Consider the following 144,179-nt stretch of genomic DNA (forward strand, 5'->3'; position numbering starts at 1 on the left):
GAATTGAATGCTAGATTAGGGCTAAGGATCCGCTCAAGATTTCATGCTAAGAGAGATTTCTTTATATGCCTTTTGCTTGAGATTTTGAGTTTCATGCTATTATGGATTTTAGATGATTATATGGATTAGCTTGATACGTGATGCCTTGTAGCCTAAGAGGAATTGAATGATGTTTTAGATTCGAAATGTTTACTGGTAGTAAATGAGCTTGAGATGTCCTCTCTTTAGATTGTGGTTTGGATTGTTATTGCTCGAATGCTACTTTCTTTGTGCTATGTGGGACTCTTGATGATGTGAATTGACTAATAAGTGAATATGTTAAGTCGCATGTTGCACATGTTAAATAATATCAGAGTGATTGATTTGACCCTATTGTGCAACTCTTGTCTGAGTCCAACATTGTAGGGATGAGTCTTTTACTCGAAGGATTATCTAAGCTTTCTTGCATGTGATTGTATTCATGAAGTACATAATTGACATTATTGGGAGTTCTTCAGCAATTGATGGTAGGGTGAGATCAGGAACCTAGGAAATCCTAGGAAGCGCTTTAGTGGGTTGGTTGCACTGCTTAGCGGGTATTTGGAGTATCAGTTGAGAAGGTGACTTGAAGGATTCTGGATGATTCTTGAGAAAAGTATGGATACGTGTGGAAAGTACTATTGGGCCCAAACTACTGAAAGCACATGATCAACACGCGAATTGAGGAGAGTCACAAAGAATCTAGGAAGCCGGTGGGATGAAGATTATTTGGGTATGTTTTGATCGTGTGTATGATTGCTTTCCAGAATGGTGATGAACCCGCATGTAGAAGGTTCATGTTTTGGTTTAGGCTCTGTTGATGAGTCAATTGGTGGGAGGACTGCCATGGTTCTGAGTTCGCGATGGATTGAAGAGATGGAAGGTGTCTTCCGCAATAGTCCCTATCCCATAGGAGCCAAGGTTTGGTTTGCCTTGGATCACTTGAATCATGTGGCAATGAGTTTTTGGGAATTGATTGCACAATCTATTATGCTTATTGAGTTAGAGACTATGTCTTGGGAAGAGTTTGTGACCCGGTTTAGGAAGGAATTGTAACACTTGTGCCCTAGTATGTGCCTTGTGATCCTTGAGTATTCAATAATTTTATTTTGGTCTCTGAAGTAGTATGTGGGGCGTACTAGGTTGGTGGCAAGATGGGACTTAGGTCGCGTACGATGGGCGTACTCATGCGTATGTTAGGCATACGTAGACTTTAACAAAACCCTAATTGGGGGTGTTGCAACATATTTAAGCATCCTTATCTTTGGGGGCTAGCCTCTTTACCAGCATCTAAAGCCTCCAAAACCCCAAAACGAGTTGTAGCCTCCATTGTCAAGCATTTGAGCTTTTGAAGAGAGCTTGGTGTTCATTTTGTTCATTGTGAAGGAGTTAGAAGATCTTGAACTTTCTATTTTTTTAGAAGGAAGTCTTGGATCCAAAACCACTACTCATTTTGCAAGAATTTTGAGGTATCAAGTTCTTATCTTGGTTTCTAGATGCTTAGATCTCTTTTTGGGTTAAATAGTTATCTTTTGGCCATCGTTTGTATGGATGTTGGGATTAGGACATCCCAATGGGGTATTCTCTCAGCTCTAAGGTCTTCATGGGATCCTTAGGCATATAGGTGCCAACTTTATGGAGTTTAGGGGCCTCATGCCTTCATTAAGTCCTTTTTGAGATTTAGAGCTTCTTATGGTCATGCATGGACGAAAGTTAGGAACTTTACATGATATTTCACTTGAGGAGGTTAGATCTGCACTTTGGGGTGAATTCTTAGCGAGTTGAGTGCTTAAAGTAGATGGTGGATGATTTGGTTGAGTACGTTGGACGTAGAAGCCAGTAAGCGTAGTGTACAAGGCTTCGAGCCAGTACGCTTAACGTACAAGATGAGTACGCCCTGCGTACTCAGTCAGGTGGCCATTCGATGTTGGACTTTAGGGTTGGGCCTTGTTTGGGCTTAGAAGGATATGGATTAGTTGGACAATCTAATTTTGGAAGTTTTTGGGCCAGGAGCATTATTCACCCTTGAGCTAGGGCCCATGAGAAGGGATTTAGGCCCAATTGGAGATTGGGCCATATTTAGGACTTGATGGATTGTCTGACTTTTGGGCCTATTAGATTGTCATTATGGGCTTCATTCTTAGACCAATCAAGGTTAGGGGTAAAATGGTATTTTACCCCAAGTAGGGATTTTTGGTTATGATTTAGATCCCAATTGTTAATTGGTTTTATTTGATAATTGATAGCTTGGGGAGGTGTAGGACCAGCAATCATGGACCATTTGTTTCATTCAGCTTTTCGAGGGGAGTTTCCTCACCGGGTTTATCAGGTCGAAGGCACCAATGTCAACCCATGTTTATGCTATGTTAGTATGCTAGTTATCTACATGACTTTTACATGTATTATATGTTTATATGCATATCGGGCTAGGGCTCGATCACCACTTGTATGCTATGTATCTTTGTGGTTATTTCATGTGCTTGTTGTTAAATGATATATGTTATATTTATGTTGGGCATGGCCCGATCTATTACCGAACGGGGCTCGATGTTGGGTTGGGGTCCGAAGACAGCATGGGGCCCATTATATGTTTATTTGTATTAATGGTATGCGGTATTTTGGGGAACTCACTAAGCTTTGTGCTTACGGTTTTTAGCTTATGTGTCAGGTACTTCCGGTTGCAAGGGGAAGAGCTTGGATTGACTGCATCGCACACACTATATGGATTTTACTTTTGGGACACACTCTGATTTTCATGATGTTTGATATACTTATTTTCTAGGATGTATGAACTATTCGACTAGGTGTCTAAGCCCATAACTATAATTGGTATGTACTTGACCCAATTGTAGCATGGTCCTTTTGGGTTACCTTCACCAGAGCAATTTGATAGGATGGACTTTTGAGAGAAAGGTTATTTTTTATTTATTAATATATTATAAGTATAATATATTATTTGAGAAATCATATTATTTAATTAGTATTGATCAAGAATTAATTTGGAATTAATTTAGTGATCAAAAGAGATTGATTAAATATACGGGGACTGATTAAGTAAATCAATGATTCTTATAGTGTGGGCCAATGATCCATGGTTGATTAGGATGGGCTAAACCAATATGACAGTCCATGGAGTTTTAACCCATGGAGCCTAAGAAATATGAAGGGTCATGGTGAATTAGGTTTTGAATGGATGACACCCTAGCCTTTGTAACACTATAAAAGCAACCCCATAGCCCTAAAATCGGTTGCCACTTCATTCTAAGAGAGTGATAATAGATTTTGAGCTAACTATCCCACTCTTTCAAGCCTCTTTTGCATTTGGTGTTTGCGACACATTAGAGGCATCACACTTGAGGTGCTAAAGCTTTCTAAGGCCAAAAACTACAAACTACATCAAGAGGCATTCATCTAACTTGGTTTCTAGGATAAGATCTAGTGTTGGGAGCCTTATTTTTTAGGGGAATTGTTGGATATAAAGTAACTTGGTTGAGTTAAGGCACTTCTTGAGGAAAATACAGATAGATGTGGAAGGTAGCATGGGCCCATACTACTGGAAGTAGAGGATCCGTACTCGATTAAAGGAGGATTGCGATGAAGCTAGGGAGCTTGTGGAGTTGTGATTCCCCGATGTTTATATTTCAATGTGTATCTTGATGGTATGTATTGGTCTATTTCTAGTGTTGTGGTATAGAGAGGCAGACCAGTCGACAGTTCCGGTATTAGGGAGGGTTCAGGCTCAGGTTCTGGAGTCGGGCAGCTTGATGACCAAACGAGAGAGTTCATCTCATCTAAGATTCTGTACAGTATCCTTGGGAAGACTCCTATGATATTTGGCACAATCAAGGAGGTTATTCTGGACATTCTTGATGAGCGGTTGAGCGCCTTTCGCGCTAAGATAGTGGCTTTGGTCGGGACGCATTCTCTGACTTTCAGGTAGTTCTGGGCATGTGGAACACCAGATTATCACAGGGCGAGGGACCCATTGCGAGCAGCATGTGGTTAGCAGATGTTGTTAATGCCTTCTGTACCATCCGATGTCCCTAGGGGGACAATGTCAGAGTAGCTTCCTGCCTCTTGAAGGATAGGGCATGTGATTGGTGAGAGGAGTTAGGGCGTGTTGTAGGTGATGACGAAGTTGATTCGATGGCCTGGGTTGATAATTTTTCGACTAGATTCCGAGCTGAGTTTAGACCGGTGATTGAGGTGCAACATCTGGCGTGGGAGTTCCAGGATCTCCACCAGACTACTGAGACGGTGGATAAGATCATTGTTATGTTCAGGGATAAGGCGCTTCTGGTTCCACAGTATGTCACAGACGAGGAGATGAAGAAGGCCCAATATCATGAGATGTTGAGGAGTGGAATTGGGCAGTTTGTGAGCCGATCCAACTGTAAGACGCTGGAGGATATGATCGCTCGAGCTAGGGAGAGGGAGATTGACCTGGAGATGAAGAATAAGAGGAAACCTGAGTATGTGTCGAGTTTTGAGGGTTCATGAAAGAGGCCCAAGGTATATGATTCTAGACCGAGAGTCCATTAGGGTGATAGTTGTTGTGGCAAGTGCAGCAAGGTGCACGAAGGGGCGTACATAGTGGATGGTTTTGGCTGCTTCAAGTGTGGCCAGACTGGTCATATTAGCAGGGATTATACTGCTGCCACCACCACCACTCTGGTATTTGATCTAATTTGCTTCCATTGCAATCATAGGGGCCATAAGAAGGCTCATTGTTTGAGTTTAGCTGCAGCAGAACCAGTATTAGCAACCACTCCTACAACTTATTGGATTACTGACGGCTGCCAGGGTCGGGAAGCCATGCCTATGGCGAAGAGTAGGGCACCTGCTCCAGCCACTCTGAGGATTAGTGATAGTCGCAAGGACAAGCTGGAGGTTCTTGTGGCAAGGAGTCGAGCATTTCAGTCCTAGGTCAACAGGATTAAAGTTCCATCAGCTGAAATATACCAAATACCAGTTGAAAGATATCGAAAGGGGTGAAATAGAACCAATATCGGTTGAAAGATACCGAAGGGGTGAAAAAGACCCAATACCGGTTGAAAGATACCGAAGGGGGTGAAATAGACCCACTATGTTTTTGACTGTTTATATGTATGGTATGGGGTATTTTAGGGGAACTCACTAAGCTTTGCGCTTACGGTTTTCAGTTTATCTTTCAGGTACTTCCAACTCGAAAGCGAAGGGCCCGACCTGATCACACTGCATCCACCTATGATTTTCCGCATCACGTGATTTTAGGATTTTGTACTTTGATAATATGTTAATGTGATATACTCCTAACTGTTTTGATAATTATCATATAATTCAAATGAGTTTGAAAAATGTTACAAGTTGATATTAGAGCTAGGGATGAGCAAATGGACCGGGGAACCGGCCGGAATCGGTCCCAGAACCGGAACCAATACCGAAACCGGAACCCGATGGAACCGGTCGGGCCGGGACCGGTACTATAATTTTGTGAATTTTTGGAACCGGGATCCAGTAAGAACCAGCCCTTGGAACCGGCCCAAAACCGGGAACCGGGCCGACTCAATATTATAATAGTGCATGGGCATGTTCTTATCGAAGCAATTCAACCTTATAATAACTATTAGTTTCATATTTAAACGTTTAGTATTTTGTCTTTACATTCATGTAAATATCATGATCTGGTTCAAGATTCCATGGACTTGAAACTCATAAAAAATTAATAGTGTATGGGCCACTCGACAACTTTTCACATGAATTCAAATCTAAACATGTTAAACGTAGGCATGAAAAATTAAACGTAAAAAAGAAAAACAAATGGATGAAAACTTGCACAAAAAAGAAAAGCAAATGGCCACATCATAAAATGTTCATAGCACACTAAATGCGCTGCTACTCAAAACAGATTAAACGTACATCTTAGACCAAAAGTGTATTAACGCATTTACGTTGCTATTTGTTGAAGACCGGTTCCGAAAATCGTAAAACCGGCAAAAACCGGACCCGGAACTGGAACCGGTAGAACCGTCGGGCCGGTTCGGTTCTTGATTTTGGTCGAAGTTGGTTCTCGGTTCTGGTCTGGGTCGAGCCGGTTTCTGCCGGTTCGGTCCTTTTGCTCATCCCTAATCAGAGCAATGGTTTGAGGGATCCAAGCATACTCTTGGGTGTGTCCAAACTCAAACTGAGGTTTTGGTACATTTTTCATAAAATAAATGTTTTAATAAAGGGTATTCTAATAAAAGAATGGGGTAGTGTGTGCAATCAGCCGAGCACAAGTAAGTGATTCTCAGAATACACATACATGTTTGTTATGGTGTATGTTATGTGAATTGCATGCTAGATTAGGGCTAAGGATCCGTTCAGGATTTCATGCTAGGAGAGATGTCTTTATATACCTGATGTTTGATATTTTGAGTTGTATGCTAGTATGGATTTCAAATTATTGTATGGATTGGCCTGATATGTGATGCCTTGTAGCCTAAGAGGAATTGAATGATGATTTAGATTCGAAATCTTTACTGGTAGTAAATGAGCTTGGGGATGTCCTCTCTTTGGATTGTGGTTTGGAGTGTTATTGCTCGAATGCTACTTGCTTTGTGGTATGTGGGACTCTTGATGATGTGAATTGACTATTAAGTGAATATGTTAAGTCGCATGTTGAACATGTTAAATAATATCAGAGTGATTGATTTGACCATATTGTGCAGCTCTTGTTTGAGTCCAACCATTGTAGGGATGAGTCTTTTACTCGAAGGATTATCTAAGCTTTCTTGCATGTGATTGTATTCATGAAGTACATAATTGACATTATTGGGAGTTCTTCAGCAATTGATGGCAGGGTGAGATCAGAAACCTAGGAAATCCTAGGAAGCGCTTTAGTGGGTTGGTTGCACTGCTTAGTGGGTATTTGGAGTATCAGTTGAGAATGTGACTTGAAGGATTCTGGATGATTCTTAAGAAAAGTATGGATATGTGTGGAAGGTACTATTGGGCCCAAACTACTGAAAGCACATGATCGACACTCAACTTGAGGAGAGTCACAAAGAATCTAGGAAGCCGGTGAGATGAAGATTATTTGGGTATGTTTTTATCATGTGTATGATTGCTTTCCAGAATGGTGATGAGCATGCATGGAGAAGGTTCAGTTTTTGGTTCAGGCTCTATTGATGAGCCAATTGGTGGGAGGACTGCCACAGTTCTGAGTTCGCGATGGATTAAGGAGTTGGAAGGTGTCTTTGCCTTGGATCTCCTATGGGATAGTCCCTATCCCATAGGAGCCAAGGTTCAATTTGCCTTGGATCTCTTGAATCATGTGGCAAGGAGTTGTTGGGAATTGATTGCATAATCTATTAGCTTACTGAGTTGGAGACTATGTCTTGGGAAGAGTTTTTGACCTGGTCTAGGGCGGAGGATGCGCTAGCTATCGTAGTGCTGCCATTGGCAATGGAGTTTGTGAGCATGTTAGGGTGCAAGACCCTGAATGATGTGATTAATGGAGCCCGTGATTGGGAGACTAATCGGGAGCACCTTGGGAAGAGGAAGACATAACATATTCAGACTGCAGTGGGCCAGGCGAAGAGGCCCAGGACTCAAGATTTGTGTTTGGGAGGCCAGCAAGGTCGGGACTGTTGTACAAAGTGTGGGAGGACCAATGTGGGAGGCTACATGGTCATTTTAGTAAGGATTACCCTTGAGAATCGGTTTTGATATGTTTTCACTGCAACCAAGTGGACCACAAGAAGACCGATTGTCCGAAGTTGATAAGAGGAGGAATGAAGGAATCTGCTCCATTTGTTATAAGGGTTACTAATGTTCGCAAGGACAGGATGGAGATTCCTATGGGGGGAGTTGAGCATTGCAGTCCCAGGCCGAGGGGATCCGAGTTCCATCAGCTGACATCACATGTATGTGTTGTAATCACTTCCTTCATGCACTTATGAAATGTTTTTATGATTTTATGTTTGTGTGTGAGACTGAAATGCCCTATTCTGAATTGACTCCTAGTCTGAGGCTGTGGCCCGAAGGACGGTCATCATAAGGATTTTGGCTTTAGAAAAAGGGTAAGATCTGGGTCATTTTGGGTGCGAGTGATGCATTAGAAGCGCTCAGTTTGTGTTTTGGAGCCCAGGAGTATTTCAATAAAGTGTTATTTTGGGATTTTGTGGAAAATGGACATTTGTTCGAAAGGTATTTAGGAAGATAATAGTTGATAGAAGTGTAGGTCTTCTTGTTACGTTTCCATGGATATAAGGATCGTCGAAAACGGATTTATAACGAAGAAGTTATGGCCTTCAGAAGTTTAGTGATTTTAGGTTTAGCCGAGTACGTTGGGCGTACACAAAGAGTACGCTGGGTGGACTAGTGAAAAAGGCAATACATTGGGCATACTGACTAGGATGGTCACGGATGTTCTTTGGAGTACGCTGGGATTACCACAATTACGTTGGGCGTACGCCAGTCAGATCAGAAACCTATTTTTGGGTCTTGGACCCTAGTTAAGCTCTTTATCTCATAACCTAACCCTAAAACCTTTAGCCCCCATCCCTCCAAACCCTATAAATCACCCTTAGACCCATTTGAGTGATTGTAGAGCTTCAAAGTGATTTTTGATGTGTTTTGGTGCTAGAAGAGGAAGAAGGAACTTATTTAAGAGTCATTGTTTGACTTGGAGCTTTTGGATCCAAGCTTTGTGCACCTAGATGTATCTTCTGAAGGTATAAAGTCTCAACCTTAACAACTTTTTCATGTAGATCTAGATAAGTGGTACATTGTTATGGTTTTGGTCCCTTCGAGGTGGTTCTTATGAGTAGAAGTTACTCCAGGACCTTTGAGCCTCTTATTCGGTCCTTACTGAGGTTATGGAGTCATAAAGTTTAGATCTTGCGAGGTATAAACCTTCCATGCATGATTTGGTAGTCATTTGATGAAGTTTGGAACTTAGGTTTTAGATTTAGGCCCCATTAAGTTATGCTAAGTCATAAAGTTTGGAAACCTTATGACTTAAGAAGTCCCTTGAAATTAGATCTGGAAGTTTGGACTGAGGTCTTAAAGTAATAAGAAGTTCTAAGACATTTTGAGAGTGATTTTGACCTTTTGGAATTCATACTTGGTGTTTGGGATTCATTAAGCCATACACAGGCTTAAAGCATTCGACTTTATGGGTCAAGTCACTTATATTAAGCCATTTTGAGGTTTTGGACGTCTTGGCTTAATAGATTAAGAGCTAGGATTGAGAGTTGGTCAACAGGAGGACTACTTTGGTCGCACAAGCCTGCACGCGCAGTGTACAAGCCCTTAAGCCAGTACACTTAGCGTACAAGCTGAGTAGGCCCTGCGTACTCAGCAGAATGGGATTTTGGGTTTTGGGCTTCAGTTTGGGTCATCTTCTGGGCTTTTTGTCTTGGGTGCTGTTGGGCCATCAGGTTTTGGGTTGATATTTTATTTCTGGAGACCACTATGGTCTTGGGCCCAATTTGGAAAATTAGGCCATGGATCGGGCCACGAGTGATTTTTTTAGCATTTTGGGTTGAAGTGTTTGGATTATTATTGGGCCATCAGAATATGCAGTGTATTAGACTTGAAAGAATGATTGGGCCTCATGGAAAGAATCACATAGAGGTTTGGGCCCAATTTAGAAAATTGGGCCATTGACTGGATTATGGACATTATGGTGTTGGGATTTTGTTCGGGTTATGGCCTTAGTTCCGGATCATACTGGGCCATGGGTAGAATGTTCATTTTACCCCATGCATGGATTAAGGATTTTGGTATAGGAACCAATTGCTAATTAGGTATATTGATTGGTATTAAAAGCTCGGGAAGTGGACAGGGCAGCAACAAGGATTTCTTCGGGAAGCTTCTACATTCGAGGTGAGTTACCTTCCATTAGAAGTGGGTCTAAGGCCATAATGTCGTCCCACCAGTAGGAGTTTGTAATAGATAATTGTTTGTGTGATAATTATTTTGTATGACACTACCTGTTATGTTTTATGTGCTAGTATGATATGACATTATGTGATAGTAATAGTAAAGGGGAATAGTCCCCGGCTACCGGTCGATAGGGCCAAAGGGGTAGCCTAGAATCCAGTTATGCTAGATAACATGTTTATGATTTTGTTATGTTATTATGTGGTAGCAGTAGGGGTGAAATAGTCCCCGTAACCGGTTGAGATACACCAGAGGGTAGGTCGGGCACCCACATATACCTGACAGGGTAGGCCGGGCACCCAGATATGCCTGGTAGTATGTGATTTGTATATTATGTGGTACGACGGTGGAACTCACTAAGCTTCGTGCTTATAGTTTTCAGTTTTGGTTTCAGGTACTTATTTTTCAAAGGAAATGAGTCAGCTTAATCGTAGCGCATCACACCATGTTTTCCGCACACGAGATCTTTGGGTTACACTCTGATATGGTTTTATGATACTATGTTTTGATTATTGACACTTTGGTTTTGACATGAGATATTATTTTGAATGTTTTTATACTTATGGTTTTATGTAATAACTTAATTAAGACGAAATTGTTGGCTTGTATTTTTGGGATGTTTCAGAGACGCTATGTGTGATCTATCTAAGTCTCCACCTAGAAATTGAGTTTTCTACATGATGGTCTTGAGAATCTTCATACGCCATACTGCATACCGAGAGCCCTACTTAAAGGAAGATTACGGATTCTACTTGGGAGATCAGCGGTCGGATCGACATGTAGGATTAGCACGATGGATCAGAGGGGTTGTAGTGCAAGTTCGTTGGTGTAACACCCAGAATCCAGAAGGCCAATTAAGGAATGAAAAACCCTAAGTCAAGAGGTCTACTCGTAGAGTCCAGGGGGGATGACACGATGAGTAGGAGCGAGTTTTGTGACATGGGTTAAGTGACCTACTCGACGAGTTGGAAGACCAACTCGGTGAGTTGGTCTGGGTTTGGGAAACCCTAAATTCAGGCTCTTGTTCCCTATTTAAGCATCTTATTCTCCTCCCATTAGCCTCATTTCCAGCCTACCCTGCCCAAACCCTAATCCATAAAACCCTAGTGCCTTCCATGAGTTTGTGAGCCATTTATGAGTGTTCTTAAGTGCTTGGAATCTTGAAAAAGAAGGAGAAGCCTTGGGAATACAAGAAGAGACTAGTAGATCCAGAAACCTCTTGCACTCCTCATCATTTCATGGTAAGAAAGTTCCAACCTTGATCATTATGCACTTAGATCTTCTTTAGGGCTTGCATATTGTCATTTTAGGCCATTTCTAAGTCACTTTCAGATTTGAGTATATATTAGAGTAATGACTTCAGATGTGGGAACATTTGAGCTTAGGAAGCTCAAAGTTACCATCTGTATTGAGTTATGGCTCGATCCCATGCATTAGGACTCCTTTATGGATCAGTTTTGGTGTTCTAGCTTCATAACACCCATGCATGCACATAAAGTTTGTAACTTTACGTGTTGTATCGAACCTAGGAGGTCAGATCTATATTGTGGATGCATTAAGACCAACTGAAATCGACTGAATAGTTTTGGATATGAAGGGAATTGGCGAGCCGCTCATACGACTCGGCGAGTCGGGTCACAGTTTCCCCCAAACCTCTTCTGTTAATGGACAATGTGTTGAGTTGGAAGAACACTCAGCCAGTTGGGTTCATTGTGGACCTGAAGATCATGCAACTCAGCGAGCTCAAGAACAAAACTCGGCGAGTTCAAGACTAAGTCCCAACTGTACGAAGAAGAACTCGACGAGTTCATGGAGAACTTGGCGAGTCCAGGACTAGATGTGTCATCATGCATGATGAAGGACTCGACAAGTTCATGGTTGAACTCGATGAGTCAGTTGTAGAAGGTCCCGACATTGTTTAAAGCAGAACTTGGCGAGCTCTTGGAAGACTCGACGAGTAGGGTCGAAGTTTTAGAGTTCTAAGGATTATGGAACTCGGCGAGTTGTTGGGTCAACTTGGCGAGTTGAGTCAACCAGATGTTGACTTTGACCTAGAGTTGACTTTGACCAGGGTGCTGACCTTGACTTTGACTTTGACCTAAGTTGACCCTTGAAATGGTTATGAGTATGAAATGGTAATTAAGGAAGGTTGTTATGTGTAGGAGTTGAGGAGTATGAGAGGAGTTGATCCCAGCACCGAGGACAGTTCAGATACTTCACGACACTGAGGTGAGTTGCCTTCCAATAGAAGTGAGTCTGAGGCACCAAGGTCGACCCACTAGTAAGAGATTATATTAAAGATGATTGTCTTTGTGATAATTATCTGGTATGTTGCTATCTGTTATGATTATGTGCTAGGATGCTAAATGTGTTAGTACTAGTAGAGGCAATCCCAAGTTACCGAAGGGGTAGACAGCACACATGCAAGCCTAGATATATGTTCATGATATGTTATTATGTGGTAGTGGTAGGGGTGAAATAGTCCACAGTTACCGGTTGAAATATACCGAAGGGGAGGTTAGCTCACGGCTAGCGGTTGAAAGAGACTGAATGGGAGGTTAGCTCATGTTTATCGGTTGTAAGATACCGTAGGGGAGGTTAACTCCTGACTATCGATTGTAAGATACCGAAGGGGAGACCAGCTCCCAGTCACGCCAGCTAGATACCGGTTGAAAGATACCAATGGACATGCCTTATGTGGTATGATGGGGGGGGGGGGGGGGGGGGGGACTCACTAAGCTTCGTGTTTACAATTTTCAGTTTTGGTTTCAGGTACCTCGTTTTCAAAGGAAAGGAGTCGGATCCATCGCAGCGCATCACACTATGTTTTCCGCACATGAGATATTTGGGATTGCACTCTGATATTGTCTTATGATAACATGTTTTGATTATTGACATTTTGGTTTGGACATGGGATGTTTTATGGATGTTTTATTACTGTTGGTTTTATGAATTATTAAACTAAAAATAAAAATTTTGGTCTTGAAAATTGGGATGTTACAGTTGAGTCATTGGGATTCAAGATAATTGTGGAGTGTAAAGGACTGGTCAGACTGTGGGTGCAAAGGATCCGTTTCCAGGTTCATGTCTTCAAAAATTGTGAGTGGGGTCTGCACCTCAGGAGCTTTTAAGAAAAGACCTTATGGAAGCTGGATGTCCCCTTTTGGGACAACGAAGTCAGAATTCAGTAGCACGTGTGTCGCTTAGGACGGATGTTAGTTGATTGTTGGAAGGCTTGAACCAATTGCTACTGTTAGTAGGGCAAGAGTAGTAGTAAACCATCACTCCAGAGTGTGAATGATGAATTGACCGCATGGGTTTGTTCAGATGCTGGGATTGACAATAGAATTTTAAATGGATTTGGTCATTGTTGAGATATCAAACAATTAAGATTGTAAATGAACCAACAAACATGAACGATGTTTGTTTTTCTTTTTATATGTTTAAGTTTAAATGTACATATGAAGGAACATATAAGAAACATATGTTTATGTATATTCTCTTTTGTTTACAAAATAAGTTTGTATGTGTTTGTTAACTTTTTTGCACAAACATGTTCATACATAAATAGATGAATGGTTAAGCATAAATAATAAACTGCATATTCACAGTTTAAATCTTTCATAATCTAAAAATAATTATCCGATAATCTCAATTCTAGTTTCTAAACATGTTTTATTAGACCATGGAAATAAATAAATCTAAATAACACCTTAGTAGTTCGTTGTATTGGGATAAATTTACTATTCAATGGGAAGTGATGTTTACATAACACTTTTTATCTACATACAAAGAATTTACGATTAATTTATGATTTAAAGGGGTTGTAGATATGCATAAAATGCATATGAATGTTGTGCATGGATAAAAATATTATGTACAAGTAACTTCTCTTAATTAAATAATTAAATAGTTGTGTTCTTAAGGTTTAATAAAGTATCATTATATCGTCTTATTTTTAAATATATGTTAAAAATCTGTACAAATATTTTTGATTTCTTTTTAGTGTTAGAAAATGCTTCTTTTTTGTTTAGACAAATGAAATGTATAAGCGGAAAATAAATAATATATTACAAATATCTAATAAATTCATGCAACCAACAATAATATATCAGTAACAATGGATTGTTAGAAACTTTTGTCAATCAGAAAATCAACCATCTTTTCTTTCGAACACTTTTATGGAGTGGGGGTGGCAAAAGAAGACGGAGACTCTTTTTATAAAATAATGTTATTTTTTCTAATTGGAGTTTTTTCTTTTCTTTTGCATGAGTTCTTCCTACCCAAGCTAGAAACTGTTGAAATCAAGTTGGAAAACTAATGATAACCAAAGTCATTTGGTTTATGGTGTCGATAAGTTAAAAAACATGTTGCTTACAAAATATGATATAAAACACTCATTTGTGTATTACGGATTTGTAGTATCTTATTTTGAATTATTTGTATTATAATAGTGTGCTTTTAATTTTTTTCCCTTGTTAAAACTTAAACGTTAAAAGTTATATTCATTATAATATTATTTTTAAAAGAATGATTTTAATTAAAATCTTATACTTTAAGAAGTCTGTTCAATTATATTAATAAAAAATTATTTTATACCCAATGCTTACTACATATAATCTAATATATACATATATTTGTACACAATGAAAAATGACTTTTTTTTCGTAAGAGAAATTTAACAACCTTTTTAGAACTTTTTTGTAGTGGGGGTGGCAAAAAGTGGGGGACTATTCCTGTAACATATAAAATAATAAAAATATCCTTTCCTAACCGTGAAACAAGCTACAGCCTACAAGGTTATATGATTACATTATTTAATATGAAACAGGATATAAAATTGTAAGTATTCCAACCAAGGCCGGCCGTGACCCGTGAGGATGTGTCGGGTGTAGGGGTGTAAACGAGCCGAGCCGAGCCCGAGCCTGACAAAGCTCGAGCTCGGCTCGTTTAATTTGAGGAAGCTCGAGCTCGATTCGAGCCTTAATATGAAGCTCGAGCTCGGCTCATGAATAATTTAGTGGGCTCGCGAGCCTAAACGAGCCTCTATGTGTGTGTGTGTGTGTGTGTATATATATATATATATATATATATATATATATATGTGTGTGTGTGTGTGTATGTATGTATGTGTGTGTGTGTGTGTGTGTGTATATATATATATATATATATATATATATATATATAGAGGCTCGTTTAAGCTCGTTTAGGCTCGCGAGCCCATTAATTGAAGCTCGGCTCGAGCTCATTTAATAAACGAGCCTCATATTTAGGCTCGAGCTCGGCTCGGGCTCGTTTAATTCGATCTCGAGTCGAGCTTTTAACGAATCGATCCCGAGTAGCTCGGCTCACTTACACCCCTAGTTGGGTGTGTCAATATATATATATATATATATATATATATATATATATATATATATATATATATATATATATATATATATATATATATATATATATCCGGTAAGAAATTTTTTTTGGTAGGAAGGTAAGAACTTTTTTTCTACATATATTTTTGACGAACAAAATAAATGAATCACTAGATGATTCATTTGTAAGATGATTCACAAGAAAAAAATTCCCAAAAAAAACATCTTTATGATTAATTTTTAAGTAATTAAGAAAAAATTTATTTTTATGATAATTTTAGTGAATAACAACAAAATCATTGTATAAATGAATCATCGTGATGTTTTTTTGAGAATCTTTTCTTGTGAATTACAAAATGATTCATTTTGTTTGTTTGCGAAAAAAATATGTAGAAAAAAAAAATCTTACCTTCTTACCTAAAATTTACTTCTTATTTGATCTTGACTATATATATATATATATATATATATATATATATATATATATATATATATATATATATATATATGAGACGACCTAATTTTTTTATTTTTTCTTAATTAATTCAAGTTCCGAAAATAATATTTAAAAAAAGAATTTTGGGATTTTTTCCATTTATTTTGCATTTTAAAATTATTTTTTTAGAATATGTACAGTGTAATATTGTATTAGAATATTTCACGTATTTTTCAAAAAAAAAAACGGGATTTTTTTTTTTATTTTTTTAGTTAATTCAAGTTCCGAAAATAATATTTAAAAAAAGAATTTTTAGATTTTTCCATTTATTTTGCATTTTAAAATTATTTTTTAGAATATGTCAGTGTAATATTCTATTAGAATATTTCACGTATTTTTCAAAAAAAAACGGGATTTTTTTATTTATTTATTTTTAGTTAGTTCAAGTTCCGAAAATAATATTTAAAAAAAGAATTTTTAGATTTTTCTATTTATTTTGCATTTTAAAATTACTTTTAGATTTGGTTTTACGATCTCACAAAATTAGAATAGTTTCAAATAAACTTGAACTCAGTGGCGGACGCCTTAAGGGGTCACGGAGGCAAAGAAGATGTACTACTAGAACATGATATCACTGAAAATATTTCTCTAGTTTTTAGGTGAAATATAATATTATATTTCTAGTTTTGAAATATAAGATTATACTCCTAGTTTTGAGAGGAAATATTAAAAGTTTTTTAATCCGATAAAACTTACAAAAATAAGTAATTTAAATCTAAAAATCAAAACTTAACAAATCCTAATCCTCATTTAAACTCATCTTATTCAAAATAAAATCCCACAGATTCTCTTCGATCTAAACTTTTATAGAAAACAAAGCTTCAAGGTAAAAACCAAAAAACCCTAGTCGCGCCTCTCCGATCTACAGTCGTCTCTTTAGAGATGGCTCGGGTTTCTGCCGGAAATCTTTGCTCCACCACGCCCATGTGTGTGTGTCTGACTGAGCTCCTCACTCGCCCATTTCGACTATGAGATCTCGTCATCACTGTATGTGCATTACTCAGACTCTCTCTCTCTCTAACATTTTCGTTTTGCTTTTGCATCTATATTTGAATGTGTTTTTTTGCTTATTTAAAATGCTCTGGAGATGTAGAAGGTAAAAGATAAAAGGTTAAAAGCCTTTCTTGTTGTCAGCTTTGGTTTTTGCCACTATTAATATATTAATATATTAGCAATTAAAAGGTGTTTTTTTTTTTTGCTTGATTAATGTGTTAGAAAAAATTTAAAAATATCATCAGAACTTCTGATTTTATTCTTTTACATAAATGTATCTATATGAAAGAATGACTTATTTGCTAAATTTATATAATATATATACTTGTAATGTAATTTAATTATTTTATTGATATTTTAAGATTTTGAATTATATTAGGTCTTTTGAATTCTAAATTCTTTGTGTTTATTGTGATTTATGGGTTAATTGTTAATTTCAATATAGATGATTTTGATGTGTTTTTTAGGGTTTTAGTTTTACTAGAGAATAAGTATCCTTTTGGAAACTCATGTAATCTTGATCGATAAAAAGGGACTAATCAATAATATGGATGAATATAATATATGTTAATTGACTTCCAAAACTTATAGATAAGAATTGCAAAATATGATTTTGTTTCTCATTTCTAATAATAGCTTATTAGTAAAAATATAAATTAACTTTTGAAAAATCAAAACAAATATGTATTCGCCTCATTTGGCATCCGGCCCCTCTAGTTATAGTGTATATGTTCCGCCCCTGCTTGAACCTATATATATATATATATATATATATATATATATATATATATATATATATATATATATATATATATATATATATATATATATGGGAAAAGTGAGTATACCTCACAGCAGGACATAAGCTTAGGTACCCGATATATAATACAATGTCGTTTCCTTTATGTTTTTATTTTATAGACATCGAGTTTCTGATTAACCCCACAAACATTGTTTTTGTTTTATTTCTCAGATTCAAAGAGGAACATATTCGTGATCTTCACCCGTCCACGACGATGGTTCCTGGGAATGGGTTCACCAAAAACCCCAAAACAAACCTCGCATCGTCGTCCGTTTCGCAAGCCTTCACCATCGAAATCCGGATATTCTCAGCCACATTTAAAATTCGATTATTGATCAGTATCGAAAATAGAAAGAGCTTCCTGTGGCTTCAAGTTGGTTCGAAGAATCTTTCAATCGGGCCTCACTATTTCAAGAATTTGTGTACTCTTTAACATCCATCGATCTCGCTGCTTGCTTGTCCAACAAATTCATCAATTCCACTCTTTATCCAACCAGATTCGTTCAATTCCACTTTGTATCCAACTAAGATTGTGAATTCAACTCTGATTAATCATGTGACAAATTGAGGCATTTTTTAATTGTATGTTTTTCAATTTGCTCCACCTGCACATCAGGTGAGATTACATTAGATTGATTCCCATTTTTTTTTTTTACTTATTTCATTAGACTGAGATATCTGATCACCAGGTGTTTGATTAAATGCACCAGTGAACTTTTTTCTCAAAATGGCTTAAAAAGCATATGTTGTTATGAGAAAGGGTGTTATCACTCAAAACGTGAATTTACGCTTTGTGCCCTTGGTCCACGTGTAACTTGTTCAGATTCTCCATTTGTATGACTTTTCACAATGGCTTCTTTTATCTTGCACAAGTATTACATGTCACTCCTTCATTATTTTGAACAAGTTTACTACTTTAAAGCAAAAGCACGGACTCCGATTCAGTGTCCAAAAATGAACAAAGTCATACTCCCTGAAAATCAAGTCACATTAGGGAAGAGGTAAGAAGAAACCTGACACTGCCTCAGTCCCACATTGTTCCTCCTTTTTTGTTGGTGTAAAAAAAAGTTGTAATTTTTGTCTAGTCATGTTATCTCATCATCTCACGTCCTGTTCGATTCTTGATATTTTTTTTTTAATTTTTTTTTGTTTCAGGTTTACCAGGAACTACAAAACCAAAATGGAGCGTTATTTCAGAAGATAACCACTCATAAACAATGCAGTAATGCCATTTCAGCAACATTATTTCACAAATATGATATTGGATGACAACCCTAAAGTGATGGTGAAAACTCTCATCAAACTCTTGAAAACAAACTGAATTCAGGGTATTCTGACAATGAAAAGAGCAGTAATGAAGCTGAAGAGGGTACCAAAGATAAGAATTTAAATCTTCTAATTCTATTAGCAGTTGAAATGGGAGCTAAAAATTATGATACTGAAAGGAAGCCAAACTGTAGTTCAAGATTTTATCAAGTTTAACTTTCCTCAACAATGTTACTTTTAGAGATTTGAGTTTACCTTTCATGTTTTTATTTCTAATGTTTTGTTGGTAATATGATTGGTAAAAGTAATGTGTTTGTAATACTACTTTTTTGATTTTTTTTGTTTATGGATATTGATATGTTTCTTAATAAAATTTGAGTTTTTTGTTGACGTTCCTAGTTTCCAGATTTTTAATTCTTTTCCAGATTTCCTATTTGGTTGTATTTAGTCACTGTGTTTTGTACAAGCCTCACTAAACACATTTGTCTATGCAATATGTATCATTCGTTGGTGTGCACAAATAATAGTTCGCTTGTTTAGGCGTAATAGGGACAAAATTGACTTTTTTTTTTTTTTTTTGTTCATGGATACAATTTTATTTTTAACCCATAACAACATCCAACTTTTATTTTTACTTTTATTGTTAACCCATAATGACATCCTACTTTTACTTTTAACCCATAATGGTTGTATATTTTTACTTTTAACCCATAACGACCGAATATTTTCATTTTTAACCCATATTAGCATCCTAATATCACTTTTAACCCATTATGGTTGTATATTTTCACTTTTAACCCATAATGGTTGTATATTTTCACTTTTAACCTATATTAGCATCTTAATATCACTTTTAACCCATTATGGCTGTATAATTTCAATTTTAACCCACAATGGTTGTATGTTTTCACTTTTAACCCATAATGGCCGAATATTTGCATTTTTAACCCATATTAACATCCTAATATCACCATTAACCCATTATGGTTGTATATTTTCATTTTTAAACCATAATGGCTGAATATTTTCATTTTTAACCCATATTAGCATCCTAATACAACTTTTAACCTATTGTGGTTGTATATTTTCACTTTTAACCCGCAATAGCATCATACTTTCGTTGTTTACCAATATTAGCATCACACATTCATTTTTATCCCATAATAACAACCAACAATCAATTTTAAACAGACAAATCAGAACTAATCAACAATTTTCATTCGAAAACATAAAAAATGTTAAGAAACATAAAAAATATCAAGATTATTCATACATCATAAATCAAAAAAGAATGTCAAATATATGAAGAAGCATATGGCTTTTTCTTTTGCTCACAAAAACAACACATCTCATTTTTCTTTCTCATGTATCGATTCATCTGCCTGATACATGAAAAAAAAATAGTTATTATAATTATCATACTTCTAAAATCATGAATAGTAATTATTATTATTATAAGTACCTTTCTTTTTGAACAACTACTAGCGTAATGACCTAATCCTTGACAGTAAGAGCACGTTCGCTTTTTGGGGGCTTCTAAAGGAGACTTTTTTCTACTAGCAACTTTAGGACGCCCTTTTGTAGTAGTTGGACCAAGAGGATCACGGATAGATAACTGTGGCATCATATCTACTTGCGAAATTCCCATACAAGAACCTTGAGATGCATTCTCAAAAGATATAGATTTCTTTCGTACTACTTGATCCTTTAAAAGACTTATCAATAACGTATTAAGTTTCTGTATCTCCGAAGGGGAGTCTCTTGCTTGTTCAATTAGTTTATTAAAATTTGAACGGACACACCATAATGTGAAAGTACTAACTTCATTTTCAGTATTCATATCTCCGAGTCCGATGCTAACATTACTTACCTTGTACCTAGCATTAAGGGTCCACCGAGGTAAAATATAATGATTGGGGAGTGTTTGAACATGCCTCTTCTTCATCACATACAGACTATGCTTGCATAAAATTCCATGTGTCTCATACTTAGCACACGAACATGTGATGCTGACTTGATTCAAATAACAAAAGTAACAATACGCCAATACGTTTTATCAACATCTAGTCGCCCAACTTGATATTTGCTTTCTTCTGTACTTTCGCTTAGTGTCTCGTGAGTTAAATTATTATTAGCTTCTATCCATTCTTTTTTAAAAATATCAAAAATCTTTCAGGTATAACACTCACCTGCTTTTGCTTCAATTGGATGTACTGAGGACAGAACCGGCCTCGAATTCATAGTCTTGAAATCTTCATCTTCTTCGGCCGCCCTTCGTGACACAACTGCTTTGTCATATTGTACTACAAATTCATTCAACATAGTACTTGAGTTAACAAATCCATCAAAAAATGAATTAATACTCTCACTTCGTCCAGTTGTGGACATACCAGCCAAAAAAATATCCTTAAAGTAAGCATTAACCCAATGCATCCGTTGATTATACATGTCACTTATCCAACAATTACTTTCTAGTTTGTATTTGCAACGTATAACTTCCCACGTGGCTTCAAATTCTTCAATGGTTTCACTATTTACCCATTCTCTATATGATTGTTGAAAATCACTATAAAGGGAAACATAAGGGCGGAGGTGTTCCGGTTCATGCTTCTTGATATGCCATTCACAAAAACGATGACGAGTGTTTGGAAAAACTCTTTTTATTGAATTTCCCATAGCTTTGTCTTGATCAGTAATAATTGCTTTTGGATATTTGTTAAACATACATTTGAGGAAATGCTCAAATAACCATTCAAATGTTTTCTCCTTTTCATTTTCTAGTAATGCTCCACCAAAAAGTATAAACTGTCCATGATGATTCACCCCAGTAAAGGGAGCAAAAGGCATCTTGAATTTGTTTGTCATATAAGTGACATCAAAGACAACAACATCTCCAAACTTTGTATAGGCATCTCGTGATCTTCCATCAGCCCAGAAAATGTTTTTAGGACACCCATCATCGCACAAATCCACGACAAAATACTGGTCATTATCAACTAATGTTTTATCTTGAAAATGTTTTATAAGTCCATAAAACTCTTTTCCTTTATGTTGTTTTCGTTGCTCGGATAAGACATCAGCACATTGCTTTAAAGTAACATCGGCTTCATTTGAGGTTTTCATTGCATTAATAGCCTTTTTAACCATACTAGGTTTCAACCCTGATTGTCCAAGTTCAACCATAAGAGATTTACATTCCATGGAACGGTGAAACTTATTATGAGATCGATGCTTCATCACCTTCGTTGGTGTCATGCTCAATTCATGATTATGTGTGTCGTTAAACAAGTCCACTAACCATTTCCTATCCTTCTGTATTGTAATTCGAAGCCTTGCTTCACATCCGATTCTAACATCTCTACGACGTTTTGTCTCATTTTCACTTGAATTGTTTTTTTTTAATCCGTTTGAACCCTTCTTTGTTGCATACATAAATCTTCCGAAAAGGCTCATTTGTTTTCAAGCTTTTAAATATGTCATTTTTACGTATACCAAATCCATGTAAAAACGAATAATCATTATAAAAGTCATATGCATCTTCCGCGGTATCGAAAACCTTTCCCAATATACTTTCATCATTAACTTCATTGTCGTCACTCTCAATGTTCACATCAACATCGTTAATTTTTTCAGATTCACGTGTTGCTTCTACGAAATCATTTGTGTCAATATCTTCAGTTACATGTAGTTCAATAGCGTGATCATTTGCTTCGGTTTCAACCATTATGGCCTACACAAGACCATGGTCCATGTTTCTAAATAAAAGATTAACATCATTTTGTTTACTATTAGTAAAGATTGAATCATTATACTTAAAAATCACAATGAGAACGAAGAATATACAAAAATTAATTACATTGAATATTTACCTTTCAGAAAACACAGAACAACCAACAATGTCCAGCTCTAAAAAAACAACAATGTCCAGCTCTAAAAATACAGCAATGTCTAGCTCTAAAATCTCCGAACAAATAAGACAAAGCAACAAATTTCAAAGTCCGGAAACAGCAATATCCAAGATTAAAATTCTGCGAACATGAAAAACAAAATCCCAAAATTAAAATTCTGAAATCAGTAAACAACAAAGCCTTGGCAATTGTTTTTTTTTTTCAAAAAGCAAATCCTTATTTACTAGGAATCCAATTTCAAGATTTACCGTAAACAGAGTATTTGCAGTTTTTGAAGGAGGTCGATTGCATGAAGCAATTTCTTCAATTCGATTTCTTGAATTAACCCTTTGAAATCCGAATTATGTGAAATTTTGTTTCTTCAATCCCCAAATCGATTAGTAGTTGTATGACAAAATCCCAATTCAATTCTCGAACCTTTTTTGTTTCGTGATTTATTAGGAATCCGATTTCAAGCAGCAAAGTCGTATGGTAATCGTTTTTTGAAAACGATGATGATCACAGCCGCAATCGAAAAGGAAGGAAGATATGATATCTATTTTCATAAAAATAAGGAAACAAATTGGAACGTATCCTTTTTTTTTTCAGGAAATAACATTTTTCTTTTTCATCAAATAAAATAATTAAACAAAACTACGTAGTTTTGACAATTAGGTACCTAAGTTTATGTCCTGCTGTAAGGTATACTCACTTTTCCATATATATATATATATATATATATATATATATATATATATATATATATATATATATATATATATATATATATATATATATATATATATATATATATATATATATATATATATATCTTTTGTCGAGCAATTGAATTTTTATTAAAAAATTATCAAAAAACTAGCGAAATAACAATTTCAGGGAAATAGCAATTAGCGTATTTTGGATCCAATTACTCCAAAAGGCTCATTTGCATAGTAACTGTTTAAATATAAATTTATGTATTATTTATAATCAATAGCAACTCATTTTGTATAAATAAACCGAAACCAATAATTCTAATATATATTTTTTGTTCGTCCTGTAATGGAAGTCTAGTTACTGTACGAAATCTTATAAAATTTGCCTAAATAATACTTTTGTTTATATTTGTCGTTATCTTATTAATTATGCCCACGTGGGCATTAAAACGGGTTGTGTTCCATTCAAATGGTAGGTTGTACAATTTTTTTTTTTTTTTTTTTAATTTTTCTGTTCAAAATTGACAAGGAAAATGGCATGAAGCTTTCCTTAGTCTTTAAAAGATTAAAAGGCGTGGATTGTGCATTTGCGTTTCATTTCATATACAGGCAAGTTGGTTTTCAAATGGTAATCATGGATTAAAAATGTATATTATGGCAAAATGATGTAATGTCACCATAAAATGTAATTGCCATAAATATGTCACAATTTTGATCATAGTTACTATATCTCTTTTAATAATAATAACCAAGATATTACGACAAACGAGTTTCTAGTCTTTTCTCTCATCTAATATGATATACGAAAATTTGACAGTGATTAGTTGTCACCAAGGTCATGCAAATAGTGTTTCAATACATCCAATCCAGAGATGTATAAGGTCCAAGTACCAAAGTTCATTTCTTGAAACACAAGGGTTTTATGAAAGAATATTAAAATCATATTTGATCAAATTAAATATTTGTTAGCCTAACATATGAATTTGAACACAGGATCTTTAAAGGATCATGACAAAGTCTTACATTAATTTTTGTTTGATTATGTTTTTTTGTCTCTCTTTCCTTTTTGTATAACTAAAAGAGAGGGGATTTATATTGACAAGAATTATGAAAAGGCTAACTCAATCTAAAACAACCCCACCATGGATTCCAGCCATCCAAATCCAATATCAAACAGATTGAGGATAATGGAATATTGACCACCCCACTTTCTTGGAATATTACATATTGACCCCTCTAACTACCTGGTCAAACCGTATAAATATTTTTTTAATACATTTAAACCGAATAAATGTGTTTTTTTTTCATTTAAAAACCATAGTTTTGTATAAATACATTTTTTTTTTACACTCAAACCATATTTTTATATATAAATATGTATTAGTTATATAAAAATTGTATTTTATATTAAATATGCAACTTTAAAATGTGTTTAGAGGTTTGGAGGCGTGTAATCGATCAAAACTCAGATATTAAGTTTGCAACCCATCAAATTTTTACATCTTATTAGAATCTTATGGTTAGTGTGATTCTCATGATATAACTAATGCTTTGAATGTTTGAAAAAAAAAACACATTGTATTTAAATAAAAATGTGGGTTTTAAACGAAAAAAATATGTTCATACGTTTTAAAATGTAATAAAAAAATATATTTATACGGTTTCAAATAGAAAATAGACAAATTGAACAAATTTTGATAAAAGATGTTCGATTGGAACAAAAAAAAAAACATAGTATTAAAATTGAAATAAAAAATTAAACTTAGTGTCAAAATCGAAAAAAACTAAAAACTTAGTGTTTTTTATGGGAAAAAAAAAATCAATTTCGACACGTCATCATATCATGTCAGCATGCCACGTCATTAAAACTGACACGTCATCATACCACATCAGTATGTAACCTGGTTAACCGGTCAAGTGGTCAGAATTGTAACAAATTGGAAAACACAGTATCAAAATTGACAAAAAAAAACACACACACAGTATCAAAATCGAATTTCTATATAAAAAGAATGTTTTTTGTGATCCAACTTGTAAGGGGCTATATGGTAAATCCAGAGTTATAAATTAAAAGAAAGAAAAAAGAATTAGTTATACAATGATTTACTATGAACAAATTCCAGATGCAACAATAAGCATGCGTGCCGAAACATTTGACTAACTTTCTTTCCTACACAATTCATGTGCACGAGAACAGCAGATTTCCCATGGCGTGCAACCAAAGAAAAGGAAAGGAGCAAAAATAAAAATAAAATCACAGTTTGCATGCTAATTAAATACAAATATTGCAAAAGAAAAGAATTTCTTACACAAATTTCTAGCAATTGAATTAGCATCATCATGATTTATTTGACTGAACGACCGTCCATCTAATAGGAAAGAGTGTTCAATTTTTATCTTGATTGTTATGTTATTCTTCACAAAAATATTCAAATTTTGAGAAACGTACGTGTATTATGGGTTCAAGAAAGTTATTAAGAAAATAATAAATTGTATCGACACCAAATCAAATGATTAATAAAATATTGTAAAAAGGTATCAAACGTAAATCCTTATAAATTTATCAGTCAAATTCTAGAAAAAAAACAATAGTATCATATTTTCGTAATATAATAATTTATTTGTAATTAATAAGACTCAAATATAACAATAACAATATAGCTATAAATGGTTTATTATTGATCAATTGTTTAAAGTAAACAATAAATTGAAACAGTGCATACATAACTAATAGGGTCCGTCTTAGTAATTATATATATATATATATATATATATATATATATATATATATATATATATATATATATATATATATATATATATATATATATATATATATATATATATATACTATAATAAATGAAAGTTTTTTTTGCCACGTGTCCTCTTCTTATTCATTTGGACACATGACATTTTCTAGAATTTTTAAATTTTCTATTTTCCACTTGTCATTTTATTGTATTTTTCATTTTATTAAATTAAAATTCCACATTTAATGTATAAGGTAATATATATATATATATATGTAAAGTATTTATTAGAAAAAGTTTATATACGTAATGTATATCTCATTAATTTTAATAATTCAAAATTTTCTCATTTTTCTTATAAATTCAAATTTTTCAAATTGTTAAAATTTTATATTTATTTTTTTAATTAAACCCATGTAATACATGGGTTTCACACCTAGTATATATATATATATATATATATATATATATATATATATATATATATATATATATATATATATATATATATATATATATATATAGGGTTAGGTTCATTTGAGACCACCTATATTTTGTGAGACCGTGAGACGCATTTTTTTATTTTTTTAATTTTTTTAAATTTTTTTTTTAGTTAATTCATATTCCGAAAATAATATTTAAAAAAAGAATTTTTTGATTTTTCCATTTATTTTGCATTTTAAAATTATTTTTAGAATATGTACAGTGTAATATTCTATTTAGAATATTTCACGTATTTTTCAAAAAAAATAGAATTTTTTTTATTTATTTTTTATTTTTTTTAGTTAATTCAAGTTCCGAAAATTATATTTAAAAAAAGAATTTTTAGATTTTTCCATTTATTTTGCATTTTAAAATTATTTTTTAGAATATGTCAGTGTAATATTCTATTTAGAATATTTCACGTATTTTTCAAAAAAAAAAACGGAATTTTTTAATTTTTTTTTATATATTTTTTAGTTAATTCAAGTTCCGAAAATAATATTTAAAAAAAGAATTTTTGGATTTTTCCATTTATTTTGCATTTTAAAATTATTTTTAGATTTGGTCTCACGGTCTCACAAAATTAGAATGGTCTCAAATGAACCTGGACATATATATATATATAATAATAATTGGATCATGTGCAGTTGTCTACTTTCTCAACCCCCCCCCCCCCCCTCTCAACGCCCCCATGCTAATTATAGTTATTAAATTTAATTAATATTATACATACACAATAAATATTTGGTTTAAACTTATAAAAGAATACTATAATTTGTTGGATAGAGAAAAAATTAGAAAAAAAAAAGTATTTTGTTATGTCAATCTAGTAGGTGTAAGGCGGGACTAATTAGGTGTAGCACATGGTTTCTGGTATGCATTTTATTCATGTAATTATCACTTTTGGCCTGGGACTCGGCGAGTTGGAGGCCCAACTCGTCGAGTAGAATCGATTTTAGACGTGGGGGTTTAATGACCTACGTGACGAGTCGGAAGATCGACTCGACGAGTAGGAGCTGTCTGGACAAAACTCTAATATTTAGGGTTTGCACCCTATTTAAACAACTTATATTCCCTCATCTCAGCCTCCATTGTCCCTTATACTCCTAGAAGGCATTACCTTGAAACCCTAGCCTTGTTTGAGTGTTCTAAGGCCATTTTGTGCATTTTGGTGGATTGTGAAGCTTGAGAAGAGGAAAGGAGCTTGGGAGTTCAAGTTGGAGCTTGGAGATCCAGAGATTTCGTTCCATTTCCAGCTCATTTAAGGTAAAAAGCTCATATCTTGATCTTCCATGTAAATAATCATCTTTAGGGCTTGGATCTTGGTATATTTAGGGCATCTAAGCCATTTTCGGGTTGTGAAGTGCAATATGGGGTTATGACTTTAGATGTGGGACCATTGGGGATCCTTATGGCATAAAGATGCCAACTTTGTTGCCATAAACACCCTATACATCTTGTAGACTATCTTTTATGGCTTTTTGCCCCAAAGATCCCATGCATGTGCACCAAGCTGGAGGCTTTACGTGTAAAATGGACATTAGGAGGCTAGATCTATGGTTTTGATGTGTTAAGAACCATTTAAATCAACTATATATTAATGGTTAAGGACGGACTCGACGAATTGTTTTTATGACTCGGTGAGTCGGGGCGTAATGACCGCCAAATCCTTTCTGTCGATGGACCAGAAGATAGTATGGTATGTGGTATGATGGGGGAACACACTAAGCTTTGTGCTTATAGTTTCAATTATGGTTTCAGGTACCTCTTCGTCTAAGGGGAAGGAGACGGCAGTGTAGCAATGCATCACACACACACACACACTCATATGGATTCCGCATGGAGATCTCTAAGATTGTACTTTGGTTTTTATATCTTTTGATGACATGGTTTTCAGACACGTTATGATTTTTATAAATTGATATGATATTGGCAATATTTGGTAAACTATGTTATGAATCTCGTAAATAAAAATGAAATTTTTGGCCTTAAAAATTGGGATGTTACAAGTTGGTATCAGAGCCTTGGTTTGAGGGATTCAGACACACCCTCGGGAGTGTCTGAACTCAAACCTAGGGCTTGAAGGATTTTTACAAGGAAATAATTTTAAAAAAAAATCTAAACTAAAGAGTTTTGAGAAAGAACGAGGTGTGTGATGCGTGCGACCGACCGAGCTCAAGTAAGTTTTCCCCAAGATACCCATACTTGTTATGTTATATGATATGATTATGAGAACTGCATGCTAGATTAGCGCTAAGGATCTAGGGAGATGCCTTGTATGCCTGTTGTATGATTATGTGAACTACATGCTAGATTAGGGGTAAGGATCTAGAAGGATGCTTTATATGTTTGTTGTATGCGCTTATTGAGCTATATGCTAGGATTGTTAGTCAACAGTATGAAAGCCTGATTAGGTCATGTTTGACTTGGTTACTCAATGCACGAATCCTGCTTGCTTTGTGCTTATGGGGTCCTAGCTAGCCTTAACTAACTAGCAAGTGGATATGTAACAATATCCACAAACTAGTTAGGGAAGGATGGTAGGGACGCCTTGTGCAGCTGATGGCGGAGAGTAGGTCGGGAAGTACCCTAGGATGGGATTAGTGTGGGAAGTTGTATTAGTATAAAAGGGCTTGGTGAAGTTGAGGCAATACTTGAGGAAAGTACAGATAGATGTGGAAGGTAGTATGAGCCTGTACTACTGAAAGTAGAGGATCCGTACTCGAGTCAAGGAGGGCGAGATGGAACCAAGAAACTTTGGGAGAATATGAGACCTCTCGAGCGTAAGTATGATCCTGACGTTTACATGTTTATTTTCAGTATGGTGGTCACACAACATGGAGCAGGAGGTTCAGGATCTAGATCAGGATCAGGATCAGGCTTGGGTGTAGGATCCGATCAGGTTGATGACGGACTACACGAGTTCATCGCGTCTGAGATCACGAGAGGTATTCTTGAGGTGACCCCGGTTATTTTTCGGTCGATCAAGGAGGGGATTATCGAGTTAATGGAGGATCGCCTCCGAGCATTCATGAGTGATTTGGTGTCTAGCCAGACAGGTACGTGTACACTATCCTTCAAGGACTTCAGGGCAGTGGTGCGCCGGACTTCCATGGGATGAAGGACCCCATTGCTGCCAGACGATGGATTGCGGACATTGAGTATGCACAGTTGACGAGCTTCTGCACTGAAGGGTAAAAGGTTCTTTATGTTGTAGGATGCTTGAGGGACAGGGCTAGAGATTAGTGGGAGTCGGTTGGTGACTCTCTGCGAGCCCCGCGACTATTGAGGCTATGACTGTAACGCCCGTAGATCCGGGCAAGTCAATTTAGAGATAATAAGGGTCGAAAATGACTTTTCGACAAAAGACTATTTAGAATAAATAATCTTAAGCAAGTTGTATAATATGTCTCAAGGGTTCCGTACATATAAAGAACGCCGAAATCCAAGTTATAACAAAGAAGTTATGGCCCGTCGAAGTTTTACGGCAAAACCGACACAACGGGAGACGTAAATAGTGAATTTACGATGGAGGACTTTTTATCCTTATTTATCTAAAAGTTTTAGTATACATTAAATCGAGAAAATCCATAAAAAGAATGCCTAAATCTGAATTTGTATGAGGAAGTTATGATTTTTCTAAGATTCGGCTTAACGGTGTACAGCCCGAAACTCGAATTTTAGTTTGAGCGGTTTTTGGCTTACGCGACCTTAATGAGAGTTTAAGATCTCATTAATAGGAACTCAACGATAAAAACATAGACGAAAACGGAGTCCTTATGTAGAAGTTATGAATTTTACGTGGACATTTAACAATATAATCTTCTCCTACTATTAAATTTTAAATCGATCGAAAATTAGCCAACGGAGTCTAAACGAGAGTTGTAGATCTTATTTTTACCTACGCGTGGATATAAAGAACGTCGAAAATGGAGTTCGTATGCAAGACTTTATGGGTTTGCACACCTCAAATTGGCCCAAACTCAGGTTATAACAATCTACTTTCATGAACATGGTCATGGCATGAATGAAAATGGATTCAAGACTCCTTTTATGACTCTAGAGGCTAAATACTATAGGAAAAAGGGGTTGATTTGCATAAAACCCATAGAAACTAACTTATCCTTCTCAAAAGGGTCAAGAGACCCAAAAATCAACATTCAAGGAGATCTAAGCTATAGTTCACCAAGTTAAGAGCTTTTTACCTCAGAAAGCTGCCAAAGATGAGTGTGTTCCTGGATCTTGTTCTCTTTCCCCAAGCTTGATAGCTCCAAGCTCTTTCAACTACCTTCAATGACACAAAACACACTCAAAAACTCAAGGAAGAGGCTTTCTAACGAACTAGGATTTCTGAAGGATAGGGAGGCTGATAAGGGAGGCCCAAGGGGGGGGGGTTAAGATGCTTAAATAGGGTGCAAAACCCCAAAAATAGGTTTTCCCTTAGGCAGGCCTACTCGTCAAGTCCATGCTTGGACTCGCCGAGTAGACTCTTTAAATCCAGCATCCTTTCTGCCATCTACTCGACGAGTTAGGGCTACTCACTCTTCAAGTAGCTCAACTAAATACTTGAATGATTTAAATAACTGCGTACCAGGAATAGGGCATTACATCTCTAGTATGAGAGTATGGATTGAACATAGTCAATTGTCATTAATCTGGGAGTATGGATTAAGACATATTCAGTTGTCATTAATCTGGGAGTATGGATTAAGATATAGTCAGTTGTCCTTAGTCTGGAAGTATGGATAGGACATAGTTATTTGACATTAATCCAGGAGTATGGATTTAGACATTTGTCCCTAGTCGAGCGTATGGAATGGTCACAATTATTGATCCGAGAGTATATATATATATATATATATATATATATATATGGTGAAATTGTATATTTTGTGAGTTCTCAAATACATATACATACACACACACACACACATATATATATATATATATATATATATATATATATATATAATATAACATTGTGGGATTGAAATCCCTATGTACTTACCAAGTTTCTCAACCTGACCCACTCAGTTTAGTTGTATCACAGGTGTCGATATGAAGTTATATTACACTGAGAGATTAATGATACATAAATCACTAGTGATAATGAATGTAAGTTTTGTTTATGCTTATGTTTCTATATAGACGATGACATCCCAATGTTTTAAAATGAATAAAATATATTTCTTCGGAGATGCTTTGATAACGTATTTATCATGTTTTTTTGGGAACAAATTCCGCAACTCTTTTCATTAAAAGGTTACTCTGATTTTCAAAATAAAACATAAACAAATCGGTTTTTTCTGACCGTGAAAATGGGGATGTCACATCTTTGTTATTATCATTTACCGAATTAGTAACTTTAACATATTAAATTTATATTGACGTATTCAATTATCCTCCACCGCTTTAACTTATAAACTCGTGATATAAATTAATATAATCATTTTGGATTAAAGTTTCAATCTCAACCATTACAAAACTTTTATTCACAAGACCCCCTATTGAAGTTTCATAATGCTCAAGAACACAAAAATTCGCATTCATAAAATCTGTATATTGTTGGTATATGTCATTACAAACTTATTGATAGCCAAACAAATTGATACCAACTATATTTGGTATGGTAGTGGTAGAAATTTTTTTGTACCGATTATAATTGATACGGTACACGGTTTAGTGAAAAAATGAATTGGTACCTACCAATTCCACCCCTAATATTGCAAAGTGAAATTGTGTCGTATATTCCATTGATTCATAAATAAAATTTTATTTTTTATAAATATAATATATATAGTTGGATTGGCGGGTTGACCCGCAAACCCAAATAGCTAACCTAACCCAACCCATGAAATAAACAGGTTGGTGGGTTGACGGGTTAGAAATCTTAACCTAAACCATTTTATTTTCATGTCGGGTTACAAGTTGGGTCAAAAATTTTGTACCCCTGCTAATAACCTAATTGACAACAAAAAAATAATAATAACTTAAAATAACCTTTAGCTTATATTCGACAACTTTTTTTTTTATGTTTTAATTCTTAATTCCTATGTTTTGTTGGCACAAGAAGATGGAAGCTTGTTTGTATTTGTGATTGCTAATTAGAATATGAAGGTTATGTATATTCTAACTTGGATGGAGGCATATGGCTCCGTCACAAATGGTTTAACATATGTTAATTTGGAGATTGAATGTTCTGTTGGGAAGTTTAGGGTTTGTGGTGGAGATCTGGATACCAACTTGGAGCGTGATATCATTTTCCGAACTGATATTTCTACCTTAAGCATGGGTTACCAGAAAATTCAGCCCAGGATAATCCAAGTGGACACTTACGTTTCTAGGTACAGAAAACGTAAACCAATATTCTAGAGGATTTTGTGAAAGTATGATGAAAAACGAGAGTTTAAGATCGTAACCCTCTTCTGTAGAGGAAGAGTTGTTTATATATTAAACACGATTAGGGTTTTATTAGAGTTGGGTTGTCATTAGTTATTTTGGAAGCAATTAATGTTAATCCGGATTTAATGAGGATTTAAGGTTACCAAAAACTAACGAGTTTTGTTAGTTTTACCATAATCATCCTCAAGAAATTAAATTTTTCATTATGTTCTCATATGTAAAATTCGGTGAGGATTTAATGAGGATTTAGGCTCTGCCCCTTGGACCCCGCTAGAGGCGTTGCCCCTAGACCCCGCCCAAGAGGCGCTGCCCCTTTGGAAACCCCAGACCCCCGACAAGTCGTCGAACCGGCTTCTAATTCGATCTTATACATGCATGCACTCCGCACAACCCCGTACATATATTAGAGTACAAATCATGAAGCCCCTTAGCTCATATGTTGGTTCCAGTTACTTAAAATGATATGGTAACACTAAAATCACCAACATGTTCTCTAATAGCTTAAATGTAATCATATCACAAATGGTTATTTGTATGGTAGTTTGAAGACTAAATGCTCTATATATTCTAATTTGAAGAGCAGATGTTCTTCATTATTTTTTATATGAGTATTGATATGAAAAAAGAAATTTAATGAGATTATTATGAATATTTACATTAAAATGAAATTAGATTTAAAAACTTAGATCGGAGTTTGGGAGCTGTTTTTCTATATAATTTTGATATACATTCTACCAACAAATAACTAGAAATTTTTTTTTTTCATTGATCCGAAATCACTTTAATGTTTCTTCAAATTTCAATGTTTGAAAATGAAAACCACAAAAACAATAGAAACAATAACAAGAGAATTATGAGCCACAAAGAAATAAAAAAGATCAAAATGAAAACGTTTATGAAGTACAAGGATTTTCTTTTTAAAAATGTAGGTTTTTTCCAAAAAATAGTTATCAGTACGGTAAACCTGTTAAAATGATAAGAACGAAAAAAATGAAATTTTGTGACGATTTATTTGAAAATCAATAGAAAATAGATGTAAACAAGAAAAAAAAACAGAAAATCAATTTTTTTAATATGGTATTAACCAAAAAATCTTTGATTAAACAACTATCTCGTATGTATATTTCTATTGTATAAATTGAATTTTTCATTAGCAGGAATATAATATGATTGGTTTGAGGTTTAATTCAACCAAGTATTAAAGAAAATATAATAATCCAAATTACAAATAAATAAGTCATGATTCATGGTCCCCTCTCCTCCCCTTAAAAGTTCAAGGTACACAATGAATAAATGGGATACATTCTTTGTGGCTTATCAAATATATAATTATCCTTACAAAGTGAAGCTTCCTACAAATACCCTCATATATTCATATATATTACTTACGTCATTACATACGTCAAGAATACATCACTTACCACAAACACCCTATGGAATCCATATTCATGCCCCCATGAAGTGGATGGTATATAAGTTGCAATCGCAATCATATTCATTCCATCATAAGTGTTTCAAAAATTCTTGTTTAGCATGCCAACTTTCCCCTATTCATATCCTACGCTTTTATGCTCATTTGGTAGACTATAAACCCCATTTAAAGGTAGCTAGCATCAACAAGGAACAGAGAGTCCCACAATACACGTTTTTGATGTTATTGCCTATTTGCCCAAATGGAGATATTAAAATAGTCAAAGTGTGCAAATGTAGCAAGTGATATAGAGTCAACCACTTGTTTGAAAGCTTTAGTGGTCCTACATGATCCTAACTTATTTATCACTCTGACCTTGGGGTACGTCAATAACCCACTTTCATTACCAATATCATGAAAACAACTAAACACGTAATAACATCTAGGGTTAGTAATAAAATTGACTATCAAACTCTTTTAGAATCACCATTTCAACTATAAAAAAATATATATAAAAATTAGACCATAAACACACGATTTTTGATGCATCCGACCATTATCATATGTTATAGTAGGACTGACCATCAAACTCTTTTAGAATCACCATTTCAACTATAAAAAAAATATATAAAAATTAGACCATAAACACACAATTTTTGATGCATCCGACCATTATCATATGTTATAGTAGGATTGACCATCAAACTCTTTTAGAATCACCATTTCAACTATAAAAAAAATATATAAAAATTAGACCATAAACACACGATTTTTGATGCATCCGACCATTATTATATGTTATAGTAGGACTGACCATCAAACTCTTTTAAAATCACCATTTCAACTATAAAAGTTCAAAAAGTGTAAAAATTAGACCATAAACATACGATTTTTGATGCATCTAACCATTATCATATGTTATAGTAGGATGCAGTTTTAGCAGTTTATGTGCGACATGCAACTTGGCATATGTTGGTGCACGTGGCACTCACGTGACAATTACATGGTTTAATTTTATTTTTTTAGAATTATAAAATTATTATTATTATTATTACTCCTATATTTGTAATCGGAAATAATTGAACATTATCAATCTAACAGTAATTGTATATGATATTGCATTAGCTCCAGTGAAATATTTGAATAAAGCAACCGTAAAAATTGAATTTAAGATGTCATTATGAGAAGATCAAACACAAGCACCAACAAAGATTCTAAGTGGGGTCCAAAGTGCAACATGGTATTATTGTAATAATAAAAAAGTACAAGGGCATCCTCATACTTTATTTCTATAAATACACCACAAACATAATCCAAACAACCTTACTCAACAACTAAAAGAAACCAAAAAAACAAGCAAAAATGGGGAACTGCATCATTCGACAAAACAAGGTCATGCAAGCAGATTGGGAAATCAGTAAACATAAAGAACCCATGAAAGCTCATCCAGTCTTACCAGTTGTGCTTTATCCAGTGGCAATTCCGGTAATAAAGGCAGAATCAGAGGGCGATAATGGAGTTGTGAGGATTAAGGTGGTGATAAGTAAGCAAGAGTTGGAGGTGATGTTGAAAAAAGGAGGTGTTTCAGTAGGTGAACTTGTTTCTCATATGAAAAAAGAAAGATTTGATGTGGTTGATGATGATGATGAAGATGATAGAAATCGTGGAAGATGGAAGCCTGTTTTAGATAGCATACCTGAATTAAACTAGTTTTTTTTTATGAGTTATAATACCTCTAAAGATTCAACATACAAAGAATATGTAGTCAGCGAGCATAAAAGATACAGTGAAACTTGATCAGCATGAATTGTAATAACATGAAAGATTGTAAGTTTATAATATACTTAGTTCAAGTATGTAATTTATTTGTTTCACTTAAATTCTCTATAGTCTTATGCAACTGAACATAGCTTTTGCTCCCACTAGTAAACATATTACTTGCTAGGTGAAAGAATTTTACGGAAATAGTATGATATATAATAACAAAAATAGGTTATTTTTTATGGGACTAAAATTTTGGAAGCTGCCCTTGGTCAAGATGGTTTCAATTAGTAAAATTTGTAGTTTCATTTATTCGTGTACTATAATATCCTGGTTTTAAATTGTTTTTTAGTACTTTGAAACATCTACCTAATAATAGTAGTAATAATTGCTATGTATTTGGATGAAATTACTATAACCGGGTAGATTTTTTAAAGTACAATTTTGTAAAAAGAAAAAATGAAAGTAAGATGTTGTCAAAACAACGGAAGTAGGTTGCTATTTCTTGCATTTTACAAGGTCACGGTTAGACCATTTATGATGTATGGATTAGAATACTGGCCGATGAAGAAGAAGAATGAGAAGGAGATTAAAGTTTCCGCAATGAGGTCATATGTCTATTGAAGTTGTCTCTCTTGAATAGAGGTACAGTTGTCCAATCATACCACTCTCTTACCCTATTTGTATGAGAACTAGGTTTAAATGTGGAGGACATCTATTGTGCGAATGTGTGTGGATAATACTATTATGTGAGTATGACTAAGAGAATAAGTTGTTTGGTAATGTAAATACGTTTAAATTCACATAACTATTATCATTATCATGCACTCTTATTCTTATACATTATTGTTCTCACACATCCTTATTCACTCGTTCTTATTTTTACAAAATACGATTATCAAGAAAACATTCTGACAAAATGGGAATCATAAAAAAGGTTTGTATTACCCTTATAGACGATTTAATTAGTGAGAATGTCTTATAGTGACATTAGTTATATAAGGTTGAACGTATTCATATTACAATACAACACATTCTTTTAGTCTTTCTCATAGAATATCATATTCAACACACGTTTCACAATATATATATATATATATATATATATATATATATATATATATATATATATATATATATATATATATATAGGGACGGATTTAGGGTGGATCATTAGTGGCACCGACAACCCCTAACTTTTTCGGACGCAGTGGATAATTTTTTAAAATTTTTATTTTTTATACTATCGCATAACCCCTGACTTTCCCGTGACACCCCTACCGTGAAATCATGCGTCTAGTTGTATATATATATTCTTTGTGGTAAAATCCAAATTGACCGGATAATGCAATTGAGTCGTGCAACCAATAAGTAATTGTGTTAGTGTTGTCATTCATTACTCATGTCTATATGAAAATAGAGATAGTAACAATTAGTAGTGGGCCTTATCTAGTAGTTATGATATGTTTGAAAAGATCAAAGAAGCCGTTAAAGTGAAGCTACAAGTGCACTCATCAGTTTTTAGTCAATATCGTGAGTATAGTACAACATCCAATAGAAAATGTAAATTTTGAGAAATTAAATATCTTTCTAGTTTTCTTGTTTGGCTCCTTCAAGTACCAAAAATTGGCTGGTTTGGCTTATAGTTTTATAGACAATTTCAAAAATGGTCCTACGGTTTCCAAAAAGTGTCAAGGTGAGACCAACTTTCAGAAACCCTTCAAAAATGCCCATGTTGTTTCAAAAAATGGCATAACATTTTGTCTAAGTGTTGATGTTACTTTTTTAAAAATGAGCAATATGCCCTTTCTTAAAATTTCAGAATCGATTCCTATGCTTTTTAAAACGTGGCAAGTTGGTCCTTTTTGACCACCACTATCAGTCTATCACTACCTTCAGCCTGAGCACCACAACCACCATCATTTCCTTCAGCCACCGCCACCTTTAGCTACCATTCATAAGGGGAGAAGAGGAGAGAGTAAAGGGGTGAAGGTGTGTTCACTTTTATAAAAGGGGTAAATTTGTCATTTCATGTATACTTAATCCAACTTTACTAATAGAACGCTAAAAAGCACCAAAGTTGCAACTTTTTGAAACCACAGGTCCACATTTGGAGTGTTTTTGAAAGCTGTCCTCACCTTGCTACTTTTCGGAAACCACAGGGACCATTTTTTAAATTTTGTCTAGTTTATATTTCTAATGGATAAAATGGCCAATATTTATAATCATAGTTAAAGATGAAACAGGCCAAACAAGTGGAAAGTCGACTAAAGTGAATTAAAATGCTTACAAATTACAACCTCCTCCTCAACATGTATTGCCAAATTTCAGAATATTAAAACTGACATCAAATGTCTAATCAATCACGTGATTTATTTGATGTCCTTCATGGAAAGACAAACAGCAAAATTCTATAAGTTATATACAACCAACATATAAGTTATATACCAACACAACTTATCATACTATGCATATTAACATGTAATTAACTATTTTTTTTTTTGTAATTAACTATTTGTGTCTGTGTACAAAGGAATTAGGGAACACATACATGATACATCTGTGTTCTTGCTACTCTTGTTTCCTTTCCACTTCTAGGGAAATCTCATTACGCCGTGTAAATGGAAGTGTAAATGGTGGGTTATACTGAAAATAATACACAACACTTCTTATTAATTATTATTTTTTATTCTTTCAAGATTGTTTATAAAGTTTAATTACCTGTGCAACCTCCACTGACGCCCCACTTTTTACTTTGTATTGACTATCATTCTTTAGGCTGTTTCTGAGTCTTGATTCCCGGCTTATAACATCTTCATCACTCACAAACCCTGAATTGAGATTTCAGATTTCAGAATGCCATATTTTTCATAAATGTATATTTTCTTTTAATCAAAATAGGCTAATTTCTGTCTTTCTTTTAGAATATAATCAATGAAAGGAATCACTCACCTGAAAAGGCAACAACAGCCACAGTTCTACCTGGCACCTCTTTGATAGTTACAGCACAGTTTTTAGGCAGTGGCAAATTGGAACCATACTTTGAAGGCATCACAAATGACATCTTCCATTTATCTTCATCTTCCAGCTGAATATTACCCGAAAATGGTAAATAACAAAGATAAGAGAAGATTCTATATATTGTAATGGAGGTATGGATCTACCTTCTTTGTTATCACAGGGGTAGTCATATCCATTGCCACACCTTCAGATTGGGTTTTTCGTGTAAGAACAGGGGTTGTCATCTCCATTGTTTCGTTTAATGTATTCTGGAAGAACATATACGGATCAAGAACAGTATAAAAAGATAATTGTATTGTAGTATGTTGATGTTCATAAAGTTTAATTGTGTTAAGAAATCTGTAAGGAGAGATTGAATACCTTACCAAATAGGTATTCAGCTAGTACATTGAACGATTGAGATGCACCATTTAGATCGAATCCATATTTTCCAGGCATAGTAGTCTCAGCTACAAAGTAAGGCTGATTGAAAGCCAAAATCAGAGTTACAAGGAGGAACATGAAGAAAAAAAAAACTTGTTTATAAGGAGATTAAGCAATACCTCGAGTTCTCTGATCTCATACTGATCGTTTCTGGTCAAAACTTTGAACCTCACGGTTTCCAGGTCGGGAACTGGAAACACAAAATTACAGAAATAGAAACCCTAAAGTAAGAAAAAGAAGAATAAAAACGTCTAAATTGGTTCCTTTAGATTACACAAACCTGACATCAGAGCTTCTTCCAAATTCCGACTCTCGAACCTCTTCGGAAACACATATTTGGCCGTCTCTGTGGCCAAATCCGCCAAAACTACAACAAATTCATTAAACATACGGTTACATGTGAAATTACCGAGTAGAATCAAACTAGGAAAGTGTAAAGCATAGGGGGAATTGAAGACATCTACGTCGTTGAGAGACGGAAGTAGTTTGGGAGGCGAGAGCGAATATAAGAGATACTCGAGCTTCAAGAGCAGACATATTGTTAGCAGCGGTGGTTCTTCTTGTTGCGACGACGGATGATGGTGGTCTTTCGGTGGCCATTGATTTGGGGACTAGGGTTACAATAGAAGGGTAAATTGATCGAGACATTGTTGCCTTGGAGTTAGAGGGTGTGTTTGAATTTCAGTTGGTAGTGGTGAGTCTGATGGTAGTTACATTGGCCTTCATATTCCACTCATTCCAATAAAATAAACGTCGACAAACTACGACCGCTACCATCAACGATCTTTTCTTGAACAAATACAACAAAACAAGAGGTATTAAAAAAAATATTTTTTTTATTAATTGAGCCAAAATAAAATTAGGGAACTTTTATCTTTAAAAAATTGTTTTCTTAGATTAAAGTGAAATTTTTCTTAAAATATTGAAAATTTTCTAACATTTTTCTTGTTAAAAACGGCAAAAAATAACACGGTAAAAAACGTGATATAAAATAAGTCGCTTTGAGTAATCGATTCCAATCCGATTTAATTATACGTGTGGATACCTCATGGCATAGGAATTATACATGTTAAAGATTGAGAATTCACCTTGAAAATTACATATTCATTTATACATATTTGTTTTTTAATTATTTAGATAAATTGGACAAACCAAAACCAAAATCTTATATACAAGAAGAAAATTGGATTTGGTGGCTTTGTAACTTGGAATGACTTAAACACCTAGGTTAAACTTTTATTTTCTAAGTTTCGTTTCTTTCAGTACTTTACAGGTCTATTTGATTAATCATTCCTTCTCACGAACTTGAACATTTGCACTCCCAACTCCAACGTTCCACTTATCTTTTATATACTATGAATTTGGCCTTTCTGCCTCCCAATTCCTATTCTTTCTTATTTATTATTATTATTATTATTATTATTATTATTATTATTTTGTCTTCCAACTCCTACTCTTTCAACTTGTTAAATGTTTTCAAAATGACATGAATGATATTTACAAGTTCTAACCTTAATTCACAACCTAACACGAAAATAAATTGGTTGACTCGACATAACATGCTAAACGGGTTGGGTTATGATCAAGCTCTTTTAACCAGTTCAACGTTTCAACTAAACGCAAATCCGACACAACACGACACGTTTTCCAGGACTATTGACATTTGTGACTCTTTTTCCAAACCAAATTTTACATATTCCAGCTGAAATGAAATTTCAAAAATTATCTATGGATTTCAAAAATGATTTTCCAAAAATGTAGCATTATTTTTTAAATACTAAAAATGGAATTCATATATAGAAGGTTGATTTTGGGTTGTACATAAACAAGGTATTATGTTTATACCATTTTGTTCAATAATCTTCTAACGATTCAATTTGAAAATATTACCTAGAACGAGTTCGAAAATGTTACCGAGGATGAGTTAAAAAATGTTACCAAAAACTAGTTCGGAAATCTTACTAAGAACTATTTCAAAATCTTGAAGTTAGTTCGAAATTTTGATTTCTTTCAATGACAACTAACAGTTTGTATGTTGTGATTTATTGCAAGTTGGTTTTGTCCAAGTTTCTATAAAAAAAATTGAAAAAGCTTACGCATTGGAAATATACTACTTGGATATACCAACAAGCAGTTGAGATTCTCATGATCCAATTTGTTTTGCATAACTTGTTTGAAGATGTTAGAATTACGTAGTTATTTGTACAAATTGGTTAAATTCTGTTCAAAATTTTATGGTGAAAATGATTGTACTAGTTAACTAATGTTAGGCGACTATACAATTTCATATAATACAATGATCGATTTGATAAAATAGTTAGTACGCAATTAAAAATTCATTCATTTAAATCAAACGTGTAATAATAACCTTCAATTATAAATTCTGAATTGTTGCACACAACGTTAGCCTTAGCCATATTCTTATGTCCTTACTTGAGACCATAAACTTTAGTGATTCAGTTGGTATAGGAGCTTAATAGTTTAAACGAGTATGGCTCAATTGTTGGCATCGATTGCATCCTTTTAGCATCAAAAGAGCTTTCTGATGACCAACATATAAAGATGAATATGAAACAACTTTTAAGTCTTTTATCTCAACTTTCCAAGTATTTAACTTCCCGCATCTTTGTCATTTGACAATTCTGAAACTGATTCAGTCAGGTTGATGACAAATAACATTTCAAATGTCATGCAAATTATTAAATATTACAACTACAACAGAGAGAGTCACATTCAAATCGTTCGATTAAAAAAAACGCACACACACAAAACAAACTACACTGTGAGTGCCTCTTGTTGTGAATGCCAAGCTACAACATCCTTATAACCCAAATCACCACCAAAAATATCCAAAGCACTCCCCACTGTAACATCCACACGTCCCATTCCTGCAACTTTTATCCTCTCCAAATCCTCCATCACTGTCACCCCGCCAGCATACGTAACTGGAATCTGAACCATTAAACCATTAATTAAAAATTATTACTGTATATAATTTAATTATTTATTGTAACGTTCTGAATCATAAAAACATTTTAAGATTTAATAGCTTCTTCTTTCTACTCACTGGTGAGTACTTCCCAAGCAGTGTTACAAGCTCTTCATCGATTCCCAATCTGCAATAAATAAATAAGTAAAATACAAATTCAACATATTGGTCGTTAACTTAAGAAGAAAAAAAAAAATTGTGTAACAATAACAGCGACTTACTTTTTCCCTTCAACATCAACACCATGTACAAGAAACTCATCAGCATAACCCGAAAGAAAATTCAATGTCATTTCATCAAGAAACACATCGCTGAATTTCTGCCATCTATCTGTCACAATCGCATATCTACCATCCTGAAATATTAATTACAATAAATAAAATAACGAAATATATAATAATAATAAAAGATAGTAATGAAGTAATAATAAATAACAAATACCTTCTTCCTGCAACTAAGGTCCAAGACAAGCCGTTCTTTTCCAACAATGTCAACAAGTCCTTTAAGCCTCTCAAGATCCATTTTTCCATTGTTGAATACATACTGCAATTAAGTTTTTAGATTTTTTTTTTTTTTTTTTTTTGAAGTTTTTTGAAAATTGAAATATGGGAAGAGAAAAACATACGGATGTGATGATGATGTGGCTGGCTCCTTCCTCTATGTAACTCAAGGCGTTTCCTGAATTAATACCACCTCCTACTTGCAAACCACCTACTCCTCAAATCAACAATCTGTAAGTTCAGACATATTATCAAACATCAACAATGTATAAAAAAAGGTAAAAGAAATGACAAAAGTTTTACCAGGGTAAGCGTGTAGTGCTTCAATGGCTGATTTATTGCTCAAAGGGTCAGCTCCAAGCATGATTACATGACCTCCTTGTAATCCGTCTTCTTTGTAAAGGGTGGCATATTCTGCAGCTGATTTATCTGATTCAAAATTTGTTACTAGAGTTAAACCACTCTCCTTTAAGTCTGAAAGGGTAGATCCGACAATTTGCTTTACTTTCCCCTAATCACCACCACATGAAGCAATAAGATTACAAAAATGCAAAGATGACTACAAGTATAACAAAAAAGAAAAGAAACATATCAACAATTACAAACCTTGTGTATATCAATGCAAGGGCGAAACTTCACATTGCACTTGATTGATAGTTGTTGAGGTTCTAGCACCAAAGAAAATTAACTTTCTATATTGAGGTGCAAATCAAGAGAAACAAACATGTATCTGGTTGCATGTTTATGTGTATCTACTCACAAACATGAGTATGATCAGATATATGAGTAGGGACGATAGTGGAGATAAACGTACTTGAGCTAGATGAAGATGCTGCCACAAATTTATGCTTCCTGGGTGATGTGTAAATTGAAGAGCTGAGTACTCTATCGGAGGAATTGAGTTGCAACCAGGTTGAACTGTAATGAAGGCTCTGAAGTCGCATATTTTCCAAACAATGATTCAACTAAGCACTCCTGCATCGGCAAGATGATGATCGGGAACTATAAGACACATGCATACTGAAATCTTATCATTCGTTTGTAGTTTTTATATTAAAAGCATTCATTATAGGCTGAAATACTGTTAAATTCTGTATCTGTAACCAAAAACATCTGTATAAGAGTAATTCATTTGACTCCCATTTGCCAATTTTGAACATGCAATTGGAAGGATGTAGCAGTAACCATCTTCCCAGACAAAATCTACTTATTCGTATGCTCTATTTCTAATCGGTCTCAAAAAAAATTGAAATAAAGGCTTGATCGAGCAAGAAACTAGAAATATGAGGTAGGTGTTGAAAAAGAAAGCTTACCCGTTAACTGTTGAAGATCAGAAAGCGAGACGGAGAGACGTCGCCGGCGACAATGGAATCGAAGCTAAAGGCGAACAGGCGTTTGATGGATAGTAGGCTTTGAAGCCCTAAGCAATTAAAAGGGCCCACAAACTTTTAATATAAAAGAGCCCAAAAGCCCATATTACAATCGCTTTAGGCTTTGGGCTATTTGTTTCCATATTGTTACTATTCTATTGTTGAATACTAAAATAAGAATTAGATTGTTTTCGATACAACAAAGCTATCTATTCTTGCGTGTTTGCAAATTTCGTTGTTTTTTTTTAAAACTCAAGTTTCATTCCATATCTGTCTTCAAATTTTCCTAATGTTTGATGTTCTAAATGACGTTTATATAAAAAGTCTTATTAGAAAAAAAATATATATATATTTTGATTAGTTTTTATAGTGAGATAAAATCAATAATTTGTTTTTCTAAAAAATGTCTTAGTTTAAAGGTTTTATAAGATAATATTGATATTGATTTTTACAACTCAAAAAGCCATAAAAAAATTACTAATTCTAACTTTTTAGAGTAAATTACACGAATGGTCCCTATGGTTTAGGGTAATTTGCGCGTTTGGTCCCTAACTTATTTTTTTAACTCGGAAGGTCCCTACTGTTTGTTTTGTTACGCGTTTGGTCCCTGTCTTAGTTAAAAATACTATTTTTCCCTTGGTTTTTTAATTTATTTAGATAAACACACCCACAATCCCACCCCCCTCACCTTACCTTACCTACCCCACTATTTTTTCCTATTTAAATAATAGTATTTTTAGGTAAGACAGGGACCAAGCACGTAACAAAAACACAAAGTAGGGACCAAACATGTAATAAAAGCAAACAGTAGGGACCTTCCGAGTTAAAAAAATAAGTTAGGGACCAAATGTGTAAATTGCCCCAAACCATAAGGACCATTCGTATAATTTACTCAACTTGTTAAAATCTCTTTTTTGAAGGGTTAAGAAAAAGTTTTTTTTTAAAATCATTTTCTATTTATCAAACATTTTTTTGATTTGTTGACTTTTTAAAAAACCAATAAATTGTTTTGAGATTAAGAGGGTGTTTGAGATTTCATCTAGAAACTTCTTTTTAAGTTATTGACTTCTTGAAAAGTCAATAAGTTTAAAAAAAAATGTTTGGATACTTAATAAAACTTTTAAAATAATTTTTGGTTTAGCCTTTAAAAATGAGTTTTGATGAAGTTATAATTTATAACTTTTTGAAATGTCTTGTGACTTATTAAAATAAAAAACAAGCAAAAGTCAAAAATTAACCAAACACTTTTTAATTTTTTGTCATTAATTCAAACACTTTTTTAAAATCTCATGTTCCCACATTGATAAGTCAATAAGTCATTTTAGATAAAAAATCATTTTTAACTTTAAAATAAAATTCCAAACACCCTTTAAATCCCAAGCACCCTCTTAATTTGTACACTCTGTCATGTTAAAAAGAAAACAAATTTAGATTTTAGCAGTTGTAGCCTGGGATTTACTAATTGTTCATGCTTTTGGAATCTGCTTTTTTCATTAGCGACAGGATTATATCATCACGAGCAACAAACCTAACATCCTCATCGACTGGGTTTGATGTTTGCATATGCCTCAAAGATTAAAAGATTTATCTTGTTCGATAATTTGTCTTTGATGGTGAATAGTGAACATTCATATCAGTATCATTTTACCATGTTTTTCCAACATAAAATAACATCACTGGTTAAGTTGAAAGTTAATAGTTTGAATGCCAAAATGAAGCCCTTAAAAACACATATTAAACAACTAAGTATCGTATTCGTCCGACTTAAGTTCTAAATATCATATTTACCCTTCTTAATATTTTAAAATATCATATTTTCCCAAATCTATATTTTAAATAATTTTTATTATTTAATAAGATTTTATTACATTTTTAAATCATTTTAATTTTAGAAAATATCTAAATCGACCATAATACCCTTACTTTGTAAATCAAAATCTTTCAAAAGATGTTTTATGCTTTGGTCGTCTTCCTTAAGTTGTCTTCTTCATGATCTTTGGTGTACGTTCATTGCTCGACATTCTCGTTTTTACCTTTCGTTGCTTCCTTCAATTGCAGTTGGTTCCTTCTTGCAATTGATAACTAGGTAATTACACCATTTACTTATATCCCTTTCTTTTTGGCAATTGAATCAATAGTTACGTGTTTAGAATCTAAAATTCTTGAAACCACCGTCTTAATTTAACAATTCCCTTTCCATACATGCCCCTCGTTCAAGTCATGAATCCAAATAATAGGCTTAATTTTGGTTCTTCACTTCTAATTTTCATTTATACCACAAGTTACCATACAATGGTGTTGATTTCAAGTTTTGATGCATAATTGAAATGCAAATGATGTTTTTCAAGTTCCTATGTATTGTGCTTTAGGGAGGAGGAAGTCATTCCCTCTAAACCACTGAACCTGTCACATCACTTTTCCTCATTTATTATTATTTTTTCATATTTCCCAACCCACAACACACGGAAATCCTATCTTTTTTAATTCATTTAATCCGCTTAATTAAAAAAAATACAAAACAATCAAAAGTAAAATCTTAATTAGCAATAAGGTTACCGACGGTATGTAACGCCCGGGTTTTCAGGGCTAAGCATTTTTGTCAATGTAATAGTCTAGGTCAACTATTGTAACTCTTTTTGAAGTAATAAATATGAAATATTTGAGTATTATGTGAATTATGTGTGTTTATGTGTTTATTATTTAATTATAAATGTATAATTAATAAAGAATAAAAATGAGCGTCAAAATTAAAGTGTGAGATAATCCCGATATCTCTACATAAAGTTGTAGAATATGTCTCAAGGTTTCCGTACATATAAAGAATGCCGAAATCCGAGCTATAACGAAGAAGTTATGGTCCGCCGAAGTTTTACGGCAAAACCGGCACGACACCGGGAGATGTAAATAGTGAATTTACGATAGAAGACTTTTTAGACTTAGCAATCTAAACAAAAGTCGTAGAATATGTTAAACTAAGAACATCGATAAAAAGAACGCCCAAATCTGACTTCGTATGAAGAAGTTATGATTTTTCTAAGATTCGGCTTAGCAGTGCACGGCCTGAAACTCGAATTTTAGTTCGAGCGGTTTTTGGCTTACGCAACGTAAATGAGAGTTGAAGATCTCATTAATAGGAAATCAACGGTAAAAAGACAGACAAAAACAGAGTCCGTATGTAGAAGTTATTAATTTTACGCAGACGTTTAACAGTATAATCTCCTTGTACTGTTAAATTTAACATCAGTCGAGAATTAGCTGACGGTGTCAAAATGAAAGTTGTAGATCTTATTATTACCTACGCGTGGATATAAAGAACGTCAAAAACGGAGGTCGTATGTGAAAGTTACGGATTTTAGAAGTCGAAAGTGTGCTGTGCGAAAATGGGTGATGTGGCACAATCTTGGCCATTGCTTTCTCCCCAAGGCTTGCCACCAGATGGTGACATGTGGCACCAAGTTCAGCCACATTTCACCCTATAAATACCACCTCTCCCACCCTCATTTTCTTCACACCTTTCCCATTCTTTCTTCTCTTTACTCTCTCTCTCTCTCTAGAACCTCTCTCTAGCCCCGAAATCCCCCGAAAAGCCTAGGGAACCTCCCTAGCACGAGGCGGAAGCCCCGGAGTGCTCGAAGGCTCTGAGAAGAAGAGCTTTTCGGCTCGGGAACGCTGCTTCAAGCAAAGCCCGGTTTTCTATAAAACCCGCTGTAAGTGAGCTACGCCTACGCTATTTTTAATATAACTTTTATTTAATTATAGTAACGTTATTAGGAACTTATAATAAATACTTGGGCTATTATTATGGGTTATATAAGTATTTTTTTACGCTTATATAATAATAATAATAATAGCTAGACTATTAATTAGTCTCGACGAATAATAAACTAAACTCTAGTGGTAATAATACTAGGTTTCGTCGAAGAAAAAAATTCTTTTTAAGAAGCGAAGCGCTGTCTGAGTTCGGAATCACCACCTTTTTTCCGGTGAGTGCATAGTTACTTTCAGCTTACACATAGATATGAAGTATTTTATATAAATTACGTGCTATGTGTGCATATTATCTGAATACTTGCTATCTACATTAGATGAACGTTGTTATACATGTTTTCAATGATTTAAACTGTATATGTATTTTATATCTACGAAAATGTTGGGGTAAAACATGGGTAGATGTAATAGGTGATGTGTGATAAAATGATGAGAGGCCTCGATGTTGTTGTTGTTGATCCAGTCATCTAGCGGAGTATAGATGATGACCACGGACTCTTCTAGACAGTCCAGTGGAACACTAGCAGGCTCGCAACTTGTAGGTGTTGTGAACGATGTGTTCACCGGTGTACTCCATCCCCCACATGGTTGCCTATTAGGACATTTATTGCTGAGGAATCCCCTTAGCAGTAGTGTTCGTCCCGATGATGATCCTTAGGCTAGGTCCCTTATGATAGGTGTTTAGGGACGTAAAGTGAGGATAACGGGAACGGGTAATCGGGTTATTGTTGATTGATGAAATTAATAAACTTATTTATTGTGGGTTGAAAACCCTATGTGCTCACCAGGCTCTCAAGCCCGACCCACTCAGTTTTATGCATTACAGGTAGTGGCGCATGAGCATAGGTGTGATGTTTTGGACGGGGGATTACGGATATAGGCCTGTAGATATGAAATAATGTAGTAAGGCTTATATTGTACTGTTTATACTTTTGATCTGTACGAACATGACATCCCGAGTCTTTTAATGAAATACATTTCTATGGAAATGCTTTTGATAAATCTTTATCATATTATTGTTTTGGGACAAATTCCGCAACCTTTTTATTAAAAGATAACTCTGATTTTGAAATAAAGTATAAACAAAACCGGTCTTTTCTGGCCGTGATTTTGGGGATGTCACACGGTACCACTCCCGCTTCAACGGGTTGGTTGATTGGTTTCACTAACCCACTTCATCATCTCTCTCTACTTTCCCTTTCTAATTTTCTCTTGTACCATGTGTTTTAAAACTTGTACCTTAGTTGTTTTGTATTTTTTATTAATTGAGTTGGTTGAGAAATATAGGATTTCTGTGTGTTGTGAGTTGAGAAAGATGAAGACAAAGAAAAGACAAAATTTGATGTGACAGTGGGTTTAGTGGGTTGGGAGGGAACAACTCCATCCTCTCTTACAGGAAACTGTGGTGGGATTTGACGATGGACAATTTGACCTTTTGATTCTATAAAGTACTTAGATTTAGAAACAAAACTTCGGACAGTAACTGCTGCTCCTAAATCGTTGCTTGTGGGTCTCACTCTTCTTCCCGGAGCTGCTGCTAAACCGCTGCTTGTAGGGCAATTGTTTTGTATTACTCAATCATACTCCTGTTACTCTACTTACCTTTAACCTCTCAACTCTACCATCATCATTGCTCTTAATAGTTTGCACCCATTTACAACAACAAAGTTTTTACCATTTCAGAGATCAGTATTCATCTCTTTTAGAACTGCAAATTTCCAGTTTTCCATCGGTCAAAAGGACTTCCTTAATCTTTATAGGCACAATCAAATGTATCTTAAGATAAAAAAAAACTAACAGACCTACAATGGTATGTCAGAGATAGAGTTACATTCTCAACAAAGATAATTCTGACTTCTACATCTTACTTTGTTTAGATATACAATTAAAGATCATATGTATGCCTCTCGTTTTCCCATGACCTAACATGTTATACATATTAGGCCATCATTTTAGCTAAAATAGGAACCGGTCCAATTGCTTTTAGTATTTTGGTTTTATTATTTAACCTTTTCAATAATCGAGATGATGGTGATTGGTGACATTATGCTAAGGTAAGGTAACTTTTTATGGGATATTATAGTTAGTTTTAGTCCAGTTATCAAGCCTTTTTTTTTCATCGCATAAAACCAGTTATAGTTCATTATTTGTTGTATTTTGTGCATTACTTACAGTTTTTTTTTTTTTTTTTTTCTGTCGAACTTGTGTCATGAGTACACTGCATATTGGAATTCGATTTCTCTAAAAAAATATTAAACGGGCTAAGTGATCAGAGAAGGTTAGCGCCTATTTGTATGTGTGTATTTGTATATTTCTCCCCTGTTTACAACTATTGTATCTTATGTGGTATTTTTCTTCCTTTTTCAAGTGTTGGAATGGCCAAGACAAAAAGTGTGAAGAGAAACCAAAACCTTGATGGCAATGAAATGATGCATCATTATCATCTAGCAAGAAGAGGATCATCAAGACTTGTATTGGTATCTAAATGACTTTAAAGCAAAAAAGTTTAAAACCATAATTCTCAATTCCACTGGTAGGATCTGTTTTGGATCGACTTGTGCCTGATCTTGTTTAGTAAGGAAACCCACGACTTCAGGCTTGTGCATCTTATCACAAGGCATGAACTTAAATTTCATTCTGATTGCTTATTCTCAAAAAATTTGAAGTTATGCATACTTCTAATAACGAATTGAATATTCAATTAACAAATAAAAACACAAACTTTACCTGATAATGTAGCTATTGGAACAACAAATTGGCGAGAAGAAGGGTATAAAAAATGCAGTGATAATGTAGTCGTCAATTGCAACACCAATTTGGCAAGAATACGGCAGAAAAAAGTCGCACCAAGGTTATGTTGATCGTCCAGCTGCTAGTTGCAGGAATAAGGTATTCTTTTGATTTACCAGCCAAGGGGTATTATGGTCCGATTAGTGATTTTTATTATTTTTAATGATTTTAAACTACAAAAAGAGATTATTAAATAATAAAAACTGTTTAAAGAATAGATTTGGGCAAATCCGATATTTTAAAACATTAAAAAGGTCAAATATGATATTTAAAATTTAATACGATATTTAGTCGTTTAACAAGGTATATACGAAATTCTCCCTTTAAATTATTACAAAGCTTTTCGCATCAATTTAAGAAGCCATAGCAGTTTTCCACATACAAAAACACAAAGCAAGCCAAACCCTAAAATGGATCACTTTTCACCATTATGATTCCGAGGCAAACTTGATGGAGATACTATTAACACAATGTCTTTCATCTGTAGGTGTCTTGAATCCCTCACCTTTAAACACATGACCTAAATGCCCTCCACAAGCTGTACAAGTAATTTCAATCCTCCTCCCATCTGGGTCTGGCTGAAAAATTAACAAATTTTAAAACTTTTTAAAAAAGACTGATACTAGTGTCAATGAGACAAAAATTCAAAACTTTTTAAAGAGTAAAGAGTCAGTCTCACAGTGCGGGTGATTGCTCCAGGGAGACCCTCATAGAAAGCAGGCCAACCACAACCAGAGTTGAATTTGGTGGTTGATTTATAGAGGGGTGTTCCACAACCAGCACATGTGTATGTCCCATCAACAAAAAATTTATCATATTCACCTGTGCCTTTTGGCCTGTAAATAAAACCCAAAATTTCAAGAAAATTACTATGTTGTCTCTTTCAATCATCATATCCTAGACTCTAGAGGGTGTTGTTTCTATTTTACTTAATAGACTTAACTATTAAGCTACAGATGGGTGTTTCTTTTCGACTTAAACTCTGGCAAAGAACAAGGCCTAAAGACTTTTGGAGTGCAAAGGCAATCAAAGCTATATAAGATATATTTCCAAGATCATTTAAGATCAATAAGAAGGGTAGTCAAGATTGCAATACATGTTTAACCAACAAATGTAAGACTTGAACTATCTTATGCATCCATTTCAAAGTTTGAGATACAAACAATCAGCTCAATCCAAAAACTGACATAAGTTTACTGTTATTTTGAAAAGTATGTATATGCAGCTCTAATTTCCAAATCTGCTGATCACCATAAGCAATTGAGAAGCCCTAGATTGAATTTTGGAATCGATTCGACCATTTCTCAGAAATGCAACTGATAAAATCATACAAAATTATCTGCTAAATGCAACTAAGGTTATGGAGATTGTAGAATGTATGAAGTAGAGAAGCCCCAAATTAGAATTTTGGAGTCAAGTTGATGATCTTTCGTAATCAGTAATCAAAGGCGAGAAAATTAATCAAAACCGTTTGCTAAGAATGCAATAATGTTAAGTCGACTGTGGAGTGTAGACATGTTACTAAAATGCAACCAAATTCTTGTTAAATTTAAGTGCAATACTTTAAATGATCGGTTCTCCTACAGAATTTGATAAAGCATTATTGCTGATTAGGGATCTGAACATCTAATATAGAAAGGATTCAATGGATCAAGTAGTACACTTACTCGGTTCCTTTGTTGCGAAGGATGCGGAACTGTTCAGGGGAGAGAACTGCACGCCATTCCTCCTCTGATTTCACAATAGAACCCATTGAAATCTTATTCAGAGCCGAGAACCCTAGTTTTAGTGATATTTGGGGATTTGGTTATCTTGTTGGGGATCAGAAGGATGTATCACAAATCAATAAATAAAACATATGAACGTATCCCTATTTGGTATCCGAAGATGAACCTGGCCCTAGAGATGGTTTCAGGGAGGGTTTGAGTCCAAATTTGACTTTTGCTTCTCTTTTTAGTTTTTACAAAATTTTATTTCAACTATAACATACAAACTTTATTTATTACATTTTTATATGAACAAAATAAAATTGAGACATTTTGATAAATAGAAGTTGCTTCTAGCAGTATTTCATGACAAATAACCATAAAATGTTGGGTCATGTTAAGACACAAAATCATAAAATCTAACCACTGATTTATAAAATAACATGAATAAAATGTTTGATAACTCTATTGTTTTTCTTCTAATTTAATGATTTTAATAACCGTTTTGAATGAGTAAACATATCATCTCAAAATTATAGTATATAATAGGACTAAAGATGTCAAAATTTGAGATAGTTATATAAGAGGTGAAGATTTATAAATTCTTAGTGTTTGCTGGCTTGATTCTTATATAGTTTTTGGCCTTCTTTTAAGTTATAAATAGTTAATATGTTAAAGGATAAGGCCTGAATGTAGTCTAGAGTATTGAATGTGTCAATACATTAGCAAGACATATCTTTTACGTGTATTACTAAATAAGTCATCAGGAGGAGACGGTTAAAACCTAATTATAGATAGAACTGGTAAAACCTGACATGACTTACAAATCCAAGACGAAATAAATGTGTTTTGATGAAAGATTTCAACTTGTTTAAGTAAACAAATTATCATGACATGCCACAAAAATCAAATATATAAGTTTATGGTCAAACTCTTTTAATCCGTTTAGTGTCTGAACATCATACCACACGATACATTTACAACGTCTGACAACATGATGCATTTAAAATGTCTAAAACTTAAACCTAAATCCGCTAACTTAGAAAAACATACACAAAATAAATGAATTCAAGTAAAAAAATTTCAACAAGTTTAAGTAATCCAATTGACACGAAATTATATATCTAATGTTATAGTCGATCTTTCAACTTTGTTTATTATTTTAACCCAAGCTTTACACGAAATAGACTCTTTCAAATCATTCTAATTTTATTCTTGTTTGTTTAAGTAAGAGATTTCAACTTACAATTCTTTTTAATTTTATTTTCTGTCCTTTTCTCTTAACTTCAAAAACACGCTTAAAGTATATTAACGTGGATCATGAGCTCGTGGCCTCAACGCGATCGTGTTTAACAAGAGGCACGCAGCCTTTCAATACAAACGACCAATTTTCTAAACAAGCATTTCTTCGAACAACTGCGGGGCGAGAAAACAAAATCGAACATCACCAGCTTTATCGAGTCCCTATCGTTCCGTTCAAATTCAACCGATTTGCGCTTAAATCTTCTTCAATTCGCAAAGCCCTCTGATGTTTCTCTGAAGGTAATTTAAGGAGAATAATCCAATTATGCAGTCGTCGAGGTCGTTGATTCAGCGGGTGGCACCAATTTTCGCAGCTCGAATTCGACATAACTCGAAACTTCTTAGCTCGACGTCGTCCTCAGTTCTCGCTAAAGAGCCCCAATCGTCTTCTCCATCTCCCACCGTACAAGATTCGGTTTACTTGTCTGATAATTGCGTCCGGGTACTTTCTTTATCCTCTTTGTTTGTTTATATTGATCTGTAGGAACTTTACATATCAACGATTTATTCATGCTATTAATTTTTCTGAAACATGGTAGTGATTGTCTAAAATATTGAAAAATTCTATAATCGAGATGCAACCCAATTAGAACGCAGAAAATTTATTTGCTTCGCTGGATGACCAGGAAATCAGATATAACCTAGTAAGGAACTATCTTGTTTGGATAAATAGTTAGTTTTTGTGAGGTCGAGTTTGTTATCTGCTTGCTGGTGGGAATCCCAAATTTGAAGTTCAAGTTTCAATTTTAAAGTAGAAAAATTGTTATTGTTGTCAAATTGAATGTGGTAATCTAGTTTTCATCCACAACCTAAAGAATTCGTATTGATTTTAAAGATGAGAGAGGAAGACTATCTTCTCAATCCAAGACTTGGAAACTTATATCACGTTTCTGGAAAGATTATGGATTTGTTAAAGTGATTAGAAATTAAAAATAAGGAAGGAATCCAGTGTTGGGACAAAAGAAGAATTCTACATTCAGTTTGAATTTGAAATACTTATGCCTAGTTTGAGTTTTGAGTGAAAAAGAGATGTATGAATGTTGTAAACATGTTTCATAAAGTTTTGATTGGATTATTTCATGCTGTTTTAAACCATGCAGAGGATGAAAGAGTTGCAGGCTGATGAAGCTAAGGAGAAACTGCTTCGATTAAGCATAGAAGCAGGTGGTTGTTCTGGTTTTCAATACAACTTTGCTCTCGAAGAGAAACCCAACAATGATGACAGGTTTGCTTGCTAAATAATCATGATTTATCTATAAACTTATGTATGTTTTATATCTATTTATTTTGAACTTCTATAGGATATTTGAGAGGGATGGTGTTAAATTGGTGGTTGACACAATATCATTAGGGTTTGTAAAAGGTGCAACCGTTGATTATGTTGAAGAGCTCATCCGTTCTGGTTTTCAGGTAACTTCATTTCTTTATCATACATACTACTTTCATTTCTTCCTATTACAATATTGTACATTAAAAAAAAAAAATCCACAAATTATATTAGTAATCTAGCTACAAAATGACATTAGGATTTTGTAAGAAGCTTGTTTCTAATTTTCATGTGCAGGTAGCTGAAAATCCAAGTGCTGTTGGTGGTTGTAGCTGTAAAAGTTCATTCATGGTAAAATAGTTTATGGGAAACAAAATGACCTACCCAAACTTACTTCTCTTCTGTCTGTATACATACAGATTCATTCAACACAGACACCACAACACAACCAATAGGACTTACTTATTGGTCACACTTTTGATGTAATACTGTTTATGGAATACTGTTATTTGTAAGCTCATTCTATTTACACTTTTTAGCAGCGCCTTAGTGTTTAACACTTGCATTCTTTGTATCTCCAAATTTCGATATGGGGAACATGAATAAATTGCTTCTTATTCTAGTATAACACATATTATCTCTATGTTTTTCTAATCAATATGGCACTTGACAAAATCTGTAAATTTCTAGCGTTTTGTTAGTTGGTGGGTATTAGACCTCAAACAAATATTGATTTGAAAACGCTTAGGATGAGGGTTTTAAGCCCGCATGTTGTGGCGGGAGTTTAAGCAATACTTTTGCGAATACTGACTATGTTGGAGAGGGAGGGAGGGTCCCGAAAACAGAAATAACAATGTACTTTATGTTTTTGTCAGGCATGGGACAAATCATATACACAGAGTCACATGCAAACACACAACCACAAACACATGTGTAGTTATTGTATAGCAAATCTAAATTAGAATATGTAAAAGTACAGTTGTAAAGAAGGATGTAAAAGAAGTTGAAAAATTATTTATCAAAATAAAGTAAGTTTCAAAAAAAGCACATAAAAATAAAACATAAAAAAATTTATAAAGAAAATTTGGACCAAATCTGAGAAAATAAATAAATAAATAAAACAAGGCAATTTTTTTTTTTTTTTTGAAAGTTGGTCGGCACTCTCATAGACTCATGGGTCCAATTTAGATTTAGATAAAATCGAATTGTGAATTTTAACTATTTGGCTTGAATATTTAGATTTTTAGAGATAAAACAGAATAATTATTTGGATTTTTGATGATTTTAGTTTATAAAATAATAACCGAATAGTTCAAAAAACCCGAATAACAATTGTTTATTGGCATTTTTATTTTTATTTTTAATCTATATCTTGAATAATTTATTAATTTACTAATTTATTTTTTAAATAGATTAGAAAATCTCACCCAATAAAAAACCATAATATGTATTTCTTCTTGAAAGTTTTAACTTAAAACATTAAATTATAAAATAGTTTTATTAGTGGTTATTTACAGATTTTAACTTACAATAAACATTTTTATTTGTGTTTATTTTATTTAATTAGCTAATTTAAATTATATATATTTTTTTAAAATGAGGTTCTTTTGAAAATTAAATTGTAAATGTTGTACCATCGAATAGTAATTCGGTTGATTCAGATAGGATTTTGAATTTAGTCTAGACTTTTTAAAAATCAAAATCAATTCGGATGCACTTAATTTGATAAAACTAATCCATTCAAAAAACATTTCTAGATAGAGATACCAAAATTGTTATTCAACTTCAAAATAAGGAATAATCTTCAATATAATTTTTTTAAGACTAACTTTGTAAAATTAACTATATGCTTATGGATATATTTTTTTTGTGAAATATCTTATATAAGCATATTAGTCATATATTGAATTTTAAGATGTATATGTTACAAAACTTTTTGTATAAATCAATTATACGTAAATATCATTAATACTTGTCATAAGTTTGAAGAATTGATGAAGATTATTAATAAATTTAATTAGGAGCAAACTGATAATTTTAAAATATTAAATTAATGTATATAAATTAATTTAAATTTCATAAACTAACACCGATATTAATTAATTTATGTTAAATGTATGAATATGCAATATATGCATAAGGTCTAAACACAAATATTTTATTTAAAAGTGATAATTTTTTTACATAATAACTAATAATTATTTCACCGTAATAAAACAATTCGTCAAAAAAGCTATTTATCATCGCCGCTTTGCACGGGCACACATCAAGTATCTAATACCAGACATTCTGCATATAAAATAGTTATAATAACAAAGTTGTTTTACTAAAAGATCGAAAGTGCTGAGTAAATTTCTACGATTAATTTATGTTAAATCTATGTTTGACAAAACTAATCTTAAAAAATAAAAATTAGTTGCTAGTAGTTGAAAACTTTTATTTATACGTAAATAAATATTTGATAAAAGTAACCGAGATTTAAATACATAAAATTATATAACAATCAAAAAGTTTTCAAAAACTATGTAAAATAACTTTGAAGTTTAAAATTATTTTAGAGAAAAAAACATAAAAATAAAAAATAAAACACCCCAAAAAGTCTATTACCTAATAGGGCCTAAAACTAACTCGTGATTCCAAATTGTCACGAGAATTGCTTATTTTGAGTCAAACTACTTTTTAATTTTCTTCGTGGAAAGGGGAAAGATAAGCAAAGATTTGAAACTGTGTGCCGATTTGGAATATCGGAAAAGACACGAGGCCGCCACACGCTCCCTGTCAAGACTCGACAGTTCCGGCGCACACCAAAGCCACCGGCCAACGCTCTCCGGATCATATCTCCAACTTCAATCGTCAACCGTCGAACACCGGTTTCGACTCTACGATTGCCATGACCTTACTTGAAGACGAGAGCTTAAAACTTACCGAAGTTCAAAGGCTTGAAGGTCATACTGATAGGGTATGGGGTCTAGCTTGGAATCCGGCTACTGGAGCCGACGGTGTACCTGCTGTCCTCGCTTCTTGTAGCGGGGATAAGACTATTCGAATCTGGCAACAACGGAGCCCTTCCTCTGCTTCCTTCGATTGCAAGGTTCGATTGAAAATTTTCAAATCTGAACAAAATTAGGGCTTCAACTTAAGATACAAAAAGTTTCAATGGGTGATGTTTGATCTTTGTTTAGGCAGTATTAGAAGACACGCATAGTCGAACAGTCAGATCATGTGCTTGGTCGCCATCTGGTAAACAGTTAGTAACTGCAAGTTTTGATGCCACTACCGCTATTTGGGAACAGAATGGAAGTGACTTTGAATGTGTATCCACTTTAGAGGTACTACTCAGTACTCACCTCATCATTCTAATGCTGTTCTATGTTACTTATCAACCAAATGTTTATCTTATATATGAGAATGAGTATCGTATAGGGGCATGAAAATGAAGTGAAAAGCGTGTCATGGAATGCATCTGGTTCTCTTGTTGCAACTTGTAGTCGAGACAAATCTGTTTGGATTTGGGAAGTTTTACCAGGAAATGAATATGACTGTGTCTCTGTTCTTCAAGGACACACACAAGATGTTAAAATGGTTCAGTGGCATCCAACTGTTGATGCTTTATTCTCTTGTAGCTACGATAACACCATTAAGGTAACATTATTTAATTCCATTCAAAACTTTCAAAACAAATTCACATGATATTCTATTATGTTTTTATTTTCAGGTTTGGGCAGATGATAGTGATAGTGATGATTGGCATTGTGTGCAAACTTTAGGCGAATCAAACAGGTAGGTAACATAACACTCTTTCTGTTAACATTTTGTTGAATGCTGGAATTTAATGAATTAATTATAATGATTTTCAGTGGACACTCATCTACAGTATGGGCGTTATCTTTTAACAGCACTGGGGATAAAATGGTCACATGCAGGTATAGTAATAGTATTTAATTGCTAAGTTAAAATAATTTAAAAATAATTTTGGTGAAATTTGCAGTGATGATCTGACCATTAAGGTGTGGGACGTGGATATTATAAGTTTGCAATCTGGCGATGGCAATGCATCTTGGTAAGAATAAGATAAGATGATTTCTTTTTCCTTTTTTTTTTTTTTAAATGATTTCCTGTTATGTATTTTGTTAAATAAATAAATAAAAAGTATATTTTTTGTTTGACAGGAGACATGTTTGCACAATGTCTGGTTATCATGATCGGACAATTTTCTCTGTACATTGGTCAAAGGAAGGGATAATAGCTACTGGAGCTGCTGATGATGCCATACGCTTATTTGCAGAGTCTCAAGATCATTCAGTAGGTTACCTGTGTTACTGTGTACTTCTGGTTACATAATGGGATTGATATTTGGTTGTTTAGGTGGATGGAGCTTTGTATAAGTTGCTTCTCAAGAAGGAAAAGGCTCATGATATGGACATAAATTCGGTGCAATGGAGCTCTACTGTAAGTCAAGAAATAGCAACCTACTTTTGTTTATTTGTTTATTATATTTATAGCAACGTACTTTCATTTCTTTGTATTATATTAATAGTTTTATTGTATTTTGCAGGGGAATAGGCTTCTTGCTTCAGCAAGTGATGATGGGACTATCAAGATCTGGAAGTTGGAATCAATTTGACTTTTGAATACTGTAACATGCTTGTCAAGGAAAGTATTTTTCTTAAATTACAGATTTGCCCAACACTCTTGTCAGCAACTAGACTCCTTAAAATTTTCATCTCTAGTGCCTTGATTAACCCCACAACCAGATTTTGAGGGTGTTTTTTGGTATATGCCAATAAATAGATGTATTTGAGATTTGAATTTGTTGATTACATGATCTAAGAACTGAATATCTTGAATCTGAGTTTTACATTTTGAGAATTTGTGTAAAGCTTCTTATATTTTATTAGTAGTTTTAAGTTGTCATCTTTTCTTGACTTTGGAGTAGATTAGAATATTTTCTATTTAAGTAAATAGGGTTAAAAACTTTGTTCAAACATAACATTACATCATAATTAACATCGTTAAGATTATTAAATCACAAATCTAAAAGTTCAACTTCTAGTTTTCATGTTTGATTTCCAAATCTTCAAAATTGACATCTAGGAGTTGCTTTCATTAATTAATCGCAAATCTAAGTCATAACTGTAATTCAACTTAGTCAAGATGTTTTAAATCAATAATTAACTAATTCAATGAATATTCAATCGTTTTATGTTGCAAAAATCCACTTCAAACCTGATAAATATTTATTTACTTTGACTGAAGAAACTAACATTTGAACTTAACATATTCTAATATAATTATAAACAATGATTTTGAGCTAGACCAATAACATAAATTGTTTCATCTAATGGATTAAATCAAACTTACACCAAATCTTGGGTTACAAACTCCATTAAAACCTCATAAACTCAAGTTCAAATGGGTGTTCATCGATAGATTAGTAATAGAATCATGGAATTCTATACTAATCTTCAATCTAAAATTCATATTTAAGAAGATACCCTAAATCTGTAATTTTAAATGACAAAAGTGGTGAAATTTACAACCTCATAAGCTGCTGCTGCTGCTTCTTCTTCTTCTTCTTTTTTTTTTTTTTTTTTTTTTTTTGGTGTTAGAACTCCAATAGAGGTAAAAACTTGAATTCTCTCATCAAAATCGATTTACCTCTGTTATCCATGGTAAAAAAAAAGGTCCCAAATGAGGTAAAAAAAAATTAAGGATAAGGTTTAAATATTTAAAGCCTTCACCAATTGGCAACTTTAGTCCCTCAAATTCTATTTTTTTACATCGCTCCAAAATTGCACCCAATTAACATTTCTAACTTAGCAACCCTGGAAGTGCCTCATATAACTGTCGTCAACTATCTCACTAACATTATCCATTCCATGCAATTAGAGATATAAATATATCTGACTTTAAGCTAAACTCGTCTTGATAGCTACCAAATGAACCAAACCAAAAGATCTATTAGCAAATTTATAACATAATCTTACCAATAAGATGTTATACATTGCACAATACGCCATTGATTTTCTATTATAACTATCCAAACAATATAAAGTACTTTACATATCTCATAGGATGAACTCATTTTGTTTATTAGTAGAAATGTATATCAAGTCATTGAGGATGGAGATTTGAAGATGGTATACTCACTAGATGAAGATGGTGAGTATCCTCCCAACTAATAAGTTTTGAAATTAAGGATAATCAACAGCTGACAAAATTAATTGTTGATAACTTTTCCTAAAAGTGTATCAAAATTCAAAGGCAATTTGAAACAACTTTTCATCAAGCATTGATGCAACTCAAATATATTTTGAAATGAGCCAAATTTTTAAAATTAGTAGTCATTAACGCAAAATACTGAAATTGTCATTGTGTTTGGTTAAAATTGTATGTTTAGTTCCTAACTTTTTTTTGCACATTGTCCGGGTGTTATTGCTTTGTTCTGATTTTCATCATTGTAAGATTAGAAAAAACTACATTGCCTTTAAATATCTTTTTTTAATTTATTTTATATTTATTTATTATTAACTTATTATAAAATTGTTTAATAATATATATGGTCCCACCACCGGTTACAAGCCATCGACCACCATCACTGTCATCGACCACCACATCTTTGCCATCGACCACAACCACCTCCGCCAGTGACCACCACCATTGTCATCGAACATCACTACCAAAAACCATTACACCCTCTAAAAGATTATGCATAAAAACTATTATGCTCAAAACATGCTAGAAAACCAATATATTGTCAAATATGTCGTATAAATGTATCGATGCTCAAACCTGATTCAACGTGCAATTTACTTGAAATCTAATTTCATCATCGAGAGAAACAGTTAGAGATTTTAAAAGAGTTAAATATGAATTGGGCAAATTCATGGATGAAACAAAAAGAGTAGAATTTATATGGGGGAAAATTCATGGTTGCAACAAAGGCGATGCTAACTTATGACTAAGGATATCTATGGACATCCCTAACTTTGGAGATTTTTATGTGGATTACTGGATTATATAGTAAAATAAAAAATGAACACATGTGGGAAGCTTAAAATGGATATCTACTCTAATAAATGAATTTTTTTTTGTTATATGTCACTCTTATTCAATTTGATAAATGTTATTTTGTAGTTATTTTGATTTAATTTTTTCCACATATCATTTTATGAATTTTTTCTATTTTAATATATTCCACATAATACTTTAATGCAATAACTATAATAAATGTAGTAATAAATTAATATCAATTTCATTAATGAATCTACCTTCTTATTTCAAAATTTTCAAATTAAAATTCATTAGTTTATTTTGTTTATTTATTTAAATTTAAAAATAAAAACAATCAATTTTAATAATTTATTATTTTTCTTATGTTCTTATAAATCTAATGTTATTAAATATTTAGACTTTTATATATATATATTTTTTTAATTAATACATGTAATACATGGGTCTTACACCTAGTTTGTCAACAAATAAAAGAGAAATTCTTTTAAAAATTATGAAATCATTTAAGATTATCATGAGGAAGTTAACCAAAAAAATTCTTCTATAAGATAATCTAGTTTTAACCTTTTAAACTAGTAAAATACAATTTATAAGATGGGAAAAAAAATAAAAGAAAGGTGGTAAAGACAAAAAAAACTTAAAAACAAAGTTACAATAATTTGGGGGTTCACAGACGAGGTTTTAGCCTTCATCAACCCTCTCCACCTACCCCAATAAGTTGATTATTGGTTTTCTCCGGTCTATGCTAAGTTGTTCAGTTACCTCGTTGCTTATCTCCTCATTTTTTTTATGGTTATTACTTTTTTCAACGATTTGGGTATCCCCATTTTCCCCCGACCATCATTTTTCACCTTTGAAATCTTAATTAACGATAACATGTCTCAATCTTTTTCCATCTTAAAATTAATATTTATTATAGACTATCTAGAATAAATCAAGAGTGTTACTCTATGTACGCCATCGATCACATAAAATATCAAACACGCATACATTCACCCACTCATACAAGGGGTAAACTAACAAGTGAGGCGGTATATATAGAATACACCTAAATTAAGGTCATCCCCAATGTGATTCTATGAAGAGTTTAATAGGATAAAAAATAGTGATGTTGTACTTAATAGAGTAAAAATGCAATGTAGCTTGAGTTTATTGAATGGGGAGTTCAATCCCCATTGAACCGTGTAATGCTTTTTTTTTTTTTTTTTTTTTTCAATTTAATATAACAATTTCTAGTGAAAATAACACTTTTTTTTTCAACAAACATATTATATATTATTATTATTTTTTATTTATTTTTATTTTATTTTATATTCAATAATTTAGTTTATTAAGTTACTTTATATTTTTTTATTCTAAAGAATAAAAAATATATAAATCATAAAAATATTTTAAAAAGATAACATCTTATTTAATGTATTATTCGTAACTTTTAATTTTTAATTTGTAAACTATAATTAATATTTTATAATTGTAATTTTGAATTTCTAATTAATGTAATATTTTAGTTTTATTTATTAATATTATTTATAAAAAAATAAAATGATGAGGTGGCAATCCATTGAACTTTTAATAGTTTAATGGAGTGTAGAGTTTAATGGGTTAAATGGTATGGTTAGTAGAATACTGATGTGGCAATCCATTGAAGAGTTCAATGCATTAGAGATGACCTAATAGAAACAAAGTATAAGTCAAAGTCTAGTAAGTATAACTATAAAGTAATGCCCCCTCCTCTCTTTTTTACTTTATATCAAATCAAAATCATTTTTTATTCTCTTTTATATATATATATATATATATATATATATATATATATATATATATATATATATATATATATATATATATAATGTCTTTTTTAAATATTTACCGTTTTAACTATTTTAATTTTTAGTTCTACAAAATAACTTATATTTTATATATCCCTAATAATTTGTTGTATTTATTTGAAGGTTTTTATAAATTGGTTTTTATAAATTTATTTTTGTATATAATAATTTATTATTTTCTAAGACTTGAATTTTTTAACTATAGCTGAACGAATCACCCCGTATATTAAATGACTAAATATTTATAATCATTATTATCGTTCTAGTTTTTACGGCTAAATATGTATAATAATTATTATTGTTTGACAATTTAATTGTAACGTTGATTAATTATTTATAATTTTTTATTTATAATAGTATTTATTAAAAAATATATTCAGTTTATTATATATATATATATATATATATATATATATATATATATATATATATATATATATATATATATATATATATATATATATATATATATATATATGTGTGTGTGTGTCAAATGTTAAATCATAGAGGAGAGAGGATAAACAAAGAATAGGAGGTGGCCGATTAACTGTTCCCTAAAATAATTTACTTTACTAATCTTGAAATGCATAACTTAGAAGCATGACAATTGACAAGCATGGATAAGTGGATAAATTAGACATTTAATTTTTCTTTTATTTTGTTTTTAGCTATTTTTAATATAATATTTATTGTTGTGATTTGATATTTTATTTAGTCTTTATATAGTTTTGAATGTGATATTGTTTGTTTATAATTTAGTCGATTTATTAAAATACATCTGTAGATTTATGAATGATTTACTAATTGAATATTTAGTGTCATATGTTTAGAGAGAGATGTTAGATTGGTATTAGCAATCATATACTTGTTTAATTATTTTTGTAATATAAGAACTCATAATTGTAGGATGATATAATTGAGAACCTGGTGTGATAAAAAAAACTATAACTCCTTCATCTTATCACATCATTTAACTTGGACACACACAAATTTAGATCTTTGATATGACACTGGGTTGCAAGGGTTACTGGTACAACTTTAATAGATAAAGTCAATGCCTTCTACATACATAGGAACATGGTCGATGCTGGACTTTTTAGTTGGTAGGTGGGTGACAAAGGTGTTGTCTTGTGACATCCCCATTTTCACGGCCAGAAAAGACCGATTTTTGTTTATGCTTTATAAAAATCAGAGTTCTTTTAATAAAAATGTTGCGGAATTTGTTCCCAGAAAAACATGATAAATACGTTATTAAAACATTTCCGAAGAAACGTACTTTATTCATTTTAAAACGTTTGGGTTGTCATCGTTAATACATGAACATAAGCATAAACAGAACTTACATTTATTTACACTAGTGATCTACATCTCTTTAAATCTCTCAGTGTAAAGTGACTTTGTATCAACACCTGTGATATAAATAAACTGAGTGGGTCAGGTTGGGAAACCTGGTGAGTACATAGGGTTTTCAACCCACAATAATATAATTATTATGTTTAAACAATCAAACAATCAACCCAATTACCCATCCCCATTATCTTCTTTAGTCTTAAGGATCTACCCTAAGAATCAGCTATTCCTCATTTATTTAGTCCTAAGGATCATCCTAAGGAATCGACACGAAGCCCATCATTACCAAGGCTTATAGAATATATCTGGTGAACACGTAGTCCGAAACATCTGGTAAACACTTAGTTCAAAAGTAACTAGTGAACACACTTAGTTCAAAATACCTAGTGAACACACTCAGTTCAAAGATACGTAGTGAACACACTCAGTTCAAAAATACCTAATGAGCACCTAGTTCAAAAATACCTACATGTTACGAAACTGCTATCGTTCCACTGGACCGTCTAGTATCGTCCATAGTCGTCATCTATACTCCACTAGATGACTGGATCACTGACAACACTGATGTCTCCCATTGTGTTATCACAAAACAACTATTTCATCTACCCATGTTTTACCCAACACATTTTGTAGATATAAAATACATATACAGTTTAAATCATTTAAAACATGTATAAAAATCTTTCACCCAGCATAGACAGCAAGTATTCAGACAATATGCACACACAACACGTAATTTATATTAAAATACTTCATATCTATGTGTAAGATGAAAGGGACCATGCACTCACCTGAGAAGGTGGTGACTCGGTACTCCGACAACGCTTCGTTTACTTTAAAATAATTTCCTTCGACGAAACCTAGTATTATAACCAATAGATTTTAGGCTATTATTCGTCGAGACTAATTAATAGTCTAGCTATTATTACTATTATATAAGCGTTAAAAAAATACTTATATAACCCATAATAATAGCCCAAGTATTTATTATATGTTCTTAATAACATTAATATAATTAAATAAAAACTATATTAAAAATAGCGTAGGCGTAGCTCACTTAGAGCGGGTTTTATAGAAAACCAGGCTTTGCTTGGAGCAGCGTTTCCGAGCCGAAAAGCTCTTCTTCTCGGAGCCGTCGAGCACTCCGGGGCTTTCCGCCTCGTGCTAGGGAGGTTCCCTAGGCTTTTCGGGGGATTTCGGGGCTAGAGAGAGGTTTTAGAGAGAGAGTAAAGAGAAGAAAGAATGGGAAAGATGTGAAGAAAATGAGGGTGGGAGAGGTGGTATTTATAGGGTGAAATGGCTGAAGTTGGTACCACATGTCACCATCTAGTGGCAAGACTTGGGGAGAAAGCAATGGCCAAGATTGTGCCACATCACCCATTTTGGCACAGCACACTTCCGACTTCTAAAATTCGTAACTTTCACATACGACCTCCGTTTTTGACGTTCTTTATATCCACACGTAAATAAAAATAATATCTACAACTTTCATTTTGACTCCGTCGGCTAATTTTCGACCGATCTTAAATTTAACAGTACGAGGCGTTTAGACTGTTAAATGACCGCGAAGAATCTGTAACTCCTTCATACGGACTCTGTTTTCGTCTGTCTTTTTACCGTTGAGTTCCAATTAATGAGATATTCAACTCTCATTTAGGTCGCATAAGCCAAAAACCGCTCGAACTAAAATTCGAGTTTCGGGCTGTACACTGCTAAGCCGAATCTTAGAAAAATCACAACTTCTTCATACGAAGTCAGATTTGGGCGTTTTTTTTTATGGATTTTCTCGGTTTAACACATTCTACGACTTTTGTTTAGATCACTAAGGCTAAATCTCGCTCTATCGTAAATTCACTTTTTACGCTTCCCGGTGCCGTGCCGGTTTCGTCGCGAAACTTCGACGGGTCATAACTTCTTCGTTATAACTCGGATTTCGGCGTTCTTTATATGTACGGAAATCTTGTGACATATACTAAAAATTGGTTCAAATTATTTATTCTAAATAATATTTTGTCAAAAAGTCATTTTCGACCCCTATTATCTCTAAATTGACTAGTCCGGATCTACGGGCGTTACAATTATCTCCCCCTTATTAAGTGGGTTAGATCTGATCCCACATCGGCTGGAAAGGAGAACTAAGCATTCCTTATAAGGGGTGTGGATACCTTCCCTATCACAACGCGTTTTAAAGTCGTAAGGGCAACAGATCCCATAAGAACTCTGCAGTTAAGCGTGCTCGGGCGGGAGTAGTACCAGGATGGGTGACCCCCTGGGAAGTCCTCGTGCCGAGTGGCCCAAAGCGGATAATATTGTGATACGTGCCAGAGGGGGTGTTACAAATGGTATTAGAGCCAGGGTACGGGTCGATGTGTTCGACGGGGACGTCAAACCCTATAATGGGGGGTGAAAGTGGGTTAGATCTGATCCCACATCGGCTGGAAAGGAGAACTAAGCATTCCTTATAAGGGGTGTGGATACCTTCCCTATCACAACGCGTTTTAAAGCCGTGAGGGCAACAGATCCCATAAGAACTCTGCAGTTAAGCGTGCTCGGGCGGGAGTAGTACCAGGATGGGTGACCCCCTGGGAAGTCCTCGTGCCGAGTGGCCCAAAGCGGACAATATTGTGATACGTGCCAGAGGGGGGTGTTACATGTGTTGGTGTTTAGCTCCAAAGGTGGTAATGGGAAGGTGTTTTGGTGGTGGAGCTCCAGTAAATTGACTCTCCTCCATATCATCTTTGTCTTCCTTTACCTGCAGCTTCCGCTTCAACTTCTCTAGTTTTTCACTAAAGCTTTTCGATGGAGAAACTTGATCATGAATCGTATATGATGGTGATCGTCGTCCTGATGTTTCGACATAAATGGCTTGGAAATCGTACATGGTGTTGGTCGTTGTCCCAGTGGCTGTTGGTTTCACTTTCAATAGAAGGAAGCGTGGTCAGTGGAGGTGACCATCATTCGAACAATTTTCAATTTTCCTGACACATTGTTCTTAAGTTTAAATTTTAAAGATGGGGAGTGGAAGGGAGAAGGGGGAAGAAAAAGGAGATGGAAGGAGAAAAAGAATTAGTTTCTTGTTCTCTAGCTGCAAGGGAAATGAAGTGGTTTTATTGTCAAATGATATTTTTACCTGTTAAGATAAGATATAGCTTGAGTGTGTAATAAAAGAATGAAGAAGGGTAAGAATGATCTTTTTATTTTTTTTTCTTTTTTATTAAAACATTTTTTTCTCCCTTTCAATCATCTCCTTTCTTCTCCAAAGTAAGAACTCATTTTTGTCTAAACGAATGATTTTTTTTATTTGATGGATAATTGCAATTATATTGACTAAGGGGTTAGGGATGTCAAAAAGTCTCGTATTACTCCATTGTTGTGGAAGCACCATCCCGTTTAGGGGTATTTATTACAAAAATCAAGGACAGGAACGAGGGCAGGGGGAAATTAACCCCCGTTTTAATTTCGGGAGTAGAGGCAGGGGCGGGGTGGGTAGTTCCGTCCCGAAACCCCATGAGGCTCCGTGAATAAATTATACATATGTTTATATATATAAATTATATAAATATAATAAACAATAACATGATTTTGAGTTTTCAAAATTCAATAAAAACATATTTTTGAGTTGTAATATTATGTTTTTAAGATGTTATAACATGAGGTTTGGATATAGTGGGGTGGGTTTTTGGGTTTTTGATTATTTAAAATATAAATAATTAATAAAATATTTAAAAAAATGCAAGGGTAATACAATTATATATATATATATATATATATATATATATATATATATATATTTTAACATATAAAATTTTGCTATAAATAAATATTTGTTACCTAAAAAATAAATTCTTTTAGCCTAAACAACAAGTTCTTTTAGCCCAAAAAAATACAGATCAAAATAAATCGGGGGTGGAGGCAGGGTTAATAAGGGGGATTCGGGGGCGAAGGCAATGGTAGGAAGGTTGGACATTTCGGAGGTGAGGGCGAAGGTAGAGAAACGGTGAAACTTCAGGAGCAGAGGATACACTCCCGGTCCCGTTTGCCATTGACATCCCTATAAGTGGCTAGAATCATATTTTAGTTTATATTTAAAAGTTAATAAATGTAATAAATAAATTTTGAAAATGTTAAATTGTTATCTTGTTTTACTTTTTATTTACTATTAAAATAAGGGAAGTGATTGTTAATAATAATTTTTTGCCATTTACAACAATTGATGTATTATAGAGTTATACAATACAACATTTTAAATCACAAATTGTAAATGGTTGTGTACGGAGAAAAAAATGTTGTGTAGGAATAAATTCCCTTAAAATAATAAGACCAAAATTTTAAGACGATACAAAACTTCTTTATATTTGTTTCTATCAAGATCAAATATCATTCAAGACTATGTAACTAAATGATAATATTTTTGATTGTCGATCTTATATCAAGTAATTTACCATATGCAATGCGTTATCCAAAAGGTAAGCCTCAAAATCCGTTTGACTCCCAAACCAATTAATTATACATGGCCAAGTGCCCAACATAAATCGTTAATTAAAATATTAATTAACAACTATTCTCTATCCTTAGAGTCGATCTTCCTTCTTGAATCAGAGCTTCCCTGGCTGACATAACGCTATTCTTCTCTAGAGACGAATCGAACACTGTGCAATCTATCCATTTCTTCAGCAGATCCTCTTGCCCCCATATGTCCGGTATCCACACCCGACCCGACATCTCGACCCGATGTCTCTTTAGTCTTTCTCTTCCACACTCCTCCTCCACCACCATTGACGCTTCTGGTTGTTGTGGTGGTGGTGGCGTGGTACTTCTCTCCGCCTTGTGATTACCTTCTTCTTCGGCCGCCAACAAAGAAGTTTTTGTGATCACTTTATGGTTGTCATCGCAAGCTCCTTCAAGATTCTTGATGAACTCTTCATGGGTTCTCTTGAGATCTTGAGAAGATGTTGATGATAGACTAGGGTTACGGTTACGGCGAATGAGGTGGTGGTGGTTGTGGGTGGTCTCAAGATTAGGTTGTTTGTGGGCATCCATTGAAACGATGAAATCTTGATAAGATCTTTTCGGTTTCAGTGACTTATCATGAACAAAATGCAGAAGAATATGTGCTTGTTTTTCCAAGAAATACTACTCTTAATTGGTGATGCATTCGTTGTCTTGGAGAAGACCATAAAGATTTATGTGGGAATAGAAGAATCCTTTTGGAGTGGGGTAAGGTGTGTGTTGATGCACGTCGATATTAATGTGTGTGAGTTTGTGGTTTCTGACTAGTTTACGTGTCATTTCTTTACCATTGGAAATTTGGAACCCCATGGTGTGTGGTATTAAACAAGTTGCCAACTATGGCTAATATCCAATGGTTTGCATTCACAGCGGATAGTCTTGTATAACGTGCCAAATTAATAAAAATAAACAAAGCTTATAGTATAAAATAAGCATAATTAAGTTGCTTTTAATAAATAAAGATGTTCTTATATATCTGTAGACTGTAGATAATTGTCTTACGATGTATGTATGATGTTAGAACTGTGATATTTCAGCAGCCTTACTTGTTATGATTCTATAGTACAGATCTTTCTAAATCTGGAATATATTTGGGATACAAAATAATGGATTATGATACTATGATGTTATTTATATTAGATAATATTAAGGGATATTTATCAAAGGGAAAATATCATTTTAACCTAAGGAATTATTCTCTTTGTTTTAAAAGGTCACTCATTTTATTTTATTTTTGCACATTAAAAGAATGAACTCTGCCTGCTAAAAAGGTACCTTAACTTGTAATTAACGGTTTCTAGCTTTATTTCACTAAAAAAATAGAAATAAAATCGACATCACATCATTTCTAGGTTTGTGGTTATATAATCTTGGATCTAGTGGATTATACAACCTAGGGCGTGTTTGACCCCGAGCGTTTGGGGGCTTCTAGTTTCTAGAGTTTGAAAAAACGCTCCGATTTAAACAAAAAAACATTGTTTGGCACTACAAGTTTTTAACGTTTAGTTTAAACAAAACGTTTCAAATCTAAAAATTATCTCACATAGCATTTAACAAAACGTTACCAGCCACTAGCTACTCGTTACCTGCTACCAGCTAGTTTTGACGAACATGCTCCTAATCAAATGCAGTGTATCAGTCGTGAAAGCGATTAACACCATTTACATTAGGCAGTCTAAACGTGGTGTCTTCTTCATCATCGAAATTACAGTGGGAACACACTTTGGATTTCCTCGAAAACAGACGATATAAATGTTAACCTGCTGAAGATCTTAAACAACACTCACATAGAGTTCTTTGTATGTACTATAAAAAACAAAGACACACAGAGAATAGACGACACATATAGAAAACACACACTAAGGGTGTTTCTTGCTTTTATTAACTGCTGAAAACAAAAGCATCACACGCCTTATAAACATTACAAGGAACGTGGAGCACATAACATGGGATAACCCACCACTACTTCTAAACTGCAAAAGACTAGATAAACAAAGTACTAAATAAAGTAAATAAAGCATCAACTTAACGTGGAGACTTCAATGCATAGAAACCTGGTGCATAAAGGTGTTGTAATTTCAATACTCCCCCTCAACACCGACTTCCATCATTCCAATCTTGTTACACAATTCAGCTAGCCTCAAGCCAGGTAAGCTCTTCGTAAGGCAATCTACAAGCTGATTTGAAATTTCAATATATCTCAGATCAATTTCTTCTTGAAGTACCTTTTCTCTTATAAAATGATGTTGAACTTCAATGTGTTTAGTTCTAGCATGAAAGGTTGGGTTTTGAGTGAGATGAATTGAAGAGAGGTTGTCACAGTACAACAGTATGTTGTAGTTGACTTCTTGATTAAGATTCTCCAAAAGCTGTTTGAGCCATACACACTCTTGGGCTGCCATGGTTGCAGCTCTATATTCAGCTTCTGTGGTTGAAAGAGAAACTGTTGGTTGTCTCTTACTAATCCATGATATGGGACTTTGTCCCAACATAAAGATGTATCCGGTGGTAGACCTTCGAGTGTCAGAATCCCCAGCATAATCTGCATCACAGTATCCACGTAACATGAAATCTTTATCTGCTTTAAACAGAACTCCATAGTTAAGTGTAGACTTGATGTATTTTAGTACTCGACGAACTGCTTCAAGGTGAGGCTTTTTAGGATTATGCATGAAATGGCTTAGCACACCCACAGTAAAAGATAGATCTGGCCTGGTCAATGTAAGGTAGATTAAACTACCTACAATCTTTCGATACATAGTTGGATCTTCAAGATCTCTTCCAACAATTAAGCTCAATTTAACGTTTGTATCGATTGGAATCATTAATGGCTTGCACTCTTCCATTCCAAACTTCTTTAAGAGATCTAAAGAGTATTTTCTTTGGTGTAGTATTATACCTCTACTCTCATAGCTCAATTCCAAACCCAAAAACTGTTTGAGCTTTCCAAGATCCTTCATATGAAAACGAACACAAAGGTTTTCTTTTAATTGAAGTATCATCTCAACATGATCACCTGTTATGATGAGATCATCAACATACACCAACACGATAGCCACCTTGTCTTCCTTTTTCTTCACAAATAAACTAGCATCAACAGAAGTAATTATATACCCATTATATTCAAGAAATTCTGCTATCTTTCCAAACCATGCTCTTGGTGACTGTTTCAGTCCATACAGAGCTTTCTTGAGTTTACATACATGGTTAGGATATTCATTACTCACAAATCCTAACGGTTGTTCCATGTATATAACACGATCTAAATCTCCATAGAGAAATGCATTACTGACATCCATTTGCCACAACTTCCATTTCTTTACTGATGCAAGGGCTAAGATGACCTTCATTGTTGTTAATTTTGCAACAGGACTGAAAGTTTCTTCATAATCAAGGCCATATTCTTGAGAGAAACCCCGTGTAACCAGTCTCGCCTTGTATCGTTCTATTGATCCTTCTACTTTTCGTTTCACCTTGTATACCCACTTGCATGAGATTGGATTTGCATTACTTGGCTTTGGAGTCAACTCCCAAGTCTGGTTTCTTTTTAGAGCTTAGAATTCTTCTCTCATGGCAGAAACCCATTCTCTTTTAACACAAGCTTGCTCATAGTTTGCCGGTTCAGTTACATCATCTACCACAATTGCAGCATTAGCATATTTGGGGTTAGGCCTCCTTACACGAGATGACCTTCTCGGATTAGCCGGTTCATCTGTTGTTTCATTTCTAGTAGTGGAATGAAACATTCCACTTTGCCAAGGTTGTTGTCTATGTACATTTGTTTCTTCTTCTTCAACTGTAATCTGACCATTACCAAAGGTAAGTTCAACACTTGATGACTCAATTTCTTCCTTGAGTTTGTTGGAGTCTGAAAGTTTTTCTTGGTTTGAAGACCACCATGATGATAATTCATCAAACACTACATTGTGTGACACATAGCATTTTCCAGACTCTGGTTCACAGCATCTCCATCCTTTCCTCTCTTTGTCATATCCTACAAATATGCACCAGATTGCTTTCTTTTCTAGCTTTCTACGAAAGTGGTTAGGTATGAACACATATCATACACACCCAAATACTCAAAAGTAACTTACATTGGGTTTTACATTCCAAAGTAATTCGAAAGGGGACACAAACTTTAATCCTTGCTGTGGAATTCGATTGATTACATATGCAGCTGTTTGCATGGCCTCAGCCCAAAACCTCCAAGGTACATTTTTATCATGCAACATGCTTCTGCATATTTCACCCAAGTGCCTATTCTTTCTTTCAGAAACCCCATTTTGTTGGGGGTGTGTTTGGACATGTCAGTTGTCTTTTGATCTTGTGTTCCTTCAAGTAGTTAGTGAACTCAACTGAGAGATACTCACCCCCATTATCCGAACGTAAACACATTACAACATGTTTCAAGTCTTTTTCTGCTTCTTCTTTAAATTCCTTAAACTTTTGGAATACTTCTGTCTTTTCTTTCAAGAAATACACCCAAACAAATATTGAATAGTCATCGATAAAAGTTACCATGTACCTTAAACCTTTTACTGATGGTTGCTTCACAAGCCCAAATACATCTTAATGAATAAGTTCTAAGGGTTGTTTAGCTTGAAAGTTCAACTTCTCAAAATGTCACACCCCCAAACCAAGGATGGCGGAAACGTCCGGGGGTGGCGGACTTCATATATAGTATCACAACAACGAGTATAATAGTGCTCAAAGTAATTACAACCATCATAAATATAATTGAAAAAGTTACACCAAATTATTTGTTTACATGATTCAAATCAATTACATTATGATGACAAAATGAACTGTTTGACGATTTATCATCCCATCCTCAAAACGCTGTTGATTTCCTGTTTCACTAAATTCCTGAGAATACAAGTTGTTTGAAAAAGTGTCAACACAAAGGTTGGTGAGTTCATAAGCTTTTTAGATAAAGAGTTTGGAAACCATTCCTTGTAATGTGTGGTGTGTTACCCAGAAAAATCCAATATTTTCCTTATAAAAGTTATGTGGTCCGAAATATCGGGACCGAAAATGAACAAGTATTTGTCATACTTAAAGATATAAGAGTGGTTTTAAATTTGCGTAAAACCTTTTCTGATTTGAGAAAAATCCCGAAATGGATGGTGTGTAGTCTTAAATACCAAGACTGAAAGTATACAATAATATCTGTAATTATTGATATGAAAATTGATTTTAAGTCGACATAAAACCCATTTTTGATTTATTAAAATCCCCGTAAACTTTATGTGTTGTTAACTTCCTATGTGAGCCGCTATAACTATACTATGACTGAATGAACCTGCCACGACGTTTCTCAGGCGTCGCGAAACTGAAATGACATTTGTCACCCGTAGACCTGCAGGTCCTACTGTAGCTAGCAGTAAGGTAGGGGGTGTCAAACCCAATATAGATCTATACACAACTATCACGTTCTCCCTACAAGAGACTCTGGTTATAACTACCAGGAATTTAGATCCCGCACTCGAACGTACAAAAAGAGAATGTCTCAAAATTTAAGTAACAAGTTTACGTGTGGTGTACGTGAGTGTAAAACCTTTTGCTGTGGGAATAAAACCTTCTGAAATGTGTTTGATGTGTTAATGGAAACATAAACCATACCTATAATAGTTTATCAAAACGTTTAAATGTAATAGTTATAACTTTGTTTATTGTGGTTAACTACCGTATTTGTGAAGGTAAAAACCCTTTTGTTTACCGATATGTATATGTACTTTTTACTAAAGTGAAGCAACATGCATTATAACAACAAATCAATTACCACAATTTTGTAGGTAAAAATGATGGGTTTCGGTCATAAGACATCCTATGTGCTCATACAAACCCTAATGCTCGGATCTAGGTTTCTCTATTGTACATGCTTTGAATCCAAGACTATAAACCCTAATTCTAGCATACAAGTAATCATATTAATATGTAATTAGGTTTAAGATCATACCTTGATTGTTATGTAGCAATAACAATCCCAATTCCTCCTTGAATTGACTTTGGAAGGCTTAGAGTCACAAGTGTCACTCCTCTAATGGTTCACAAACACCATAAGCAAGAGGATGAAGAGGAGAGAGGTTGGAGGCTGCCAAAAACGTGTGTAAACCCTTACAAGAACATTAGCCACGTTTTTGAGCCTTAAGGGGTCTTTATATAGTTGGGCTATTAGGGTTATCTAACAAGGAAACCCTAATTTGGATGCTTAAACCCTAAGCAACCCATAGACTCCTTTAATTAAACCCATGGACGATTTCCTTATGGGTTTCCCATTAGAATTCGTCCATCCCTTAATATAAGGCAATCCATGGCCCAAATCATAATTATCTTATAATCACAATTCCAGTCCCTTAAGCTTAACTAATCTCTTTTAGTCACAAAACTAATTACCAATTAACTATTGACTAATATTAATTAAACAATATGATTTCTCCTTTAATATATTATTCCCATAATATATTAATAAATCATATTTAATCCTTACTCTCCATAATTCATCCTATCAAGTTGCTTTAGTGAAGGCAACCCAAAAGGACCATGCACCATCGGGTCAAGTACATACCAAAATAGTTATAGACTTAGACACTAATCCAACAGTCTCCCACTTGGATAAGTCTAACAACTATTCTGCGTATGACTTCAGATCCTGATCTGCAATCGTAGCTTTCCAAAGCCGCTGTCAACTCTGATCATATCAGATACGCGTGTCCTTAGATAAGGGATCATATATTCCTCCATTCTAGATATCGTATGAGATATGATTTCAAATCATTCTCTTTGTACTATATCTCGTTTTCCGATTTATGATGACAGACTAATTGAACAAATCAAATTAGCCCTAGCCCGGCCGAGCATTTACGTATGTCATCACTAAACCATCGAGGGGCCCAAAGATATCGCTTTTATTCTTTGAATAAAAGGAACGGATAAACTTTGATACAATGCTTGCTTTCACTCACTAACCAAATCACACACAACAATATGTTTTATAACACCAAGTTACTAGTGCGTTTACATATTATCAATGTGCAACCGATTAACAAGATACAACTCACACATCTCGGTTTCAAGAATATAAGATGTTATCGTCTCACTAATCACTCGAGATAGTGATCCAAGTGAGCGTGGGTTTAATCCAATGCTCAAATCGTATTCATAAGCACTCATGAACGTTGCAGCAAACATTTGCTTATGTCTAATACTTTTCTAGACAATCCACACACCAATTCATGACAGTCTTCATTCATATCTACTTCCTACATATGAACGACTGTGGCCTGTTTGAATAATTCGATTATTCTTAATAAACTCAATTATTCTGGAAGTCAAAACATGCAAGGTGAAACACAAGAATAATACTAATCCCATATGGCCTCAAACCTTTGAGTATAAACAAAACACGTTTTATTTATCACCATATCGATTACTCATTATTTGTCATTTCGGGTAATCAACTTTATACTTGAATTATTACACTTGTCCCATGCTCCTAGCTTGCACACAATGTTTACCTATGGTTCTTACTTTTGTAAAATAGACAAATTGAACACATTTCCAATCATTCTCATTTTACAACTCCAAATCCATTTTCTTAAGTGTAAGAATATCAAATTCTTGTTACTTATAGAATATACTAGATTCTAACACTTTATGCAACGATCCTTTTGTAATGTGACTGCACCAAAGTCTCAAAGACTATTGCCAATGATATTACAAAGTCCTCTATCGGAGATTGTTACAAGACAATTCCTTAGATATGATGTCTCTCACTCAAAGTACATTCCTTTGAACATCCTTTTGCATAAAGGTTTCTAATCTAGTCATAGATTTTCAATATTTACTTCCCAATATGGACACGCTTCCATATTTTCCATATGACAACTAATTTCTTAATAGAATCTTATCTATTCGTAATGATGTCGATATTGTCCATCCAATATGGAAACATTTCCATAATTTCCAATACTATACTTCCAACTACTCACAAGCAACCAATTCTCGTCGAACTTCGAATCGTCCTTTGATAGTTGTTTAATTATTTTAGTCAAAACCAATTCTAGTCCCTTTTCCCTCTAAATGCGCTAGACATTTGGAAAATTTTAGAATGGTCAAACATTAAAGCATTTGCAATCGATCCTATACCCGAAGCGTATGGGACACGATGCACAATGTTTTATTTGCTATGTTCTCAAAATTCGAATTGTGAAGAGGAATGCCGTAATCATAATCGAAATTTTAAGAACACACTATGCACCTTTGACTAAATTTATTAACATTCCACAACCTAATCCTTTAGATTTGAAATGAAGCATAATATTCTCTCCCTTAATTATAGCAAAACAACCATTCAACTCTTAAAACTTTGCAAAGTATGACTCTTGTTTTCTATAATTAATATTGCCAACTATGCAATACGTGCCTTAATAATCATACAATCATAACATTTATGCTCCCACTATCATGATGATTATTATAAAACATAACACTTATGCTCCCACTAGCTTCGACATGTATTCATAAACATCTTAACTTTCAGAAAAACAATACTTATTGAATTTCTTAAGTTCATGTTTCTAATACTTAGTGCTTTGATAATCTTTTATCAAGGCTTCTTGAACTTATACACTTTTGCCTTAGATAGTTCATATGTGTGTCTTAACAATTAAGACTAATTGCCAAACCTCACAATTCAAATTATGGAAAGGGATGCCGTAACCATGATCGAATTCGAGAATGCAATTTTACAATCACTATCTTTTAAAATCTTTCTTAGTGAAAGCATTTTCTCACAATCATTTTCATGAAGGAGGAAATCTTATGACACTTAGATTTAAATAGTGTATGTGTTCCTATCCATGTGAATTTGTTAAAAACCAAAGTTTACGACAAATTCAAACTCATATGGATCGAACTTTCTTAATCTTGATTTCTTGCCTTATGGTAGCACAGCTGCCCACCACGTTTTCCAAGTAGTTAAGCAGCTCACCTTTTCCTATCAATGTACTTTCCATTGATCAAGGTCCTTGCCTTTTATGCATTCAAATGAGAACTCATAGGACTCACATGCATAATTAACTCGATTGGATTGGCACAGAAACAAAATAATGTCTTCACGATAGGTTGTAAACCTCAACTCGTGTGCTAGTGATAATCGATAAGGTTTATTTGATTTGTTCTTGAAGCTTTTCAAGACTATTAAGACTCCCACTGACTCCTTGACATATAAGATTCTCTTGTCAATAAACATTTGTTGACAACCAAATATTCAAGAGTTAGTGTAGCTTTTATCAAAACAAAACACTTCATAATTTTGGTCCTAGTTAGTCTTTGTCTTATCCAAGACATCACAACTTTCCACAATTGATGAATGTTATAAACCTTCTTAATACTATTCACTCAATGTCACAATCTTGACTTTAAGACTTGTTTTGGAATGAAGTATGATTGACTTCTTGATTTGACCATTTCTTCAATCTTTGATTCCTCTTCTTGGACATACAATTGTACCAAGACTCACTTAGAGGATCAATTGAGATATGGTTCTTAATCATTAAGACCTATCATAAAGCATAAAAGCTACTCTCCCTTCTTCTTAGAATGGAGAAACTCTTATCTTTCTGCCTACTTGATTCTTCTTATTCGTTTTGCTATTGATCTAAACCCTTTAATCAATTCAAAATTACACTTAATCTTGTAAGTGTAATCATATTTGCTAAGCCTTTAGTAAATCATGACGAATATCTTTGTTACTCTTATGGTGAACTTGATCAACACACAACTTTGTGTACTCGATCTCCTAGTCCTTCACTTGACACTTTGTCAATGAATTAGTCTAATTTCCAAATATGAAATTTCTCATTCATCGTGCAACCAGGTTGCATGATTCCAAGTTTCTGTCCAATTGAAACTTGGGCGATGAGAAACTCTCCCTATTTGGTAAATTCTCGACATTTCCATAAATAACATAACTAAGAATCATATCCATTCGTTGCAGAAATATGTAAACATCAATTTTTCATAACGATTTCATTGCAAGGAAGTAAACAAATAAATAAATAAGTCAAACAAAATTTATTTTATTTATAAAAGCAGCGGGAAAACATTTGTCCTTACAATGCAAAATCTATTGAAAACTATGTAAAAAGAAAATTTCTAACAACTATATCATAAATATCTAAGCTCAAAATCCAATCTTCAAGTCCATGAGATCGAGATCCATCTCTTGTGATTAGATTCATCTTGCTCTCTTATCAAACTTCCTTTCTTTTCACCGATCCTTCAAAACATTCAAATGCAATCTTATCACATCATGTATTAAGAATCAATGAATAGGAACTTAATGGAGTTAGATAGTGGATTCTTACCTAAAGCGTAGTCATACTTTTGACTCTCCCATCTCTTAGATCTCTTAGGTAAATAGGGCAACTTCGTCTCCAATGCCCCTTCTCTTGGCAATAAAAGCAAATTGACTCTTTTGGAACAACACATGGAACTACTTCAGACATTGTCTTTCTCTTATGATCAAACTTTTCGATCATTGCATGTCTTTCATTGCCATGGTCTATATCCATAGAGGTCTTGAAGGCAGATTCACCAATCAACGTTGCTTTTCTATTGCGCCAAATCATTGCTGATTCAGCAGCAATAAGCATATAGGTGAGATTTATTAAGGGTCACGTTGCGGTTCACCATATAGTACTCTCTTACGAACTCACTATATGAGTTAGGAAGTGACTAAAGAACCCAATCAACAGCCATTTCCTCACAGACAACGGATCCAAGCAGTGTGACTTCATCCCTAGGACGTGTGCACACACCGACTTTCCTTTTTTATGTTCACTTGCCAAAAGGGCTTGAGTGATCTTGAACTTTTCAAGCCTTTGAACTTGTGGGTTAGGGAGACTAATTGGAGGAGGAGGAGGAAGTGAAGCATGATTTCATGTTCCTCGATCGAATCGTGGAATATCATCTTCATGTGGAATGCTTGTTCCACGGGATTTGAGAAGACCATAGTTGTCGAACTTTGACATCGGGAGAAAAACGAATTCAAGTTAGTTGATTGATTGAGTCCTTAGTAAATCACCCAAATGAAATTCCAAGGCTAGGACCCAACACAATATCCTACAACTCGGGAGAGGGATGCCGTAACCCAAATTGCAGAACATTTGAAGGTAAGTGAATGACGATTCACTAATTTCCACCATGAAAAACGAAAAAGAAATTTAAGTTTTAAATCTATGAAAACTCCTAGATCCTTTGAGATTCATTGAACATTTCAATGGCATGTTTAAATCTCGATATGCCCCTCTTGTTTGTGACTGGGATGCCGAGGATCACAAAGCGGGTGTGAATCACCATGCAAACTACATGGTGCCCTCACATGTTACAATCACCTATTCGATGTGCCGGTAAACCACACACGCTCCACCGAACTATGACAAACATTGAGTCACCCTTTGCTACCTTTGCTTAGAACCATTTAGTGTGTCGGTAAACCACACACGCTCCACTAACGTCTTCGCAAGGGCACAAAGTGTAATTTCATGGAATTGCATCAATTCACTTTTGCCTAAGTAACTAAGATTGGGAATTTGAAAAACATTTAGTTACTTTGTATTTCATTATACTTATAATGGAAGGTTTCGTCCTATCCTACCCGTTCGGCTAACGACCCTCCACTAGTCAAGAGTGCGGTGGGTAAGAGTGGATACCCGTTCAATCGCCATTTTATAGGCAATTTCCTTAAACACCCCTTATAGACCAGCTTCGTGAATGAGGCCTACTAACGGTAAGACTGACTTTTACTCATACATATATATAATGTTAGACTTTTAATGTTATATATAGTATAGGGTGTATTTTATACTTTTAAAATACTATATGGTTAACTTTAACGATTACACTTTTAATTCAATTAAATGGTTAACCTAAACTTTTATGGATTTATTAAACCTCTTTTAATTATACTCCTTAATTAATTAATAAAACCACAAGGGTGTAATGTGAACTTTTCAAAACATTACTAGGGTTTTAGAATTTAACATTTCTAATTAAACCTTTAATCAACTTTTAAATTCCAAAACTTGAGGGAAAGTTTTGAAACCTTTTTCAAAACATTAGGGTTTTAACTATTTAAATTTCAAAACTCCAAAACTTTTGGGTTCAAATTTAAACTATAAAACCTAAAGGGGAAAATATGAAACCTTTCATAACAACAAGGATCAAATAACAAATAATTTTAAATTAACATTTAATCACATAATTATCCATATTTGATTTATTTAATGATTTCTTGCAAAACAATTTATCAATTTACTCAAAATAATTAATCAATTATCTTATAAGGAAACAATTATCTTGTTAATTGATAATTATCTTTAATTAGATCAAGAATATAGTCATATATATCATAAAATCGGATTTATATTGATATAATATGATAAGGTAACTATCCATATGCAAAAACAGCAAGAAATCCCGAGATAAGCATTATCTGACGAGTTGACTCGTCGAGTCAGGCATGGACTCGTCGAGTCTGCATGGACTCAGCAAGTTTAGCCATGGACTCAGCGAGTCCAGCCTCCACAATCCAAAAAATCGAATTTTTCAGTTATACAATGCATCAATACAATTGAAACCAAGCTAGGCTCTGATACCACTGATGGGTTTTGGTCATAAGACATCCTATGTGCTCATACAAACCCTAATGCTCAGATCTAGGTTTCTCTATTGTACATGCTTTGAATCCAAGACTATAAACCCTAATTCTAGCATACAAGTAATCATATTAATATGTAATTAGGTTTAAGATCATACCTTGATTGTTATGTAGCAATAACAATCCCAATTCCTCCTTGAATTGACTTTGGAAGGCTTAGAGTCACAAGTGTTACTCCTCTAATGGTTCACAAACACCATAAGCAAGAGGATGAAGAGGAGAGAGGTTGGAGGCTGCCAAAAACGTGTGTAAACCCTTACAAGAACATTAGCCACGTTTTTGAGCCTTAAGGGGTCTTTATATAGTTGGGCTATTAGGGTTATCTAACAAGGAAACCCTAATTTGGATGCATAAGCCCTAAGCAACCCATAGACTCCTTTAATTAAGCCCATGGACGATTTCCTTATGGGTTTCCCATTAGAATTCGTCCATCCCTTAATATAAGGCAATCCATGGCCCAAATCATAATTATCTTATAATCACAATTCCAGTCCCTTAAGCTTAATTAATCTCTTTTAGTCACAAAACTAATTACCAATTAATTATTGACTAATATTAATTAAACAATATGATTTCTCCTTTAATATATTATTCCCATAATATATTAATAAGTCATATTTAATCCTTACTCTCCATAATTCATCCTATCAAGTTGCTTTGGTGAAGGCAACCCAAAAGGACCATGCACCATCGGGTCAAGTACATACCAAAATAGTTATGGACTTAGACACTAATCCAACAGTCTCCCACTTGGATAAGTCTAACAACTATTCTGTGTATGACTTCAGATCCTAATCTGCAATCGTAGCTTTCCAAAGCCGCTGTCAACTCTGATCATATCAGATACGCGTATCCTTAGATAAGGGATCATATATTCCTCCATTCTAGATATCGTATGAGATATGATTTCAAATCATTCTCTTTGTACTATATCTTGATTTCCGATTTATGACGACAGACTAATTGAACAAATCAAATTAGCCCTAGCCCGGCCGAGCATTTACATATGTCATCACTAAACCATCGAGGGGCCCAAAGATATCGCTTTTATTTTTTGAATAAAAGGAACGGATAAACTTTGATACAATGCTTGCTTTCACTCACTAACCAAATCACACACAACAATATGTTTTATAACACCAAGTTACTAGTGCGTTTACATATTATCAATGTGCAACCGATTAGCAAGATACAACTCACACATCTCGGTTTCAAGAATATAAGATGTTATCGTCTCACTAATCACTCGAGATAGTGATCCAAGTGAGCGTGGGTTTAATCCAATGCTCAAATCATATTCATAAGTACTCATGAACGTTGCAGCAAACATTTGCTTATGTCTAATACTTTTCTAGACAATCCACACACCAATTCATGACAGTCTTCATTCATATATACTTCCTACATATGAACGACTGTGGCCCGTTTGAATAATTCGATTATTCTTAATAAACTCAATTATTCTGGAAGTAAAAACATGCAAGGTGAAACACAAGAATAATACTAATCCCATATGGCCTCAAACCTTTGAGTATAAACAAAACACGTTTTATTTATCACCATATCGATTACTCATTATTTGTCGTTTCGGGTAATCAACTTTATACTTGAATTATTACACTTGTCCCATGCTCCTAGCTTGCACACAATGTTTACCTATGGTTCTTACTTTTGTAAAATAGACAAATTGAACACATTTCCAATCATTCTCATTTTACAACTCCAAATCCATTTTCTTAAGTGTAAGAATATCAAATTCTTGTTACTTATAGAATATACTAGATTCTAACACTTTATGCAACGATCCTTTTGTAATGTGACTACACCAAAGTCTCAAAGACTATTGCCAATGATATTACAAAGTCCTCTATCGGAGATTGTTACAAGACAATTCCTTAGATATGATGTCTCTCACTCAAAGTACATTCCTTTGAACATCCTTTTGCATAAAGGTTTCTAATCTAGTCATAGATTTTCAATATTTACTTCCCAATATGGACACGCTTCCATATTTTCCATATGACAACTAATTTCTTAATAGAATCTTATCTATTCGTAATGATGTCGATATTGTCCATCCAATATGGAAACATTTCCATAATTTCCAATACTATACTTCCAACTACTCACAAGCAACCAATTCTCGTCGAACTTCGAATCGTCCTTTGATAGTTGTTTAATTATTTTAGTCAAAACCAATTCTAGTCCCTTTTCCCTCTAAATGCGCTAGACATTTGGAAAATTTTAGAATGGTCAAACATTAAAGCATTTGCAATCGATCCTATACCCGAAGCGTATGGGACACGATGCACAATGTTTTATTTGCTATGTTCTCAAAATTCGAATTGTGAAGAGGAATGCCGTAATCATAATCGAAATTTTAAGAACACACTATGCACCTTTGACTAAATTTATTAACATTCCACAACCTAATCCTTTAGATTTGAAATGAAGCATAATATTCTCTCCCTTAATTATAGCAAAACAACCATTCAACTCTTAAAACTTTGCAAAGTATGACTCTTGTTTTCTATAATTAATATTGCCAACTATGCAATACGTGCCTTAATAATCATACAATCATAACATTTATGCTCCCACTATCATGATGATTATTATAAAACATAACACTTATGCTCCCACTAGCTTCAACATGTATTCATAAACATCTTAACTTTCAGAAAAACAATACTTATTGAATTTCTTAAGTTCATGTTTCTAATACTTAGTGCTTTGATAATCTTTTATCAAGGCTTCTTGAACTTATACACTTTTGCCTTAGATAGTTCATATGTGTGTCTTAACAATTAAGACTAATTGCCAAACCTCACAATTCAAATTATGGAAAGAGATGTCGTAACCATGATCGAATTCGAGAATGCAATTTTACAATCACTATCTTTTAAAATCTTTCTTAGTGAAAGCATTTTCTCACAATCATTTTCATGAAGGAGGAAATCTTATGACACTTAGATTTAAACAGTGTATGTGTTCCTATCCATGTGAATTTGTTAAAAACCAAAGTTTACGACAAATTCAAACTCATATGGATCGAACTTTGTTAATCTTGATTTCTTGCCTTATGATAGCACAGCTGCCCACCACGTTTTCCAAGTAGTTAAGCAGCTTACCTTTTCCTATCAATGTACTTTCCATTGATCAAGGTCCTTGCCTTTTATGCATTCAAATGAGAACTCATAGGACTCACATGCATAATTAACTCGATTGGATTGGCACAGAAACAAAATAATGTCTTCACGATAGGTTGTAAACCTCAACTCGTGTGCTAGTGATAATCGATAAGGTTTATTTGATTTGTTCTTGAAGCTTTTCAAGACTATTAAGACTCCCACTGACTCCTTGACATATAAGATTCTCTTGTCAATAAACATTTGTTGACAACCAAATATTCAAGAGTTAGTGTAGCTTTTATCAAAACAAAACACTTCATAATTTTGGTCTTAGTTGGTCTTTGTCTTATCCAAGACATCACAACTTTCCACAATTGATGAATGTTATAAACCTTCTTAATACTATTCACTCAATGTCACAATCTTGACTTTAAGACTTGTTTTGGAACGAAGTATGATTGACTTCTTGATTTGACCATTTCTTCAATCTTTGATTACTCTTCTTGGACATACAATTGTACCAAGACTCACTTAGAGGATCAATTGAGATATGGTTCTTAATCATTAAGACCTATCATAAAGCATAAAAGCTACTCTCCCTTCTTCTTAGAATGGAGAAACTCTTATCTTTCTGCCTACTTGATTCTTCTTATTCGTTTTGCTATTGATCTAAACCCTTTAATCAATTCAAAATTACACTTAATCTTGTAAGTGTAATCATATTTGCTAAGCCTTTAGTAAATCATGACGAATATCTTTGTTACTCTTATGGTGAAGGTAAAAACCCTTTTGTTTACCGATATGTATATGTACTTTTTACTAAAGTGAAGCAACATGCATTATAACAACAAATCAATTACCACACTTTTGTAGGTAAAAATCCATTTGTTTTCTGATGTATGACTATATACTAAGTCTAAATGTCATGTATTTGTAAGAACATATTTTCACATAAAGATATACACCTTGCTCAACATGTTACAAGGTGAAATGAAATTTATAGCATTTTTCTGTTGTTAGCATTTTCTTTAACTGTTCTTACAAAATTTATAGAAAAATCATCGAAGGTCCAAATCAAAATCCGTAAATTCTGAGAGTTTGGGAAATGAGTCTAGTGTGTTCCTAATTTTTATTATAAATTTTAATGACCTCTATCTTGTGTGAAAAAGTCCATAATCACAGACTGGTCCGGATTGATGTTTGAAATGATAGGTAGTTTTGTAAAAATCACCATAAATTGTAGAAAAATCTTATGGAGATGTGCAAGTAGTCATTTTAAATCTAAGAACTTGAACTATTTGCACCTAATACAGTTTTGAAAACTAAAATATTTAAGTTGTCCAAAACAGTCCATGAATGGAGTCCAACTTTTCTGATGAAAGTTGTTAGCAAAGTTTAGTTAAGTTCTTGGTGTTTTAACTTGTATCCCCACCCTTAAAAGTTAAGAAAACATGAAAATACAGGGGTATGAACTCACCGTATGTGATTTCAGTGGGTGAATGTTAAAGAAATGAAGTGTTCAACTCAAGAACACTTGAAGGATCACTTGAAGATTTGAGAATCTAACACAATAATGATGGAGTTTGTGTAAGGAATCAATGATTTGTGTAAAAGGAAATGTAATGACCATAAGGAGGGTGATGATACTTACCGAATGAAGATGGAAAGCTTGAAAAATGACTTGGAAATCTCAAAATTATAAGAGAGAATTTAAGAGAAAATATGTGTTTGATCTTTGGTGGAAATGAAAGAAACGAGTAAGAATGAGGAGAGAGGGTGAGTTTTCAGCCTTTGATGGGTCAAAATGGTAGGGAAAGTACCCTTGAATGACCAGGTATGGTGGGGGGACAATAGATGGTCATGGAGTGGGTATGGGAGTGGTTGATTGTGTCATAAATCAAAGATAGGTCAACACTTCACCACAAGATCTCATTTAATAGATTTTATTCTAAAATAAGGATTTTCTTAAAAATATGCTTAAATTATGAATATTTAGGGTTTTATATGTTAAAATATGATTTCTGGAGAAAATCCCGCGTTAAAATAATTAAAAACGGACTTAAAATGGAGAATTAGCCAAAAATCGGGTGAAAAACGTAAAATCCGAAGTCCAGGATCGGTGGTGCTAAGGCTCGGTCATCAGCAGCCAAAATCCGAAGGGAGGTCTTGGTTGCTGAGATGGGTCTGAAGGAAAAAGGGATGCGGTCCGAAGTGTTGCTCGCTGCAGTCGGCTTGCTGACTGCGGTCGACCTCCTTGGCTACGGCTCCGGGTGGCTTCTCCTGGGGCTTCGGTTCTCCTCTAGACCTTGGTCCAAATAGGACTTGGCCCCTATGAAGAGGCTTCGGTCCTAAAGGGTTATTTTCCAAGATTTTTCCCTTCTTTGAGTGGTTTCTCATCAAGCCAAGTATCGGGATGCCCTAATTGATTATAAAAATTTCAAGAGAGGTTTCGAGAGAGATTTGGGAGAGATTTCACAATCTTGGAGAGATTCCTCAAATAGAGAGATTTGGGAGAGATTTCACATACAAAGAGAGATTTGGGAAAGATTTCACATACTTGGAGAGATTTCTCATACAAAGAGAGATTTGGGAGAGATTTCACATACAAAGAGAGATTTGGGAGATATTTCACATTTTTTGAGAGATTTCTCATTCAAAGAGAGATTTGGGAGAGATTTCACATACAAAGAGAGATTTGGGAGAGATTCTAGATAAAGAGAGATAGAGTGAAAACGATTGAGAGAGGTTTCGTGTGTGACATTTGTGAGTGTCCAGCTTCGCAATGCAAGGTCTGTAAACCCCGTTAAGCCATGTTTAAGGACCTTACACACTCCCGATGAGTATGCAACATTGTTTTATCGGTTTGGTTCGTTACTTACCACAGTTTTAGGTTAAAGAAATCTAGATGTACGAACTTTTCAATTTATGACTTCTCATTAGAATAGCGAGTTGTATAGTATTTACCTAACATGATCCCTAGTACACAAGGGTTAGTTGGGTTGACCGGTCTGACTTGTTGACTTTATTTGACTTTGACTTGACCAGAATTTGACGGTTGTCACACAAAAGGTTGTTGGTGAGCCTTGCCATATTGACACCCAGCGCAAATAGTTTCTTTGTTCACTTCTAACAGAGGTAGCCCTGTAACAAGTTTCTTTCTCATCATCATATCCAACTTGTCATAACTTACATGGCTCATTCGCATATGCCACAGTTCACTAGTTTGGTTCTTTCTAGTTCTCTCTATATACACCGTTTTTGCTAACATGACATATATAGACTGAGATCAATGTCCCTTCAACACAGGCACAGATGGAGTTTCAAACTTCTCATATATATTGACATCATCTGGTCCAAAAACCACATGATGTCCCACAGAGGCTAACTAAGAAACTGAGAGCAGATTCTTTCTCATTCCTGGAACGTGATACACTCCAGGTAGTGTAAGCTCATGATTACTTTCTTCCGGTGAAAACACAACATCACCTATATGAGCTATAGGGAGTTTAGAGTTGTCGGCTATGACAACGACCCTACTTCCTTCATATTTAACTAGATCTTGTAACCTTTTCTTTTCTCCTGTCATGTGGTTAGAACATCTGGAATCTACAATCCATTCATCTAATTTGTTGCTCTCACCAGTTGTGGTAGCGTTGAATACATCATCTTCACCAACTTGATCCATAAGTGCTTCTACATCCCAAGGTTCTTCTTCTTGAGTAGTTGCATCATTCCCTACTTCTATCAGTTTTGTAGGACAATTTCGAGCTATATGATTCTTTCCTCCACAATTATAGCATTTAAAAGAAGATCGTTTGTTGTGATAGCGACCCTTACCCTTATCTCCTTTGTTTGAATCACAACCCCTTCCTTGAGATTTGGAACTCTTAGCCTTATCTTCATCTTTCTTAAAGTTTTGACTTGAACCTCCCTTGTACTTTGTTCGACTTTTCTCAGTATAAAGAGCTTCTTCAGCGGTTTTATCGGTACCACCTCCCATCTGCTTTGCTAGAGTCTCTTGTGCTGCCAACAAGTTTGCAAACTCCACTGAGGAGGGTTGGATTGGCCACCCTTGAATCGCTGCTACAAAACTCCGGAATTCTGGTTTCAAACCATGTATAATGATCCTTTTCATCCTTGTTTCACCAATGGGAGCCAAAGGATCCAATTCCCCAATCTCTCTGCACGTAGCCTTCACTTTATGAAAGTATTGAGGGATCGACAACTCCTTTTGAGACATTGACAAGAGATCATTCTCGAGCATCTGAAGCATTGTATCATTCTTCTTAAAGAGAAATGTAAGCAAGGTTTCCCATGCTTCATTTGGATTTACAACATCTCTTATATGTTCTAACATTTCTTCTTCCACAGTCATCTTCAACACAAACATTGCTTTCCCAGCCTTGATCTTCCATTTACGTAGTACACCATTGTTATATTCAGCCTCTGGTTGCTTTGTTTCTGTTCCTTTTACAACTTCCCACAGATACTGGCCTTGCATATACGACATTATGCAGGTAGACCAAGTATTGTAGTTGTTTTGATTAAGTTTCTTCACACCACCAGCCACCTGCATCTCAGCCATGACCCAGTGCTCTGATACCACTTTGTTAACCTGCTGAAGATCTTAAACAACACTCACACAGAGTTCTTTGTCTGTACTATGAAAAACAAAGACACATAGGGAACAGACGACACATATAGAAAACACACACTAAGGGTGTTTCTGGCTTTTATTAACGGTTGAAAACAAAGGCATCACACGCCTTATAAACATTACAAGGAACGTGGAACACATAACATGGGATAACCCACCATTACTTCTAAACCGCAAAAGACTAGATAAACAAAATACTAAATAAAGTAAATAAAGCATAAACTTAACGTGGAGACTTCAATGCATAGAAACCTGGTGCATAAAGGTGTTGTACTTTCAATAGTAAAAGAGATTGAATCATATTCATAATGAATCTTCCAAAGAAGACTTTTGATTTGTTCGTATGCCAACCTAAATCACCGTTTGAAAATCCAACAGCTTATTCCGGCGAATGATTTCTAGAGAAATGTTGTCCGTTTAGGTAGTAAGATCTTCGAAACGTTTAGAGAGAACCATACAAGCAGATAAGGATCTGGCATCTTCAACCCTATTGAAGCTTTCAAGAACCAAAGCATCTGGTAATAGATTGAAAACATCTACAGCTTGTTATGAATGCTCTTCGAGTCCCATTTTCCAATAAAGCGTTATTAGAAAATTGGAAACTGAGTTTATCAACATCACCCATCTAATCTCAGTAATCTCATTTTCCTTTATTTTATGAATTGAAGAAGACAAGATGGATGCACATGTATTAATTTTTGGAGATTTATCAAACATGTTAGAAAAAAAGGAGATAAGCAATGCATAGAAGATGTTCAACAAAATGCTTGAAAGAATAATTTTGCCAACATCAAAACTCTTAAGTGTTAATCTCATTTATCAAACATACATCACCACATTTGACCCGGTTACCAGGAATCAAGTTAAATAAGGATCTTTTAAAATGGTAAACTTGAACTTCATTCTCTTAATGTGGAAAAAAAATTAAGTGACCTTTTAAAACAAACATAACAAGTTTGTTGGATTAAAAAGACAATTTCCCTTTATTAATCTAACCACTATAAAAAAGGTAATTAACAAAAACACCATATTTATCTCATATTAAATATTAACCAACTTGTCCGGAACACAACATTCCAGTGTATGTTCCGGAGTTGGTGAGATTTGATGTAAAGGTAGTTTGGAATCATGCTATAAATTAGATTCATTGGAGATTTTAGACCGTTGAGACATGACATAAAGCTCATCCAAACTATTACGTATTAGTACGGAATAGCTTATTCGAGACTTATTTAATATTGATTGTATTTAGTTATGGTTTAGGTTTTGACTTTAGAGAATGCTTCGGAATATATTATATTTCATTATGGTTTAAGATTTAGGGTTTATGTTGTATATTGTACTGAATTTGGTTATATGTATGGGGATAGTAAAAAAGAGTTGTTATATACCTAAACTGAGGTGTATAACTACTATTTTTGTTGTTGTAGGCTTGTAGCCACTAGGCTATTCCATCGGAATTAACTGGTTGATGCTATTTCACCTTTGATTCCTCTTGCCACTTCCTTAATTGTCGTCGAATACTTGTGGTTATTTAATTCTTTCACGTACCATGACCTATGAAATTGGCTTCCTTTTCCACTTATAATTCATCCATAGCATCAATTGTGTAGAAACCCTTAGAAAATAAAAATATAATAATCATCAATTCATAGAGGAAACATATGGCATGGGAATCTCAATTTGAAGTACAATCTTCCTTCTAGCAAATAATTTGATATCTCTTGTAATACATGGAAGGGAAAAAGTAAGGATAGTAACTTATTTAGTTTAAAACATTGAAGAGTAAAAATGTAAAATATCACCGAATGTAAAATATCACCGAAAAGCTGTTAGTTATCAATTTAATCAAAACGACGTAATATTAGGTTCAACACCTAAGCTTATGTATATAACAATCTCATATTCATTTTGTCTTACGTGTATATGAAATATTTCTTTATTTATTTATGTTATGTGTTTTTCTAAAACGATTAGTGCTTGTGTTGTTTATATATGTTGTATAGTGTAATGTACTAGATTATATGTATCTGAAAACTAGGTCTCATGCATACATACAAACTAATCTATCTTTATTAGGGAAAATGATTTAAAAGCCCAACGAAGTTTTCAAACCGTTTAAAAAATCCCAATCATGTTTTGTCTATTCAAAAAAACCCAACAAACTTAACATTTTATCTAAAAAGACCAACTAAGTTACACTTTCTCGAAAGTCAAATAAGAGAAACAGATGACGTGACTTATTACCATATCGAAAAAATGACTTGTTAGACCAACGAAGTTTCCAAAACGTTTAAAAAACTTCAATCATGTTTTGACTGTTCAAAAAAAACCCAACTAACTTAAACAAAACAAAATTAGAATTTTCTGAACGGTTTGAAACTTTGTTGGACTTTTTAGACAAAAGGTTAACTTTGTTGGGTTTTCTTGAACAGACAAAACATGATTGGGGTTTTTTGAATGTTTTGAAAACTTCGTTGGGTTTTTAAGTCATTTTCCCATCTTTATTATTGTAATGTATTTGGTTATATGTTGTTAATTATAATACATTTGGCTATCTTATTTGAGAATAATCATTAAAAATGTATTGTTAGAAGCTTAGGCTTTGATTTACGACAATCATATAACAAGTCACTCGGGAATGATTTGATCTGAAATTTGGAATAGTATTCCCCAATGAAGTGTTTTAGAATAAGCGGTTATTTTGCAAAAAAGAAAACACACACAAACGATTGGTTATTTTTGTTAACAACCTCATTTATTGTTGTTACTTCTTTGTTTAATCAATATCCTTAGTATTATTAACTACCGTGTTGTCGATTAATAATTTACACATGGGTAATGGAATTTATTTATTTTTGTTAAGATTGGGTAATGGAATTTATTTATTTTTTGTTAAGATTGTTTCTGCTATAAAATCATATAATGTGCATGTACCAAGAACTTACCATCGATATAAAGGCGACAAGGATGCATGGATGGGTCATGTTAGACTCTAGGTCCCTCCCATCACAATTGACACCGACGAAAGTTTAGCTTTCAGACCAAAAGCTAACAATAAATGGCAATTATAAATCAAAATGTGTGCACCAAAATGATCTTACGTAAGCAGAATACACATAGATCTATAAAAATCTTTTTCCATAAGGCTGGAGGAAGTGGTGACATCGAAACCGCACTCCCTCCTATGTCACGTAGACGCTAACTCAGATTTGTTTTTATTTCATCAACTAGAAACCGCAATGAGGGAGTGGGAAAAAGGTTAGGAGAGAGAAAAAAAAATAATAATTGGTTGTGAGGAGAGAGAGTGTGCAAGTAAAAAGGAGAAAAGAGAAAAATGAGTGCGGCCATGGACTAGCGCACTGCGACCAAAACCGCAGAGAACCGCGGCCTGGGGGCGATGTGCGCGGCTGAGGTGGCACAAACTGCAGCCCCAAACCGCAGCCACACCCTTTAGCCTAATGCCTAACCTCTTCAAACATCTTTAAAAACACATAACATGTTGATAATTGTACTTGGAATAAGAGATTAAGAGCAACTCAATGGTGTAGCAACGGACTTCCACCAAAGAATCTAATCACTGCCAAGTGCCAATTAATAATATATATGATTGTCATGTCATGATGGGCTGATGGCAGATAGTTACTGTCACAAATGTTTGTATTATTGTATATGGCAATTGGTGGTCATACAAGGTGATTGGGATTTCAGCTTAAAATTAAAATTAATTAGTTATCAAAAAAATTTCTAAAGTATTTAATTTTTCAGATTAATTTGATTGGCAACCATAGGTTCAAACCAAATTGAGAATGCTTCGTACATAGACTTGTTTGATTTCAAGAAAGATTCTAACTTATCCGGATCTTCTTTGATGACTTAGGTAGTGTTTGTTTTTTGTCTGCAGATCTGCAAGACGTCTTCTGTCTGCGCCGCGCAGACCACGCGCAAACATTAGTCTTCGCAGACTGTTTGTTTTTTTGAAGACTGCAGACCTAAAAATGTCTGCGCGCCCTCTTCTTGGCGCAGATGTGGACCAGAGTCTTCTAACATCTTCAGACATCTTCTAGCTTAAAAAAACATATATATCTTTATTTTTTTTAAGTTTTTTTTTAATTTATATTTTTTCCAACTTTATTAATGATAAACAATATGAAAAAAAAAATTACAAAACTTAAAAAAAAAACATTTGACGATACAAACATGATATTTTTAACAAATTTATAAATAAAAATTTATTATAATTTATTTTTATTGATCACTGACCTTCAATAAAATTATTACGAATTTATTTTTATGTTCAAATGTGCCTATCAAAAGTTACAATCAATTAAGTGTAAGTTTATGTTGAGTTATGAAACTTGCAGCATTACAAGATAACCATATCCCGACAACCTGTACTTCTAAGATTTTGAAATATTTAAAATTACAAAAAATCTAAAATTAAATGTTCCCGCGGGGTAACATGTAAAAATTACCTGGAAATAACCTGACGACTCTTTGATTAAAATAGATCTACTGACCCGTGAACCTATAGACTCAAACAAATTATGCGGGTTCATCGATATCATATATTATATGAGTTGGGTTGGGTCAATTACATTGACCAGAATGATCAAGAAATATAATTGGATTTGGAGTTAGAGTGTTAGGGCATGCCGTACAGTGTATTCCATTAATTCATAAATAAAATTTTATTTTTGTAAAATATAATACATATAGTCGGGTTGGCAAGTTAACCCAATCCAACCCATGAAATAAACGGGTTAGCGGATCAGAAATCTCAACCTAAACCTGTTTATTTTCGTGTCGAGTTACAGGTTGGATCGAAAATGTCATCATTAATCACATTAGTATTTATATCTCCTCTTAGTTCTAACTCTCTTAATCTTAAACACTTAAGAGATTTATCTCTCTCCACCCACTTACTATGGTGCAAATATACAAACATAAGTTGCAGGCAACCAATGCATAAGCTTTTAGGGCTTGATAGTTTCACCAACCAGCTAAACCTAGGGATGTTCGTTTGGACGGATCAATTTGAACCGATCTAATCAAATGAATCCAAATATATGTTGGTTTTCAAAATATAGATCTGAATGAAAGACTCAAACTTTCGTATTTCTGAAAGACCCAAACTTTCATACTTCACAGTATTATTACTCCAAAACATGCTACTTGAATATTCATAAAAGCAATATTTTACATTGATAAAGAGGTTACAAACTACTGGATACAAACCGTCTATTACAAAGTGTTATATATTACATAACTACACAGGATATTGTAATTTATACAAAATAAGCTGAAGTACAAAAGTATTAATACAAACTATTCTAAATCTTCGAACACTATACGATCATACTGATTACTTATCTCCTGCAATTGTTAAACATTGATAGGTTAAGCGATGACACTTAGTAAGTTCAATAATAGATACAATATAATGTTAGGCCATATATATACATCAATATGGCAGAAGCAAAGAGGAACAACAAAGACATATGTGAAATCATGTGACAGGCATTCATATCAATCAAATATTTTATTCAAAGATATACTTTTCAATGCTTGATATACATTAATAAAGTTTAGCCCAAATGGCATAGAAGATATACAAATTTCTGAATATCATTTTGCTAGCATATACAGGCTTTTAGCCCTACCTAGCCTATTACCAATATCAAAAGTTATACGAGACATGCTTTACATGGCCAAAGGCACAAAGCCAATACCAAAATAATACAAGACATGCTCTACATGATCAAAGGTATAATATTAATATGATACATGCTCTACATGGCCAAAGACTCAAAGTCAATACCAGAATATCACAAGAAAGCACCTTGTACATATAACACATAACATACAGTTGTTCCTATATATTGAACTCACCTTGAATTAACCGGGAGTCAAAATAGTAATTTGGGCAGCACTTCGTTACTATAAATAACTTTCTTCTATAAAAACCGGGAGATATATTGAAAACCGAGCTCTGCGAAGGTAGGGCTTCAAAACCGAAAAGATAAATTTTTTGGGCTTCTCGGGAACTTTGGGACGTGTTTCGGGTGCTAAAATTGATACCGGGGCTTCGGGGGAAGTCAAAATAGTGAAAATATGGAATTATGTGAAAAAGTGTCAAAATCTCAAAATTACCCGGGAAGGCTCGCAGGCCTCCTATTATAGGGTGATAGGGTTCGGATCTGAGGGCTGAGAAGACTCCACGTAGCATCTGCGAGGCTCGAATCGGAGGGGGTGGCGAGACAGTGAGGCTCGGACGCGACATGCGTCAAACCTCAGACGGGACACAACTCGGTGACGCAGCTGCTTCGTGCGAGGTGATGTGGCTGCTTCGTGCGAAGGACGTGGTCGGTGCTATTCATGCGAGATTTCTCGGAAAATGTGCCTCAAACTTCTAAAATCCATAACTTTCGCATACGGACTCCGTTTTTGACGTTCATTATATGAACGCGTAGGCGGGAATATATTCTACAACTTTTGTTTAGATTTTGTCGGCTAATTTTGATTTTATTTTTAATATTATTATTTTTAACAGACCGGGACAAGAAAATCCGTTAAAATTTATAACTTCTTCATCCGACATCCATTTTTGCCAGACTTTTTATCATTGTACTACAAATGACGAGACCTTAGATTCTCGTTTAGGTTGTATCGGCTAAATATCGCTCGATCTGAAATTCGAGTTTTTAGCGGTTTACTGCTATTCTGAAACTTAGAAAAATCATAACTTCCTCATATGAAGTCAGATTTTGGCGTTCTTTTTATCGAACTTCTCGGTTTAACGAATACTACGAATTTCATTTAGATCATTAAGGCTAAAAAGTAGTTTATCAAAAACTCACTTTTTACGTCATTTGGCGTCGTGTCGATTTTGTCGCGGATCTTCGATTGGTCATAACTTCTTCGTTATAACTCAGATTTCGACGAGGTTTTCGCCTACAAGTTTCTAACGAGATTATATACAATTTTCAACAATAAAATTTTACTTATTCCAAAATTTATATTTTCGTTAAATTTTACCATTTGATTGGAATCTCATAAGACTTCCAATATTTTTAGGGTGATTCTAAACATAGTTTTACTTCATTTCTAGTAAAAACCATCTGTTATGTAACATTCCAAAAATACAGGCCAAAAATTTCATTTTTAAATACGTCACAGTGTAATAAAACATTTGTAATATCATGTTATGTCAAAACCAAAGTAGAAATAATTAAACATGTTATCATAAAACAATATCAGAGTGTAATCCCAAAGATATCATGTGCGGAAAACCATAATGTGATGCACTGCGATCAAGCCGACTCCTTTCCTTTAGACACGAAGTACTTGAAACCAAAACTGAAAACCATAAGCACGAAGCTTAGTGAGTTCCCTCATCGTACCGCATACCAAATAACCACATAACATACAAATATTGTTAGGCATATTTGGGCGCCGACCTACCCCTTCGGTCCTCTCGACTGGATACTTACTAGCATATCTGGGTGCTGGTCTCCCCTTCGGTCCTTTCGACCGGATACTAACTAGCATATATGGGTGCTAGTCTCCCCTTCGGTCCTTTCGACCGGATACAGACTAGCATATCTGGGTGCTGGTCTCCCCTTCGGTCCTTTCGACCGGATACTGGGGACTATTTCACCCCTACCACTACCACATAACACGTATCATATAATCTATTTAGCATGGCTGGGCATGACTGCCCCTTCGGCCCTATCGACCGGTAACCTGTGGACTATCTCCCCTACTATCGCTAGCACATAGCATCATATCGTACAAACACATAAACATAACACAGGTAGTGGCAACCCTAGATGAATATCACAGAGACAATCATCTAATCATACAATTCCTACTACTGGGCCGGCATTGTGGCCTTAGACCCACTACTACTAGAAGGTAACTCACCTCACACTGTTGAAGTCCCGAACACACAATCCCACACTGTTGAAGTCCTGCAGGCTGAGCCCCAACTATTGGTTGACAGATTCCCGAACTGTCAACACCAAAATAACACCCAATTAATAATTGGGTCCCAACACATAACCATAATACATACTTGAATAATTACTACATTACTCCAGGCTTGGCTTATTTAAGCTCAGCAAGGCCCAAAGTCAATTAAGGATCAAAGCCCAACATATGGCCCAATTTTCCAAATTGGGCCTAGGCCTATACATGGTCTCATTCTAAGGCCCAACATCATATACTCATTAAGGCCCAACTATGGCCCAATTTTCCAAATTGGGCCCAACCCCTTATATGGGCCTTACCCTAGGCCCATTAAATTATTTTAGTCCTTATGGTTATTCTTGGATGACCCGTTAATAATCCAATCATCAAGGCCCAAAAGAAAGGCCCAACAATAAACCCAAGTGAAATTAGGGTTTCACATAAAATGATGATTAGGGTTAAGTTTCCTACTTAACCCATTAAGGACTTAATCCATTAAGTCCAATATTGCTTAGATTAATCTTTGCCAATGATTATTATTTAATATCTCAAGTTGTTAAATAATTCTCGTGTGTGTGACCCGATTAATTCTTAAAGTTAGGTTTTCATTGGCATCACGGTGTTCCAATCCAAATATTAGCCCATTTATTTTGTTGGCCTTTTATGACAATTAGGGCTTTATTGGGCCTAATAAGCCCACTAAAATCTTATTAAGCCCATATGGGTTTTATTGGGTCCATTAGAGTCCATTAAGCTTCATTGGGCCCATTAGAGCTCCTTTGAGCACATTAGGGTTTCTAGCACCCCAAAAGAATCTATCACAAGAGGCAAAGCGCACCGCCACCCGACACGGCGGCCGGTGGCGGCAGGAGGCGGCAACCACCACCTCACGATGGTGGTTTTCAATTTCTTTCATTATCCCAATTGCTTTACAATTTACAATGAACTCACGAAATAAACACACACACACATACTACATTAAAATAACACACACACAACCACCTTGTGGTGGCCGGCGGCGGCAGATGGTGGCAACCACCACCTCATGGTGGTGGTGGTTCTCTTCGGATCTCCGGCCAAGATGCATTCCTGCAACCTTATACCATCACAGTACACACACTCCAAAATAATCACATGCACATAACCATCACCGGAAACGCACCAGTCTCGGCCACCCCACGGTGGCGTGAAGCAGTCGAATGGACAAGCAGCTACGTCATACACATCGGAACCACAATAGCACTGCAGCATCGGACATAAATGGAGAAGGGCAAGAAGAATACAGTAGGGAGAAGGTCGTCCGACATCCGAACAACAGCAACGACCACGCTATCTCGAACCTCCACTTCTCGTGACTGAGCATCGACTTCGCAGCTCACACTTCGCCGTTACAACGCAAAAACCCGATCTCGGTGGTCCCTGTCATTCACGGTGTCGCTGACAGCAATGAAACTTCGACGAAGCAGCAGCGTCAGGATGCTCTCTTCTACCCCTAGTCGCTCTCCGATGTTGACGGTGATGAGGACTACCCGATGATGCTAGGCGACCAGAAGAACGAACGAAGTAGATGATGGTGGCACTGGATCGGAGATGAAGAAGGAGGGTAAGGTGGCGGCCGAGGGTGGTCACTTGTATGGGTGGCGGTTGATAAAGGCCACTAGGGTTAGGGTTCTAGAATAGGTGATGGGTTTATATACCCGGTCCCCTTAGCTACTTTCCATAATACCACCTTTAGTCCATCCTTTCCCTTTTCTTTACAAAACCAATCCAGAATTTACAAAAGCACATCTTGTTTGCCAATTTCTTTTCATTTAAGGTCCAATGCTCAAACTTCAGCCATGTTAACATTTTTAGTCCCTGTCTTCATAGATATTTACGAATCTAATTTGAAACTTTACACTTTAACCCCCGGGTTCTAAAAATGTGGCAATTAACTCCTCGAACCCAACACCCTGCATATATAACTATTTCTTTTAGGCTACCATTCGTTCATTAATTTATTTATTTAACTAATAAATAAACGAGTGTTACAACTCTCCCCCACTTAAATTAGATTTCGTCCTCGAAATCATTCCTTATCCTTCCTTACACACCCAACCACTCTAGTATCATGGTCACCATTCAGGGCACACCCTATCCTTCCCATGGTAGCCATGACCAATCCTCGTAAAGCCCTACAATCCGTAGGTGAACGAATTCCTTGCAACAAGACCACATGTAATCTATCTGAAACCTGCTATCTCGAGATGGTCTGAACCCCTGACAGACCACTCATACTAAATCAGTATCGTTGAATGTAGTCTGTTTATCCCTCAACTGAGTACTGAACTTCTGATAACCAGGGCTCCCACTAGAAAACAGAATCACAGTTCCATTTATCCCCATGATTCCCATTGTAAGTGACTTACCACTTCCCAATCAACCAGCTATTTCGTCTGTGTTTGCAACATGAAATGCAAATACTAATGTTGCCCAAACGCTAAAACTGCCCGAACACTGAACTGCCTGAAGCAGTATGTTGCCACATGGCTATTTTCCAAAATCTAACAAGACCTCTCTGGTCTCTATACATCCACCAATCATCTGAAATACTGGGTTTCGGCCCGGCTACGGAGCCAAAGGACTCCCACCAAGTCGCCTCACACGACTTCTGAACGAAATCCTTCGTTGGAACTAGTCGCCACTAGTTATCATGCCACTGTGGCTCAAACATCCTTCCAATCTAACCGATTGCGTCCATGCGTCGAATCCTGTCATCATCAAATCCAAGGCTAAAAGTGATTGTCACCTAACCGATGGTAACCTTATATCATACACGAACATAAGCAATCCATTGCTTCCCTGATCTCATAAAAATGCAGTGACGTACCTACTGCTGTATCATTGGCTCAACCAGATCTAATCCATCTGGGTAATTCCAAAATCCAATCCGTGGATTTCCTTATCCTTACTGCTACACCCGAACTGGTGGGTATTACCTTTCCTTATACATCCTAACAACGCGCTCACACTTATCTTCTAACCTAGTGAATGATGCGGCTACACCTGCAGTCTCACAACACTCTATCACTATCTGACCGCTAGAGAATGCTCCGGCTATACACACAGTCTTACAACACTTCCCATGCTAACTATCCACTGGTGAATGTTACGGCTACCTCCGTAGTCTTACAACACTTTCCATACTATCTGACTACTGGTGAATGCTACGGCTAACCCCGTAGTCTTACAACACTTTCCATACTATCTAACTGCTAGTGAATGCTACGGCTACCCCCGTAGTCTAACAACACTTTCCATACTATCTGACTGCTAGTGAATGCTACGACTACCGCCCGTAGTCTTACAACACTTTCCATACTGTTTGAACACGCACTCGACCTAACACACAACAGAGCTTGAATCCTAATCGGAACTCTAGCCTAGTTCCTGAAACATGCTATCATGTGACCCCAATATATCAGTACCGCACCCAGGCCTGTGATCAAAGCGTCACAGTAAATCATGAAATCATCTACACCCTCTGGCAAAGTGAGAATCAGTGTCTCGCACAACCGCTGTTTGAGAGTCTCGAAGGTTGCCTGCTTCTCAGGCCCCCAATGAAGGCCACCGACTTCTTGGTCAGTCGGGTCAAAGGGAACCTCAATCTCGGAGAAGTCTCGAATAAATCTCCAGTAATAACCTGCTAGACCTGGGAAACTCCAAATCTCAGATGGAGACCTCGAAATCTCCCACTGCATCACGACCTCTATCTTGGCCGGTTCAACTAGAATACCCTTCTGGTTGACAAGGTGCCCAAGAGATTGCACCCTGCGCAACCAGAACTCGCATTTGGAGAACTTTATAAAAAGTCTCTCCCCCACTTACATTCAACTAAGTCTTCACAGCACGCGAGAATTGAAGGATTTCCGATCCTTCTCGCTTCCTAGTATCCCCCTGATGACAACCTGTACTTACCAGTGCTAGCGATCCATCACCAATCAAACCTTAAGATCGCCTATCCTCTGAAATCTTGAAGAGTACTTTTGAAATATGGTCCAATCTGATACCTTAATCTACCTCCCATGCTGACAACTGGAGGCCTTAATTCTCGCTCTGGCTGATGAATCCTCGTTCTCATTTCCAATCTTGCAGTACCACTGAACTCTAACCGAATGCAACCCATGCGAAAATACAATTCTCTTGAACATGCGATGCCCAACCACTTATGCATCTAACACCCGTGACTGACACTACCCTTTTCATGTCACTAGCTCTGTCCTAGAAACGGTAGTGCCTAGAACTCCAAAGTTCATCCATGGACAGCTACAGACCAATGCCTGAACAATGATGGAACCCCTGAATGTTGACTTCACTGGAGAAACTATCACTATAACCCTGACCGAGGATCTTTCAAACAATACTCCTATACAGATCCCGACAAAGATCTGGAATGATAACGGTACATGCGGACCCTGCTCCGCAAGATGCGTCCCTCTGTGGGTCCATCAAGGACCTTTCGGCTTGCAGGATGGCATATATGATCCTTGATAACCCAAAAACTAGCAGGAAACCGACCCGAGGTCTGACTTATCCAAACTCACTCACAATTCCAAATTGGTATGTATTCCAAACATGCACCTGATATCATAAAAGATGACATACTCGCAACATCTGGAGGAATACTGACCCCTTTCTGCTGACATGACCAATCCTACTACCCTGTAGCATCCTAAACCCTTGGAGTGACAAACTCCCTCATGTACTTTTCTTGTACGCGCTGCACTGACTTAGGCCCTGCTGTCCCTTCACCTGATGATCAGAAGTCATGGGTCTCTTCCCGAGACCCCTATTATACGCACCTAGCACGAACCTCTCTTCTCAAAGTGCTCCAAATCGAAATCATACCCCTCAAGGTCTGACACCCTACCACGCTCACTAACTCACTTGCCAATGGCTAAGCTGCAACAATTGGAACATCCTCTATCCCCAAACTGGGTCACAAACTCTTCCATGAAGCTTCTCAGATTCTCCAAGACTCTCACCGATTCGAGTATAGATCATGTGCTTTCAATAGTAATGGGCCAATACTACCTTCCACACCTATCCATACTTTCCTCGGCAATCCTCCCGAATCCTCGAAGTCACTTCCTCAACTGGTACACCCAAGTCTAACTAAGCCTTACTACTAACTCATTGAAACATATCCTAGGCTTCCCTAGGTTCCCGAACTCACCCAGTCCTCAGCTGCTGAAAGATTCCCAGTAATGACAACTAGCTACTTCATGAATATAGCCACATGCAACAGAGATCATATAATCCTTCAAGTAACAAACTCATCCCTATAACGGTTAGACTCAAACGAGAGTTGCGCAATAGGGTCAAATCTATCACTCTGAGATTATCCAGCCTGTGCCACATGTGACTTAGCATATTCACTTAATAGCTAACTCACATTACTAAGAGTCCCACAAAGCACAAAGCAAGCAGCATTTAGACAATGGAAAATCTAACCATCATATTCCAATCAAATCATTCTATCCTCTAATCAGGAATCTGTACATGCAATTCAAAGGCTCATACAATCAGGCATAACCTAAACAGGCTATCCTATCACTAACTGATCAGTACTAGCATGCAAGTCTACAAGCACATATAATAGGCATATAAGGCATCCCCCTAGATCCTTAGCCCTAATCTAGCATGTAGTTCTCATAATCATATCAGAGCATAACATATCATAACATGTATGGGTATCTTGGGGAAAACATACTTGAGCTCGACTGATAGCACGCATCACACACCTTGTTCTTTTCAGAGTTTTGTTCTCTTTTCAAATTCTTTTCAAACTTCTTTTTATAAAATGATTTTACTTTTTGAAAATTTCCATATCAAGTCCTTAGTTTGAGTTCAGACACACCGGAGAGCGTGCCCGAATCCCTCAAACCAAGGCTCTGATACCAACTTGTAACATCCGAAAAATACAGGCCAAAAATTTCATTTTTAAATACATCACAGTGTAATAAAACATTTGTAATATCATGTCATGTCAAAACCAAAGTAGAAATAATTAAACATGTTATCATAAAACAATATCAGAGTGTAATCCCAAAGATCTCATGTGCGGAAAACCATAGTGTGATGCGCTGCGATCAAGCCGACTCCTTTCCTTTAGACACGAAGTACCTGAAACCAAAACTGAAAACCGTAAGCACGAAGCTTAGTGAGTTCCCCCATCATACCGCATACCAAATAACCACAAAACATATAAATATTGTCAGGCATATCTGGGCGCCCGACCTACCCCTTCGGTCCTCTCGACCGGATACTGACTAGCATATCTGGGTGCTGGTCACCCCTTCAGTCCTCTCGACCGGATACTGACTAGCATATCTGGGTGTTGGTATCCCCTTCGGTCCTTTCGACTGGATACTGACTAGCATATCTGGGTGCTGGTCTCCCCTTCGGTCCTTTCGACCGGATACTGGGGACTATTTGTTGGATAAGGTGTCTAAGTCCATAACTTATTTGGTATATACTTGACCCGACCGGCATGGTCCATTTGGGTTGCATCTCATCCAAACTTGTAACGCCCGTGTTTCTAGGCTTGCCATTTTTAGCAATGTAATAGTCTAGGTTAACCTTGTAACTCAACTTGAAATAATAAGAATGTATTATTTGTGAATTATTTGAATTATGTGATTTATGTGTGTATTTTCTTAATTTTTATAATTTAATGAATTAAGAATAAAATAAGCATCAAAATTATAGTGTGAGATAAGCCCGACATCTTTGCATAAAGTTGTAGTGGTTGAAACAAGGATTCTGGAGATATAAGGAATGCCAAAATCCGAGTTATAACGAAGAAGTTATGACCTGTCGAAGTTTCGAGACAGAATCGGCACGACTCCGAGTGACGTAAAATATGAATTTAAGATAGAGCGATATTTAGCCTTAGCGATCTAAACGAAAGTCGTAGATTTCATTAAACCGAGAGCGTGCATAAAAGGAACGCCCAAATCTGACTTCGTATGAGGAAGTTATGATTTTCTGAAGTTTCGACGTGGCAGTATGCAGCCCGAATACTCGATTTGAGATCGAGCAGTTTTTAGCCGAAACAATCTAAATGAGAATCGAAGATCTCGTTGTTAGTAACGAAACGATGACAAGTTAGGCGAGAACGGACGTCAGACGAAGAAGTTATGAATTTATAACGAAGTTTTTCTGTCCCGGCCTTCTAAAAATAAATAATAAAAATAAAAGTCAAAATTAGGTAATGGAGTCTAAATGAAAGTTGTAGAGTATGGTCTGAAGTTCGTGTGGATATAAAGAACGTCAAAAACAGAGCTCGTATGCGAAAGTTACGCAATTTAGAAGTTCGGCGAGTCAATTACGCCCCGCGTAATTTGAGTACGCCCAGCGTACTCAGTCGGATGCAACTTGTCTGACCGATACTCGAGTGCCACCAGTCGATGCACGCAGTGACGTCAAAGTACGCCCCGCGTAATCCCAGACCCTCAGGCTATAAATAGAACTCGAATTCAGCCATTTTCTCTTGTTCAAACTCTTCCCTCTCTCTAATTTTTGCCTCGTTTTGCATGCCGTTTATACCCCGAAGCAAGATCCGAAGCCCCGAGGATCCCGAAGAGCGTTATTCCCGAGCCGAAACGCTGCCCGCGAGGAGCCCGATTTTGTGAAGATCTTCCAGATCTACGGAGAAACACCTCTTCTGCAAGCCGTAGTGCTACCCGATCATCTTCTGATCAAGTGAGTGTGTAGTTATTTTCATTCCAACGCAATATTATGAAGTATTTCATATAAAATACGTGTTAGGTGTATATATTTGGTTGTTATACGTGTGAGTGTATATTCACTCTCTTCTATCTTATAGATCTGATGTATTCTCTATGAAATACGTGTTATGTGTGTATGCCTCATCTGTTATGTGGAATATGTGCTGATTAAAGCATGTTATACAGGTTTTTAAACTATGTATAAAAATGTATATTTTTATCTACTAATATGTTGGGTAGAACATGGGTAGATAATTGATGTGTAATAAACAGATGAGAGGCCTCGGTGTTATTGGTGTTATTCTAGTCATTCAGCAGAGTATGGATGACGACCACGGACTATTCTAGACTGTCCTGTGGAACACTAGCAGGCTCATTACCTGTAGGTGTTGTGAACGACGTGTTCACCGGTGTACTCTATCCCCCACATGGTTGTCTTTAGGACACTTAATGTTGAGGAAGCCCCTCTGCAGTAATGTCCGTCCCGATGAAAAATCCTGAATTAGGTTCCTTATAATAGACGTTATTTTTAGGAACATAAAGTGAGGATAACGGGAATGGGTAATCGGGTTTATTGTTGATTGTTGAATTAAATATAATTATTTATTGTGGGTTGAAAACCCTACATGCTCACCAGGCTCACAAGCCTGACCCACTCAGTTTATTTGTATTACAGGAAGTGGCGCAAGAGCTTAAGATGGGCGAATCATCAAGTTGTTTTGTTTACAAGTCTGTATATGTATATATTTGTTGAATGACTTGTAATGCTGTCGTTTATGCTTTATGATCTGTATCGGAACATGACATCCCGACTTTTGAATATGAAATGAAATCATATGTCTTATGAAATGTTTTGATAAATATCTATTTTATCATGTTTTGTTTTTGGGAACAAATTCCGCATCTCTTTTAAAATTAAAAGGATTTAATCTAAAAATGTTTAAAAAGCATAAATGAAACCGGTCTTTTCTGGCCGAGATTTTGGGGATGTCACAAAACTATTATGGATAATTTTATGAGAGTTATACACATATGTTTATTAATATATTATAAGTTATAATATATTAATATGAAGTTACGTTATTTAATTAGTTTTAGTCTTAAATTAATTATGAATTAATTTAGAGATTAAATGGAAGACTAATTAGATTATGGGCTATTTGTTTTATATAGTGTGGGCTAATACTCATTTGTTAATGGGCTAGGCTTATGTGGAAGTCCATGGATGATCCATGGAGCTTTTAACCAATGGATCCTTGGAAAGGAAAAGACATGGGTTATTAGGGTTTCACCCTAACCATGCACACTATATAAGCATGCTTATGGAGCATGAAATGGAGCCTAAGGAAAAACTAGTGAACTAGTGTGTGTGTGTGCTTGTGTGTGGCCGATTTTATACAAGTGTGTATACTCTCTCAAAGTTTTCCAAGAGTTTGTGGTGTTTTGTGATTCCATTTGAGGCATTCACACTATTGGTGCTTGGCCCTTAAACTCCTTAGAACCAAACTCATCAAAAGGTATGTAATCTCTTCTAACTCTTTTATGTTGAAATGTTCCCCTTGCCATGTTAGATAGGTTATAAACCTTGGAAAATTTATTATTTTGCATGTATTTAGACAAACATAGATCCAAGGTTTATTAGGGTTGCATGGACACTTAGGAAGTGTTATATTGCTCAAAACCCAACAGTGGTATCAGATCCTAGGCTTGCTTGTTTGATACTTGATGCAAAATAGTGAAAAAAGTCAAAATCGTTGCTGTCTGCATGGTGGACTCGCCGAGTCCAAGGCAAACTTCAACCTACTCGTCGAGTAAGTTCATGCACTCGACGAGTAGGATCGAAAGAGTGCAGTTTTCCGACTTTTGCTGTTGGAAATGGACTAGAAACATTACCCTAAACTGTTTTGGTGTTATAAAACTTATTTTAGTTGGTGTAATGCTTGTTCTAATCCATTTACAATAGCATATATCAAAATTCCAAGATTTTATGTGTTCATATAATTCTTGAATTATTGATGATCATGTTCATGTTCTTATGAATTTAGAAAATGATAGGAATTATTTGCTGAATTGTTTAGGATTAATTCTTGATCATTTATGTGTTTTAATGGAGTCCATAATTTGTCCTCAAGTTATGGATTTCCAAAGGTCACTCTTATTTAACACACACTTAAAACACATAAGTTACATGAAAATGAAGAGTCTTCATTTTTATGAACCTTTAATTCATAAGTTATGAAATGAAGAGTTTTGCAAAGTTACAAAACTTGCCCTCAAGTTTTGGAATTTGTAAAGTTTCACACACTTTAATAAACTTTAATTCCAACCCTTATACTATTTATAACATTAATGGTTAATTATTATATATATGTATAAGAATAAGTCATTTTACCGTTAGTAGGCCTCATTCACGAAGCCGGTCTATAAGGTGGGTATAAGGTTGTTGCCTATAAAATGGCGACTTAATGGGTGTATACTCTCACCCACGGCTTGCTTGACTGGTGGAGGGTCATTAGCCGAACGGGTAGAACCATGACTTTAAATCCTCATTAAAAGTATAATGATTATTATAAAGTAACTAAACTCTTTCAATTCCCAATCTTAGTTATTTTAGGAAAAATGTGAACATGGTGCTAGTCCATGGAATTCACACTTTGTACCTTACCAAGTCGTTGGTGGAGCATGTGTGGTTAACCGGCACACTAACTAGGACTAGTAAGGACCACGAAGGGTGACTTAATGTTTGTCATAGATCAATGGAGCATGTGTGGTTAACCGGCACATTGATTAGGTGATAATATTAAGGGTACCATGTGAATTAGCATGGTTATTCACACCTTGTTTTGTGATCCTCGGCATCCCAGTCACAAAACTTGAAGGGCACAATCGAGATTGAAACATGCCATTGAAAAGTTCAATGAATCTCAAAAGAATCTAGGAATTTCAAATCCAATTAAACCTAATAAATTATTTCGTTTTCGTGGTGGAAATTGGTGAATCTTCATTCATTTACCTTTCAAATATATTATTACTTAGATTACGGCATCCCTCTTCTAAGTATAATATATTGTGATTGGGTCCTAGCCTTAATATTACATTTGGGTGTCTTATTAAGGATTCTGTATATCTAATCTAAACCTACTCTCTTCTTTCAGATGTCTTCCAACACTAATGCTTCGGGCTCTAACCCAACTGGTTCTTTCTCTCTCATGAATCTTTGTGGGAGGGTCATCTTTGATGGTTCCAACTTCATGGATTGGATTAGGAACATCAGGATGGTTACTCGTTATGAGGACAAGGAATATGTCCTCGATAAGGAGTTAAAAGAACTTGATGAGTCTACTGCTACTCCTGAGGAGATCGCTAAATTCAGGACTCATGAGAGAGATGCTACTAGGTGGCATGTATCATGATGGCCACAATGACAGCCGAGCTCCAAAAGTCGTATGAAGATTTCTATCCTTTTGAGATGCACCAAGACCTGATGGAAAGGTACCATCAGAGTGCTCATCAGGAGCGGTATGAAATAATCTCCTCCATAATAACTACCCGCATGAAGGATGGTGAATCCGTCATGGGCCACATGCAAAAGATGCAAACGTATGTGGACCGTTTGCTGAAGCTGAATGTTAACATCCCGAGGAGTTGGCAATTGACATCATTTTGCACTCCTTGCCTTCTTGTTATGATCATTTTCGAATGACATATCATATGAACAAGGAGGAAGTTACCCTCAGCAATCTTCAAGGACTCTTGAAGACCGCGGAATCCGGTCTTAAGGGTAAGGCGGTTGTTACCTCTACTACTCCTACTTCAACATCTACCCCTGTTTTAGCTATTGGGCAAGGCAAAGGGAAAAAAAGGAAGCACCCTTCGAAGGGTACCAAGGGAAAGTCTCTTGAAGGCTCCTCATCAAAGACCAAGAGCGGTTCTGTCACTCCTTCTGCCATTCCCAAGGATGCTGAATGCTTTTATTGCCATGAAAAGGCACACTGGAAGCGATACTGCCCTAAGTACTTGCAGGATCTAAAGGATGGGAAAGTGAAACCCACCCATGCAGGTATTTACACTATATTGTCTAATTACTCAACATATTCTAACTCTTGGGTGCTTGATACAGGATGTGGTATTCACATATGTTCTGATTTGCAGGGCCTAAGAAGAAGTGAGAATGTGGAGCACGGGAAGATAAACTTGATCGTGGGGAATAGGAAGGCTTCACCTGTTTCCAAGATTGGAGTTTATACTTTGTTGCTTAATAATGGGTTAAAATTAGATTTGAATAAATGTGTGTACTCGTCTGAAATGGCGAGGAATATTATTTCTTTTCATGCTTTGTACAAACAAGGTTTTACCTTTTTGTTTGATAATGAATGTGGTGGTATTAATGCTTTCTTTAATAATGTGTTTTATTTTAAAGCATTACCTTGTGATGGTGTGTATGAAACTGTGTCGATTGTAGACAACTTAGGAAATAACGTGTTGTATATTGATTCTTCTACTAGCCTAGATAAAGCATCATTGTGGCATTGTCGTCTTGGACATGTAAACAAGAAACGCATAGGCCAACTCCAAAAGAGTGGAGTCTTGGAATCATTTGACCTTAAATCGGATGATAATTGTGAATCTTGTCTACTTGGAAAGATGACAAAATCACCCTTCACTGGAACTTGTGAGAGGGGTGAGGGTTTGTTGGACCTAATACATACTGATGTATGTGGGCCATTCAAAACCGCCACAAGGGATGCTAATCGGTATTATGTGACTTTTATTGATGATTTTAGTAGATATGGGTATGTCTACTTAATCAAACATAAGTCAGAAACCTTTGAAAGGTTTAAGGAATTCAAACAGGAAGTAGAAAATCAATTGGGCAAGAACATTAAGATGCTTCGATCCGATCGAGGTGGTGAGTATCTTAGTACTGATTTCCTTGACTATCTTAAGGAGTGTGGGATTGTCTCACAATTGACTCCTCCCAGGACACCACAGCTGAATGGTGTAGCTGAGAGGCGTAATCGAACTTTGTTGGACATGGTTCACTCTATGATGAGTCGAGTTTCGTTACCAATCTCTTTTTGGGGGTATGCCTTAGAGACTGCCGCCCATATCCTTAATCTAGTCCCTACAAAGAAGGTTACCAAAACACCTCATGAGATGTGGACTGGGAAGGTTCCCAATTTGGACCACATCAAAATTTGGGGTTGCGAAGCTTTCGTGAGGCGTCAAAATCATGATAAGCTTGAACCCCGAAGCGAAAGGTGTATTTTCATCGGCTACCCATAGAAATCCTTCGATTACCTCTTCTACGGACCCAGTAAGAATGTGGTCTTTGTAGCACGAAGAGGGGTCTTTCGTGAGAGAGAATTTATAAGCCAAGGAGACAATGGGAGGCAAATTGATCTTGAAGAAATTCAAGAATCAATTGGTGAAGGAACCTCAGACACTAGCAATCAACCTGAGGACGAAACTCCTGTTGATCCAGCCGACGAGTCTGTACCTCCGAGGCGTTCCACACGGGTTAGGAACACACCTTCGTTTTGTTATGGCTTTCATATTACTACGGAAGGTGATACGTTTATCAGTGATAGTACACTGGTAAATTTGGATGAACCTAGCAGTGTTAAGGAAGCCATGGCAGGCCCGGAGTCTGCTAAATGGAAGGAGGCTATGGACAGCGAGATACAGTCCATGTATGACAATCAAGTTTGGAACTTGGTTGACAATGTACCAGGCCGCAAAACAGTCGGGTGCAAATGGATCTTCAAGAAGAAGACAGACATGGAAGGAAAAGTGCATACTTATAAGGCTCGACTGGTTGCGAAGGGTTTTACTCAAACTCAAGGTATTAATTATGATGAAACCTTCTCACCGGTAGCAAAGATTAAGTCTATTAGGGTTATGTTAGCCATTGCAGCATTTCATGATTATGAAATATGGCAAATGGATGTCAAAATCGCTTTCCTTAACGGAAAGTTTGCTGAGGATGTGTACATGAATCAGCCAGAGGGTTTTGTAAGTGCAGAGTACCCTAATAGAGTATGTAAGCTTGAGTAATCCATTTATGGATTAAAACAAGCATCTCGTAGCTGGAATCTTTGTTTTGATGAGAAGGTAAAAGAGTTTGGCTTCTCGAGAAGCGAAGATGAGTCTTGCGTGTATGTCAGAGCTAGTGGGAGTATAGTTAGCTTCTTGGTACTATATGTGGATGACATACTACTTATAGGAAATGACATCCCAACCTTGCAGGAGGTTAAGTCCTGGCTTGGGAAGTGCTTTGCTATGAAGGACCTAGGGGAGGCTGCCTATATCCTAGGGATAAGGATATTAAGAGAAAGGAGTAGAAGACTAATTGGACTTAGTTAGAGTACCTACTTGGATAAGGTGTTGAAAAGGTTCAACATGGAGAATTCCAAGAAAGGAGATTTACCGATCCAAAGCAATACCAAACTGAGTAAGACTCAGAGTCCGAGTACAGAGGCAGAGATAGTTGAGATGAGCCAATTACCGTATGCTTCCGCAGTTGGCTCGATCATGCATGCTATGACTTGTACCCGTCCTGATGTGGCATTTGCTTTGAGCATGGTCAGCAGGTATCAGGGGAACCCTGGCAAGGCTCATTGGACAGCGGTAAAGAACATTCTCAAGTACCTGCGGAGGACTAAGGATTGGGTCCTTACCCTTGGTGGCAGTGATGACTTGAGAGTATTAGGGTATAGTGATGCTAGTTTTCAGACTGATAGGGATAATTTTCGCTCTCAGTCAGGCTGGATCTTTACCTTAAATGGAGGGGAAATCTCTTGGAAGAGTTCCAAGCAGGAGACGGTGGTTGATTCGACTTGTGAATCAGAGTATATAGCAGCGAGTGAAGCAGCAAAGGAGGCGATATGGCTAAAGAACTTCATCGGAGACCTTGGAGTTGTACCAGCTATTAAGGAACCTATGGAGATTTTCTGTGACAACAATAGTGCGGTTGCCTTAGCCAAGGAACCAAGAGATCATGGCAGATCTCGACACATTGACAGAAAATATCACTTCATAAGACACAAGATTGAAGAAGGACTCCTCGTGGCAAGGAGGATATCGTCGGATGAGAATCCTGCAGATCCCCTTACGAAGGGACTGACGAGGGTTAAGCATTTTCAGCATGCGAGACGCATCAGGCTGAGGGACGATATTAGTTTTACAGATTAGATAGTTTTCCTGAAACTTGTAAAATGTAAGCGACGTTTGATGATGAATAAAATTTGTGATTTATTTATGAGTAAAGTGTTACTATCATTGTCAATTATTTACTATTGTTTCAGTTTTGCATGTTTTGACTTCCAGAATAATTAATTTATTCAAACCTCCACAATCGATCATACGTCGGAAGTAGGTATGAATCAAGATTGTCATGAATTGGGTTTGTATATGCCTTAAAGGTGTTTAGACATGGCAATGGTTGCTGCAACATTCATGAGTACTCATAAGTTATGAGTATTGGTATAAACCCACGCTCACTTGTATCACTTCATGGAATTTATCTCGAGTGATCGTGAGACGATAATATCATATAAATCTTCAAACCTAGAGATATGAGTTGTTACCTATGAGTTGGTTGTGCATTGATTGCACGTAAACGCATCAGTAACTTGATGTTATAAAACGTGCCTTTGTGTACAATTCAATAAGTAGTAGAACAAGCATATCAGTCGAAGTTTATCTGTTCCATCTAGAAATAGAAGCGATATCTGGGCCCCTCGATGATTTTGTGTTGACCCAGTCGAAGTTTATCTGTTCCAACTAGTGAACTAGTGTGTGTGTGCTTGTGTGTGGCCAATTTTATACAAGTGTGTATACTCTCTCAAGGTTTTCCAAGAGTTTGTGGTGTTTTGTGATTCCATTTGAGGCATTCACACTATTGGTGCTTGGCCCTCAAACTCCTTAGAACCAAACTCATCAAAAGGTATGTAATCTCTTCTAACTCTTTTATGTTGAAATGTTCCCCATGCCATGTTAGATAGGTTATAAACCTTGGAAAATTTATTATTTTGCATGTATTTAGACAAACATAGATCCAAGGTTTATTAGGGTTGCATGCACACTTAGGAAGTGTTAGATTGCTCAAAACCCAACACTATTTCACCCCTACCACTACCATATAACACGTATCACATAATCTATTTAGCATGGCTGGGCATGACTGCCCCTTCGGCCCTATCGACCGGTAACCTGTGGACTATCTCCCCTACTATCGCTAGCACATAACATCATATCGTACAAACACATAAACATAACACAGGTAGTGGCAACCCTAGATGAATATCACAGAGACTATCATCTAATCATACAATTCCTACTACTGGTCCGGCATTGTGGCCTTAGACCCACTACTACTAGAAGGTAACTCACCTCACACTGCTGAAGTCCCGAAGACACAATCCTACACTGTTGAAGTCCCGCAGGCTGAGCCCCCCAAATATTGGTTGACAGATTCCCGAACTGTCAACACCAAAATAACACCCAATTAGTAATTGGGTCCCAACACATAACCATAATACATACTTGAATAATTACTACATTACCCCAGGCTTGGCTTATTTAAGCTCAACAAGGCCCAAAGTCAATTAAGGATCAAAGCCCAACACATGGCCCAATTTTCCAAATTGGGCTTAGGCCTATACATGGTCTTATTCTAAGGCCGAACATCATATACTCATTAAGGCCCAACTATGGCCTAATTTTCCATATTGGGCCCAACCCCTTACATAGGCCTTACCCTAGGCCCATTAAATTATTTTAGTCCATATGGTTATTCTTGGATGACCCGTTAATAATCCAATCATCAAGGCCCAAAAGAAAGGCCTAGCAATAAACCCAAGTGAAATTAGGGTTTCACATAAACTGATGATTAGGGTTAAGTTTCCAACTTAACCCATTAAGGACTTAATCCATTAAGTCCAATATTACTTAGATTAATCTTTGCCAATGATTATTATTTAATATCTCAAGTTGTTAAATAATTCTCGTGTGTGTGACCCGATTAATTCTTAAAGTTAGGTTTTCATTGGCATTAGGGTGTTCCAATCCAAATATTAGCCCATTTATTTTGTTGGCTTTTTATGACAATTTGGGCTTTATTGGGCCTAATAAGCCCACTAAAATCTTATTAAGCCCATATGGGTTTTATTGGGTCCCCTAGAGTCCATTAAGCTTCATTGGGCCCATTAGGGCTCCTTTGAGCCCATTAGGGTTTCTAGCACCCCAAACGAATCTATCACAAGAGGCAAAGCGCACCGCCACCCGACACGGCGGTCGGTGGTGGTTTTCAATTTCTTTCATTATCCCAATTGCTTTACAGTTTACAATGAACTCACAAAATAAACATGCACACACCTACTACATTAAAATAACACACACACAGCCACCTTGTGGTGGCCGGCGTCGGCAGATGGTGGCAACCACCACCTCATGGTGGTGGTGGTTCTCTTCGGATCTCCGACCAAGATGCACTCCTACAACCTTATACCATCACAGTACACACACACTCCAAAATAATCACACACACATAACCATCGCCGGAAACGCACCAGTCTCGACCACCCCTACGGTGGCATGAAGCGGTCGAACGGACAAGCAGCTACGTCATACACATCGGAACCACAACAACGCTGCAGCATCGGACATAAATGGAGAAGGGAAAGAAGAATACGGTAGAGAGAAGGTCGTCCAACATCCGAACAGCAACAACGACCACGCTATCTCGAACCTCCATTTCTCGTGACTGAGCATTGACTTCGCAGCTCACACTTCATCGTTACAGCGCAAAAACCCGGTCTTGGTGGTCCCTTTCATTCACGGTGTCGCCGATAGCAATGAAACTTCGATGAAGCAGCAGCATCAGGATGCTCTCTTCCACCCCTAGTCGGTCTCCGATGTTGACGGTGATGAGGACTACCTGATGATGTTGGGCGGCCAAAAGAACGAACGAAGTAGATGATGGTGGCACCGGATCGGAGATGAAGAAGGAGGGTAAGGTGGCGGCTGAGGGTGGTCACTTGTATGGGTGGCGGCTGATAAAGGCCACTAGGGTTAGGATGCTAGAATGGGTGATGGGTTTATATACCCAGTCCCCTTAGCTACTTTCCATAATACCACCTTTAGTCCCTCCTTTCCCTTTTCTTTACAAAACCAATCCAGAATTTACAAAAGCACATCTTGTTTGCCAATTTCTTTTCATTTAAGGTCCAATGCTCAAACTTCAGCCATGTTAACATTTTTAGTCCCTATCTTCATAGATATTTACGAATCTAATCTGAAACTTCAGACTTTAACCCCCGACTTCTAAAAATGTGGCAATTAACTCCTCGAACCCAACACCCCGCATATATAACTATTTCTTTTAGGCTACCATTCGTTCATTAATTTATTTATTTAACTAATAAATAAACGGGTGTTACATGTTAGAACTCAATATTCAAATTCACATAATATTTCGTAATATTATTCATTACAAAACACGATTTCAAAACGTGTATGTTACATGTCTAAACCCTTCAAGAAGAGCTATTAATAGGTAAAGTTGGAAACTTTACCCTTGGAAATATCATTTCAGTGAATAGACAAGTTATGGACCTGAAATTTACAAAGTAAGGGCTAAATCTGTTAAAATGGCCAATTCAGATAGAAGGACTCATCGAGTCCATGAAGGAACTTAACGAGTCGGGTCGTGTTGTCCAACTTCAGTTTATGGTGGAAATCGACGAGTCTGTAGAGGGACTCGACGAGCTGATTCACCAAGTCGTGACTATGAGCAGCTCGATAGGACTCGACGAGTTGGAGGACGACTCGGCGAGTTAGGTCGTGATTCCAGGATTTAAGAGTTATAGAACTCGAAGAATTGAAGAGTTGACTTGATGAATTGGTCAACCCACAATGACTTTGACCATGACGAGTTAGTTCCAATTTTGGGTCGGACCAAACTCTTGAGGTTTAGCTTGGCTTTGGTAGTGTTTTGGGTAGGCAAGAGGATATTTTGGATTATGAGATGGATTATTGGTTGAGGGGTATTGTTGTCACCCGATATCTTAGACCTGGTGGGGTTAGTTCGTTAGTACGGGAAATACCAGTAGGTGCATGAGTCAAAGGAGTATTAATTCGGCTAAGGTTGAGGGTGAGGCGATTTCCGATGGGAGTATGGTATTCATTGGGGTAAAGAGAACTTGTGACTTGTGTGTCACTCAGCCGAGATAGTCGATGTGAGAAGGAAGTCAGCGAGACACTGGGAACATGTTATGAGTGACCCTTGGAAGTTAATGGTTGGTTGAGAGATGACCTAATACCCAGGGTGGAGAAGGGATCATAGAGAGTAAGCTGGGGTTTTATTATTACAGATGTCATACGACATTTTGTGGGAGCATGATTATTTCTTATATCTGAAGGCGGGGTGTTGAAATTTCTTTGAACCGGTGGGGTTTGATTTCGGGGAAGGAGATGATTCTTTGGTGTAATGTGCCCCGTTCGACTATAGAAGGATATTTGGGATTGTTTGGTACGTATGGGATGGGTGATCGGTGCCCGATTGTTGGATTTATAGTTGGAAAGTCGGAAGGGATATCATAGCAGCAGAGGGACTGGTTTGTTCCAAATTTAGGAGTTCCTGGTCGGGTCCAGGTATCCATAGAGAAAGACGTCGTTTTGGTGTGAGATTATTTCAGGGGTGATTTTTGGATGTTTGGTTTCTTTCTATATGGTTTGAGGAGCGATTTCGAGGCGAAATCGAATTAAGTGGGGGGGGGGGAATTGTAACATATGGGATTTTAGGTATGTTAGTTTGTGTTGAAATTTTGAGGATTTAGGAGGGACTCGACGATTCTAGAGTCTGACTCGCCGAGTCACGTCGAGTTGATAGCATGTGTTTAATGAGGGGACTCGACGAGTCCAAGTATGGACTCGCCGAGTAGGTGCTGGGCAGAGAAAACCCTAAGTTATGGGGATTTGATCCTATTTAAAGGAACTTATGACCTTGGGTGCGCATCATATCTCCTGTGAGAAACCCTAAATCGCCATTGGAGCCAAGAGAGAGTTTTTATGATGAAATCAAGTATTTTGGTGTGACTTTGCAAAGGACGAGGAGGGATTCAGCTAGAAGGACCAAAGGAGGATGTCATTCTAAGACATTCAAGCAGGGATCTCCATTATGAGGTAGTAATTCGACCCTTTTCTTCTTTTTTGTAAATAATCCTTGAATGTAGGGTTTTCTTTACCCTTTCTTTGATAGTATATGATGCATTTGAGGTCCCAATGTGGAATAAGTATTAGATTTGGACCTTAAGAGGTCCATAGAGTCCCAATCTTCCAGCTTTATGTAGTTCCATTGGAGTTATGAATCTAGGATGCCATTTTTAGAGCTATTTCACCATATAGAGCTATATGTGTGTTGCATGTGTATAAAGTTTGGACCTTTACGTGATTATTGGGTGTTAGAAGGTCAGATCTATATGTTGGGGAAATAGATCTAACCTCAGAAGGTCATTTGAGTATGGACATGGAGGAAGCTCGCCGAGTCCAAAAGAGGACTCGACGAGTCGATTCGGGTTACCCCGTGATTCGTGACCTGTAGTAACCTGTCGAGTGAAAGGTTAACTCGACGAGTCGGGTGAGACCTTAGGAGGATTCATAGGACAAGCATGGACTTGCCGAGTCACTTGACTGCACTCGACGAGTCTGGTCAAAGTTTGACCATTGACTTGAGTTGACTTCAGTTGACCTTAGGGTTTTGGTCATACTGATTCAAGAGAGTTCAGGGAGGGGTAGAAAGGTCTTCTACCCATTCTTTAGAGATGAGGTCAAGAGAAAGTATTAATTAGAGATGTTTGCCTTATGTGTTAGGCGGAGGCTCGATCGAGGTTATCAAGCCAGAAGGTTTACTAGACATCATGAGAGGTGAGTATTCTCACTATACTTTACCTAGAGTGGTAACTATGTGTGACTGGAAGGTCTTATATGCTATGCGAAGTATGTGATATGTGTTGCTATGTGATATGTATGTCACTACAAGAAAAACAGGCTTTTACGATGCGCGAACCATGACACGCGCTGTTATATGATACGCAATAGTGTGTGCCCTAAAAATAATGTTGGATCTCCAAAAATTAGAAGGATTTAAAGCAAGCATTCTTGCGCGTCCAAAAATAAGTGCTACATTGAAAATAAAAAAAAACACGGAGGGCACATAACATAAAATGCGCGTCCTCTAAATATGTCCCTTTATATTTTTTAAATGAAACGCAGGGTCACTTCTTTTGGGGGAAACGAAATTCCGAAAAGTTTGAAAGTCCCGCCATGTTATTACCTTCTTTCCACCGTTCTTCTCTCCCTAACTCATATACCCCCAAAAAAACCCTAATATACTCTCCTCTTTTCTCCCACAGCAAACTCGCACCATCACATACCTATGGAGGAGATCGCTACCTGAAAAGTGATCTCCTGTTGCTTCCCTCTAAAGAATTCACGTAAGATCTTTACTTTTCTAATTATATAATTCTTTAATTCTAAATTTTTTTTGACTTTGAACATTAACATCTATTTGTTCGTTTTTAAGAATGCGAGATGATGTTTATAATTTGGAAAATGAAGAACATACGAGGTTAAAGATGATGATGTTTTTGACTGAATTGGATATTAATCTGAAACAGAAGATTAAAGATGTCGATTTGTTGCTTATTGAAGAAGCTAATATCAAAGTTTGATGTAAATTGAAAATCAATCAGAAAGTTGAAGTTGTGAAAGTCAAATGTCACAAAGTCAAAATTGGAGTTCGAATATTTCACAGTGAACTTGCTTTTTTAAATCTCATATTTGACTTCATTTTAATTCCATTTCGACGTTCATGGGTTGTTGAATATTTATGTCGGAATTCATGGTTAAAAATCAATTTCAATTTTTAAAATCGATATTGAGTTTTTCAATATCGAATGATGGGGCTGAAGGACTTTTAGGTCTTCGATAGTGATATTTTAATTTTGCTTCTATGTTGCTGTTTATCATTCTTTCCGATGGTTTCTCATGTGTTCTCGCAGTGATTTTTATTTATGTGTGTTTATGTTTCAGAATTCAAAAACCCCTGGAACTCTTGTTCACGGAAATCAACCCAATAACAGTAATCTAACCACTGGAAGGATTACAACTGTTATTGAATATAGCCGCCCTTTTAGACCAAGATGGAGTGGAACAACATGTTTCTTTTATCAGCGCTCCCTCTAAAGGTACTCTTGTGTCTTTTTAACCAATGGTTTGTTGCATTTGTTCCCAGGCCAATCCGATGAACACAACACCAAGAATCATCTTACACTTTTACATCAATAGGTAGTGGCATTGGAAAACGAAAACATTGTAAAAGATGGACCTGTAACAATTAGTAGCAGATCAATTCTCAAATCCGCATCCATGTATGCCTCTGAATACAAGAATATGCATAATAGGAGGTGACCCAAGTGGTTTATCAACAACTTATGCACTAGTTATGATGGGAGTTTATATACTTGTATGTATCACCTACAAACTCTAAATAGGTTTGTGGCAGGCACTGGAAACGCTTCTCTCAGGTAAATAATTAAATCACTTTCTTCTGACAGCATTTCAAGGAAATTAAATTAAACTTTTTTTTTTCTTTTACAACATATTCAGATTCATTGATGTTGAACAAAGTCAAACGCTTCATTTATGGAGGAGCAATTCCGTTGAATCATGTTTTCCTTATTTAATCTCTTCCATATGTTGTTGTGGTTCTTCAAAGATGCAATCTAGTGGAACATCTTGGATTGCAACTGAATTGAGTTCTGGTCACTGCAGGTTGCTTGATATTAGGAACGGAAATCGATTATATTCTTTGATGAAATTGACGGACTTGCCCCTGTGAGATGAAGCAAACAAGAACAGATTCATAACTCTATTGTCTCAAATCTTCTTGCATTAATGGATGGTTTGGATTCAAGGGGACAAGTGGTTTTAGTCGGGGCAACAAACCGGATCCATGCGATTGATGGAGCATTGAGAAGACCCGGTAGATATGATCGTGATTTTACTTTCCAATTACCTGGTTTGGATGCATGTGTTGAAATTCTAGATATTCTTACAAGAAAATGGAAGCAACCACCTGTAAAAGAGTTGAAATTGGAGCTTGTTGCAAGTTGTGTGGGGTATTGTGGGGCTGATTTGAAAGCTCTTTGTACTGAAGCTGCTATACATGCTTTTTGTGAAAAATACCCTCAGGTTTACACCAGTGATGATAAGTTTTTGATAGATGTTGAATCTGTTGAAGTTGAAAAGAAGCATTTTATGGAAGCCATGTCAGCAATTACACGTGCTGCACATAGAGGTTCGGTTGTACATTCTAGACCTTTTTCGCTAGTTGTATCGCCATGTCTGCAAAGTCATTTACAGAATGCAATGAGGGTTATATCTGATATCTTTCCAGTTCTTGAAATTTCATCTAAATCGAGTAAATTTTCTATGGTTGTTTCCGGTTTTGCCCTTCCTCTTGTGTACAGACCCGGGCTTCTGTTGTGTGGGATTGAGGGTGTTGGGCTGGTAATTTTTTTCTTCGGTTTTGATATTTTTATTTTTTGTTATTATTTAAATGGTGGAATGATCCTTTTTTTTGTTTGATAGGATCATCTGGGACCTTCTATTATACATGAACTGGAAAATTTTCCTGTTCATGCCCTTTGACTTTCTTCTCTTTTATCTGATCCGAGTGCTAAGACACCAAAGGAAGCTTTGGTTCAGGTAATATTAATTACACATATTCTGGCATATATCTTGTTGTGCAACTTGTATGCACATGGCACTCCATGTTACCATTATATGTGTCCAAAACAGGTAAACACCCCACATGACAATGACGAAACAACCCTTGCTGAATCTATGCATAATATATATACATGATACATCTTTCTAACATCGCCACACACACATACATTATCCATTGTAGAATACCCAAAATACCCCCTACTCTTTGTATATGCATGGTTATCTCATATCATATCCTAAGAATTTTTGTTGATTAAAGAAATTAAAACTAACAATTTAAGATAAACAATGGTAACACATTTAAAACATAAAAAGTTAGGGTCCTCCTCTAGAAAAACTAAAAAAGTTAGGGTCCCCGTCTAGAAAAACTTCCAAGTTGATTTTTGGTTACAAATCCTATCTTAAATAGTTATGTATAATTACCCTACACCATTGTACAACTTTTGTGGGGAATATTTTCAATAATGGTGATGAGGGCATTTATGTCTTTTTCACAAAAAAGAGATCAAGAGTTAATCTTTGTCCCACCTTTTTGAATTGTACAAAAAAATTGCTTTTATTGTTCAATTGACATTGGTTTTAATATATGTCTAATGCATTCCAGATGTACTACAACTTGTTTTATTATGTCATGCATATTAATTACACAGCTTTCTTCATACATGCATAATTGGTCCCAAATTGGTCGAATAGTTATGAAAGATGATCATGCTTAACCTATCTTTTTTCTGGTGATCTTGCATAACCAAGTAACTAACAAGACAAATTAGAAATAGTTTTAAAAACGAAAAAAAATGGTAATCAGTTTTGTAGACATTATTTGTTGGGTTGCCTAAATTTGGGAACCTCTCACTTGACATGACACTTAATATAGTAGAATCTTTCAATATTGTTACTGACAAATTATGCAATTAGTCTCTTTGGTTTGCCAAAACAAGCATAATAAGGTTTGAATGACAACTTTACCCCTTCATTGAATGAATTTTTTAAACTTATTCATTAGAAAAGAAATTTATATAATTACAAATTTAATAGATGGGAAAGCTGAAAAAATGAATCCGTCCAAGTGATATTACCATAAACATCGGAAAGGATGCTCTAATTCCAGAATGTCCAATTCCTGGTGAAAGGTTTGTTTTTTTTTTCCTACTAGATGCTATTATAATATATGTTGTCACAGGCTGCAAGAGATGTTGGAGCCCTTAGAGAACCCAAGGACAAACTAGAGAAGTGAGTTGAAGAGCTGACATGGAGATTAGACTTTGAAAAGGATTTGAGGGTATATTTTTTTATATTTCTTGTATCTAATTAGTTTGTAAACTTTTGTTACAACTATTGATTTGTTTATCTTTTCATGGAACGATTATTTGTATGACATTAAATTTTATGCAATGCATTGTATTTTTTGTATATGATATTTTATTTTTCTATTATGAGACATTAAATAGAAATTTAATTTGAAAATTAGTAAATCTATAAATAATATTTTTTTAAATATTTAAAATTATGATACACAAAAATGTGTGTCATCTTCATTTATGACATGGCCTTTCTTGACAGGGACTTTCTTGATACACATTGCGTGTCATTAACACGCGCGTCGTAAGGTTACGACACGCGAATGCGTGTCGTCTTCCTTTATGATAGGGCCTTCCTTGATACGCATTGTGCGTCGTAAATGAGCGTCGTAAATGCGTGTTGTCTATAGACGACGCGCATAAGCGCGTCGTGTCTCTTTATGACAGGGCCTTTCTTGACGCGCATTTGCGCGTCGTCTGAGCCTTTTACGACGCGCAATGAGCGTCGTAAAAGGCTGTTTCTCTAGTAGTGTGTGTTACGCTATGTTATGAGTACCATGATATGGACCGGAAGGCCAACAGTGTATGGCCCGGAAGGTCAAGATGATGAGGACCGGAAGGTCGTACGGGTAGGGCCGGAAGTTCTACCAGAGTTGAGACGGAAGTCCCCTGAGACACATGGATCGGAAGATCCCATAGAGTTATGGCCTTGAGTGGAGTATGTGTTGTATGTGGTATTTTGGGGAACTCACTAAGCATTTATGCTTACAATGTTATATGTTATGTGTTTCAGGTACTAGCGATGATCACAGGAAGGCGCCGACATGATCCGTACACACTGACAGAAGATTTATTTTATGATCTTGTGATATGTTTTATCATGATGGCATTTGTTAAATTTGAGATTTGAGAATATTGAATAAGATTTATGTTATTTGAAAAATGAAAAATTGTTTTGAAAATTCACGTTGTTATAGTTTTCCTTTCTAGCGCCTACTTGTCGAGTTAGGGCTTCCAACTCGTCGAGTAGGGTCCTTAACCTGCGTCCAGAAAAATCTCTACACGACGAGTTAGAGCTCCCCAACTCGTCGAGTTCTGGTCCAAAACCCTAAAACTTGAAGAAAAAAAATATTACCTGGACCGAGCGTTACAGTATGTTTGTGAGCCATTAGAGGTGTTACATTTTTGGCACTTGTTCTCAAAGTCAAGATATTCAAGGAATTTATTGTTATTACTACATAACAATAAAGATATGTATCTAAACCCTAGTTTTATGTTTTTTAATTTTCGAAAATTGTACATGCCTCATAGGGTTTCTAATTTTTGTGTTCAATGTTTGTATGTCTAATAGAGAAAACATAGATCCAACAATTAGGGTTGCATGCACACATATGATTGTTTGCTATGTTTAAAACCCATCACGTAACCCATTTCTAATTAGGGTAATTTGTCTATGTTTAGTGAGGGATTTCCCGGATCAGTAGCCGAGCAGTTTGTATTTATCAGCAGAACGAGGTAAGTCTCCTTCCTGTGTCAATGGGTCGAAGGCACCAAGGCCGACCTACTATCCGATTATGTAGCATGCTAGTTGTTGTATGATATATATGTTGTATTTGCATGATCGGGTTGAAATATACCCTAGGGCGGGGCCCAATACGGCATGATAGGTTGAAATATACCCCAGGGTGGGGCCCATTATGATATGTTCGGGTTGAAATATACCTTAGGGCGGGCCTAATATGATATGATCAGGTTGAAATATACCCCAGGGCGAGACCCATACTTGTTTTTGGGTTGGAATATACCCCAGGACTTAGCCTAGTTATATGTTTAGTATATGGTATTTTTGGGAAAACTCAATAAGTTTTTGCTTACAGTTTGCATTGTGGTTTCAAGTACTTCCGGTACTAAGGGGAATGACCCGGCTTGATGACGCAACATTCACTCCTCACCATTTTCCGCATTTACTGTTATTGTTACTCTGATGATTTTACATGATGATGATTGTGTAATGGATTTTGGAATCAAACTTATGATTGTAAACCTTAATTAAAAGTGAAAAAATTTCTCATGGTTTTTGGGTTGTTATATGTTTGCTTTTGTAATGATGTATATGTTTCCAAATGTTTGTTCGTATATAAATTTTGTTGGTTGTATTTATTATTGTAGCATCCTTGTAAAATATTGAAGTGATATTTATGATGTACAACAACTTTAGAGAGATTGAAAGGTCAAACCGTCCAATGTGATAGAATAATTTGTGTTTTTGCTTCAAGAATGTTGTATCACATTGTTTTAAGCCAACTTTAGTCCTTGCGTTTCGGTACGTTTTTGGGGTTATGAGTGAGTTTGAAATTGGGTTTGGCATTGAGATTGGAATTTGAATGACGAGTCGGGAAGATTGTCAAATGGATTAAAATCATTTTCTAGTTGCGGTTGGACTTGAGATTGAAATTGCATCTGAGGTTGGGATTGTGATTGAGTTTGAAATTATGGTTGAGTTTGGATAGGATAAGAGTAGTATGCACCGAGATAGTGGAAATCAGGAGGTAGATTTTGGATGAAGATAAGTGATGAAATGTAAGATTGAGTTTATGTTTTTGGTGTCTTTTTGCTATTTTTTGGAGTTTTTGAGTTGGAAGGAGAAACTAGTTTTTCATAATAAAGACTTTTTGAGTGAAAAATTAAAGATGGAAGTGTGGTATAAAATATGATATTAAGTGGTATTTATATAGGTTGGGAAAGGGGATAAAATTTTGATTTTTTTTTTAAGAAAAAGGGTAATATTTTGAGTAAAAACAGCTAGTTGCCTAATTCATTTTGGAAGGTGATTTGTTCACTATAATTTTTTTTTCATATATAATAATTTATTGTTAAAAATGATGTACTGTATATTAAATATAAATTGTTATTTGTAGTAAAAAATTGTGTTAAGTGATTTCCCATTGATTTTGGATTTTCTAATCTTGATGACGAATTACCAACGTGGCGGTCAAAAAATGTCGAAAGTAGATACCCTAACAACAGAAAATTCCATTTCTGTTCGATTCAAGCTCCATTTCAAGATCACAATTTCCCCCAACCACGAAACGCAATCCGTTGAATGGCGTCTCCGGTACTGGCGAAGGCGGCGGCGAAGGTGGGTTCAGCAGCCCGCCGGCAAGCCCTCACGCTAACGGAAGCGGCTGCGGACAGAATACGACAACTCCTTCACAATCGCCAACGCGCCTTTCTCAAGCTCGGCGTCAAGGCTCGTGGCTGCAATGGCTTATCCTACACCCTCAATTACGCAGGTTTGCAATCGACATATATTTGAATATGTTATCTATGTTAATTTTTGATTCTCTAGTCTCTACAGAATTGGGCACTTTTTGTATTTCATTTTGTTTAATCGTACTCGATTGCTTTTCGCAAAAACCCTAGTTGCGTCTTATCAATTTGTATTCATTCGTACTTTCAAGTGCTTGCGTTCGACTCCAGATTTATGTGAATTGTTAAACCTAATTCTCCCCAAATCACATATTATTTTGTCCGTAAAAGATCAGAAAAATCATAATCAGAATCAGAGGGTGTATCTTTAAGTGCTAGATGATGAACGTGTGGTTAGATTGTTGGTTATCAAACTAACTCCTGTAAATTGTTGGTTTTCTATGTAGATGAAAAAGGAAAGTTCGATGAACTGGTTGAAGACAAAGGTGTGAAGATTGTGATTGATCCAAAAGCTCTGATGCATGTAATCGGAACAAAAATGGACTTTGTAGATGACAAGTTGAGGTACGAACAATCATACCTTCATTACCAGATAAATTATTTCTACTTAGAATATCGTTTCAACATCATCATTAGTGTCTCAATCTTCAATATTTACATTGGTTATATCTACCCTTCCATTTCTGATTATAACAACAAATTTTCAAAATAGATAACATTCCTTTAAATCCTCACTTCTCTCATTCTATAAAGTAAATAATTAATTGAGTCAACTTCAGAAAATTAAGAAAATACCCTGTAGAGTATCTTTTGACTACAAATTCAAAGATCTTAGATACACCACTAAGCTGTTGATTATCTCTTATTTATTTATAATTGTTATGAAACAGGTCAGAGTTTGTATTTATCAACCCTAACTCAAAGGGACAATGTGGGTGTGGTGAATCTTTCATGACATAGAGGGTTATTGATAGTTGAATGGGAGAAAGGGGACAACTCCATTGGTTTGTATATTCATTCAACAAATTAAAACTATACAGATTAACCTTATTTTGTAATTTGTACATGATAACAACAATAAATTGTTCTTCCCCTTATTTTTGTGTTTGCATCAGATTGAACTACACTAAATTGTTCTCGATGTTACTAATACTATTGTGTTTGTCTACATTGATCATTATGTTTATGCTTTTCATGAACATAGAACAAATTATTTGTGTGAGTTTGAATTAATCGTGATGTATATTCATAGTATAAGTTGTATTTCCATTGAACGCTTTGTGTGTGGGTTTAAATTAATTGTTTTCTTTCTAATCACTCATTTTTTTTAACTTAGTGTAATTAATTAGTGGTTATGTTATTTGACTGGGTATATCGAGAATATAGTTCATTGAGATAAATCAAGTTGCTAGAGCCTAAGGAATGACATGAAGGAAAAGAAAACTTGAAAATGCGTTCATATTTTTTTTTTCCGACTTCCTGCAAGATTTTGTGCGTTACTTCAATTATTTGCCTACTTCTTTTGAAGATTTTTCTTTTTGTGAGAATTTATATGCTCATGGGATGAAAGAGATAAATAGATAGAACTTTTATCTTTTGAATGAACTTATTGTTGATTAAATCCATGAAAATTCATACTATAGTGTCATTAGAGAAAAAAATGATTATGATTTAATTTATTCATGTAATCAATAATTTATGTTAGTTTATTTTAATGCACACATTTTAATTTACTTCAAAACTACTCTTTAATTTTATACATGTCTCTTTTATATATGTCTCAGGACGAGAACCCACAACTTCACAAAAAAGTGACATGAAAGCATATAGATTAGGCCAAAAGCATGTTTTTATGTTACTTACCTAAATTGTAGTTAAATTGTAGTTGGTTATATGAAAATAGAGTTTTGGGGTTTGATTTAGGAATTTAAATAAAAGTTAAACCATATTGCTATTTTTTATGATAGAAATGTGCAATTATGAAATAAAATAGTTGGAATGTAATTAAGTGTGTTGTTGTACCTAACAAATTCCTAAATGGTATTTTTCTTAACATCCGACAAAACTCAAAACTCAATAAGAATAAGAAGGAACTTAATGTAAGCTATATTTTCAATTTTATTTTAGATGTTGAGTTAATTCATGTAAACATATTTTCTTATGTTTTAACATTAGACACTCCATATATGTGACTGATGTTGGTTAAATTTACTTGTTGATAACATTATAATTATTGCAAATAGGTGATTATGATAGAATGTTTGATTTTTTATAATGAAACTTTATAAATTGATACATGATGTGTATTGTGATAACATATTTACAACTAATCATGTATATCTACATTATATATAATTCTTATATGATATGTTAATGTTTTTTACTTATGTACAACGTATGGACACACGTCTAATATATTATAAAGCAAGTCTCATTTGACTTCAATAATAATTATTTGAAACTTTTAAGACTTTTCAATTTCTCTTTTAATTAACACTTAAACTCATTTATTATTTTAATTTCAATATTAACTTTTCAATTTTCAACCCAATATATTTAATTTATTAATTTAAGTTGGATGTATAATATTATCTTTTTTTTTTTTTTGGAAGAGATCGAAGTCTCGACAAACTATAATATTATCTTTTTAATACTAACAGTTTATAGTTAGTGATCGAGTATACTTAAATTGGTAATCTAAATATAATATTAAGTGCAAAACATAAATCAAAAGTCAAATAAACTTGAGAAAAATATCCAGACTATTTTTTTTAGATAGTTACAAAAATATGATATAATTTTAAATGTAAAGTCTACATCAAAATGTCAAATAAACAAAAAAAAAATGACCACAAATTGTTATTATACGGAAAAAACACAAATTAATAAAACATTAATTACCATTAACTTTATTAAATGAAATGACAATTATATCATTTTGTTGCATTTAATTCCATGATAGTTGAATTTAATTTCATGGTAGTTTAGCTAATAATGGTGGATATTTTGGTAAAAATGATATTTAGTTTTATAAGTAGACTATTATTTTGAGACAAACCAAAAAGAAACATTGACTATTAATATGGAGCGGAGAAAATATTTAATTACCTTGAAAACAATAACATATTTTAAAATAATAATAATAATAATAATAATGAAAACTAAAAAAATTATAGTACATGTTATTTTTAGAATTAAATTAAAATAAGTCATAATAGTGTTTAGATTATATAACCTAAATCAAAATTTGAAATTGAGCAAAAAAAAAAATGGACGAACAAAAACTATGTTTTTATAATAATAATTGTTTTCAAATCAATAATTTTTTAATTAATTTACTATTAAGATGATATAATTATGAAATGTGTCTATATAAATCGATTAACTGTAAGACTGCATCGAGTGGGTGCGTCAAGCTCACTCGCCCTGCATGCTAAACACGCCAAACACCGCACCCTGGTGCACACCAAGACTTTCATGATGTATGGTTAGTGTGAAGAGAGAGAAGGAAAAGAGATGACGGTGACCCCTTGACTAGCTTAAACCAATCAAATTTCACATAACCCTAAAATGGCTGTTAAAAAATAAGTATAAATAGTAAATGATTTAAAAAAAAATGATGTGGTATGCTAAGAAACCACCACTCTCTAACATCATGCTATGTTTAGGTATATTGTTGTAAACTAACCGAAATGATATGAATAAGAGCTTGTTCATGTTCGTTCATTTAAACAAGTCGAGCAAACGAATGAATAAATGAACGAGTTGTATTGTTCGTGTTCGTTTGTTTAACAAATTACATTGTTCATATTCATACATTTATGTTCACGAACATACTAAACGAACAAAGATAAACAAACACAATTAAACACGTATGAACCTAAACAAACATATAATATAGTAATATAATAATAAATTGAACATAAATAAATATAAATAAACTTAAATGAAAAAAATATAAACGAACAACATAAATGAATATTTACCAACATAAATGAATGAACAAGATCATTGCTCATGTTCGTTCATTTAACTAAAAAACATGAACTTTTGTTTTTTTTTACCAAAAAAACAACCATTTTTCTTTAACACGTTAAAGAAGAAAGTTTCTGTCAAACAATTCGACAAACATCGAGTTCATAATCTGTTTACAACCCTACTTAGGTGGTATGAAAAAAAAAAAATACGATATGTTTCCCTCTAAGAAAAACAAGAATGCTCCATAAAATGATTGGTTAAGCCCCTCACGTATATGAATGAGAAGAAGATCTGTCACGTGCAACCCATTCGCACACGCACCAGAGCGGATGTACCTACAAACCACCACCACCATCACCAACACGCACGGAGAGACAACCTTTCGCTTGCGTCTTACCCTCACTCACACAATTTAGATTCCATCCCTACATCTTCTACACTAAGGGGGTGTTTGGATTGGAAAAAAAATGACTGTTTATCAGCTTATTGCTTATTATCATCACAATAAACTAATTTAAGTGTTTTAATAAGATGTTTAAAAAATCAGCTTATTGTGGTAGAAATAAAGCAAAATAAACTAATTTTAATAAGCTATGATAGCAATGGTTTATTGCTTATTTTTAATGATTTCAAAATTACCTAACTACCCTTCAATAAACTATACATAAAACCCATAAACCTTTTCTCCTTTGGCCATCGTCCCTGGAAGCCGCATGCTACTTTTTTTTTTTTTTTTTTATTTTATTTTTTTTTTATTTTTTTTAATAGCGATGCAAAACACACGATTGTGTTTTTGTTCTTTCCCTGCAACCATTGATTGCCTTTTTTTTTTTTTTTATTTTCCTTTAGAAACTGCCATAAATCCTTTGCATGATAATTGTTTTTTAGTTCTTATAAATAAGAAAATTATTATTATTATTATTTTAAAAAAAAATTGTTTTAATAAGATAAATATAAAAATATATTTATCCAAACACCCTCTAAACCCTCGATCCATCAACTCCCCTCCTATTTCTTCACTGATTCAACTCTATCACCCACTACATCTTGTTTTGACTGATAGCTTATGGAGACAGCGACGAGAAGGATAGGCGGGCGACGACGGAGCGATCTGGGAAGAAGTGAGAGGCGTAATTTGTTATGACATTTCGAATGTTAACCAAACACTTGCAAAAACACTCGAATACCTTGGCGCACATTATTCAAACCTACGCCCAATCCAAACAGTTATCTAATGGAAAGCTACTTCATGCGCAGCTCATCACCTCTGGGTACCCATCATCCACATATCTTATCAATCATCTCATGTCAATGTATGCAAGATGCGGCCAACTCGGGTACGCCCATAGGCTGTTCGATGAAATGCCTCAAAGAAACTTGGTGTCTTGGACTGCTATGATCTCTGCGTTTTCTCAGAATTCTGAGTTCACAAAAGCAATTACCACATTTTGTGGAATGTGCGTCTCCGGTGAAAGCCCAAACCAATTTGCGTTTTCCAGTGTGATTCAAGCTTGCTCGTCTCTCAAATCTGTCCAAATTGGTAAACAAATCCATTGTCTTGCTCTTAAGGTTGGGTTTAGTTTTGAGCTTTTTGTGGGTAGTAATTTAGCAGACATGTACTCAAAATGTGGGTCTATCATTGAGGCTTGTATGGTTTTTGAGGAGATGCCTTCTAAAGATGAAGTTTCATGGAACTCAATGATTAATGGGTATGCAAAAAATGGTTATAACGAAGAAGCACTAGTTTCTTTTAAGAAGATGCTGACTGAAGATGTTACAATCGATCAACATCTTCTTTGTAGTACACTTTGTGCTTGTGGACCTTTAAAAGCATATAACATTGGAAGATCTCTTCATTCCTTTGTTACAAAATTGGGATTTGAACAACATATTTCTGTGGGCAATGCACTTATGGACATGTATTGTAAACTAGGAGACATGGATAGTGGTTCACAGTTGCTCAACATCAACTCTAAATGTACAAATATCGTTTCCTATACTTCTTTGATTGATGGATATGTTGAATCTGATCAAATCGAGAAGGCATTCACTATTTTCATTGAGCTAAAAAGACAAAGAGTTGAACCTAATGAATTCACCTTTTCTAGCTTAATCAAAGCTTGTGCTAATCATGCTACACTTGAACAAGGGGTCCAACTTCATGCCCTAGTGTTAAAATACAATCTTGATCAAGACCCTTTTGTTTCTTCCATCATTGTTGACATGTATGGGAAATGTGGTTTGCTTGATCATTCACTTCAAGCATTTGACAAAATCTCTAAACCAAATGAGTACACATGGAATTCATTGATTGGTGTGTTTGCTCACCATGGATTAGGGCACAAAGCTATAGATGTATTTGACAAGATGTTATTGCATGACATTAAACCAAATTCAGTCACATTTATAAATCTTCTAAACGCATGTAGCCATTCAGGGTTATCAACAGAAGGATTAAGCTACTTCAACTCCATGGAAACAATCTATGGTGTAAAACCTAAATCAGAACATTACTCTTGTGTTATTGACTTGTTGGGAAGATCAGGGAAGCTTAAAGAAGCTGAAGTTTTTATAAAAAGTATGCCATTTGAGGCAAACGCCTACGCATGGTGTTCTTTTTTAGCTTCTTGTAGAAAATATGGTGATAAAGAAAGGGGAGAGCTTGCATCCAAAAGTTTAAAGATTATCGACCCTTTAAACAGTGGGGCCCATGTTTTACTTTCGAATATATACGCAAAAGAACAACAATGGGAGGATGTGAAAAGTGTTAGAAAGATGATGAAAGATGAAAATGTGAAAAAACTCAAGGGGTGTAGTTGGGTTGATGTTGATAACAGAGTTCATGTTTTTGGAGTTGAAGATTTGTGCCATGGGGATAAAAAGGAGATTGATTTGAAACTTGATGATCTTTTGAGGAAGATAATTGAAGTTGGATATGTTCCTGATGTTGAATCTGTTCCATTTGATTTGGATTATGATATGAAGGTGAAGATTTTGAATCATCATAGTGAGAGGATTGCAATAGCGTATGCACTTATAAGGATGCCTATTGGGAAACCGATTATTGTGAAGAAGAATTTAAGAGTTTGTGTTGATTGTCACTCTGCAATTAAGTTGATGTCTAAAGTTGAAGGGAGAGAGATTATTCTTAGAGATAATAGTCGGTTTCATCACTTTGTGGATGGATCTTGTTCTTGTAAGGATTTTTGGTAAGTTTTAAGATGATTTTGTTTGTTTGGAGCTAAACTTTTGAGTAGCTAAAGAATTTTGTATGTCGTAGTCAATAGTTAATAGTTGTTCAAAATCATGCATGAAATAGTTGTGTCATATGAAAAAAAAACATATTTTGTAATTGTGCAAAAACCACTTATTTCCAATAAAGTCTAGTTTCATATAGTTGTATCTTATGAAAAACATATTTTTTAACATGTCATAAAAATTGTCGGACAAGTGTGAAAATTTCAAATGGCTCAATGTAGCCGAAGTTGCCATTCTTTTTTTTTTTTTTTTTAAACAGCCATATATTAGAAAAAGATTCTAGCAAGAAGCTATAGAAGGCAAAAAAACCAATTACAAAATGTCTAAAGGTTGTTGTAACTTGTAACCAACAAACCCAATTTCTAGAGCATTTATTATTTCGATTACAAAACCATAAGAAAAAAAAAATCCTTTATCACATCAACAATTTGATGTTTTCTAATCTTAATACATGCAAAAGCATCAATGATTTTATTTATTTATTTTTTATTTTTTTTCACAGAACCATGATACTCATCAATAGCATCAAACATAGCTCTAGCTGAAACCACATTAACATCAAGCCAACTAAACATTGCATTCCATCTTCTAGTTGTCACCTCAAACTTAAAAAACAAATGGTTTAGGGTGCGTTTAGTTGCGGAAAATGGGCCGTTTTCCGGAAAAAATTTCCAAGAAAAATGAGAATTTTGAAAACGCGTTTAGTTCGTCTATTTTTCTAAATTTTTCACGGAAAATGAAAATTTTCCGTTTTCTAAAATTACAAAGAAGTTGGAAAACTGATAATCATTGTTTTCCATATTTTTCTAATTCTAAAATTTTTCTATAAACACACACCCACTCCACCCCATCCACCTCTACATACCCTCACCCACACACATACATACCCACCCACACACACACACCCGCACACACACACACACACACCAACCCACAAACACACACACATACATACCCACTCACACACACACATACATACTCACCCACACACACACTCACCCACAAACACACACACATATACATACATACCCGTGCGCACACACACACACACACCAACATACCCACCCACCCACACACACACCCACAAACACACACATACATACCCACACACACATACACACCCACCCGCACACACACACACACCAACCCATACACATACACATACATACCCACCCACACACACCAACCCACAAACACACACACACACACATCCATACACACATACATACCCACCCACCCACATACACACCCACACCTACCCCCACACCCACCCTCACAGACACACACACACAAACCTACACCTACCCCCACAAACACATACTCGCACCCCACCCACCCAACACCACCACGACAATCACCGACCTACCATCACCACCACCACCACCACTAACCTGTCACTAGCACCACCACCACCGCTGCCACCACCATCACCACCACTGACACAATTGTCGCCGCCACCACCATCGCCTGTCATCACTGCTATCGCCCCCACCCACACCCTACCACCGCTACCGTTTTTTAAAAATGAAAACCGATAGAAAAATACACATTTAAACACGTTTTCTAATTTTCTAAAACTGAAAATGTAAAATGAATAAGTTTAACTAAACGCGTTTTCTAAATTTTTCAATGAAAAATGAAAACGGAAAACGAAAATCGAAAAGGGAAAACAAAAAACGGAAAATGAAAATTGTTTTTCCGTAACTAAACGCAACCTTAGCTTCTCAAAGCTGTCATGTTTTAAAGTTGGAAGAACTTGTAATAGTCTTAAAAAGATAACATATTCTAATAAAAAAACAAATGCATGGGTGATGATATTTTGTTAGAAGTATTTTAAAAATAATCCTCTTTATTTTCCAAAAACTTGGTAAATTATTTTTCATGGTCAAAATAGTATTACTAATATATATATATATATATATATATATATATATATATATATATATATATATATATATATATATATATATATATATATATATATATATATATATATAGAAAAGTTCAATACTATTAATCAAAAAACCAATGAACCAATCCAAAATGTCGAAATTTAAAGCGATCAACGGCAAAATGAATGGTTGTAGACTTTTACAATATACGCATATGTACCAGATTATAACAAAATTCATTTTTTTTTTTCGTTAAATTTTTTTTAGGCTATGTTTTTTATCAAAAAAAAAAAAAAAAAAAAAAAAAAAAAAAAAAAACCGAGTATACCGTTGTTCATGATTTTTCGTCCTCTTTACAAAGAGATCCATGATGATATATAAAAAACAAACTTTTATTTTTTCGAAAAAAATCCACTTAATTTTCTTTGTTGAAAAGTTAAAGTCTATTTTTTTATAGAAAAAAAATTAATAAATATATCAAAATTCATGCTTTTTGTACTTTTTAAACATAGATTCATATTCATGTAAAAAACGATATTTCAGTTCAAATTCATATTGTGAACCTGTTCAGATTCATATTGTAAACCTTTTCAGATTCACATTGTGAACCTTCTCAGATTCACAATGTGCATAACAGTAAGTCAGATTCACAGTGTGAATCTACACCAATCGATGTTTTTTTTTTTAAACCTTCTTAGATTCACAGTGTGCATAATTGTAAGTCAGATTGACAATGTGAATCTGAACTGTTCAAGCTTTTTCATATTGTGAATGTTAAAAATTGAAATATTTACAGTTTAGATTCACAGTGTGAATCTATACTATTCGAGGTTTTTTTTTTTTAATCGGTGTTGATATTTATTAATAGAGTACAAAAAATTAATATTTTTGATATAATTATTATTATTATTATTACTATTTGATACAAATAAACTTAAATATTGAAAAAACTAACAAAATGAAGTGAGTTGTTTTTTGGAAAATAAAGTTTATTTCTTTATATACCAACATAGATCCCAATGGAAAGTGGATGAAAAATCAAGAACAACGGTGTATTCGTTTTTTTTTTTTTTTTTTTTGATAAAAAATGTGGCCAAAAATACTTTAAATGAAAAAAATATGTGAGTTTTTTGGTAAGAAGGTGGATTTTTTGGTATAATCCAGTATGTGTGCGTCCAATGTGAACGTGTACATCTATTTCCTTGACCGTTGATCATTATGATTTTCCGACGTTCATGATTGGTTCCTTATTAATTATGGTTCTCATTCGAAACTATCATAACTTTTCAATTTCTTTACAATCATATTATAAATAAGTTAAATAATGTTCTATAACCAAAAAAAATGTTTTATTATAATGTCTTCATCCAACATCGATGGTGAGAGTAAACATGCGAAATTTTCATCTTCTATAAATAGAAAAAGTTGTGGAATGTTTCAAATTGACCAAACCCATGAGAATTTCTTCATACCTACCTTTGTAAGATTTTAAGGGTATTCTTTGGTGAGATTGTCTATATTGGCAAGTGTCCAATTAAGTTTTAGAATTCCAAAAATGGTTTTGAATCGGATTTTTTCAGGTTCAAATCGTGTTTCAGTAGAAATTTTTTTATGTAGTTGGGGATATTGAGTTGAATTGGAGCTGGATCAATTTGGACCGATAAATGAAACATTTTCCTTTCACCACATACATTTGTAACTCTCATGATTTTTCAAATTGTTTCCAACGATATTATAAATATGTTACATAATGCTATATAAATGTAAAAAAAACATTTACCTAAACATAAAATTATAATTGTTTGAAAACTCGATTTGATTCAAAATCACGAAATACATACTCATATTATATTTTTAAATGAATTCATTTTATAATGAACTTTTGAATCATGAAAATACATATAAATAAACTTTTTATATTCGATACCTGACTAAATTTATGATTTTAGAATTTAACAAAAAGTTATTCAATAAAAACTTACTTTTTGGATAGAAACTTACGTGATTATAGAAAAATGGAACTATTGGCCAATAAACAAGAAATATATATAAATTGGGTTTCACTAGAAAAATAAAGTTATGTAGTTTGGTATATTTTGTTGAAACGGTTCGAGTTTGATCAATACGAACCGATAAATAAAACATTTTTCTTTCACAACACACATTTAAAACTCTCATAAATTTTCAAGTTGTTTTTAATGATATTATAAATAAGTTACATAATGTTATATAAATAAAAAAAACATCTACATAAACATAAAATTATAATTGTTTGAAAACTCGATTTGATTGAAAATCATAAAATGTATACCCAAATTATATTTTATAAATGAATTCATTTTATATTGAACTTTTGAATCATGAAAATACATAAAAACAAATTTTCTATGTTAAGTACCTAACCAAATCTATGATTTTAGAATATAACAAAAAATTATTCTATGAAAACTTACTTTTTTGGATAGCAACTTACGAGATCATAGAAAATGAAACTATTGAACAATAAAGAAAGGGTAAACAAGAGAAATGATGTTTTATTAAATAAGTTAAATAATGTTTTATAAACAAGAAAGCGTGTTTTATTATAATGTTTTAATCCAACATCGATTGTGAGAGTAACCAATAGAACATTTCCTCTTCTATAAATATGAAATGTTGTGAAATGTTTCAAAGGGACCAAAGCATGAGAACTTCCTGTAATGCCCGTAGATCCATGTTAGTCAATTTAGAGACGATAGGCGTCAAAAATGAATTTTTTATGAAAGATTATTTAGAATGAATAATCTTAACTAAGTTATAGTATATGTTACAAGGTTTCCGTGCATATAAAGAACGCCGAAATCCGAGTTATAACGAAGAAGTTATGACATGTAGAAGTTTTGCGACAGAACCGGCACGACGCTGAATGACGTAAAAAGTGAATTTACGTTAGAGTGATATTTAGCCTTAGCAATCTAAATGAAAGTCATAGAGTTCGTTAAACCATAAGAGTGCATAAAAAGAACGTCCAAATCTGACTTTGTATGAGGAAGTTATGATTTTTCTAAGTTTCAACTTAGCGGCATGCAACCCGAATACTCGATTTGAGATCGAGCGGTTTTTAGCCGAAACAATCTAAACGAGAATCGAAGATCTCATCAATTTAGTGAAACGATAAAAAGATAGGCGAAAACGGACGTCGGATGAAGAAGTTATGAATTTATAACGGAGTTTTCTTGTCCCGGCATACTAAAATAATATAATAAAAATAAAGTCAAATATAGCCAACAAAGTCTAAACGGAACTTGTAGAGCGTAGTCTCACCTACACGGGGATATAAAGAACGTCGAAAACGGAGTTCGTATGAGGAATATATGAATTTTTGAAGTTTATTAAATATTTTCAGTATTTAATTTAAATAAATATTATCTTATATTATCCAGGGGGAGTCAGCGACCCTATCCTCATTACGCCCAGTGTAATTCGTTGTTCCAGCCCCCTATAAAAGGAAGTCGAGTGCAGCCGAGTTCTTTGCTCATTTCCTCCCTGTCTCTCGCGTTTTTGCATCGTTTTTCGTGCAAGAAATATCCCGAAGCCCCGGTATCATTCCCGAGACCCAAAGCAAGTCCCGAAGCCCCAAAAATCCAGAGAAGTTAAATTCCCGAGCCGAAGCTCTGCCCGCGAGAAGCCAATTTTTGTGAAGATCTTCCAGATCTACCGAAGAATACTGCTTCTACAAGCTATAGTGTTGTCCGATCATCTTCTAATCAAGTGAGTGTGTGGTTACTTTCTTCTAACACATAAATATGAAGTATTTGTTATAAAATACATGCTATGTGTTTATATATTGTTGTGTTTTATTTGAGATGAGTGTGGGATGGATGTTTTATATAGTTTTTAAATGAGTTAAATTGTATATGTATTTTATATCTACAAATATGTTGGGTAGAACATGGGTAGATGAGATAGTTGGTGTGTGATAAAAGGATGAGTTGGATAATGAGATCAAAAGGCTAGATTTAGATCCATGAGTATGGATTAGAGCAAGAGGTTAGTTTTAGATCCGGGAGTATGGATCAGGTAAAGAGATAAAAACTTGTTATTAGTCCGGGAGTATGGATTAAGACTAAGTTAATTGTCCCTAGCCCGGGAGTATGGATTGGGCACAGTTATTGATCCAGGAGTATGGATCAGATCAGGATTAATGTAACGCCCGTGTTTCTGGTCTTGGCATTTTTAGCAATGTAATAGTCTAGGTTAACCTTTGTAACCCAATTTGAAATAATAAGAACGTGTTATTTGAATATTATGTATTTCGTGCTTAATTGCTTAATTATGTGATATGATTAATTAAGAATAAAATGAGCGTCAAAATTTAAGTGTAAAATAAACTTGATATCTTTGGATAATGTTGTAGTAGTTAAAATGAGGTTTCCGAATATATAAAAAATGCCGAAATCCGAGTTATAACGAAGAAGTTATGACCTGTCGAAGTTTCGCGACAGAACCGGCAACGCTGAACGACGTAAAAAGTGAAATTTACGTTAGAGAGATATTTAGCCTTAGTAATCCAAAATAAATTCATAGAGTTCGTTAAACCGAGTGCGTGGATAAAAAGAACGCCCAAATCTGACTTCGTATGAGGAAGTTATGATTTTCTGAAGTTTCGACGAGGCAGTATGCAGCCCGAATACTCGATTTGAGATCGAGCGGTTTTTAGCCGAAGCAATCTAAAAGAGAATTGAATATCTTGTTGTTAGTAGCGAAACGATGAAAAGTTAGGCGAGAACAAACATTGGACGAAGAAGTTATGAATTTATAACAAAGTTTTTCTGTCCCGACCTCCTAAAAATAAATAATAAAAATAAATTCAAAATTAGCCGACGGAGTCTAAACAAAAGTTGTAGAGCGTAGTCTCACCTACGCGTGGATATAAAGACGTCAAAAACGGAGTTCGTATGAAGTTTATTAAATATTTAATATTTAATTTTAATTTAAATTTTCGATATTATCCGGAGGGGAGTCACCGGACTCGCCCGGAGTACGCACAGCGTACCACTCGAGCACTCGGAGTCGTAAGCGATGACGTATAAGGCCGATGACGCAAGGGATGAAAGCAACCCGAGGCGTACGCCCCGCGTACCCCCAGAGTTACGCCCAGCGTAATATTCCGAAGCCCCGAGGATCCCGAAGAGCGTTATTCCCGAGCCGAAGCGCTGCCCGCGAGGAGCCGGTTTTTGTGAAGATCTTCCAGATCTACGAAGAAACACCTCTTCTGCAAGCCGTAGTGCTGCCCGATCATCTTCTGATCAAGTGAGTGTGTACTTATTTTCATTCCAACGCAATATTAGGAAGTATTATATATAAAATACGTGTTATGTGTATATATTTTGTTGTTATACATGTGAGTGTATATTCACTTTCTTCTATCTTATAGATCGGATTTATTCTCTATGAAATATGTATTATGTGTGTATGCCTCATCTGTTATGTGGAATATGTGTTGATTAAAGCATGCTATACAGGTTTTTAAACAATGTATAAAAATGTATATTTTTATCTACTAATATGTTGGGTAGAACATGGGTAGATAATTGGTGTGTAATAAACAGATGAGAGGCCTCGGTGTTATTGGTGTTATTCTAGTCATTCAGCAGAGTATGGATGACGACCACGGACTATTCTAGACTATCCTGTGGAACACTAGCAGGCTCATTACCTGTAGGTGTTGTGAACAACGTGTTCACCGGTGTACTCTATCCCTCACATGGTTGCCTTTAGGACACGTATTGTTGAGGAAGCCCCTCTACAGTAATGTCTGTCCCGATGAAAATCCTGAATTAGGTTCCTTGTAATAGATGTTATTTTTAGGGACGTAGAGTGAGGATAATGGGAATGGGTAATCGGGTTTATTTGTTGATTGTTGAAATTAAATATTTATTGTGGGTTGAAAACCCTATATGCGCACTAGGCTCCCAAGCCTGACCCACTCAGTTTATTTGTATTACAGGAAGTGGTGCAAGAGCTTAAGATGGGCGAATCATCAAGTTGTTTTGTTTACAAGTCTGTATATGTATATATTTGTTGAATGACTTGTAATGCTATCGTTTATGCTTTATGATCTGTATCGGAACATGACATCCCGACTTTTGATTATGAAATGAAATCATATTTCTTTATGAAATGTTTTGATAAATATCTATTTTATCATGTTTTGTTTTTGGGAACAAATTTCGCATCTCTTTTAAAATTAAAAGGATTTACTCTGAAATTATTTTAAAAAGCATAAATGAAATTGGTCTTTTCTGGCCGAGATTTTGGGGATGTCACAGTTGGTATCAGAGCATTAGTTTAAGCGAACTAGGAATTTGTAGGATTTCTAAACTTAAACTTAGAATGTTAAATGGAGATTATGAGGTGTGTATCTGTTAAATTTTAGACACAAGCACTAGTTTATTTTAGGAAAGTTTCCTAAAATGCTTTTATGTGCTAAATGTTATATGTTGCCATATATGATATTATTTGTTCGGATCGATGGTTTGTTGCCAACCGGATCTGAAGGTTTATGTGTTTAGGATTCTAAGCGTATGTCTACGATATTAGAACTAGCATATAATCGTTTCGGAGTGATAAGGATGATTTGAATATCTATCGTGAATGAAGGTCTAAATTTCACCTTATTCGGTGTATAGATAAAAAATGGTGAGAATAAGAAGCGAAATTGGAAATGCTGATGAAAACAGGAATCAACCACCTGTAATTCAACAAGTACCTATTGAAGCTGCTGCACCTGAGCCGATAACAATGGCTGGTGTACAAATGATGATTCAAACGATGTTGGATCGTCAGATGGAAGAAACAAGACGCCTGCTTAGGCAGAATCGTGAAGAACCGTCAATTCATGCAGAAGAGCCCGAGGAGACTGGAGAGCATTCTGAAGGAGAAAACTTTAGTGGGATCATTGGTCAAGACAAGCCACCAATGGTTAGACGCAATAACCAGTATGGAGGAAATGATGGGCGTGGGTGTAAGTACAAGTATTTCATGGCATCCAAACCACCATGTCTATTCGGAAGCCCGACGCCGGTGCAAGTTATGGACTGGATCTCCGAAATGGAGACTATGTTTGAAAGTTGCGAATGCAGCAACAGGCAGAAGACTGCTCTTGCGATCCCGCTGCTAAAATCTGGTGTATTGAGTTGGTGGAAGCTATTGGCCGACTCTATGCCCAAGGGAGAAGCAAGTAAAATGTCTTGGGAAGACTTTGTGGAACAATTGAAACTGCAATACTGCTCCGAGCAGGACCTTCTGGAAATCAGTAACGAGTTTCATAATTTGAAGAAAGGGAAATTGAGCGTTACTGAATACGCTGCAAGTTTCACAGAAAAGATGAAGTTTATCCCATATTTGGTACCTACAGAACTCTCTAAGGTCAACAAGTTGGCCCTTGGACTACCAATGGACTATGGTCCAATGGTTAAGCAAGCATCCACATTGAAAGCTGCCATCTGGGCTGCTAGAAATGTTGAGACCCAGATCAGTGAAAAAGGTCTGGAAAGGTCGGAGGTTGGTGAGAAAAGGAAAATCGATGGATTTTCAGTGTCCAGCAAGAAAAGTAAATTCTCGAAGTCTAGTTCGAGAGGAAGTGGAGGAAAGGTAGAGGCGAAATGGTGTGACAAGTGCAAGAAAAGCATCATGGGAAGTGTGGCGGGGAAACCACGTGCTTCAAATGTGGAAAGCCAGGGCATTATGCCAACGACTGCACCTTCACCAATAATGTTTGTTATGGTTGCGGTGAGGAGGGGCACATCTCAAGGGATTGTCCGAAAAAGAAGGAAGCAGCTAGATCCAACATTCCGCCAAAGCTGAAGGCGAGAGCATTCCAGATGACACTGGAAGCTGCTAAGGATGAAGCTGATGTCGCTTCAGGTACCTTTCTCATTAACAATTTGCCTGCCCAAATTTTATTTGATTCTGGAGCCAACTACTCCTTTATATCGCATGAATTTGGTAGAAAACTAGCTTTGCCTGTTGTTAGACTAGATAATGCTTTATTAGTCGAAGTTACTAGTGGCAAGTTTGTACATGATAGTTATCGTATGAAAAACATCTTAATTGATCTAAATGGGAATAAGTTCCATGAGGAATTATTGCCTATATAGCTTAATGGTTTCGACATCGTTTTGGGAATGGATTGGCTTAGCGCCAATGATGCCGAAATTTTATGCAAGAAGAAAATAGTGAAAGTGAACCCGCCTGGTAAAGAGTCATTTATGGTGTACGGAGATAAACGCAGAGTAAATTCTGGAATCATTTCTCTAATGAAAGCCATAAAATGTTTGACCAAGGGGTGTACATCATACTTGGCATTCGTGATCAATGCTAAGAAGGAAAAGAAGGTGATGCAAAATAT

General features: G+C 35.0%; 8 protein-coding genes, 1 long non-coding RNA gene and 2 pseudogenes across 17 annotated transcripts; 6 read left to right on the top strand and 5 right to left on the bottom strand.

Moving 5' to 3' along the window:
• Positions 1-20,202: 20,202 nt before the first annotated feature.
• Positions 20,203-22,577, bottom strand: LOC145009866 (protein FAR1-RELATED SEQUENCE 5-like; annotated as a pseudogene).
• A 16,038-nt stretch (positions 22,578-38,615) lies between these two features.
• Positions 38,616-40,464, bottom strand: LOC145008236 (SOUL heme-binding family protein). Of its 2 annotated transcripts, none has more exons than XM_078966859.1 (8): positions 40,166-40,464; positions 39,988-40,074; positions 39,827-39,897; positions 39,645-39,746; positions 39,428-39,532; positions 39,216-39,351; positions 38,985-39,094; positions 38,616-38,909 (listed from the first exon to the last, which is right to left on the bottom strand). In XM_078966859.1, the coding sequence occupies exons 1-8, from the start codon at positions 40,353-40,355 to the stop codon at positions 38,835-38,837; spliced, it is 876 nt and encodes a 291-aa protein (XP_078822985.1). In that variant the 5' UTR covers positions 40,356-40,464; the 3' UTR covers positions 38,616-38,834. The 2 variants fall into 2 exon arrangements, with proteins under 2 accessions (XP_078822985.1, XP_078822986.1); XM_078966860.1 differs by having other exon boundaries at positions 40,172-40,463.
• A 1,812-nt stretch (positions 40,465-42,276) lies between these two features.
• APG10 (Aldolase-type TIM barrel family protein) lies at positions 42,277-44,609 on the bottom strand. Of its 2 annotated transcripts, none has more exons than XM_078966854.1 (9): positions 44,510-44,609; positions 44,011-44,171; positions 43,803-43,864; positions 43,500-43,707; positions 43,322-43,407; positions 43,138-43,239; positions 42,918-43,051; positions 42,775-42,823; positions 42,277-42,659 (listed from the first exon to the last, which is right to left on the bottom strand). In XM_078966854.1, the coding sequence occupies exons 2-9, from the start codon at positions 44,138-44,140 to the stop codon at positions 42,483-42,485; spliced, it is 948 nt and encodes a 315-aa protein (XP_078822980.1). In that variant the 5' UTR covers positions 44,141-44,171; positions 44,510-44,609; the 3' UTR covers positions 42,277-42,482. The 2 variants fall into 2 exon arrangements, with proteins under 2 accessions (XP_078822980.1, XP_078822982.1); XM_078966856.1 differs by having other exon boundaries at positions 44,011-44,198; positions 44,510-44,587.
• Positions 44,610-48,098: 3,489 nt separating this feature from the next.
• On the top strand, positions 48,099-52,997 carry LOC145008773 (uncharacterized). The gene is made up of 7 exons (XR_013663631.1): positions 48,099-48,273; positions 48,477-48,549; positions 49,161-50,612; positions 50,703-50,951; positions 51,074-51,223; positions 52,081-52,237; positions 52,337-52,997. It is a non-coding gene; the product is annotated as an uncharacterized LOC145008773 (long non-coding RNA).
• On the bottom strand, positions 51,361-52,924 carry LOC145008772 (peptide methionine sulfoxide reductase B5-like). The gene is made up of 3 exons (XM_078967386.1): positions 52,792-52,924; positions 51,804-51,960; positions 51,361-51,702 (listed from the first exon to the last, which is right to left on the bottom strand). Exons 1-3 carry the CDS (start codon positions 52,875-52,877, stop codon positions 51,553-51,555), a joined length of 393 nt encoding a protein of 130 aa, XP_078823512.1. The 5' UTR covers positions 52,878-52,924; the 3' UTR covers positions 51,361-51,552.
• Positions 52,998-54,156: 1,159 nt separating the features above from the next.
• Positions 54,157-56,027, top strand: LOC145008771 (Iron-sulfur cluster biosynthesis family protein). The gene is made up of 4 exons (XM_078967385.1): positions 54,157-54,574; positions 55,233-55,357; positions 55,434-55,542; positions 55,697-56,027. Exons 1-4 carry the CDS (start codon positions 54,398-54,400, stop codon positions 55,757-55,759), a joined length of 474 nt encoding a protein of 157 aa, XP_078823511.1. The 5' UTR covers positions 54,157-54,397; the 3' UTR covers positions 55,760-56,027.
• Positions 56,028-58,054: 2,027 nt separating this feature from the next.
• LOC145012838 (protein CIA1-like) lies at positions 58,055-60,315 on the top strand. The gene is made up of 9 exons (XM_078971640.1): positions 58,055-58,490; positions 58,582-58,728; positions 58,823-59,041; positions 59,115-59,179; positions 59,257-59,322; positions 59,388-59,459; positions 59,569-59,701; positions 59,765-59,848; positions 59,955-60,315. Exons 1-9 carry the CDS (start codon positions 58,290-58,292, stop codon positions 60,021-60,023), a joined length of 1,056 nt encoding a protein of 351 aa, XP_078827766.1. The 5' UTR covers positions 58,055-58,289; the 3' UTR covers positions 60,024-60,315.
• Positions 60,316-89,341: 29,026 nt separating this feature from the next.
• Positions 89,342-90,541, bottom strand: LOC145009867 (uncharacterized). The gene has a single exon (XM_078968495.1). The coding sequence runs from the start codon at positions 90,539-90,541 to the stop codon at positions 89,342-89,344; it is 1,200 nt and encodes a 399-aa protein (XP_078824621.1).
• Positions 90,542-119,641: 29,100 nt separating this feature from the next.
• LOC145012910 (ATPase family AAA domain-containing protein At1g05910-like) lies at positions 119,642-123,511 on the top strand. 7 transcript variants are annotated; one of them, XR_013664719.1, is made up of 7 exons: positions 119,642-119,852; positions 120,451-120,605; positions 120,706-120,944; positions 121,027-121,088; positions 121,192-121,929; positions 122,011-122,127; positions 123,187-123,511. XR_013664719.1 is itself a non-coding variant. In XM_078971707.1 (7 exons), exons 4-7 carry the CDS (start codon positions 121,315-121,317, stop codon positions 123,197-123,199), a joined length of 573 nt encoding a protein of 190 aa, XP_078827833.1. In that variant the 5' UTR covers positions 119,642-119,852; positions 120,451-120,605; positions 120,706-120,944; positions 121,027-121,314; the 3' UTR covers positions 123,200-123,511. The 7 variants fall into 7 exon arrangements, 2 of the variants coding, with proteins under 2 accessions (XP_078827833.1, XP_078827832.1); XM_078971707.1 differs by having other exon boundaries at positions 121,027-121,717; positions 121,890-121,929; XM_078971706.1 differs by having other exon boundaries at positions 121,027-121,717; positions 121,890-121,929; positions 123,332-123,511.
• A 2,965-nt stretch (positions 123,512-126,476) lies between these two features.
• Positions 126,477-127,756, top strand: LOC145008263 (iron-sulfur assembly protein IscA-like 1, mitochondrial). The gene is made up of 3 exons (XM_078966891.1): positions 126,477-126,742; positions 127,106-127,223; positions 127,550-127,756. The coding sequence occupies exons 1-3, from the start codon at positions 126,553-126,555 to the stop codon at positions 127,617-127,619; spliced, it is 378 nt and encodes a 125-aa protein (XP_078823017.1). The 5' UTR covers positions 126,477-126,552; the 3' UTR covers positions 127,620-127,756.
• A 3,713-nt stretch (positions 127,757-131,469) lies between these two features.
• LOC145007997 (pentatricopeptide repeat-containing protein At4g14850 pseudogene) lies at positions 131,470-133,883 on the top strand (annotated as a pseudogene).
• Positions 133,884-144,179: the final 10,296 nt, after the last annotated feature.

Source organism: Lactuca saligna, chromosome 8 (assembly GCF_052625555.1).
Source record: "Lactuca saligna cultivar CGN05327 chromosome 8, ASM5262555v1, whole genome shotgun sequence".
In the NCBI taxonomy this organism is placed as follows: domain Eukaryota; kingdom Viridiplantae; phylum Streptophyta; class Magnoliopsida; order Asterales; family Asteraceae; genus Lactuca; species Lactuca saligna.

What these genes read in the sequence shown, in the direction of transcription:
- LOC145008236 (XM_078966859.1), bottom strand. Translation starts at nt 40,355, where the DNA reads ATGTCTCGATCAATTTACCCTTCTATTGTAACCCTAGTCCCCAAATCA. An exon ending in ATGAGATCAGAGAACTCGAG is followed by an intron (nt 39,747 to 39,826) that starts GTATTGCTTAAT and finishes GCTTTCAATCAG; the next exon opens with CCTTACTTTGTAGCTGAGAC. An exon ending in CGTCAGTGGAGGTTGCACAG is followed by an intron (nt 38,910 to 38,984) that starts GTAATTAAACTT and finishes TATTATTTTCAG; the next exon opens with TATAACCCACCATTTACACT.
- APG10 (XM_078966854.1), bottom strand. Translation starts at nt 44,140, where the DNA reads ATGCGACTTCAGAGCCTTCATTACAGTTCAACCTGGTTGCAACTCAAT. An exon ending in GCCACATCATCATCACATCC is followed by an intron (nt 43,240 to 43,321) that starts GTATGTTTTTCT and finishes ACTTAATTGCAG; the next exon opens with TATGTATTCAACAATGGAAA. An exon ending in GTTGATGTTGAAGGGAAAAA is followed by an intron (nt 42,824 to 42,917) that starts GTAAGTCGCTGT and finishes TATTTATTGCAG; the next exon opens with ATTGGGAATCGATGAAGAGC.
- LOC145008772 (XM_078967386.1), bottom strand. Translation starts at nt 52,877, where the DNA reads ATGGGTTCTATTGTGAAATCAGAGGAGGAATGGCGTGCAGTTCTCTCC. An exon ending in CTTCGCAACAAAGGAACCGA is followed by an intron (nt 51,961 to 52,791) that starts GTAAGTGTACTA and finishes TTTTATTTACAG; the next exon opens with GCCAAAAGGCACAGGTGAAT. An exon ending in CTGGAGCAATCACCCGCACT is followed by an intron (nt 51,703 to 51,803) that starts GTGAGACTGACT and finishes TTAATTTTTCAG; the next exon opens with CCAGACCCAGATGGGAGGAG.
- LOC145008771 (XM_078967385.1), top strand. Translation starts at nt 54,398, where the DNA reads ATGCAGTCGTCGAGGTCGTTGATTCAGCGGGTGGCACCAATTTTCGCA. An exon ending in AAACCCAACAATGATGACAG is followed by an intron (nt 55,358 to 55,433) that starts GTTTGCTTGCTA and finishes GAACTTCTATAG; the next exon opens with GATATTTGAGAGGGATGGTG. An exon ending in TCATCCGTTCTGGTTTTCAG is followed by an intron (nt 55,543 to 55,696) that starts GTAACTTCATTT and finishes TTTCATGTGCAG; the next exon opens with GTAGCTGAAAATCCAAGTGC.
- LOC145012838 (XM_078971640.1), top strand. Translation starts at nt 58,290, where the DNA reads ATGACCTTACTTGAAGACGAGAGCTTAAAACTTACCGAAGTTCAAAGG. An exon ending in CAGAGTCTCAAGATCATTCA is followed by an intron (nt 59,702 to 59,764) that starts GTAGGTTACCTG and finishes TTGGTTGTTTAG; the next exon opens with GTGGATGGAGCTTTGTATAA. An exon ending in CGGTGCAATGGAGCTCTACT is followed by an intron (nt 59,849 to 59,954) that starts GTAAGTCAAGAA and finishes TGTATTTTGCAG; the next exon opens with GGGAATAGGCTTCTTGCTTC.
- LOC145009867 (XM_078968495.1), bottom strand. Translation starts at nt 90,541, where the DNA reads ATGGCTGAGATGCAGGTGGCTGGTGGTGTGAAGAAACTTAATCAAAAC.
- LOC145012910 (XM_078971706.1), top strand. Translation starts at nt 121,315, where the DNA reads ATGGATGGTTTGGATTCAAGGGGACAAGTGGTTTTAGTCGGGGCAACA. An exon ending in TACACGTGCTGCACATAGAG is followed by an intron (nt 121,718 to 121,889) that starts GTTCGGTTGTAC and finishes TCTTGTGTACAG; the next exon opens with ACCCGGGCTTCTGTTGTGTG. An exon ending in GGATTGAGGGTGTTGGGCTG is followed by an intron (nt 121,930 to 122,010) that starts GTAATTTTTTTC and finishes TTTGTTTGATAG; the next exon opens with GATCATCTGGGACCTTCTAT.
- LOC145008263 (XM_078966891.1), top strand. Translation starts at nt 126,553, where the DNA reads ATGGCGTCTCCGGTACTGGCGAAGGCGGCGGCGAAGGTGGGTTCAGCA. An exon ending in CTACACCCTCAATTACGCAG is followed by an intron (nt 126,743 to 127,105) that starts GTTTGCAATCGA and finishes TTTTCTATGTAG; the next exon opens with ATGAAAAAGGAAAGTTCGAT. An exon ending in TTTGTAGATGACAAGTTGAG is followed by an intron (nt 127,224 to 127,549) that starts GTACGAACAATC and finishes GTTATGAAACAG; the next exon opens with GTCAGAGTTTGTATTTATCA.